The 144,179-nt window shown below is 37.9% G+C and overlaps 1 protein-coding gene across 1 annotated transcript; it reads left to right on the top strand.

The window, feature by feature from the left end:
* The first annotated feature begins 69,466 nt into the window (after positions 1-69,466).
* LOC127674441 (transcription factor BTF3-like) lies at positions 69,467-69,958 on the top strand. The gene is made up of 2 exons (XM_052170228.1): positions 69,467-69,846; positions 69,895-69,958. Exons 1-2 carry the CDS (start codon positions 69,467-69,469, stop codon positions 69,956-69,958), a joined length of 444 nt encoding a protein of 147 aa, XP_052026188.1.
* Positions 69,959-144,179: the final 74,221 nt, after the last annotated feature.

Below are 144,179 nucleotides of genomic sequence, written 5' to 3'. Positions count from 1 at the left end.
GATACTATCTCACAAGAAGTCATTAAAAACATACTCCTCTTTTTCTCAAAACTTCCCTTGCAAAATCAACTCTCTAGAGTGCTTTATTCCTTTGTCTTCTGAGAAAAATTCTAGTAGATGAACACAATTATATTTATAATTGTTATATGTAATAGGAAGTTCAATAAACAAATTTAAGTTGAAAATGTTCCAATTAACTTGATAACTAGAAAATATGACCAATTTATGACTCATCAATTTGAACCACACCCAAATCAGTACAATATGAACAGTATGGATGATCAATTTCTTCTGTACCTCTAGGCCTTAGTTATTCTCAGTCACTAGTTCTATTTCTAAATTTTCTTGCATCTACTGGGGTTTAAAAATCTAAAGGAAGGGAATGGCAATTTCTTGTCTTTTACTAGAGTAAAAAGCTAGTTTTTTGTTTTTTTGTTTTTTTTTATTCACAGGGAAGTTAGATGTTTACACCTGAATATATTTCACATATTTAGTTGACCATATCTGATGATATAATCCATGTCATACACACACACACACACACACACACACACACACACAAACACACACACATGTATATCCACACTTCATATTTATTTAGCCATAATATTTACTATAAGCTTTCTGAGTTCATTCTACTGAATTACTCCTCTTGGATTTTTGTTACAGATAATAGGCATGTTATTAGTTCAGCTGTAACTACTTCCTCCCTATTTTCTTTATAAATATAAACTTTAAATCTCTCTCTCTCTCTCTCTCTCTCTCTCTCTCTCTCTCTCTCTCTTTCCCTCTCTCCCTCCCTCCCTGCTTCCCTTCCCCCCTCTCTCTCCGAGACATTCATTTCCTGGATCTGTGCTGAGCATTTCTAAGACATTGCATATTATACTATGTCTACGTTAATTAACACAGAGAAAGAATGCTGAAAGCAAAAGAGCAAGTAAAAATAATTTCCTACTAATTCACAATCTTTCCTATAAGACTGCAAACCAAACAGAATTGCTTTCCAAAATGAATACTTTGTCATCAAAGTTCATCATTTCTTTTTTGTACCTCTAATCTAAAAAATGTCTACTATAAATTATTCTCAGTTATGAAGAATATTCTTCCTCAGCAAGAGCCATGTTGACATTCCTACGCCTGGGTAATAAAACCCCTATGTATATAATGCCCCACATTGGGCACCTGGTATTCGTGCCTTAGCAGCTGCTGAAATCCTTATTTGAGAGTCAAAGAAACTAACATTGGGGTCTTCCATAATTGTGCTCTCTTCTCATAACCTGTCACAGCTCCTAACTTACAAAGGCTTACAGACTCTACCTCCCTCCAGAGTTCTTTCTCTTCAGGTAGTGCTAATAGAGGATTCCATGCTCACCATCCAATCTTGTCTTCCTCTTAATATTTCTACTCTTCCTCCTTGACCTAATACTAACCATTCCCTATCTCATTCCTGCACTGAGACTTTAGAACAACTATTACCTCATCATTCACACATACAGGAGGGCACATTGCCTCAAGCCATTTATACCTGGTACACAGATGGAAGCTCCTTTCTATATGAAGGGACTAGAAAATCTGGCTATGCCATAGTGTCAGACACAGAGGTGCTAGAGGCACAGGCCCTTCCTGTACACACCACTAATCAACAAGCTGAGCTAATAGCTCTCACGCGTGCATTTCAACTGGCACAGGGACAATCCTTCAACATCTAGACAGATTCCAAATATGCTTTCCATATCCTCCTGTCCCATGCTGCTATCTAGAAAGAGCTCAGGTTACTTACCACAACAGGAGGATCAGTAACTAATGCAAACCACATTTTAGTCATGCTAAAGGCCTCCCATCTCCCCACAGCTATTGGAATTGTCCACTGCAGATCGCACCAGGCAGATGACGCTATTGTATCCCAGGGAAACAACCTAGCTGATGAGGCAGCTAGAACTGTGGCCCTTAGGGGGCTAAACTCACCTCACCTTCCCCAAGACACCCTTACACTACAACCCACATTTCTACCTCCACCCCCTGACACTCACCAAACTCTATCCTATCTTCACCAACTCTATCATCCTAACAGTTGAGTTTTATCTTCTTTTGTTAATACCCACTTAAAGCCTACTCCTGAAGACTTAAATTTCTTTTTTTTTATTAGATATAATTTATTTACATTTCAAATAATTTCCCCTTTTCTAGCCCCCCCACTCCCCGAAAGTCCCGTAAGTCCCCTTCTCTTCCCCTGTCCTCCCTCCCACCCCTTCCCACTTCCCCGTTCTGGTTTTGCCGAATACTGTTTCACTGAGTCTTTCCAGAACCAGGGCCCACTCCTCCTTTCTTCTTGTATCTGATTTGATGTGTGGATTATGTTTTGGGTATTCCAGTTTTCTAGGTTAATAACCACTTATTAGTGAGTGCATACGATGATTCACCTTTTGAGTCTGGGTTACCTCACTTAGTATGATGTTCTCTAGCTCCATCCATTTGCCTAAGAATTTCATGAATTCATTGTTTCTAACGGCTGAATAGTACTCCATTGTGTAGATATACCACATTTTTTGCATCCACTCTTCTGTTGAGGGATACCTGGGTTCTTTCCAGCATCTGGCAATTATAAATAGGGCTGCTATGAACATAGTAGAGCATGTATCCTTATTACATGGTGGGGAATCCTCTGGATATATGCCCAGGAGTGGTATAGCAGGATCTTCTGGAAGTGAGGTGCCCAGTTTTCGGAGGAACCGCCAGACTGATTTCCAAAGTGGTTGTACCAATTTGCAACCCCACCAGCAGTGGAGGAGTGTTCCTCTTTCTCCACATCCTCTCCAACACCTGCTGCCTCCTGAATTTTTAATCTTAGCCATTCTGACTGGTGTAAGATGAAATCTTAGGGTTGTTTTGATTTGCATTTCCCTAATGACTAATGAAGTTGAGCATTTTTTAAGATGCTTCTCTGCCATCCGAAGTTCTTCAGGTGAGAATTCTTTGTTTAACTCTGTACCCCATTTTTTAATAGGGTTGTTCGGTTTTCTGGAGTCTAACTTCTTGAGTTCTTTATATATATTGGATATTAGCCCTCTATCTGATGTAGGATTGGTGAAGATCTTTTCCCAATTTGTTGGTTGCCAATCTGTCCTCTTGATGGTGTCCTTTGCCTTACAGAAACTCTGTAACCTTATGAGGTCCCATTTGTCAATTCTTGCTCTTAGAGCATACGCTATTGGTGTTCTGTTCAGAAACTTTCTCCCTGTACCGATGTCCTCAAGGGTCTTCCCCAGTTTCTTTTCTATTAGCTTCAGAGTGTCTGGCTTTATGTGGAGGTCCTTGATCCATTTGGATTTGAGCTTAGTACAAGGAGACAAGGATGGATCAATTCGCATTCTTCTGCATGCTGACCTCCAGTTTAACCAGCACCATTTGTTGAAAAGGCTATCTTTTTTCCATTGGATGTTTTCAGCCTCTTTGTCGAGGATCAAGTGGCCATAGGTGTGTGGGTTCATTTCTGGATCTTCAATCCTGTTCCATTGATCCTCCTGCCTGTCACTGTACCAATACCATGCAGTTTTTAACACTATTGCTCTGTAGTACTGCTTGAGGTCAGGGATACTGATTCCCCCAGATTTTCTTTTGTTGCTGAGAATAGTTTTAGCTATCCTGGGTTTTTTGTTGTTCCAGATGAATTTGATAATTGCTCTTTCTAACTCTGTGAAGAATTGAGTTGGGATTTTGATGGGTATTGCATTGAATCTGTATAGTGCTTTAGGCAAAATGGCCATTTTAACTATATTGATTCTACCGATCCATGAGCATGGGAGGTTTTCCCATTTTTTGAGGTCTTCTTCCATTTCCTTCTTCAGAGTCTTGAAGTTCTTGTCATACAGATCTTTCACATGTTTGGTAAGAGTCACCCCAAGATACTTTATACTGTTTGTGGCTATTGTGAAGGGGGTCATTTCCCTAATTTCTTTCTCAGCCTGCTTATCCTTTGAGTATAGGAAGGCCACTGATTTGCTGGAGTTGATTTTATAACCTGCCACTTTGCTGAAGTTGTTTATCAGCTGTAGGAGCTCTCTAGTGGAGTTCTTTGGGTCACTTAGGTAGACGATCATGTCGTCTGCAAATAATGATAGTTTGACTTCTTTCTTTCCAATTTGTATCCCTTTGACCTCCTTATGTTGTCGAATTGCCCGAGCTAGTACCTCAAGTACAATATTGAAAAGATAAGGAGAAAGGTGGCAGCCTTGTCTGGTCCCTGATTTCAGTGGGATTGCTTCAAGTTTCTCTCCATTTAGTTTGATGCTGGCTACCGGTTTGCTGTATATTGCTTTTACTATGTTTAGGTATGGGCCTTGAATTCCTGTTCTCTCCGAGACTTTAAGCATGAAGGGATGCTGAATTTTGTCAAATGCTTTTTCAGCATCCAATGAAATGACCATGTGGTTTTGTTCTTTGAGTTTGTTTAAGTAGTGGATTGTATTGATGGATTTCCGTATATTGAACCAACCCTGCATTCCCGGGATAAAGCCTACTTGATCATGGTGGATGATCGTTTTGATGTGTTCTTGGATTTGGTTGGCAAGAATTTTATTGAGTATTTTTGCATCGATGTTCATAAGGGAAATAGGTCTGAAGGTCTCTTTCTTTGTTGGATCTTTTTGTGGCTTTGGTATCAGCTTAATTGTGGCTTCGTAGAAGGAATTGGGTAGTGTTCCTTCTGTTTCTATTTTGTGGAATAGTCTGAAGAGTATTGGTGTTAACTCTTCTTTGAAGGTCTGGTAGAACTCTGCACTGAAGCCATCTGGTCCTGTGCTTTTTTTGGTTGGAAGACTTTCTATGACTCCTTCTATTTCTTTAGGCATTATGGGACTGTTTAGATGGTCTAGTTGGTCCTGATTTAATTTTGGTATTTGGTATCTGTCAAGGAAATTGTCCATTTCCTCCAGATTCTCCAGTTGTGTTGAGTACAGGCTCTTGTAGTAGGATCTGATGATTCTTTGGATTTCCTCAGTTTCCGTTGTTATATCTCCCTTTTCATTTCTAAGTTTGTTAATTTGGATACTTTCTCTGTGCCCTTTGGTCAGTCTGGCTAAGGGTTTATCTATCTTGTTGATTTTCTCAAAGAAACAGCTCCTGGTTTTGTTGATTTTTTGTATGGTTCTCTTTGTTTCTACTTGATTGATTTCGGCCCTGAGTTTGATGATTTCCTGCCTTCTACTCCTCCTGGGTGAAATAGCTTCTTTTTGTTCTAGGGCTTTCAGGTGTGTCATTAAGCTGGTAATGTATGCTCTCTCCATTTTCTTTTTGGAGGCACTCAGGTCTATGAGTTTTCCTCTTAGCACTGCTTTCATTGTGTCCCATAGATTTGGGTATGTTGTGTTTTCACTTTCATTATGTTCTAAAAAGTCTTTAATTTCTTTCTTTATTTCTTCCTTGACCAAGGTATCATTGAGTAGAGTATTGTTCAGTTTCCACAAAGACTTAAATTTCTTAAAATCTATCACTGCTTCTTGTAAAATCTGTCAGATGTCAGATTCCAACTCGAGATACCCCTTTCCCTACCCATCAGGCTAGATGTTCCTTTCCTGGAACTGATTGGCAGCTTGACTTTACCCATATGCCTACTGTCAAGCGTGTCAAGTACCTCCGGGTCTTGGTGGACACCTTCTCAGGGTGGGTAGAAGCCTTTCCCACCACAAACAAAAGGGCTCAGACAGTCTCTGATCTCCTCCTATGAGAGATCATCTCCCGATTTGGTGTTCCAGCCTCCCTTCAGTCAGACAATGGTCCTGAATTTACTTCCCCGATCTCTCAGAGTCTATCTAAGGCCTTAAACATCCCTTGGCATTTTCACATTCCCTACCATCCTCAATCTTCAGGTAAGGTAGAAAGAACTAATCGCTCTTTAAAAACCACTGTTGCTAAGCTGTCAAAGGAGCTTCACCTTGACTGGGTAAAACTTCAACCTCTGGTTTTTTTCAGGCTACGAGCTCTCCCCAAGCGACCTCTTCTTATCTCACCCTTTGAACTTATATATGGTCATCCAGTTTTAACTCCTGGTCTCTTACCTAAATGCTCTCCACTCCCAGACCACCTACCTACACCATTGTGTTGCCACCTTCGGGCTCTCCTATGGGACTTTGCTGACCACCATCTACTGCCACCATAGACTGTCTCCTGTCCACTACCTGTCAACATTGGAGACCAAGTCCTCTTATCCCCTCCAGATCATTGGCCCTCACCCCTCTCCCCCAAATGGCAGGGCTCTTTGTAGGTATTTCTCGTGACACCTACAGCTGTTAACTCGAAGGATTTTCTCATTGGGCCCACCTGTCTAACCTCAAATCTTTCATCTCTCCACCTAAAAATGACTCTTCTTCCTACACGTCAACCCTAACAGGACAGTGCTCTATTAAGCTCCGGAGGACATCAAGACCATCCACCTTGTCCCCAATTACAGAACATGAGACTCCACTTCGGCAGCTGAGCTTAACCTCATTGGATTAGACATGGGTTTCTTGTCCTACCCCTGCTGTTCTTCGTTTCCATCCAGGGCAGTCCTTATATCTGGAGATTAGAGGTTCAACAAACTCCCGCAGATAACTGTCTTTCCAAATAGGGTCAGGAAACTGCTCCATAGCCGGATGCCAGGAACTGATTCAAATCACGATTATCCCTGTATCTGTTATCCCATTAAAGTATTATGATCTCTATCCTTGCTTTCTCTTTGACCAGACAAAAGATTATTGTAAAAACTGGCCAGACGAATATGGGGGCTGCCCATATTGGTCTTGCCAGATACATATGCTAGGATCACGGGTCAATCATTTCTTCAATCAGCACCTCAAGACACTTTTCTTCTACATAAAAGACCCATGGGATTCCAGGTGGGAGACAGGAGTTGTTGGCAAGCTCTATCGTAAAAACCAGCCCAGTTCTCCAGTAAGTACCATCCATATTCAGAGAAAGTATATCTCATTCACCCAACCCCTAGATATTGGAAAAGTAGGGGAGATAATTAAAGACTCCTCTGAGGTCCTTGATTCTTTGACAGTACCCCTCATAAATGTCAGTAACTTGTCATTTTGCCTGTTGCTTCAAACCTTAATCTCAGCATACCAGCTCCTTAATGTCACCAGGACTGGTCACTTTAAAGATTGTTGGTTATGTGTACCCCTTGGAATTGACTCAAAACTGTCACAGGTTCTCCAGTGATACTGCCAATGACCTTACCTCACCTTTTGTCAGACGCCCTGACTCCAATGTCACCAAGACTCCATACCCTACCTCTGTCCCTCTCTTTGGCATGGCAAACTGTTTTAAGACCTCTGGGACATGTTCTGTAGGAAAACTAAGCTCCCTAGACTGTAATAAAATCATAAGCCTTGATATATCATCTCTGCCACAATGCCCTGCAATCCAGAACACATCAATTCTTTGTGGCACCGAGGTTTGCTCTTTGGTACTCCTTTTCCCTGAGCTGGGAGTAATCCAGGGAAATGAGCCCCTGCCAATCCCAGTTGTAGATATGATAGCTGCTCGACACAAGAGGGCAGTTCAGATTGTACCACTCTTGGTTGCTACAGGAATAGCCATAGGTGTTGGTACTGGTGTGACAGGAATAATGACTTCTCTGGCCCAAAATAATACATTCACTTTCCAGTTTAAAAGTGATCTCCAGGGAATGACTGAAACTGCTCACTCTCCAGAAGCAGATCGATTCTTTGGCAGCCGTGGTGCTTCAGAGCCGATGGGGCCTAGATGTCCTGACAGCTGAAGAAGGTGGTCTTTGCCTGCTCCTCCAAGAAGAATGCTGTTTCTATGTCCACCAATCCGGGATAGTGAGAAACAAAATCCAGGAGCTTCAATCAGACATAAAGAACTTCAGAGATCGTGAGACCTCCAGTTCTGGCATTTTCAAAATCCCTATATGGAAGTGGATACCCCCTTTTGTAAGCCTTTTCTAGTCGTCTTCCTGGTGTTATTGTTTGCTCCCTGCCTAATTAATCTTGTTTCTACATTCCTCCAAAGGCAAATACCAAAAATTTCTAACCAAACTATTAATCAGCTTCTGTTACAGAATTACCAGCCACTGCCCACGGAAGAGCCGCTGTCCACAGAAGTACCTGATGCCAACATGTACCAAGTGGACCCCTATGGTGAAAGTCAGCTACATCCTGAAATTGACATCATCCATAGACAGAAGGAAGCAGTTTAAGAGACAAGGCACCCCCACTCCTTTTCACCATCAGGTCCCCCCTCTTCTTTTCCCTTTCTTTTTATATAGCACCCCAATTTCCTCAGTTTTCAGACACCAATTTAATTCTTTAAAATGTTTCTGTAAGAGAGAAAGCATGCTTAATTTTGCTTTGCTTAAATATTTGATCCCCCCTCCTTTATTTTAATTGAATTTCGGTGTAGCTCTCTCATTTTTATTTTTTAAATTGTAACCCAGTTCCTTGGTTAAAACTTTAAGTATGACTGTTAGAGATCATAAATATTATCTTTATTAATTTTGCCATTAATCAGCAATACAGAATCAGCAAGGGACAAATTTTATAAGAATTACATTTCCCACCTTGTCCCATGCTTACAGTTGTAGGTTTTCTATGAAAGATAGCCTAATTGTTCTACACTAGTAACAACACTATAAGGGGCAAGATGAATGATAAAGTGATTTTATTTATAAACTTTTAAAACAGGGCTTGAGAGATGGCTCAGTTAAGAGTACTTGTTGCAGTAAATATTAAAAAAGAACCACCAACTTCCCACATTCCATCCAGCTGCTCTCTGCCTGCCAAATCTTCAGCAGGGCTGGAGCTCCCAAGTTCCCTTTGCTGCCATGCCAGCCACATGCAACAACTGTCTACAATGTGGTCAGTCACTATAATTCCCAGTAACCCAGTAGAAACAAAACTCTAGTAGCTTACAATTAAGAAGTCAGATTTATATATCAATAACTCTCAAGTCACAAGATCACCATACAATAATTTCTGAGTCAATTGATAATGATACATGCTGCCCTTCTAGATCAGACAAGATATCTCAATTATTCTATCCCTATATGATATTCATAACTACCTGTGGCTAGTTAAAACCACATGGGATCCTCTCTGTCTGCTTATGTCTTGGCTTCTCCTCACCCTGAGTTGCTCTTTGTCCATGGAATTATTCCCTCCACCTCCCTTTTCCCTATCTAATCACCGGCCTCCTGCTGCACTAATATTTTAATGGACAGGGAAAATAATGTGAGAAGTGCTTTAGTCCTATAGATTTGGGTTTGATTCCCAACACTCACATTGCAGCTCACAACAGTCCATAATTCCAGACCCAGGAGATGATTTTCAGAGTACTTGCACACATCATGTACATAAATATAAAAGGCAATACACTCATACATTTAATATAAATAAATCTCAAAAATGTTTTAAGTAGCAGGACTTGTATGTCTCTCTGTAAAATATTTTTATAAATATAAAAGGTCTGAATCTTAACTCTGTTTAACTGATATGCAAACAAAATATTCCCAGGCATTAAATAGTTCCAGGTGATCCAGATGATGATGCTTAGATGACACCAAGTTCTCATTCTTCCCTAAAATACAGAAGAAACCTAAAAAGATAGCTATTATAGTCACTCTTAAGTACATAAGGAAGGGAAACACTTATGTCTGCAATAGACATCTTGTGAAGATGAAAATCTTATGTTTTCTGATTAGATAAATTAACAAAGTAAATGGCTACAGCTATAGTTATTATTGAACCTGAAGGACAAAGCATTTATGGCAGAAATGAAATTCTCTTTTAATAACTTTATTAGATATTTTTTATTTACAGTTCAAATATTATAACCTTTCCTTGTTTCCCCTCCAAAAACCCCCTATCCCATCATCCCTCTCCCTGCTCACTACCTTACACACTACCACTTCCCTGACCAGGCATTCCCCAACACTGGGCAATGAGCCTTCTCAGGATCAAGGGCCTCTCCTCTCATTGGTGTCTGACAAGGCCATCTTCTGCTACATATGTGGCTAGAGACATGGGTCCCTCCATGTGTACACTTTGGTTGGTGGTTTAGTCCCTGGGAGCTGTGAGGGCACTAGGGGGGGCTTCATATTGTTATTCCTCCTATGGGGCTGCAAATCCCTTCAGCTCCTTGGATCCTTTCTCTAGCTTCTCCATTGGGGACCCTACGCTTAGTCCAATGGATGGCTGTGAGCATCCATAGAAGTGAGATCTAATATGTCCTATACACTTGTGACTTTGGAGGCTAGTACTTCTTTCCCATGGTTTTATTAAACTCAAGAAAGTTTTACTTTACTACTGAGATACTCTGTCACATATTTTGTATCACATGTATCCAATTTTTGATTAACAAGTAAGTAATATTAAAAATAATTTTATAGACCAATGATCTATTCCAATGATTCTGATGTTTAGTGTACTGACAGAACCACCTTGGGAATCTTGTTAAGCAAAATCTAATCCTGAAGGTCTGGGGTCTTAGATTCTACATGCCTAACAAGTTCCCAGGAGACAACAATGTGGTTGATACACAGACAACACATAATTGGCATAGAAAGAATCCAAACAGCCTCTGTGACACAGAAGTTGGATAAAAATTATGAATTCTCTGAGCTGGAAAATTGAAAACTGAAGAGCAACCAAAATGTAATCAGCCATGCCTGCTTAACTAGGCAAAGAGTTGAAGAGCGGACAAATAGATCAGTGTCAGGCAAAATTAAAGTACCAGGTAAAACTGAAATGGGGCACAGATGGAGGGACAGAATGACGTCAAAGAAACCTGTTTGAGATACTAAAAGCAGAAAATGTATAAGAAAACTGTGGAAAAGATAAAAAAGTGAAGACCAACATCTTTGGTCCTAATTTCTTTTTTTTTTTTAATTTTCTTTTATTCGATATAATTTATTTACATTTCAAATGATTTCCTCTTTTCTAGCCCCCCCACACCCCGAAAGTCCCGTAAGCCCCCTTCTCTTCCCCTGTCCTCCCACCCACCCCTTCCCACTTTCCCGTTCTGGTTTTGCCGAATACTGTTTCACTGAGTCTTTCCAGAACCAGGGGCCACTCCTCCTTTCTTCTTGTACCTCATTTGATGTGTGGATTATGTTTTGGGTATTCCAGTTTTCTAGGTTAATAACCACTTATTAGTGAGTGCATACCATGATTCACCTTTTGAGTCTGGGTTACCTCACTTAGTATGATGTTCTCTAGCTCCATCCATTTGCCTAAGAATTTCATGAATTCATTGTTTCTAATGGCTGAATAGTACTCCATTGTGTAGATATACCACATTTTTTGCAACCACTCTTCTGTTGAGGGATACCTGGGTTCTTTCCAGCATCTGGCAATTATAAATAGGGCTGCTATTTAGTAGAGCATGTATCCTTATTACATGGTGGGGAATCCACCATGTAATAGTTACCATTGGGTAACTATATTTTAAATGCATACTTTGTTTGTGTGGTATTTTTTAGTTTTTTTTTGTTTTTTTTTTTTTTTAGATTTTTTTCTTTTTTATTGAAAAAGGAAGTAAAATATTTTAGGATAAATTTGAAGATTTATATGGAAAATATGTCTGCCAAAATTGAAAAAATATAAAGAAAAACACATTAAAATTGACAATGCATACTTTGGTTTGTTACCCAGTCATATGTGGTTCTTAGTTTTTCATGATGAGTAAATAATTTAAAATATCAGATGGTTGGACTTTTAAGAAATATGCCTAAATGCCTACAAGTTATTTATATATTTATACTTCTACTGCTATGTTTAGAAAATTTTCTATGGGGCATTCACAAATATAGAGAAAACACATTTTTGAAGTTGAAAGACTGGATTATAGGATTTCCAACTTATACAACATTTACTTTTCTGTTAAGTGTTCTGGAGATAGAATAATTTCAAATGTTTGTCCCATTAAGAACTTTTAATTAATATTAATTATCCCAGAAGCTCTGAATACTCAAGACACAATTAGCATATCAAATGACTCCCATGAAGAAGAAAGGAGAGGTTCCTGCTCCTGGAAAGGCTTGATCCAGCATTGTAGAGGAGTACCAGGACAGAGAAATAGGAGGGGGTGATTGGGGAATGGGTGGAGAGAAGAGGGCTTATGGGACATATTGGAAGGGGTTCAACCAGGAAATGGGAAGGCATTTGGAATGTAAACAAAGAATATAGAAAATAAAAATAAAAATATTTATTTATTTTAAAAAGGAACTTTTCATCATTTATTCTGTCTGTTTAGAAAACATGAATATTTTGGAGGCAGAGCAAGGGTGAATGATTTTCAGCAATCTGTTTTACAGTTGAAGCATCCATGATCTGGAATTTGCTTTTGCCAAACTGGTGTCCAGGAAGAATGTGCTCTACCAAAATCTTTACAAGCAATTGTGAAAGTCGGGGTACTCTAACTAAATACTATAGTTTCTATTCATGAAAAATATGACAACAAAATCTATTTGGAGAAGTTATCCCAATCATTAGAGGCTACGAAATCAGTGTTTCTGACCTAATGAAATAAGCCAAAAACTTAAAAGAAAATGAAAAGAAAGCAAGTGATAAAAGACACATTTTAGCCTAAAGACTAGAGGAAAAGCTAACACTTCATACTTGTAAAAGAAAAAAATCTACAAGATGGACTCCTATTTTTTAACATCTATGCTCAAAATGCAAGGACACCTCATTCATAAAATAAACTTTACTAAAGCTCCAAGCACAAATTGTACCTCACACAATAGTTGTGGGAGACTTCAACTCTCTACTTTCATCAATGGACAGATCATGGAAACAGAAACTAAACAGAGACACATTGAAAGTAACAGAAGTTATGGATCAAATGGGTTTAGTAGGTATCTATAGAACATTTCATCTAAATCAAAAGAATATACCTTCTTCTCAGCACCTCATGGTACCTTATCCAAAATTGAAAATATAATTGGTCACAAAACAGACCTCAAGGGATATAAGAAGATTGAAATAATCCCATGCATCATATCAGATCACCAAGGACTAAGGCTGGTCTTCAATAGCAACAAAAACAACAGAAAGCCCACAGACACATGAATGTTGAATAACTACTCAATGATACCTTGGTCAAGGAAGAAATAAGGAAATAAATTAAAGACTTTTAAGAATTTAATGAAAATGAAGGCACAACATATCCAAACTAATGGGTCACAATGAAAGCAGTGCTAAGAGGAAAGCTCATAGCTCTACATGCCTCTAAAAAGAAACTGGAGAGAGCTTACACTAGCAGCTTGACAGCACACCAGTAACCTCTAAAACAAAAAGAAGCAAATACACCCAAGAGGAGTAGATGGCTGGAAATAATCAAACACAGGGCTGAATTCAAATAGTAACAAACAAACAAAAACCTATATGAAGAATCAAGACCAGGAGCTGGATCTTTGAGAAAATCAACAAGATAGATAAATCCTTAGCCAGATTAACCACAGGGCACAGAGACAGTATTCAAATTACCAAAATCAGAAATGAAAAGGGAGATATAACAAGAGAACTGAGGAAATTCAAAAATAATCAGATCCTACGATAAAAGACTATGCTCAAAATAGCTGGAAAATCTGGATAAAATAGGCAATTTTCTAGATAGATACTAGGTACCAAAGTTAAATCAGGACCAAATAAATCCTCTAAACAGTCCCATAACCCCTAAAGAAATAGAAGCAGACATTAAAAGTCTCCCAACCAAAAAAATCCCAGGACCAGATGTGTTTAGTGCAGAATTCCATCAGACCTTCAAAGAAGACCCAATACCAATACTCTTCAAACTATTCCACAAAATAGAAAGAGAAGGAACACTATCCAACTCATTCTATGATATCACAATTACACTGATAACAAAACCACACAAAGACCGAACAAAGAAATAGAACTTCAGACAAATTTATGTAATGTGGTACATTTACTACTCAACTATTAAAAAACAATGAATTTATGAAATTCTTAAGGAAATGGATGGAACTAGAAAATATCTTCCTGAGTGAAATCACAAAAGAACACACATGGTATAAACTCACCGATAATTGGATATTAGCACAGAAACCTGAAATACCCAAGACACAATTCACAGACCAAATGAAGCTCAAGAAGAAGGAAGAACAAAATAGGATACTCCTTCTAAGAAGTGGGAACAAAATACCCACAGGAGGAGATACAGAGACAAAATGTTGAGCAGAGTCTGAGAGAAAGACCAGAGACTGCCCCTCCTAGGGATCCATCCCATATATGGTTACAAAACTCAGACACTCTTGTGGATGCCAACAAGTGATTGATAACAGGAGCTTGATATAGTTGTCACCTAGCCAGGCAGTAGTGGCACATGCCTTTAATCCAAGTACTCTGGGAGGCAGAGGCAGGCAGATTTCTGAGTTCGAGGCCAGCCTGGTCTACAGAGTGAGTTCCAGGACAGCCAGGGCTATAGAGAGAAACCTTGTCTAAAAAAAATGAATGAATGAAAGAAAGAAAGAAAGAAAGAAAGAAAGAAAGAAAGAAAGAAAGAAAGAAAGAAAGAAAGAAAGAAAGAAGGAAGGAAGGAAGGAAGGAAGGAAGGAAGGAAGGAAAGAAAGAAAGAAAGAAAGAAAGAAAGAAAGAAAGAAAGAAAGAAAGAAAGAAAGAAAGAAAGAAAGAAAGAAAGAAAGAAAGAAAGAAAGAATCAATATAGCCAATATAGCTGTCATCTGGGAGGCTCTGCCAGTGCCTGACAAATACACAGGGGGATACTCTCAGCCAACCACTGGACTGAGCACAGGGTCCCCAAAGGAGGAACTAGAGAAAGGACCCAAGGAGCTGAAGGGGTTTGCAGTACCATAGGAGGAACAACAATATGAAACACCCAGTACCCAGGGACTAAGCCACCAACCAAAGAGTACACATGGAGGGACCCATACCTCCAGATGCATAGGCAGCAGAGGATGGCCTTGTTGGACATGAAAGGGAGGAAAGACCCTTGGTCCTGAGAAGACTCATCATCCCAGTGTAGGGAAGTAGGATTAGGTGGATTGGTGAGCATGGGAAGGAAGGATCAGATAGGGGATTTTCAGGAGGGGGGTCAGGAAAGGGAACAACATTTGAAATGTGAATAAAAAATATATCTAATAAAAAAAGAACTATTAATATCATATAGGAAAAGACTAGCCTTTTCTACTGAAAGTGTAGATGTAGATCAGAAGTGAACTTCACATTTGGACTCTTGCTTTTTCTAGTACAGTAAGAAAAAATAGGGAAAAACTAATACTGAGAATAAAGAAATTTGTCATTATTTCCTAATGATATGTCTGTTTATTTAGAATGTCACCAAAATAAATTGCTCATTTTCATGATGAATAAATATCGCTAGTAAATATGTTAGCAAACAAAAAAAAATAAACCTTAGTTGAGAAGGTAAAAATAAATAAATAAATAAATAAATAAATAAATAAATAAATAAATCCCAAGGCTCAATCTGTACTCAATTTGCAATGCTGTTTAGAGGCCTACACTCCCTTTGGGATATATTGCTTGATTAGCCAACTGCTGACTCTGTTTCATGTTATGATAGTTTTTGCTAACTTTGTTCCATTACTTCCTGAAAAAGATGTATAAGATGCTTTACATCTTAATAAGCTTTACTTGGCATAAGACATAGCATATGTTAGACCTCCTGATCCCAAATGTTTTTATTTTCACTATCCTATATCTCCTTATCTTCTAATTCCCTGTGCCTCTTCATCAAGACCCTTCCACTAAAGAACAACCTGCAGGTCCCATCAGATTTTCCCTTATGGCCCATAAATTATTTTGTCTCAGACTTTTAGGCAACTTAGCAACATCAGGTAGGAATTTTTAGCTCATAGAAGAGGATCTTAAAGTCAATCTTTAAAAATGTTTGGGTTCTCTCATAACATTTGTGCCACTATTGTGACAGTAAATATTGTAAGCAGGTCACTCTTGTAGGTTTCAGGGTTTATACTTGGTGATAATGATGATATCTTTTCCCCTCTGTCAGCTTGAATAGCAGAGTACCTTCTGAAACTATGAATGCTAGTCAGTAGAGGTAAAGCTTCTAAATGAGAATCACCCCAGTTTCTCCATGTTCAATGACATAATAAATGCTATCTACAACAATAGGGACCTACTATCACTATATTACTATAATAGTTTACTATACTACACTATTACTATACTATACTATACTATACTATACTATACTATACTATACTATACTATACTATACTATACTATACTATACTATACTATTACTATAATAGGTTGTGTGAAGTAACCAAGAACCTTAGCAATAGCCTGGGATATTCCAAGGTATCTACAGGACACCTTTGGCTAGTGACACCAAAGAAGGACTATTTCTGGTATTGGTGGTTTTACTTCATAGAATAAGATGTTTAGCTAAGGCATTGTCTCCCCATTGTCTGGAAACTCCATTTTTATTCCTTTCATGTATATACATATTTTTAAATGCCTCTACAATAATAGGTTTTATATGTTTTTTTAAAATGATCTTTAGTATAAATTATTCCTCTCCTATCCCCTACCTATTTAAACCTCCTCTCTATTTTCTACTTTTTATCTTTATAACATTATTATTTTGTTGCTTATAGACAAACTAAGAAATTTGTACATAAGAAAGTTGTTTCCTATTTCCATGACCAGTAATTGAACTGAATTGATATAACATGATATTTGAAAATGAAGCATCTAAATAAACCATACTTATCTTGGTCTTTACATCCATAAGACTGATAAACATATTAGTATAAGTTGTCAATAAAAGATGGTACAACAATGTATAGAAAATTTCATTTCCCTAAATAGACATGTTCTTTGTCTGTTTTGTCAATCAGGTGTGAATATAGAGGAAAATACATGTCTGACAATGAACTTGATTTTCTCTTGAGAGTCATAGCATTGTATAACACCAGCATGGATATGTGTGCAGGATAGTGTTTGTCAGCTTATCACAAACTAGTGTCATCTGAGAGAAGGGAACCTCAATGGATAAAATACCTCCATAAGGTATGGGTTTCTGGAAGCCTATAGGACATTTCCATAAGTAGTAATTGATATGAAAGTGTCCAGACCATTGTGAATTGACTATGAAAGCAGACTGTGCAAGCCATATGGAACAAGTCAATTAGCTATTCTCTTTGTACCCTCCTGCATCAGATTCTGTCTCCAGGTTTCTGCCATTTGAGTACATTTCCCAAAACCCTTCAATGATGAAAAAACTACAATGTGTAAGTATGAGAAAACAAACCCTTTCCTGCCCAAGTTGCTTTTGGATTATGGTATTTCATCACAGTGTTAAAAACCCTAACTAAATCAGCTTGTTATTTTTTCTTCTTCTTTTTTTAAATTTATGTATTTTTAAAATTTTCTACATTATTTTTTTACATTCCAAATGATTACCCCTTTCCCAGTTCCCCCCTCACCATAAGTCCCATAAGCCCTCTTCCCTCAGCCCATTCCCCAATCAACCCCCTCCCTCTTCTTTGTTCTGACAATCCCCTACATTGCTGCATCAAGCCTTTCCAGGACCAGGGCCCTCTCCTTCCTTTTTCTTGGGAATAATTTGATATATTAATTGTGTCTTGGGTATTCAGAGCTTCTGGGCTAATATCCACTTATCAGTGATTGCATTCCATGTGTGTTCTTTTGTGATTGGGTTACCTCACTTAGGATGATATTTTCCAGTTCCATCCATTTGTCTAAGAATTTCATGAATTCATTGTTTTTAATAGCTGAATCGTATTCCATTGTGTAAATATACCACATTTTCTATATCCATTCCTCCATTGAGGGACATCTTTGTTCTTTCCAGTTTCTGGTTATTATAAATGGGGCTGCTATGAACATAGTGGAGCATGTACCCTTATTAGATGCTGGGGAATCCTTTGGGTATATGCCCAGGAGTGGTATAGCAGGGCCCTCCAGAACTGTCATGCCCAGTTTTCTGAGGAAATGCCAGACTGATTTCCAGAGTGGTTGTACCAGCTTGAGATCCCACCTGCAGTATAGGAATGTTCTTCTTTCTCCACAGCTTCACAAATATCTGCTGTCTTCTGACTTTTTAATCTTAGCCATTCTGACTGGTGTGAGGTGAAATCTCTATCATAGATTTTTTTTCCTCTCATTTCATATAATAGTCTATGTTTCTGCCAATAGAACAGTAGATGTTATTTGAAAGATATGTGATAGACAAGAAAACCACCCTTTAGACAATAATTAAGCAAGGATAAATTGGGAGTTCATATTTCTATTTAACTTTTTGATGATCCAAATATTTTATTTACTGGAAGATTTCTGTCCTTGTTGGGAATTCACCATGCTTTTAAAAAGTACATAAGTGTTTTACGCTGTAAATTCTCTGCTGTTCCTAAATGCTATTTTAAAATATGATAATTTATTCTCAACATGTCACTCTAATCTATAAATGCCAAATGCCACTAATGATTTACTCTCAGTGATATTCTTGACAGGTGGTACAAATCCTTGAACTACCAAGAAGTATTGATTTTCTGCATATGTAATTCAAGTTTTCTGATTCATAGTAAACAGCTTCACTTTAGAGTTTTAAGAGCATAATCTTCTTTCACTGATACTTAACAGCTTCAGTTAGAGAAATCCACAATATTTTGAATAATATTTAGCTCCATTACTAAACAACATGTAGAGTATGTATAAAATATTTATAAAGAAAAGAAATCCAAAAGGTATTCTGTCTAGTTTTAGTAGAACTAAAAAATTTCAACACTGAAGTATATTATGAGTAATAAAGTAAAAGCACTCAGGTATGGAAATATATATATTTGTGTATATGTGTGTCTGTGTGTGTGTTTAAATGATTTCCTTTGAACATAAGTTAGGTCGTGGAAATATGCAGGGGCCTAAGAGCAGTGAGAACATACTTATTAGTCATTCTGGATCATTTGGAAAAAAATGAATAAAGAAGCAGGGCTACAACCAGAAAAAATAACTTTTCTCTGTGATAAGGTTCTAAGGCTGCATGTCTTACTCGCCATAATAAAATTTCAGTAATTCTGTATTGGGGTTTCCATTGCTATGAAGAGGTACCATGATAAAGGCAACTCTCATAAAGGAAAACATTTAATTGAATCTGGCATACATATTCAGAGATTCAGTCCATTATCATCAGGATTGGAAATCTGGCAGGGTGCAGGCAGACATGGAAGTGGAGGAGTAACTGAGAGATCCACATCTTTTTTTTACATTCAATATATTTTTTTATTTACATTTCAAATGATTTCCCCTTTTCTGGTCCCCCACTCCCTGAAAGTCACATAAGCCCCCTTCCCTCCCCCTGTTCTCCCACCCACCCCTTGTCACTTCTCTGCTCTGGTTTTGCTCTATACTGATAACACTGAGTCTTTCCAGAACCAGGGGCCACACCTCCGTTCTTCTTGAACCTCATTTGCTGTGTGCATTATGTTTTGGGTATTCCAGTTTTCCAGGCTAATATCCACTTATTAGTGAGTGCATACCATGATTCATCTTTTGAGTCTGGGTTACCTCACTTAGTATGATGTTCTCTAGCTCCATCCATTTGCCTAAGAATTTCATGAATTCATTGTTTCTAATGGCTGAATAGTACTCCATTGTGTAGATATACCATATTTTTTGCATCCACTCTTCTGTTGAGGGATACCTGGGTTCTTTCCAGCTTCTGGCAATTATAAATAGGGCTGCTATGAACATAGTAGAGCATGTATCCTTATTACATGGTAGGGAATCCTCTGTGTATATGCCCAGGAGTGGTATAGCCGGATCTTCTGGAAGTGAGGTGCCCAGTTTTCTGAGGAACCACCAGACTGATTTCCAGAGTGGTTGTACCAATTTGCAACCCCACCAGCAGTGAAGGAGTATTCCTCTTTCTCTACATCCTCACCAACACCTGCTATCTCCTGATTTTTTAATCTTAGCCATTCTGACTGGTATAAGATGAAATCTCAGGGTTGTTTTGATTTGCATTTCCCTAATGACTAATGATGTTGAGCATTTTTTAAAGATGTTTCTCCACCATCTGAAGTTCTTCAGGTGAAAATTCTTTGTTTAACTCTGTACCCCATTTTTTAATAGGGTTATTTGGTTTTCTGGGGTCTAACTTCTTGAGTTCTTGTATATATTGGATATTAGCCCTCTATCTGATGTAGGGTTGGTGAAGATCTTTTCCCAATTTGTTGGCTGTGGATTTGTCCTTTTGACAGTGTCCTTTGCCTTACAGAAACTTTGTAATTTTATGAGGTCCCATTTGTCAATTCTTGATATTAGAGCATAAGCTATTGGTGTTCTGTTCAGAACCGATGTCCTCAAGGGTCTTCCGCAGTTTCTTTTCTATTAGCTTCAGAGTGTCTGGCTTTATGTGGAGGTCCTTGATCCATTTGGAGTTGAGCTTAGTACAAGGAGACAAGGATGGATCAATTTGCAGTCTTCTGCATGCTGACCTCCAGTTGAACCAGCACCATTTGTTGAAAAGGCTATCTTTTTTTCCATTGGATGTTTTCAGCCCCTTTGTCGAGGATTAAGTGGCCATAGGTGCATGGGTTCATTTCTGAATCTTCAATCCTATTCCATTGATCTGCCTGCCTGTCACTGTACCAATACCATGCATTTTTTAACACTATTGCTCGGTAGTATTGCTTTAGGTCAGGGATACTGATTCCCCCAGAATTTCTTTTGTTGTTGAGAATAGTTTTAGCTATCCTGGGTTTTTTGTTAGTCCAGATGAATTTGAGAATTGCTCTTTCTAACTCTATGAAGAATTGAGTTGGGATTTTGATGGGTATTGCATTGAATCTGTATATTGCTTTTGGCAAAATGGCCATTTTAAATATATTAATCCTGCCGATCCATGAGCATGGGAGGTTTTTCCATTTTTTGAGGTCTTCTTCCATTTCCTTCTTCAGAGTCTTGAAGTTCTTGTCATACAGATCTTTCACATGTTTGGTAAGAGTCACACAAGGTACTTTATACTGTTTGTGGCTATTGTGAAGGTTGTCTTTTCCCTAATTTCTTTCTCAGCCAGCTTATCCTTTGAGTATAGGAAGGCTACTAATTTTGTTAATTTGCATACTTTCTCTCTGCCCTTTGGTCAGTTTGGCTAAGGGTCTATCTATCTTGTTGATTTTCTCACAAAACCAGCTCCTGGATTCGTTGATTATTTGTATGGTTCTCTTTGTTTCCACTTGACTGATTTCAGACCTGAGTTTGATGATTTCCTGTCTTCTACTCCTCCTGGGTGAATTGGCTTCTTTTTGTTCTAGGGCTTTCAGATGTGTCATTAAACTGCTAGTGTATGCACTCTCCATTTTCTTTTAGAAGGCACTCAGGGCTATGAGTTTTCCTCTTAGCACTGCTTTCATTGTGTCCCAAAGATTTGGGTATGTTATGCCTTCATTTTCATTAAATTCTAAAAAGTCTCTGATTTCTTTCTTTATTTCTTCTTTGGCCAAGGTATCATTGAGTAGATTATTGTTCAGCCTCCATGTGTATGTGGGCTTTCTATTGTTTTTGTTGCCATTGAAGACCACTCTTACTCCATAGTGATCTGATAGGAGGCATGGGATTAGTTCGATCTTCTTATATTTGTTGAGGTCTGTCTTGTGGCCCATTATATGGTCGATTTTGGACAAGGTACCATGAGGTTCTGAGGAAAAGGTATATTCTTTTGTTTTAGGGTGAAATGTTCTATAAATATCAGTCAAGTCCAATTGGTCCAAAGCTTCATTTAGTTTTATTGTGTCTCTGTTTAGTTTCTGTTTTCCTGATCGGTCCATTGTGGGGTGTTGAAGTCACCCACAATTATTGTGTTAGGTGCAATGTGTGTTTTGAGCTTTAGCAAAGTTTCTTTTACGAATGAAGGTGCCCTTGCATTTGGCGCATAGATGTTCAGAATTGGAAGTTCTTCTTGGTGGATTTTTCCTTTGACCAGCAAGAAGTGTCCTTCTGTATCTCTTTTGATGACTTTAGGTTGAAAGTCAATTTTATCTGATATTAGAATGGCTACTCCGGCTTGTTTCCTGAGACCATTTGCTTGTAAAATTGTCTTCCAGCCTTTTACTCTAAGGTAGTTTTTGTCTTTGACATTAAGGTGTGTTTCCTGCATGCAGCAAAATGTAGGGTCCTGTTTTCTTATCCAGTCTGTTAGTCTATGTCTTTTTATTGGGGAGTTGAGTCCATTGACGTTAAGTGATATTAAGGAATAGTGATTATTACTTCCTGTCATTTTCAATGTTATTTTTCTATTTGAGTGTTTATCTTCTTTTGGGTTTGATGAAGGAAGGTAACTATCTTGCTTTTTCCAGGGTGTCATTTCCCTCCTTGTATTGGAGTTTTCCTCGTATTATTCTTTGTAGAGCTGGGTTTGTAGAAAGATATTGTGTAAATTTGGTTTGGTCATGGATTATCTTGGTTTCTCCATCTATTGTGATTGAGAGTTTTGCTGGGTATAGTAGTCTTGGCTGACATTTGTGTTCTCTTAGAGTCTGCATGAGATCTGCCCAGGATCTTCTATCTTTCATGGTCTCTGGTGAGAAGTCTGGTGTGATTCTTATAGGTCTTCCTTTATATGTTACTTGGCCTTTTCCTCTTGCTCCCTTTAATATTCTTTCTTTGTTTAGTACATTTGGGGTTTTGATTATTATGTGAAGAGAGGTATTTCTGCTTAGGTCCAGTCTGTTTGGAGTTCTGTAGGCTTTTTATATATTCATGGGCATCTCTCTCTTTAAGTTGGGAAAGTTTTCTTCCGTAATTTTGTTGAAGATATTTGCTGGCCCTTTCAGCTGTAAATCTTCACTCTCATCTATACCTATAATCCTTAGGTTTGGTCTTCTCATTGTGTCCTAGATTTCCTGGATGTTCTGAGATACAAGCTTTTTGCATTTTGCATTTTCTTTGACTGTTGAGTCAATGGTTTTTATGGTATCTTCGACATCTGAGATTCTTTCTTCCATCTCTTGTATTCTGTTGTTGATATTTGCATCTATGGCCCCTGATTTCTTCTCAAGGTTTTCTATCTCCAAAGTTGTCTCCCTTTGTGATTTCTTAGTTGTTTCTACTTCTGATTTTAGATCCTGGATGGTTTTGCTTAGCTCCTTCACTTGCTTGTTTGTGTTTTCCTGTAATTCTTTAAGAGATTTTTCTGTTTCCTCTTTCATGACTTCTGCTGTTTGACTCACTTTCTCCTGCCTTTCTTTAAGTTTGTGTGTGTGTGTGTGTGTGTGTGTGTGTGTGTGTGTGTTTCTTCTTTATCGGCTTCTATCTCTTGAGCCTTATTCTCCTGAATTTCTTTAAGTGATTTTTGTGTTTCCATTATACAGGTTTCTAGCTTATTCATGTTCTCCTGTATTTCTTTAAGAGATTCATGTATGTCCTTTTTGTGTTCTTCTAGCAGCATCATGAACAGTGATTTTAAATCTAAATCTTGCTTTCCTGGTGTGTTTGTGTAATCAGGACTTGCTGATGTTGGAGTGTTTGGTTCAGACGCTGCCATATTGCCTAAGTTTCTGTTAGTAGCATTCCTGCGTTTGCCCTTTGCCATCTTGTTATTTCTGGCGTTAGTTGGTCTTGTCTCTGGCTGGTATTTGTGCTTCCTGTGAGGCTATATGGCTATTTCTGCAACACTGGATGGCTGGGTTTCCCCTGTTACAGATTGCTAATATGCTGCCCTCCTCTTGGGTGCCCTTGCAGCCCTAGTGTGCCTTGCCCCTGGTTGTCTGTATGAACCAGGCAGTGCCCGTTTGCTCCTTCTGTGAGTGCTGATGGTCTTTGCTGCTGCGGGACCTTTTCTGAGTCCTGGTCACTCTGCTGGGCAGCTGATCTCCCATCCAGGTTGGTGCATACAAGGCTAGCCTAGCTGCTCAGGCCCTGAGTCTAGGCAAAAGCCTGGCAGGCTAAGGCCTGAGCAAAGTTCCCCTCGGACTATATCTATTAATTGGTTCTGTCAGGTGGCCAGGATGGCAGCATGAGTGCTCTCCCTGAAAGTGCCGGAAGAGTTCGTTAGGCTAACAACCTCCTGGCCAGGTTGGCACACAGATGGCCCATCGAGCAGCCCAGGGCCTGGGGTCAGTCCAAGGCCTGTCTGTCTTAGAGCCCTGATATGTTAGCCTCCAGCTGTGACTCTTAGCTGACTTTGCCTGTTAGAACTCTCTGGCATCCAGTAGTCAAAATGGCATGCGCACCGGGCCAGGCAAACAACCTCCTGGCCGGGTTTGCACACAGATGGCCCCCCGAATAGCCCTGGGCCTGGGTGAAGGCCAACACCCATCGGACTTACACCCCTGTGATGTTTGCCTTGGGTTATATTTGCGTACTTCAGTCTGTCTGATTTCTCTGGCGCCTGAGATGGTGGAGAGACTCTCATAACTGACTGGTGGGAGGCAGAGTTCTGATGTAGCTTCTGTGGGCTGAAAGGCACTGTAAATCAGCCAGAGCTTGCAGCCCGGCTGGCCAGCGAAGGTCAGTGTTAGAGGGCACAAGGCCTGCCTGGACCCTGTCACTGCTGATAGCCCTTCTGCTGGACCAGCTGCCGCCACCACCACTGCCACCACTGCTGCCAGTTAAGGAGAGTTCCACATCTTGATCCAAAGGCAGCCAGGAGGAGACTCCCTCTCTTTTCCATACTGGGAAGACCTTGAGCCTAAGAGCCCTGAGAGCCTGCCTACACAGGCCTATACATTCCTCTGACAAGGCCACACCTATTCCTAGTCTGATAAGGCTACACCTACTAATAGTACCACTTCTCATTGGTCAAACATGTTTAAACCACCATATTCCACTCCCTGGAACCCAAAGGCTTAGGAGTCTATGGAGCCCATACCTATCATAGCATAAGGCAAAATACATGTAGTTCGAGTTTAAAAGTGTCATAATCTATTACATTCTCAACAATATTTAAAAATTCAAAGTCTCTTCTGAGATCCATGCAATCTCTTAAATGTAATTCCCTATAAAATCAAAATCAAACAGCTGATCATATGCTTCCAACATATCATGGTACAAGATATACATTACCATTCCAATCATCATAGTAAGGAAATACTGGACCAAAGCAAGATCAAAAACAAGGTGTTCAAACTGCAAACTCTGTGTCTCCGTCTTATTTCCAAATCCTTTCACCTTTATTGACTGAAAAAAATTTCTCTTTGGCTGGTTCCACCCCTGTTAGCAGCTTTCTTCAGCAGTTATCTCATGGCTCTAGCATCTCAATCATCTTGGGGGTTTTGAGGCAACTTCAACTCCACAGCTTCTTATTCCAGTGCTTAGGATCCACAAATGATCTTCTGGGCAACTTCAACACTTCCACAGCTCTGCCCTCTGAGGTACACCAGGTGCTAGTTGACTCTACTGCTGCTACTGTTCTTGGTGGTCATACCATGATAATTCTATCTCCAATATCACGGGTTCTTCTACTACAACTAAGTTTCACCATTATCCTATCATAGACTCCCTTCATGGTGCCAAACTTTAGCTTCTTTGCATAATCTCTTCAGTCCTGGGCTATCAACTTCAACTGAGGAAACTTCACTAATGGCTTTTCCTGGCCTTTCACAGTGCAAAGCCTCTGCTGTTCTTCCTGACCCCTTCATGCATTTAAAATCAGTACCACCTGGGAGATTCTTACACAATCCCAAGTCCAGCTGCAGCATGACATACAACCTTGGTTATCTCCGGAACATAGCTTCTTTGAGTTCTCAGAAAATTCTTCCCAAATGATTTTTCCTCAGTGATGCTAGTCTCTTCTTAATCACCACTAATTCTTAGATTCTTTTAAAGAACATCAATTGTTCCAGTAACCCCTTTTACTCCTAACTCTAATGCTAGATGTACAGGGCCAGAGCAGCCAATTTCTGGTGCTTGCTGGAGCTCGACCATGGGTCACCCTTGTCCTATTACATCATCACAAGCTTTCTCTTTTTCAACTTCTTCATTGCCTGTACCTTGCTCTGTGGATTGATTTTTAACTCAGAGATCTGGATGTCTCTGTCTTCTGAATGTTGGGATTAAAGTCATGTACCTCTACTCCTAGACCTAAGCCATCCTTTACACTTTCATAAAATCTTTTAAGTTCTGGATTGTTGTTCATTCCAGATATAGTCAATTGACAAACAAAAATAGCCATCACCCCCCATCTCTTCTCACTTTGAAATGCAAACATATCTCTTTATGCAAAACAAAAAACAGGTCATAATAATGCCTAACATGAAATAACTATCTCCTGTTCAATTGCAAATGCATAAACAGTAATCGCTGAGTATAATCTTGAACCAAAGTCACTACACCCTAATTTAACTACATTCTACTTCCTGGATCCTCTTTAATACTTTAACCATACATTTTGCATGTTTCCTTTCTCATCTTGTTCCTTTTCATCAAAATCCCCTTCATAAGAGTGAACTTTCCTAACCACACAATAGAATTTGTACCAGGCTGTTTTGATATTTCCTTTGCTAATGCAATTAATCTAAATCTTTTCACATTAACTTCAGGCAAACTCATCAGAAAAGGGCAAAAAGCAGCCACATCTTCACCAAAACATCACAAAACCATTCTCCAGACCACATACTAACAATCTTCTCTTCTGAAACGACTTGAGCCAGGCCCTCACAGTTAAAATCACCCCAGCCTTCCATATTCCTACTAAGGTGTCCCATTAAGCCCCATTTAAAGCATTCACTTGCTTTCCAAAATCACAGTCCCCAAGTCTACATTCCTCCAAACAAAAACATGACCAGGCCTATTACAGAAATAACCCAGTTCCTAGTTCCATTGCTGTGCAGTGACACTATCACAAATGCTACTCTTACAAAGAAAAACATTTAATTTTTGGCTGGATTATTGTGCTTGGCCCATGGAAATTGACACTATTAAGAGGTATGGACTTGTTGGAATAGGTATGAGCTTGTTGGAATAAGTGTGTCACTGTGGGGATGTTCTTTGGAGTGATAAGCTTAAGCTCCAACTAGGTTTGAAGAGACCCTCCTCCTGGCTACTTACAGAATATAGTCCCTTCCTGGTTGGTTTTGAATTAAAATATAGAACTCTCAGCTCCTCCAGCATGTCTGTTGGAACACTGCCATGCTTTCTGCCATGATGATAATATACTGAACCTCTGAAACTATAAGCCAGTCTCAATTAAATATTATTCTTTATAAGTGTTGCCTTGGTCATGGTGTCTCTTCATAGCAATTGAAGTCCTTACTAAGATATTTATCCTACTTTGTATCTTAAAAATAAAATACCACTATCATAACAAATATTGATCACATAAGTTCTATGAGTCATTTTGTTCTACTATCTGAAAATTTGGTGAGAACATCAAATATGTAGCAAATTGGTCACAAGATTAAATAGCCTGAGAATTGTGGATCTTGAAGCTTGTGTACAAATTAAACATAATATTGGAAGTATCATGCTCTTAGCTTTGGAAATTTGATCCAGCTCTAGGTAGAGTCAGATTCGCACTGCATTGAGAAAGCTCTAGTTGCTACGAGTGAACTTGTGTCATAGTCACTGTTCTTTCTATTGCTGAGAAGAGACAACATGACCAAGGAAACTCTCATAAAAGAAAACATTTAATTGGAGGTTTTCTTAAAATTTTAAAGAGATAGTCAATTATCATCATGGCAAGAATCATGGTGGCAAGCTAGAATGTGGCTAAGAACTTGCATTCTCATTCTTAGTCAGAATGTATAGGGAGCAACTGGGCCTGGCTTTGGCTTTTGAAACCTCAAGCCTCACTGCCAGTGCCATACTTCCTCAAAAGCCACACCTTCTTATCCTCCTTAAACAATTCCACTAACTGAAGACCAAGCACTCAAGCATATGAGCCTATGTGGGGTATTTTCATTCAAGCCACCACCATAGTTACAGTTTTAGAGATTCAGTATGTTATCATCATGTTGGGAAGCATAGTAGTTAGTGTGCAGGCAGACATGGTACTAGAGGAGAAGAGATTTCAATATCTTGATCCAACTGCAGCCAGAAAGAGTCTTTCACTTTCACTCTGAGCAGAGCTTGAACATTTGGAGCCCTCAAAGCCCACCCCCACAGTGACATACTTCCTCCAATAAGGTCATGTCTGTTCCAACAAGACCACACCTCATGGACAGTGCTACTTTCCATGAGCCAAGAACGTTCAAACTATGAGAAACACATAAAACACATCCAGCCTAGTAGGCATTTTTGGCCTTGAAAAGAACTAATTTTTCCGATGAGTACTTAACATAGCTTTTTAAACAGCCACTGATTTAATATATTGCTACATTAAGCTCTCAACTGTGTCAAAGAGATGATTATGAACTTTAAAGTTTGTTTACTTACTACGAAACAATGATTATCAGAAAGACATTTTAAATTTTTTTAATATTTTTATTTTCTATATTCTTTGTTTACATTCCAAGTGATCTCCCCTTTCCCAGATCCCCCCTCCCCATATGTCCCATAAACCTTCTTCTCTCCATCCATTCTCATTTTAAATTTTTTGATCCATAGCTCTACACATTGAAGAAGGCAATTTATAAATAAAAATCTCCTGATTCTGTTTAATCATTTCCTATCCTCAATAATGTTTTGAAACAAAATTTCTAGTGATTAAATCAAATGATTTCTATTAGTCCTATAAGCAGCATGTACTGTGCCTCTTGTTTTTTACTTATACACACTTATGCAAAATATTGAGTAATTTGAATAAATATGGACATAATCAGAAATGTGATTTCATTCAACGATGTGTCATAAGGGAAGCCCTCATCCACTGCTGGTGGTAGTGTAAACTTTTACAACCACTTTGGAAATCAATTTGATAGTTTTTCAAAAACAGAGTAGAGCTCTACCTCTAGACCCAGCTATACCATTCCTTGGCATATACCCAAAAGATGCCCCATTAAGCACAGGGACACTTGCACAACATAGAAGCTTTATTCATAATATCCAGAAACTGGAAAAAACTTTGACATCCCTAAATTGAAGAATGGGTAAAGAAAATGTGGTACACCTATTCAATGGAATACCATTAAGTTATTAAAAAAACAAAGATATCACGAATTTTGTAGGGAAATGGATGGAACTTGAGAATGACATGCTGAGTAAGGTAACCCAGTTCCAAAAGACATGCATGGTATGTACTTAGTTATAAGTGGATATTAACCATAAAATACAAGTTAACTACACTACACTCTATAGATCCAAAGAAGCTAAACAGAAAGGAAGGCCCAAGCAAGGAATCGCATTTATAAGAGGTAATAAAATAGTCATAAGAGGCAGATAGAGGGAAGAAACTTGGAAGGATGGGGGTGTGGGGAGGGGAATGGGGCAGATCCGGATCAGGTATGGGGAACAATAGGAGAGACAGCTAAATGGCCAAAAAATGAATACAAATCTATAACTGACAGGGGTGAGGAGATGGGGGGCATCTCTAGAATGAGACAGAAACCTGGAATCAATTAGAGTGACTAGCTGTGACTGAATGTATTGGGGATTTGGAATCTGAAGAGACAACCTCCTGTCACCAGAGAGGAACCCCAGTAGAACAATAGAGATACCAACCCATCCACAAAATTTTCCACCCTAAATTTTCCTTGTCTAGAAGAAATGCAGTGATGAGGGATGGAGCAGAGACAGTGGGAATGGCCAACCAATGACTGGCCCAACTTGAGACCCATCCCATAGGCAAGCACCAATCCCTAACACTGTTAATGATATTGTTATGCTCACAGACACGAGTATGTTGTCCTTTGAAAGGCTCCACCCAGAAGCTGCTTCAGACAGGTACAGATACCCACAGCAAAATGATGTATGGAGCTTAGGGACTCTTATGGAAGAATAGGAGCAAGGATTAAAGGCCCCCAAAGGGATAGAAACTCCAAAAGTAGACGAACAGAATCAACTTGCCTGGACCCTTAGGGCACTAAGTGTCTGAGAACATACACAGGCTAGACATAGGCCTTCCCGTACATATGAAGGAGATGTGCAGTTTGATCTTCATGTGGTCCTGAACAACTGGAACAGGGCTATCCCAAAAGCTGTTTCCTATAAGTGGAATATGTTATTTTAGCTTGGCTGACTTGTCTGGCCTCAGTGCAAGAGGAAGTGCCTAGCCTCTCAGCGACTTGAAGTGCCAGAGTCAGTCTGGTGATATGTAGTATGCCTCCACCCACTCAGAGGAGAAGAGGAGGGTGATGGGAGCAAGGATTGTATGGGGGAACTGTGAGGGGGCCAACATATTGGATATGAATTGAATAAGTGAAAAAAATAATAAATTAAAATTTAAAAATAGAAAAAATGCATTTGAAGCAAAATATGATGATTTAAATGAAAAATGTTTTCTAATGTCTTTAGATCGTTTTTACTTCCATTTTTAGTCTCTCTTATATCAAAATAACCAGAAATAAAAGCAATGATCTGGGATAAAAGCAGGAATCAAAATTTTGAGAGCTCTGGAATATAGTAAAAGGTTTGTTTGATGAAGAAGCAGGTTACCAATTATAGTATCCTCAAAAAGTGTTGTATTTTGCTTTCCTGTCAGTATGATGCTTTCTTTTGTGACCACAGTATACTAAGATGGCGCTACCTGATGATGTAACATACCAGTGCAAATACACACCAGTTCTCCAATAAATTGTGGTTGTTTGCTTGCCCAATCCAGCGTCTCTCCAAGGAACCAATACACAAGCAAACTTCTGCTCTGTAAAACGCCTACACTTTGGGTAAAGTATATTTCTGAGTAGCAGTCTATGTTGAAGTAATTTATATTTATAAGAATAATGTCTTTGAAGATCTACTGTATGCAACAAAGAAAACTGTATAAGGAAGAGAAGTATATACTTACAAAACTCTAGAATAGATGTGAGCTTTTGTTCCTTTGGATAGTCTGTGGATGTCAAAGAAATATGAGGCATAGACTGAGGAGAAAGTACAGTTATGGTATCTTAGTGTAAACAAAATACCCAGCTCCTAGTTGATCTGCAAAAACTAAGAGTAGGCTTTTTTTTTTATTAGAATCACTTCTCAGTCACTGATCAACCATGGAAATAGCAGGATTAATATTTCAGTGACCACATATACCATATTATAGCATCTTTTCAAAAATAGTTTTGAAAATTAATTGAATGCCTGAGTGGTTCCTAATTTGAGCAATCTGCTACAAGAAACTCTGCAAAGGTCAAAGGATCTTATTTATAGAGCTACAACAGTAAAATATTTGAATTAACACACAATCACATATCAAGTCATTCCCAAGAAGAAGGAAGGAAAGGGCCCTTGTCCTGGAAAGGCTTGATGCAGCATTGTAGGGGAGTACCAGGAGAGAGAAGTGGAAGGGGGGTTGATTGGGGAATGGGATAAAGGAAGAAGGTTTATGGGACTTATGGGGAGGGGGAAACCAGGAAAGGGAAAAACATTTGGAATGTAAACAAAGAATATAGAAAATAAAACAACAACAAAAATAGATCTGACATAAAAAGAAGTGAGTAAGAATGCCTATCATCAGAAAGGAAAGAGAAAGACAGAGAGGGGGGGAGAGACTGAAACTGTTTCTGGGAAAGTTAAAACATTGATCAAATTACACGGTACCTTAAATGAATTATCTTTAGTTTACACAAACATTGCAGAATAGCAGGGTCAAGGTGGGAACCTGTGAATATAATGTCTGAATAAACACACTATCAATAAGGAGGTAAATCTTATTTTTAAAAGACACAAACAGCAGAAAACTACAATAGCTGAAATGACAAATACTCTGGAGAGTTTTGGTAATTAAAGAGAAAAATCAGCAAACTTAAGAATAGACAAACTGAAATTATGCACTCGTGGAGAAGAAAGGGGAGATGAAATTAACAAAATGACATAATATACAGAAATATACTGGATAGCATTCATGAATGAGATTATCAAAAAAGTAAAATAATTGTATTTTTATTAGATTTTTTTAAAATTTTCATTTCAAATGTTATCTCCTTTCCCAGTTCCCCCCTCCTGGAACCTCCCTATCCCATTTTCCCTCTCTCTTCTTCTATGAGGGTGTTCCTCTACCCACCCTACTCCCATCTCACCATACTCAATTCCCCTACTCTGGGGCATCTATCAAGCCTTCATCGGACGAAGGACCTCTCCTCCTATTGAAGCCTGACAAGTCAATCCTCGGATACATATGCAGGTGGAGCCATGTGTAGTCCTTGGTTGATGGCTTAGTCCCTGGGAGCTCTCAGGTTTCTGATTAGTTGATAATGTTATTCTTCCTATGAGGTTTCAAACCCCTTCAGCTCCTTCAGTCCTTACCCTAACTCCTCCATTAGGGACTCTGCACTCAGTCCAATAGTTGGCTACAAACATCCACCTCTGTATTGTAAGGCTTTGGCAGGGACTTTCAGGAGACTATTTGCAAGGTTCTGGCAGGTCCTCTCAGGAGACAGCCATATCAGGCTCCTTTCAGCAAGCATTTCTTGGCATGCACAATAGTGCTGGGGTTTGGTGACTGTATATGGGATGAATCCCCAGGTGGGACAGTCTCTGGATGACCTTTTCTTCAGTCTCTGCTCTACACTTTAACTCCATATTTACTCCTGTGAGTATTTTCTTCCCCTTCTCAGAAGAACTGAAGCATCGAAACTTTGATCTTCCTTCTTCTTTGGCTTCATATGGTCTTTGAATTGATTCATGGGGGAGGTAACCCAATCACAAAAGAACACACATGGTATACACTCATTGATAAGTGGATATTAGCCCAAAAGTAAAATATTTATAAGATGGAGAGAAACAAATTATACTAATATGATGCTCAAATAATAATTTCTCAAGTTTGATAGGCTACATTCTGATCATTGGTTATTTTAATTTTAAACATGAAACTCAGAAAAAGTTATTTTATTTCAAGAAACACAAAAATTTAGATATTGGGTCGGATTTTCTCTCTGGCTGACCAGATATTGAACAAAAAGAAAGAAAACACTAGCAAGTGATTTTTTTAGAGTATACTTCTACCTGATACAGACAATGTAAAATCAACTAAATAAAATGAAATATATTTATTTTGCTATTCAAAAACTACATTATCAATACAGAAAAGAAAACACTAAATATTTAATCTGGTTTCAATTATTCAATCATATTGAGCAGAATTTTTTCATATTTCTGAAAAATAGAGTATCAGATTTGGAATTAAATATTAAGTTTGTAGACTGGAGAGATCGCTGACAGACTAAAGACATTCACTGCCAAGCCTGATAAAATGAATTTTATCCACATGGTAGAGGAAAAAAACTGATGTCTCCAAGTTGTCCTCTGACTTCCACACAAACATCTCACCTTAATTTGACATGGAAATATATGAAGAGCTCACCAATATGAGAACGTGTCACGTTCTCAAGGTGATGCCCTCTTTTCCATTGATCATTATCACTATATTCCTCTGATGCATTTAACCTTCCTGAAAGCAATGACTGACATCTGTGATATATTGTTCTGCCTCCTCACTTCCACGGTATTAATGAACTTTGACTATGTCTTCACTGGTAAAGGCAGCTAGTTATAAGTGATGGCTCACCATTCTGCTACTACAGTGTGCATTTTGTTACACCAGTCAAATTGTAACTAGATTCCAGTTACCACATAGAGGTTGAGGTTTCCTTAGGAAAGAAAAAGAATGCTGTGAGATCCATTGTAGGGTCTTGTTCAAAATTGCAGATGAGAGGCTTCCTAAGGAGAATAAGAAGTAACAGATTTTTTCTCATACTTTAAACATCTGTCAAGAGCAAACTTTTCTAATATGTAGCAACAAGCAGAGAAGTTCACGTCTACATCAGTTATTTTATCTCTTCCTTTGTTTTCTTCTTCATTCAATCATTTCCTAACCAAAACCAGGCAGTCATATTAAATTGCCCTGGTAATGTTTGTTTTTTCTTTGTGCCATTTCTAAATAACCTTAAGAGATTAGCATACTACGTGAGTGGGTTAGAGAATAACTGTATGAATTGCCTTTTTTTAACCTATAGTTTTGGTGCATAAGATTTGGGAAACAATTTCTAAATAGTAATTCTGGTCTTATAGTCTATTACCAAATGGCATAACTCAATATAGAATGTGCTCATCCATCAGTTTGTAACATTATATAATGGTGACCCATTTGGTTAATATTTGGCCATGTTGCGTGGTATGTAATTGGATTGATTAACCATGCATAAGTCTTATATAACAAGATACAATCACCCCTTGTACATATGAATGTATAAGGAAAGTAAAATCAATTTTTTCCCTTAGTAGAAAATGTTTTTTCTTTATTTTTTCTTTTCTAAATTCTTTGTTTAGAAAGAAAGGGAGAAAACCAGGGTGAAGTGATTGATAGAGAAATTGATAAAAGAATGCCAATTTGTAAAAGTAAAGCATTCACCATTTGGCTGTTATAGTGTGCACTTTGTTAAACCATTCAAATTTGTTAAAACCAGGAAGAAGAATATTAACATATTTAATATTGTGTATCTGCCATGTTCTGTGGGCCCAAGTGCTTTTTTTGTGGGAAAATGATTTCCTGGCTTTTTCTGTTTTTATTGTGAAATTGCTTGCCTGATAAGGGCTCAAAAGACAAGAAAATTTTTCTATGCCATTTATCTGTTGTGGTAATTAAATATATTTTATATGTATGATTTTAGATTTATTCAAAATTTATTCAAAATCCCTATCATGTGATAGTTTCAAAGAGTAATTTTCCACTGTACAGTCTGACCAACTTAATTCTATAATTCTGTAAGTATTCTGAAACTGTTAGGAAAACACCAGTTAAAAGATGTGAACATTTCCCTAATCAAAAATTGAAACTGACATTTTTAATAAGCTTATCCAAAATGTCCTAGGTTCCTTAATAAAAATACTAAAATAACACACGGTATGCTATTAACATATTTATACACTAAATATCCTTTCATGTTACATAAATACTATATCTAACAAAATACTAGTTTATAGTCCACATTATTAAAATCCCCTTTTCCCAATGTCACAGAATATATCAAAGGCAATTTTCACTAGCATGTGACTATAATGCACTGACCATTTTATTATCCTTAAATATACTTCGAGGCTTAAAACAGTGGTCAGTTCCTCCTCTGCTGCAAATTATACATATCTCTACAAAGAAAATGAAATCAAATTGCTTTTCAAAATGACTATATTAATTTAATTAAGATCAATTAAATACCGTGTTGGTAAAATGCCACCCTCATTTAAAGCTTGTGATTTAATACTCCTGTGTATTAAATTATAGGGTAAAAATTAAGACAGTGTAACAGCATAGGAAGAAGTGTGGACTTACAACATCTAACAAAGATAGAAGAAAGCTTGAGAAAGAATGCTTCATCTGGCATAGGGATTTCCCACCCAGTTTTTCCATTAAAAACAAAAAAACTATTGCACCTTCATAAAGCTATAGGTCCTCAATATACCTTATGCCAATTTCTTTCCTTAATGATCAGTCTTGAAAGTGAAAAGGTCATTTAATTCCCTCAAGGCTGACCTTGAATAAAAGCAATCATTTCCATTGGTTTCTACTTTCTCCTTTCCTAGTAGAACACCAAGGAGCCCTACTGAAAAATATCACCAAATATCAATTGAGTTACCATTACATTCATTTGGATATATTTATTTATAACTAATATTAATACTAACAATGTAAATGTGCATAATTTCACTCTACTTACTTGCATATACACAAGTAACCTGCAAAATATTCACAATGGATCATAAATTTTCACTAATAAAATAGCACAAATTATTGTGACTTATTTTAACATGGAATTATTCTGAGCCTTGCATCTACTAATGAGAATTTTATTTCACTGAATGTTTTCAAATTTCAAAGTGCAGCTAATGTTTTTCGGGCATCAATTTCTTCAAAGCATTATTATAAAAACGTAATAGTTGGAACGTCCTGTGACTTTTTCATGCTTACATGATTACAAGAGTAATGAAACTTTTTGATCCTCAGAACCATGTCATGAATAAATTGGCCTTTTGAACAAACTCTACTTAAGGAGACAAATTTATATTTAAAGAGAATTTGAAATTCTTTTCAGAATTAATTCCAAAAACTATGAGATCCAGAGTATCCTTCAGTTCTCAAGTGCCAGACCTCAAAAATCAAATCTTATAATCTTTTCAACTGAACAAGACCTTGCCATGGAAGAATGAAAGTTCTTAAGAATTTGGTCATTTTTATTATTCCCTAGAGTATAAGAAACACTTAAAAACAATCTAACAGTATTGTAGTAAGAGAAACTTGTCAATGAACAAGTCACAATGTCAACTGATAGGGAATTTTAAATCTCCTTATTATATATTGTGTGTTGGGGTTGTTATAGAAGCCATAGGTATAAAAGAGAAGTATTCCAATAAATGTAGGAAACTTATTAAGCTTTTAAGAACCCTCGTAAATGAAAGTAAGCCATTTAAGCCCATAACTAATTAAGTTTCAATATTGCACATAAAAGATTAATGCATGGTCTTAAAGTTATTTGCCATTATGTAAAATTTTCTTACAAAAATCAAGAATGAATTTTTATTAGATATTTTCTTTATTTAAATTTAAAATGTTATCCCCTTTCCTCATTTCCCCTCTGAAAACTCCCTATTCCCTCCCCCTTCCCCCTGCTCACCAACCCACCCACTCCCTCTTCCCTATCCTGCCATTCTCCTACAATGGGACATCAAGCCTTCATAGAACCAAGGGCATCGCCTCCCATTGATGCCAGATGATGCCATCCTCTGCTATACATGGGGCTGGAGTCATGGGTCCCTATATGTTTACTCTTTGGTTGGTGGTTTAGTCCCTGAGAGCTCTGGGCGTACTGGTTTGTTCATATTGGTGTTCCTCCCATGGGACTTCAAACCCCTTAAGCTCCTTGGATCCTTTCTCTAAATCCCCCACTGGGGACCCTTTGCTCAGTCCAATGGTTATCTGAGAGCATCCACCTTTGTATTTGTCAGGTACTGGCAGAGCCTCTCAGGAGACAGCTATACCAGGCTCCTGTCAGCAAGCATTTGTCGGCATCAGCAATAGTGTCTGGGTTTGGTAACTGTATATGGAATGGATCCACATGAGGGGCAGTCTCTGGATGGCCTTTCCTTCAGACTCTGCTCCATACTTTGTATTTCCTCCCATGGGTATTTAGTTACCCCTTCTAAGAAGAACCAGAGGTTTCCCCCACCCACTAACATTGACCCAGCAGCTGCACATTTCCATTCATTTCTTGGCCCTCTGAGCCAATCTCCTCTCTCCCCTCATACCTTATCTTGCCCTCCTCTGTCCCTTCCACTCCCCTCTTTCACCCCTTCCCCTCCTTTTCTCTGTCTCCCATGATTAGTGTTTTTCCCCTTTCACTCAGGATTTAAGCAACCTCACTTGGGCCTTCCTTCTTTTTTTACTTCTTGGGGTCTATGTGGTGTATCATGAGTATTTTGTACTTTTTCACTAATATACCATTATCTGTGAGTACATACCATGCATACACTTTGGGATCCAGGTTACCTCACTTAGTATGATATTTTTCTAGTTCCATCCATTTGTCTGTAAAATTCATGACATTCTTATTTTTAGTGCCTGCATAGCATTCCATTGAGTAAATGAACCACATTTTCTGAATCCATTCTTCAGTCGAGGGACATTTGACTTGCTGCCAGTTTCTGGCTATTACAACTAAGGCTGCTATTAACATAGTGGAACACGTGTCCTTGTGATATGGTGGAACATCTTTTGGGTATATGCCCCGGAGAAGTATAGCTGGGTCTTTAGGTAGAACTATTTCCAGTTTTCTGAGGAACCTACAAACTCATTTCCAGGGTGGATGTACAAATTTGTACTCTCACCAATAGTGGGGAAGCATTCCACATTTACAACATTCTTGCCAGCATGTACTGTCGCTTGAGGTTTTGATCTTAGCAACTCTGATTGGTGTGAGGTGGAATCTCAGGGTCAGTTTGATTTGCATTTCCCTGCTGACTAAGGATATTGAACTTTTCTTTCAAGTGCTTCTTAGCCATTTGAGATTCCTCTGTTGACTGCTTAATGGAGAAGTTTGGGGAAGGACTGAAGGAGCTAAAGGCCTTATCTGGCATCAATTGGAGGGGAGGCACTAGGCCCCGTGAAGGCTTGATGCTCCAGTGTAGAGGAACACTAGGGCAGTGAGGCAGAAGTGGGCAGGTGGGTCTGAGAGAACCCTCATAGAAGCAGGGTAAGGGGAGATGGGATAGGGAGTTTGGAGAGAGGAAACTATGATAGAGGATAACATTTGAAATGTAAATAAGTAAAAACAAAAGAAAAAACAGAATTCTCTGTTTAGCACTGTGCCCCATTTTTTAAACTGAGTTATTTGGTTTTTGAAGCTTAACTTCTAGATAGACAGACAGACAGTCAGACAGACAGACAGACAGACAGATAGAGATAGATAGAGATAGAGATAGAAATATAGATATTGGATATTAGCCCTCTATCAAATGTAGGGTTAGTGAAGACTTTTTCCCTATCTATAGTTTGTCATTTTGTCCTATTGACAGTGTTTTGCTTTGCCTTTTTTATTTATTTATTTATTTATTTATTTATTTGTTTGTTTGTTTGTTTGTTTGTTTGTTTATTTATTTATTTATTTTTGCCTTACAGAAGCCTCAAGAGGTCCCATTTTTATTGATTGTAAAACCTGAGCCATGCGTGTTGTGTTCAGGAAAATTTCCCTTGTACCAATATGTCCAAGCCTATTTCCCACCTTCTCTTCTATTGTATTTAATATATCTGGTTTTATGTTGAGGTCCTTGATCCACCTGGACTTCAGCTTTGTGCAGGGCTATAAATATATATCAATTTGCATTCTTCTATATGCAGACTGTCAGACCAGCACCATTTGCTGAAGATGGTTTCCTTTTGCTCTGTATGTTTTTAGATTATTTGTCAAAAATCAAGGATCTGTAGGTGTATGGACTTGTTTCTGGGTCTTTAATTCTATTATATGATCAACATGTCTGTTTCTGTGACAGTACTATGAATTTTTTATCACTATTTCTCTATAGTATAACTTGAGGTCAGAGATGGTGATTCCTCCAGAAGTTCTTTTATTGTTCTGAATTGTTTTGGCTATCCTGGATTCTCATGATCCATCTAGGAGAAGCTGGGATCTAACAGGTAATTTTCCTGAGATGGTTCCTCCATGGACTATAAAGGTATGTATTTGCCCTTCTACACAAGGGTGAATGAATTAAATTTGAGTGTGGGAAGCTGTCCTGAGCTCTTCAGATTTAATGCTTAGTCATGGTGCTAAGGTGGTGGCAGCTAAAATATGAGAACAATTAATATGAGAGCCTTCCCCTTGAACTATCGGTGCGAGAATATTCCCGAGAATACCACAAGATGTTCCTGCCCTAACTACAGAATGTTCCTGCCAGCATTAACTCCGGGTGTCCCCACCTGGATGACCTCCTCGCTTCCTGCTTCCATCGCTAGGGGTGTCTCTGCCCTTCCCTCCTTTGTCTAGTGTGAAGGTTAATTCCTTCTCTGTAAGCCTTAAAACCCACTTACCTCCCCGACATTAAATGAAGCCTTGACATAACCCAAACTGACTTGTCTTTCTTAGCGTGCTTAGCTTCCCTTTTCTCTCCCCCCCCCCATTTTTGACCCTCAGGTAGTGCCTCTTCGGGACCCTGGAATAACTGGACCTGCTGGACGGGTCATTTGAGAAAATATTCCTGCTATTAATATGATTTTCCTACTATAATATGTATATGTATATATATATATATATATATATATGTATATATATATATATATATATATAAAATATGTATATATATATATCACTAGATATTAGCCTATCCTTTCAAGCACATTTCTGCAAAACAAAGAAGATGTATTTTCTTGTAGTGATGCTATATAGACAAATAAATGATTTCTTAATTCTTAATGATTCTATAGGAATTCTGAAATTAGACTAGTAATTATTAAGACTTTTATAGTAGAACTGCTATTAAGTCTTCTCTGATAACAACTTGGTGCTCAGAACTCTGCCATTCTCCAAGTGTTACCAGTTAATTGATTTTGAGATAGAAAAGAGGCATTTACAATTTAGAATACATTCCAAGAGGTTGTAAAACAATAAACCAAAGGTCCTAAAAAGTTAAGTAATGATTTATTGTAGGTACAGAGATGAAAACATAAAATATTGGTGGTGTTTATCTATACAAAACTTCACTGAAAACTTAGTTATAGTCTTTAACTGTCCATGAACCTGTGTAGCAAGTGAGTTGTGTGATTATTTTTCCTTTCATTTTCTTCATATAGTGCATTGCAATGATGGATTTCTGTATATTGATCCATCCCTGCACTTCTTGGATGAAGCCTGCTTGATCATGGTCAATGTTGTTTTTTGATGTGTTCTTGGATTCAGTTTTTGAGAATTTTATTGAGGATTTTTGCTCCCATGTTCATAAGCAAAATTGTTCTGAAGTTCTCTTTCTTTTTTGGGTCTTTGTAAGGTTTAGGTATCAGGGTAACTGTGGCCTCAAAGAATGAATTAGGTAATGTTACTTCTTCTCTTTTGTGAAGTAATTGTGGAGTGTTGGTACTAGGTACTCTTTGAATATCTGGTAGAATTCTTCACTAAAACCATTTGGCTCTGGGCTTTTTTGGGAGGATTTTAATGAGCAATTCTATTTCCTTAGGGGTTAAGGGAATGTCTAGACAGTTTAAGTGATCTTAATTTAACTTTGATTTCTATCTGAGAAATCATCCATTCCATCTATATTTTCTTTAGTCTCTTTTGCTCCTATTATTCTTAGATTTGGTCTTTTAATTGTGTCCCAAATTTCCTTGATGTTTTTAGTTAGGAAGTTTTTATACTTCCGCATTTTCTTTTACTGATGCATTAATATCTTCTCTGACTGAGATCTCCCTTCCATCTCTTGTATTTTGTTGATGATGCTTGTGTCTATAGTTACCGTTCTCTTTCTGGGGTTTTTCATCTCCAGACTTGCCTCCACTTGTGATTTCTCTGTCATTTCTATTTCCATTTTTAGGGCTTGGACTGTTTGGCTCATTTCCTAACTTTTATGGTACTTTCGTGTTTTTCCTTAATGGATTCATTTGTTTCCCCTTTAAGGGCTTCTACCTCTTTGATTGTGTTTTCCTGTATTTCTTTAAGGGAGTTATTTATATCCTCTTCAAAGTCCTCTATCATCTGCATGTGATGGGACTTAAGGTCAGAATCTTGCACTTCAGACATGTTAAGGTATCCATCTCTTTTTGTAGTAGGAGAGCTGTGTTATGATTTGCAATGGCTTCTGTTGATTATGTACTTGAACTTGCCTTTCACCATCGGGTTGTCTCTGGTGATAAGGGGCCTGGATGTCCCATATTGGAGTGGGTCTCCTGTGAGAAAGGTAGTGTTGTGTCTCTAGTTAAAGCGGGCCTCCTATGTCTCTGGTTAGAGCAGGACTCCTGTGTCCCTGGTTAGAGAAGACCTCCTGGAAGACAGGCAGGCCTGTGGAGTGAATAAGCATGCACCCTGATCTGGCACAGGTGCAGGTAGAGGTGCAAATTGAAGGATTGTGTGTCCACTTTTTTTTAATAGTATAATTTTTAATTACTATCACAACGACAATTTTTCTAAATAGCAAGTTGTTTATCTTATCTAATAGTCCATTCTTATGCAAGGCAAGAGATTTTGACATAATCAGTTCGTTTATCTGCTCTTGTCCCAGGTTTCTCCTTTCATTGCCTGAGAACCTCTCCCTCCTGCTCTGATCCCTGGCACACTTTGTTCTCAGGAATCTTAGGTTGCTCACTTCTCCAATAAAATCAAAGCCTGATCACTGAATTTTTTTTAAGACTTTTGTTTTATTTTCTTTTTTTGAAACAAGATTTCATAAATCACAAATATGAAAAAAAACAACCAAGACTTCATGCATGATAGGCAAACATTCTACCAACTGAATTATATCCTAATATAAAAGTTATCCTAATTATATCTTCCTTCCTCCTGAAGACTTTTTTTTTATTTTATTCGATTTATTCTTTATTTACATTTCAAATGATTTCTCCTTTCCTGGATCCCCCCTCCCAGAAAGACCCATAAGCTCTCTTCCCTCCCCCTGTCCCCCCATCCACCACTTCCTACTTACCTGTTCTGGTATTCCCCTACACTGCTGCACTGAACCTTTCCAGAACCAGGGGCCACTCCTTCCTTCTTCTTGGACATCATTTGAAATGTGGATTGTGCCTCATGAATTACAAAGTTTCTGTAAGACAAAGGACACCCTCAAAAGGACAAAATGGCAACCAACAAATTGGGAAAAGATCTTCACCAACCCTACATCTGACAGAGGGCTAATAACCAATATATACAAAGAACTCAAGAAGTTAGACCCCAGAAAACCAAATAACCCTATTAAAAAATGGGCTACAGAGTTAAACAAAGAATTTTCATGTGAAGATCTTTGGAAGGTTAAGAAGCATCTTAAGAAATGTTCAAGTCGTTAGGGAAATGCAAATCAAAACAACCCTGAAATTTCACCTCACATCAGTCAGAATGGCTAAGATTAAAAACTCAGGAGACAGTTGGTGAGGATGTGGAGAAAAAGGAACACTCCTCCACTGCTGGTGGGATCTCAAGCTGGTACAACCACTCTGGCATTTCCTCAGAAAACTGGGCATGACAGTTCTGGAGGACCCTGCTATACCACTCCGGGGCATATACCCAAAGGATTCCCCAGCATCTAATAAGGTTACATGCTCCACTATGTTCATAACAGCCCTATTTATAATAGCCAGAAGCTGGAAAGAAACCAGATGTCCCTCAATGGAGGAATGGATAAAAAAAATTGTGGTATATATACACAGTGGAGTACTATTCAGCCATTAGAAACAATGAATTCATGAAATTCTTAGACAAATGGATGAAGCTGGAGAACATCATCCTAAGTGAGGTAACCCATTCTCAAAAGAACACTTCTGGTATGCACTCATGTGTGTCCACTTTTTAACACTTAATTGTAACAACTTGATTCTACAACTTCAGAGCATCCTCACTGGGATAGTGGAAAGAAACCAAATGCCAACTCAACCATCAAAGAAATGTAATAACAAAAGAGAATATATTATTTTTAATGGCAGGATGGAAGCTTCTATCTTTAGTGATTAAATGTATATCAGTGTGATCAGTTTTTTTTAAAAAAAACATACTTTGTAAAACTAACAAAAATATACATTTCTAGGTGAACATCTACTTGAACAGTGCATCTAAAAGCATTGATATGAAACATTAGAGATGAGGAGAGGGGTAGTGAAGTCTCCTTTTTGGGTTCACATCACTCCTTCCTTTCTTGGACCCTTTAAAACATGTCCATCATGAACACTTCAGCCATGCTTACCAGATGAGCTGTAAGTCTTCAGCATTTGACACATACCAATAGTGCCAAGCTTTTCACCATGGGTAGCTTTCCGTCTAGATTTGTCCTGTGGAGAAATGTGAAAGAGAAACTACAAAATGTGGATGGAACCTAGAAGTGTTGACAATCTCTGTTGCAGAATTTTGTAGGTAATAATCAGCAAGAAGGAGAATCTAGGTTAGTACACAATGAACTTAAGTTTCCCTGAGATCCCTTCCAAAGAAACTTTCCTTCTGCTGGCTCATGTTCTAAGCCATTGTCCAAACAATATGGTACATATGTGGCAGCTGTAACCTGTACCTTGATTCTAGATACTAAAGGTGGCATGCCAAAAGATGTGACCCAGAAGCTGTCACATTTATGCCTTCTTTGCTTCCCCCTCAGATTCTTACTAAAAATTAATTCTAGGGATTAAGGGCTCTCTCTGTGGAGCCTTGGGTAGGCTGAGTCTGAGTCATAGCTTTGTCATACTTCTGAGGCACAAATAATAAAGCACTCTGCAATTTCCTTTCTGAGCTATTCTTTTGCTTTTGGTGAGCCTGTTAACCAGATCCTAAATGTAAGTTCCAAATTTTCAAATTAGTTCAATAAAATGTTAAGCTTTGTGAATGTCACTTTACAGGGGAAATGCAATACTTTTGACACTTTGAAATACAAGGTTAATTGAAATTATGTGGAAATTATGAGTAGCAACAGAGATTGTCAACACTTCTAGGTTCCATCCACATTTTGTAGTTTCTCTTTCACATTTCTCCACAGGACAAATCTAGGAGGAAAGCTACCCATGGTGAAAAGCTTGGCACTGTTGGTATGTGTCGAATGCTGAAGACTTACAGCTCATCTGGTAAGCATGGCTGAAGTGTTCATGATGGACAGGTTTTAAAGGGTCCAAGAAAGAAGGAATGATGTGAACCCAAAAAGGAGACTTCACTACCCCTCTCCTCATCTCTAATGTTTCATATCAATGCTTTTAGACGCACTGTTCAAGTAGATGAAATACATAAGGTTTGTTATAATTGAAAGCCCTGATTTAGTCCTACTTAAATTCTGTAAAACATTTTGCTCTAGCAAAAATGTTGACATCCTGAACTGATAAGTTTTAAAAGATGCATGCACTATAGCAGAGTAGTTATTATACTATTACTGCTAGTTCTGTTGGAATTATGACAGGTAGAGCACCATAGATTTTGTGTAATTGCATCTACATTAGCAGAAGACTGAGCAAAGCTTTTTTTTATCAGCCAAATATTTCCTGAGAGGTCTATATATTTGTCAGTATTTGGATTTGAAAACAAAACTGATATGGAAAGTTTTTATTTTATGCAAGTCAAAAATAAAACAGGAACAATCGGAAGGTGTAGGAAGATGACTGGTGCAGCACTAGAGGGGGGAACTGTGTTTCCTTGTACCATTTCTAAGAAACATATACTTGCATAACGGCAATCACACCCTTGTCATCATCCCCACAGTGCTGTACATTGATGTCAATGACACTACATCTGGCAAGCACAACTCTTTTCTTTCTGAAATTCTGCTGTTTCATTCTAGCTATTTGGAAATGTGTACTTGCTGCTGCAGTAATCTTGACATGGGTTTTGGAATGGTGTATTTCAGTATGTGTGTGTGTGCATGTGTGTGTGTGTGTGTGTGTGTGTGTGTGTGTGAAAGAGAGAGAAAGATTGAGAGAGAGAGAAAGAGAGAGAGAGACCATTCTTTGGCAACCAACTTCAGATATGCACCTAATGCACAAACAATACATTGTGCTATCTAGAGGAAAATAAAATCATAGCAGGGTGTTAGCACAGCAGTGGGACTCTTCATGAAAGTATATCTATGTTGTCTTAATGATAGTGCTTTAAATTGTCTGAATCTGGGAAACTTCTGTTATCCAACATCACTGTGAATTGGAAAATAGAAACCTCTCTGAACTCAGAAATAATTACCAGCAGTTTCTAGAAGGCTCCCTGACACTACTATGGACAACAAGAAGTGTATACCAAAAGGAGCATGCCATGGTTGTTTCCTAAGGGGCCCTGCCAGAGCCTTACAAATACAGAGGAAGATGCTAACAACCAACTATTGGACTGGGCATGGGGTCCCCAATGGAGGAGCTGGAGGATGGTTCAGAGGAGCTGAAGGGATTTACAGCCCCATGAGAAGAACAATGATTTCAGCCACCCACACGCCCTAAGAGTTCCAGGTACTGAACCATCAACCAAGGGGCACACATGGTTCCAGCCAAAAATGGGGCAGAGGATGGCCTTGTTGGGCATCAGTGGGAGGAATGGTCCTTGGTCAGGTAAAGGCTCAACAGAGGCCCCAACAAAGGGAAACTGCTGCAGACCAAAATTCAGCTGCAGCAAAACCAGGATTCTTTGGTCCAGGAAGGCACAGGTCCAGCAAAAATGACACACAGACACTGATGTGGCTTTTGGATCTGAGTGTGTTATTCCTGATATCCCCTAGTCCAGTCAAGTTAACATCTCAAATTAAGCATCAGATTCATCTTTCAAAGCTTCAGTTTTCTCGGGCAGTACAGGGTGTTTACCCATCATCAAGGGTGCATGTGGTTAAACTGCTTCTTCATTGTGGCCCTGCTGTCATGCTAGCCCAGGAGCTAGGGAAGGACTGCTCCCGCATCTAGCTTCCTGGCGGCGATGATGGCAGCATTTCAGAGCTTGGAGAGTCACGTGGCCCAAGCTGCCCTCCAAGAGCACCTCTGCCTAGTCTACCTGCTACATTCTTCTCTGTGCCATGCCCAGGGCCACCCTAGGTGCCCAGCGATTAGCTCCAGCTGCAGCCCCTAGTCTGAGTCCCGGTGAACTAACTTACAAGTCTCTGTGTCAAATTCCCAGAGTCTAAAAAGAGTCTTCATGAGTGTTAAGTATGAACTGTATCCTGAATCACACCTGGATAAGCTAAGAAGGTTGTTTTGGTAAAAAAACTCCATAGGTGGGTGTCTGCAAAACAAAAGCAGTTCCTCACAAGCTTACATTGAGGAACATCACACCTAGATAAGTTAAGAATGTTGTTTGGCTAAAGATTCCCTGGGTGGGGTCCGCAAGTGTCTTTAACAGACTTAGGATCTTCCTATCCAAGTGAGTCTGTGTGGAGACAGCCTGTCTCCAAAACAAACAAGGTCAAGAGTTAAAGGTGGAACAGGATTAACTTGTCTGCAGATGTCCCTGAGGTATCCAATTCAGTTACAAATTAGCAACTCAAAAGACAGAAAGCCTGGCCTCTGGGATGTGGGAGGTAGCTTTGAGCTTTGCACCAACTCAAATGTCAATTTTTTCTAATTTGCCCAACACCCACCTGTTTAGCAAGGACATAGTGTGAGGGTAAAATAACAAAAGGAACCTGTGATTTTAGGATTCCTGGAAAATTCTACTGCCTGCTATTAATGCATTTTCTACCATATTTGGAGCCATATATCCTGTTGGGAGGTAAATGTAATTATATAAAAAATTGGAGCAAAGCGTTGTAGAATTTTTTGGCTATAAGAGAGATTCTTTTACATCTTAATTTGCTTGTTTTCTCTTAGTCCTGGCTATTGGGAAAGAGGAGAGCTTCAGAAGTATAGTAAATTGCCAAGTGATATTTTTGTCTTCTAAATAGAGGTGTTCTGCAAAATCCCAGGAGACATTTCTTGCCTCAGCCTGTAAAATTTTGATTTACAGGTTTCACTGGGGCCGCTGCGGCAGGAAACCATGGGGGTAGGAGGGAGTGTGTTGGGTGGAGGACATATATGTGGAGGCAGGGGGAAGGAGGAAGGGGAGGAGGGATATCGGAAAAAGTTTTACTATTGGCAATGTAAATGAAGACGGTATTCAATTAAAAAAATAAATTAAAATAAAAAGAATGTCAGGATCATGAGATGCTTCCATCTTAGCAAAAAAAAAAAAAAAAGGAAAAAAATAGAATATTGACTAAGCCTTTAAGTAACCATGTCAACTAGGCTTTTGTAAATAAAGTCCTTATAAAATATGAAAAAAAAAAAAGGCTCCTTCTTTGGACATAACCTGAATCAGGTCTCGGTTTAATGAAATGGTTGACTTTTCTTTTCCAGTATCACAAATCGATTTTAATGCCGTTTCTGACAAATTATACCTATGTTTTGATCCAGTCCTAAATGTCAGATATGCATGCAGTAGTGTAGTACTCAGGTGATACTACTGTCTCTCCTGAAAGTGCCTTAGTGACAGAACACCTTGAGCCTGACTTAGTATTCCAGCTTGCTAAGTCAGTGGAGACACGAGTGTAAGTGTGAAGTTATCATGACAGAAAAAAGAGTAGTCTCATATTCTCAAGGAGGCAATCCCACTCACATAGCTTGAATTCCTGTTTTCATAATGTCACTCTCTGTCACTCCATCACATAGAGCACTATGAAGTATGCTCTGAAGCGTGCTCTTGTTCAAATGTGTGATGCTTTTATGCTGCCTAGCAACCAGATGTTTGCAATTTATTCAGGTCCACTCGCTTGGGAGACTGGTCTTGTGGCATTAACATTGCTGTTTTATACTCTGAATCTATGTCACTACATCTCCTTTTTTGGGTTAATGTTTAGACATTATTCAGCCAAAGAAACAGCTCCCTGGACCTGTCTCTAAGTATTACAAGATTTTGGTTTTTCCTTTGCAAACATCCCCTGTAGAAAAGTCCACAGAGAGATGTGCATTATGGGTAATTAGAGAAACCCAAGGTTTCCTGAAGAATGAGAAATACAGGGCTACCCCCCCCCCATTGACTCAAATGTTTTTCTAGACTCATTTTTTTCTACAGCCTCACTTATACTGGAGACAAATGATGAGAAGAACGTGGAAAGAAATATTATTTGCCTCTTATTCATTTAGACTCAGCAGAGACCATGAAACCAACAATATGTGAAACATTTTGTCATCTGACCAACATACCCTATCATCCTTATACCAAGGGGAAGGGAGGGAACAGCTTTTCCTCAGGCCTCTCTTCTCTATGGATGCTTACTTAAGTTATCACCCATTTACAGCATCAAGCAGGGTTTATCAGGCTGCTTGAAGTCTCTAAATTCTGACAACCTTTGTATGTTCATCTCTTGTCCTTATCAGCCATATAGTCTATTGATTTTATTTGTTTTCGTCATCTCTTCCGAACTCTACATCTTTTCCATGAGATGGGACTCGGAGTGATTATCTTCAATCATTTCCATGACATTGTTATAAACTCCTCTCTTAGCCAAATATCATACAAACTCTAAGGCACAACGTTTATGTAATTATATTTAGTTCTATTTTCCTTTGCTTTATTGTGTTCTAAAATATCATTTTTCTCTTCCCATGACTACAAAAGTGAGCTAAGGAAATATAGACAAATAAATCATAAAACATATGGTTCATGCATTCAAAGAGATGAGAAGCTATCAATCCATATTGGTACATGCAAAAATAGCAGGAAGAAAAAATGCTCTGTTATGATGAAGTAGAGAAATATAAAATCATGCTTCTTCAAATCTCAAAAGCAATTAAGAATAATTATTGCCCTAAACCTAATAACATGAAAATGTTAAAAACTCAGGACCACACACATTCCTATGGTGAATCCTATTAGATAAATATAAATCCTGATCTCTTGATAGTTTACTCTGCCTGAACTTAACCAGAAACCAGCATAAATGGTCAGAGAAAGAAGTCATTACAAGGAATAGAAATCATGGCATGATCAGTAGATGGGCTTTTATTTATGTGTATGAGCATTTTACCTATATATATCTCTATACACAACTTGTGTGCCTAGGGCCTCTATGCTTGGTACTATAGATGCCAGAAGAGCTGTGTGCCCTGGAAATGAAGTTACAGATGCTGTGAGACACTATGAGGGTACTGAGAATTAGATCTGTGCCCTCTCAAAGAAGAGTCAGTGCTCTTAACCTTGGAATCACCTCTCTAGCCTCCAGTCAATGTTTTCCAAAGGAGTTTTCAGTCTTAATATCAATTAGGAAAGTTCTTATATTAGTTATAGGAAAGCTACAAAGATTCCTTTGAAAATGGAATAGAAAGATAAATGAACACTACATTGAGGCCATTTGAATATACTTAATATTGAAAATAAAAATCTGCCTTTATATTAGAACAACAATAGATTAGGAGATAAAAATTATTCAAATATATTCGATTCTGCCTTAGGTCCTGCAGCAGGGTTAAAAAGCAATTTAAAAGAGAATATGAATTTTCCAAAATTAGTGTTTTTTTTTTCATTTTTCTACTCTTCCCCACCTCTTTTACAATACAGATGTTTGTCTAATAGTTTATATTCCATTATTTTTTTAATAATAGAAATGAATTCCTATATAGCTTGTGTCAGCTAGTTGCTGTGGTGGGACCTGTGTCAGGGCACATAATTTTAGTGCTTGTGTTTTTCTTTTTCTTTTTCTTTTTTTTTAATAAAGGTCAAATACTAGGTCACCATAGTCATAGCATATTCAAATAGATGGGCACATGCGCATCTCCATAATATAGGTCATCCTGGATTAAAATTAAGATGCCAAGTGGAAGAATTTTAGTCCTTTGCCACCTAAAATAACTTATATCCTTGCTTGTGGTGGTCTTATTTCTACTACATGGACCAACGGAAGTGTAAGCTCAATAAACCCTTTCCTCCCCAACTTGCTTCATGGTCATGATGTTTGTGCAGGAATAGAAACCCTGACTAAGACAGATAGTTTTACCTTTGTTGTTTCAATGTCAAGATGATGTTCCCCTGTGATTTTTAACTTATTCTGGACAGAGAGCCAATGACACCTGATTTGTTGTCATGATATCAAGTGTCTAAGGATTTATATTCATCTTCTAAATAATGTATAAATCACTTTTGATACATTCCTTGATGTTAGAACTATGTCCTTCAGCACTCTTATTGTTATAGAGGAAAACTGGTCAAAAGTAGCATATAATAGTGATAAGAGGGTAGAGACAAAGCTCAGAGGATACAGGCAGTTGCTACCAAACATGTTGACTGAGAACAATTCCACGAGAATCCACATGGCAGAAGAAGAGAACCAAAGTATTGCAAACTGTACTCATATATCCACGTGTTAATTATGACACACACGCACACACACACACAAGTATAATATTATTTAATAGACATAAGAATATTCACAAGGACCTCATAAAATTACAAAGTTTCTGTAAGGCAAAGGACCCTGTCAAAAGGACAAAATGGCAACCAACAAGTTGGGAAAAGATCTTCACCAACCCTACGTCCAACAGTGGGCTAATATCCAATATATACAAAGAACTCAAGAAGTTAGACTCTAGAAAACCAACTAACCCTATTAAAAAATGGGGTACAGAACTAAACAAAAATTTTTGCCAGAAGAATTTTGAGTGGCTGAGAAGCACCTTAAGAAATGTTCAACATCGTTAGTCATTAGGGATATGCAAATCAAAACAACCCTGAGATTTCAACTCACACTAGTCAGAATGGCTAAGATTAAAAACTCAGGAGACAGCAGATGTTGGCGAGGATGTGGAGAATGAGGAACACTCCTCCACTGCTGGTGGGAATTCAAGTTGGTACAACTACACGGGAAATCACTCTGGTAGTTCCTCAGAAAACTTGGCATGACACTTCCAGAGGACCCTGCTATACCACTCTTGGGCATATACCCAGAGGATTCCCCAGTATGCAATAAGGATACATGCTCCACTATGTTCATAACAGCCTATTTATAATAGCCAGAAGCTGGAAAAAAACACAGATGTCCCTCAATGGAGGAATAGATACAGAAAATGTGGTATATGTACTCAATGGAATACTACCCAGAAATTAAAAACAATGAATTCATGAAATTCTTAGGCAAATTGTTGGAATTGGAAAATATCATCCTAAGTGAGGTAACTCTTTCACAAAAGAACACACATGGAATGCAGGCAGTGGATATTAGCCCAGAAGCTGTGACTACCCAAGATACAATTCACATATCAAATGATTCCCAAGAAGAAGCAAGGAGAGGGCCCTGGTCCTGGAAAGGCTTGATGCAACATTGTAGGGGATTACCAGGACAGGGAAGTGGGATTGGGTTGATTGGGGAATGGGCAGAGGGAAGTGGGTTTATGGGACTCATGGGGGTGGGGGGGACCAGGAAATGGAAAATCATATGGAATGTAAACAAAGAATATAGAAAATAAAATGAAATAGATGGTAGATAGATAGATAGATAGATAGATAGATAGATAGATAGATAGATAGATAGATAAAAATAAATAAAAAAATAAAAAGAATATTCACAAGGAAGAGAGACACGAGATATCATTCCTTGGTAAAAGCTATTTCCCCACTTCATACCTTTTCTCTCTTAATAACAAGGGATAAATGAATAAAAATGTAATTGACAGTGAAGGCATGAAACTCAAAGTAAAGCCCATCACTTCAGAATAATTATCATTCATTACCTAGTTTTTATGCACAAAATGGATATTATTTTGTTTTGTTTATTTACTATCTTTTTTTTTCTTGTTTTCTGAGCTTTGGTTGGAATGTATTTTTTCATTTGGGATAATTTAGTAACAGAAATAGCACTGGTTTTGAGAAAATCAAGCACAAAATAAAAATGCAAAAAGAGAATATAGTTCAGAAACAGAAGATATGCTCAGTTAGCACAAACACCTTGGATTAATTCACAATACAATTTTCGTTTAATATATTGCTGTTGTATATGTATATCATGGGCATTTATAAGTGTATGTGCACTCACATTACAGTTCACTTATAAAAGGCAACAGATAACTTTCAGAACTAGTGAGTTATCTCCATCTACTATGCTTTTCCAGAATTGATTTAGGTTGTTAGGCTTGTGTGACAAGTACTTTTACCCACTAAGCCATCTCCAAAGCCAAAGCAATGAACGTCTTACTAGCAAACCCCCAGACTACTCAAAAAATCTACAACCAAACTTCAATGAGCAAGGAAGATAATAAACAAATGTTCCTTAAAATAATAAATTTTCTTTCTTTCATAAAAGCTAAGTAATGAAAGAGATAATCACCATATTATGATAGTATGTTAATAATCTTGTTTGTTAAGCTGCAAGGATTAAATCAATATGAAAATAAGCATCTGGTCATGCTTGTTTAGAATTATCTTGATCAGGTTAAGTGAGGTGGGTTGGTCATAATCTAGGGCCTTAGATCCATGCCTGTGAAAAGAGGAGAAGGTAAGCTGAGCACAGCATTTATCACACTCTGCTTCCTGGGTGTGGATCCAATATCTGCCCCAACTTTCTGAAACCATGATTTTGGGCCATGATAGAGTATATCTACAAACTTCAGGCCAAAATAAACCCATTCTCCCTTGTTAGGTATTAAGTTGTAGGAATAAGTACTAAGCATTAACATTTCCATCTTGGAAAAATAAAAACTCAGTTGAAAGCATAGAGACTAACTGAGCATGCCATTGAAGGGCTTGTCTCTTCAGAAAACATCCACCTAAAAGTATTTCTTATGAGTCAAAATGCAAAGGCCAATGAAATATTATTCAGGGAGGAGAGGCTCAATCCCAGGACAGCAACAGAACTCCACATGATATTAGTTTTCTAGGCATGAAAGATACAGACTTGAAGGCTGATGAAATCTTTACCCACAATTCCAATAAGCCTTTGAAGCTAGGCAATGTGTAGTAGAACCTTGCACAAAACCCTAGAGTTATGAAGGTGAAGCCTATGCTATATTAAAGATCTTAGAAAGCTGAAGTTACCAGAACCATAGGACACCTGCTAAAGAAAGTTACAGCTATGGAGTGGAGCCGTCACCAAGAAATATGTTATGTTTTCTATAGATAGAAAAAATGAAGGAGTGAAAACACCAAAGCCCTTTGGATGCTAGGTAAATTCACCATGAGTGTCAGATGTCAGACATAAGCCTTGGGATTTAGCATACTCTATTCTCAATTTTGATTATTATTTTGTCCATTTATTCCCTGATATATTTCCCTCACACTTGCCTGATGAATGAGAATGTTTATTCTGTGTCATTATATATTGGAAGTATATAACTTTTATTTCTTCTTTTATTTTGGGAATATGATATTTATATTATTTCTCCCATTCCTATCCTCTCTTTAAACCATCCTACATACTTATCCTCGCTCGTATGTTATACATTATATTATAAATACAGCCAGTTTACTCTACATAATAATACTAGGAGTATACCTTTTATGATTGCCTTGAATCTCAGGTGGAGCCTTGAATTTTGAATGTTAAGAATAGTATTAGAATTGTTAAAGGTTATGGGGACATTTGAAGTTTGACTGAATATAATTTTCACTATGAGACAGACGAATTTTAGGAAAAGCATGAACTTGTAAGTTAAACATGATTTATTTAGGTACTAAGTTGACAAGTAATGAGGGATTTTGCATTTAATCTTGATTGCAAAGTTCATGAAATTCCAAATCTCTGAGGAAACATATTTCTTTGCATGTCTGTGAAGGAAAGTTGGAAGACCCACCCTAAATGTTAGTAGTTCCTTTCAGTGGGCTTGCATATCAGAATGAATGAGAAGGATAAAGCAGGTTAAATATTAGCATTCAGTGCTCCTTATTTCCTGACTTCAGATGCACTGTGATCAGCGGTCTCTAGCTCTGCCACAATGGATTTCCCACTATGATAGACTTTACCCTCAAACTGTAAGCCAAAATAAAGTTTCACTTCCTTAAGTTGCTTCTGTCAGTGTTTTTCATGGCAAAAAAAGTAACTACTGAACAATGACTCTCCATATTCCTTTAAGGTATTTGAGGATGCATATTGTAACTAGGTGTCCTGCTATTCACACAAAAGATCACACATTCCATGTTTTGATCAAGGAGTCAGATTCCTGGCCTAGATTTTTAATTTAATTTTTTTAACTAGATACATTCTTTGTTTACAATTCAAATTATTTCCCCTTTCCTGCATCCCCCCTCCCCAAAAGTCCCATAAGCCCTCTTCCCTTCCCCTGTTCCCCAATCAACCCATCCCGCTTCCCTGTCCTGGTATTCCCCTACACTGCTGCACTGAACATTTCCAGGACCAGGGGGTCTCTTCCTCCTTCTCCTTGGGCATCATTTGATATGTGAATTGTTTCTTGGGTATTCTGAGCTTCTGGGCAAATATCTGCTTACCAGTGAGTGCATACCATGTGTGTTCTTTTGTGATTGGGTCACCTCACTCATTCTCCAGTTCCACCCACTTGCCTAAGAATTTCATGAATTCATTGTTTTTAATAGCTGAGTAGTATTCCATAGTGTAAATATACCACATTTTCTATATCCATTCTTCAGTTGAGGGACATCTGGGTTCTATCCAGATTCTGGCTATTATAAAGAGGGCTGCTATGAACATAGTGGAACATTTGTCCTTATTCCTGCTGGGGCATCCTCTGGGTATATGCCCAGGAGTGGTATAATGGGATCCTCTGGTAGTATCATGTCCAGTAATGGTTCTTAAATGCTTTAGCCTCCCTTTTAACCTACCATCCAAAGGAGGTAGTGAGAAGGCAATGTTATTAGAAAATGGGGGAGGTGGAACTATATAGAAATAGAATATTTGGGTGCAATTCCAATCTTTGTTATCAGGATATGAGCAGTTCAGTCTACTACCAAACCACCAAGCATGAATTACCAGCTGCAGTTTAGTCCATTTGGCAGACACCACACATGAAGCAGCATCAGCTGGATCCAGAATAAACCAGGAGGCTCTGACAGATGGGGGCAAGTCAGTGGAAGCTGCAATAAACCTATGGAATATCATGAGAAGTTATTTGTCAAGTTACTCTCTATGAAGTCACAAGCAACGATCAGCAATATGATATAAGATGAACCAATATAAGAGTACAGTCAGGGAGGACTAGAGAAGGTGGATAAGGTGAACCAATACTCAAGCTTCCCTAGGCACTGGGGTCACATTTATATTCTTTATAAACATCACACATCCTCTCAGGTGTCTATTTTAGCAAAACATCCTCTCACCTGTGTCTCTTTCAGCAAAACATACTTTTGCCCATCTGCCCCAGTAAAGCTATGTTTGAGGTAACAGAGTTTTGAAAGAAACCAGAAATTTCTACTTCAGATACCACTTTGTTTTCCCTGTAGGACTATGCTTGATATTCTACACTAGACAAAAACTCATTTTTTGTTTTTCTCCACCATGTGAATGGAAAGAGACATGAAGTCACCTAATTGTAGCTCCCTGTGTGGTAGAACATGTGCCAATTAGGAATCACACCAAAATACCTCTAGACTCTTACTAGTAAAGCTAATACTACAGCCAGAGTAGGATACACTGTTCAAACTGATGTATATATTTGTCAGGCCTGGGCTTGCCTTCAGGAATATAATGGCCTTCTTTTAACAAATGAACACTGACTAGAAGTCAGACTTAATCAGAGATTTGCAAACATAATACCTATGGGTGAGTATGCATTAGAAATTCACTGATCTCTTTCTATTATTTTTATAATTCTCAATATAACCATTCGGTTCTTTTAATTAAACTTTAAATTTAATATACAAGGAACTTTAAGCATGGACCCCAAGTCCTTCACTCCAAAGAGCCTAGCAAGTGTTAAGACTTCTGAAGTATGTCAACCTGAACATCATTGTAGCTCTTAATAAAATATCATTTGCCAACTGACCATGATGTAAAGGACTGTCCATGAATCACCTTGAGGAAAATAATGAAAAACACTGGGTTAACTTACTCACAAATCCAGTGCCTCTAGTGTTGAAGATGTGATTCAAACCCATGCTTTTCTGATATAGACTGCTGTACTCCTTATGCTTTCCCAAAAGACATCAGTTAAATGTACCTCAGAAGTCCTGAATGTAGGCATTATTGTTTAAAAATACTCTCATTTTGAAGGAACTATACAAAGGAATATGATTATTAATTCATGTGTGGGAAAGTATGTAAAGAGCAGTTAAAGTGAGTAACACACTTTAAGCAGTGCAGAGGCTTCCTAAGTCCTGAATCATGCAACCACCTCTCATTGTTAACTGTATAAAGCTATAAAATATTCTATCAAATGGAAGTATCAGGAAGCTTGACTCTTCTGTTGCTTGCCTGCCACCTTTCCCAATATACTAGCTTCTTCAGAATTACAACTTGCCATGTGCCCCAGATAGCTGTTTTTTGCACATCTCCTGTATATATGACAGACAGGAATTCAGGGGATGGAGATATGAAGGCATCATAGCTATGGCAGAAATGGATAAGCTTTTCCAAGCAACTATGATTCATGTCTTGTTGCCCAAAACTGAGGGAAAAGGACAACTGTTTTGGAAGGGAAGCAAAATAAGCAAGTAGTTTAATGAACAGTGTTTTTTAGTCCTGTTGATACTGATCATATATATTTCTAGTTTGGCCAGTTGTTCTTGTTTACCATTTACATCCCTATCTGAAGATACAGCTGTTTTGTTTTGTTTAGTTTTTTTTTAATGCATTACATTTTTTTAGTCTTTGGTTTTGCTTCTGTTTCTGCGGGCTATTTTTCATTTATTTACTTTCTATTACTATGATTTCTGTGTTTGTTTTTCTTCAGTGTTAGAATCTGGAATGTGTCTTCATTTTAGAATTTTGGTTTTTGACTTATTCAGAGAATATTTATTCAGGGAATTTGATTCAAACCACATGCACTCCTGTTTTCTGGCAAACATTCCTTATTTTTGAGTTTTTCCATTCAATTCTATTGTTTTCCTACATGACCATAACTGCCCTTTAAAAATCTTGTTTCTGTTAGTGTTCTGGTGATTGATTTAATTCATTTGTAAAGTTAAGTTACAATTTTCATCTGCTGTGGAGAAGCCAATACCAGAAATATTCTCCAATTATCAGTAGTAATATACATTGATTCTGCTTATCTCTTATTCTACTGTGTCCCTGTGTGTAGGCAAAGCTTCCTCCTTTCTTGTTATTTGGATTTCAGTAGGCTGGATTTTCCTCAGAAGCAGCTTTCAGGAGCACAGCTTGTGCTATCTTCAAGGCACACAGCACCCTCTTGAGTCTATAATGTGAATGTCTTAAAATATCATCTTTTCTGTGACCAATCCAGCTCTGGCTTTCGCTACATTTTTCAGGTAAAATTAACTCACCAGCCTCATAGTTTCTTCATACTATTTTCTTCTACCTTGATGCAGTTTTTGCATATTTTCTTTCGGGGTTTTTGACAATTTCATATTTGCATATAATGTACTATGATTCCATTCACCCTCTCATCCTGCTATCACTCCTGCTGACCCTCTTCTTCTCAACTACTTACTTCCTAACCTCCCTTACTGCCTGCACATTCTTATATTCATTTCTTGTTGTTTACTTTCATCCCAAGGAAAACAGTTTATGATATGCTTGATTATGAATTGTGATTTCCAAACTTATCTAAAAAGAAACTATCTACAGTTTTTTTTTTTTTTTTTTTTTTTTTTTTGCCTTGCCCTTTCTTTTTTTTTTTTTTTTTTTTTTTGTCTTTTTTTTTTATTTGATATAATTTATTTACATTTCAAATGATTTCCCCTTTTCTAGCCCCCCCCCCACTCCCCGAAAGTCCCGTAAGCCCCCTTCTCTTCCCCTGTCCTCCCTCCCACCCCTTCCCAGTTCCCCGTTCTGGTTTTGCCAAATACTGTTTCACTGAGTCTTTCCAGAACCAGGGACCACTCCTGCTTTCTTCTTGTATCTCATTTGATGTGTGGATTATGTTTTGGGTATTCCAGTTTTCTAGGTTAATAACCACTTATTAGTGAGTGCATACCATGATTCACCTTTTGAGTCTGGGTTACCTCACTTAGTATGATGTTCTCTAGCTCCATCCATTTGCCTAAGAATTTCATGAATTCATTGTTTCTAATGGCTGAATAGTACTCCATTGTGTAGATATACCACATTTTTTGTATCCACTCTTCTGTTGAGGGATACCTGGGTTCTTTCCAGCATCTGGCAATTATAAATAGGGCTGCTATGAACATAGTAGAGCATGTATCCTTATTACATGGTGGGGAATCCTCTGGGTATATGCCCAGGAGTGGTATAGCAGGATCTTCTGGAAGTGAGGTGCCCAGTTTTCGGAGGAACCGCCAGACTGCTTTCCAGAGTGGTTGTACCAATTTGCAACCCCACCAGCAGTGGAGGAGTGTTCCTCTTTCTCCGCACCCTCTCCAACACCTGCTGTCTCCTGAATTTTTAATCTTAGCCATTCTGACTGGTGTAAGATGAAATCTTAGGGTTGTTTTGATTTGCATTTCCCTAATGACTAATGAAGTGGAGCATTTTTTAAGATGCTTCTCCGCCATCCGAAGTTCTTCAGGTGAGAATTCTTTGTTTAACTCTGTACCCCATTTTTTAATAGGGTTGTTCGGTTTTCTGGAGTCTAACTTCTTGAGTTCTTTATATATATTGGATATTAGCCCTCTATCTGATGTAGGATTGGTGAAGATCTTTTCCCAATTTGTTGGTTGCCGATCTGTCCTCTTGACGGTGTCCTTTGCCTTACAGAAACTCTGTAACCTTATGAGGTCCCATTTGTCAATTCTTGCTCTTAGAGCATACGCTATTGGTGTTCTGTTCAGAAACTTTCTCCCTGTACCGATGTCCTCAAGGGTCTTCCCCAGTTTCTTTTCTATTAGCTTCAGAGTGTCTGGCTTTATGTGGAGGTCCTTGATCCATTTGGATTTGAGCTTAGTACAAGGAGACAAGGATGGATCAATTCGCATTCTTCTGCTAAAGGCTGCTATGGTCCAGATTTAATGGCTTGATGCAAAAAATAGCCTAGGGAGTAATTGCTTTCATTAGCTTGTGTTTATACAGAAGTGCAGAAAGAGTTTTATATAAATGAGATTTTAAAGTGACACATAAGAAGAACATATATATGTAATGTACATTAGGTGATATGCACATTTGATATCATATATGTACATTTGTTTGATATAATGCATCTGTGGTGATTTGAATATGCTTTACCAAGGGAGTGGCACTATTAGGAGATATGATCTTTTTATATGGAGTATGTAACTGTGGTATGGGCTTTAGGACCCTCCTCCTATCTGCCTGAAAGCTAGTCTTCTTCTGTTTACCTTTGGAACAAAATGTAGAACTCTCAGCTCTTCCAGTATCATGCCTACCTGGATCCTGCCACACTTCCTGCCTTGATGATAATGGACTGACCCTCTGAACCTGTAAGCTCTCCCCAATTAACTGTCCTTTATAAGAGTTGCCTTGATTATGATGTCTCTTCACATCAATGGAAACCCTAACTAAGACAGTATCCAAATCACATATTTTGATGGTGATGTTGTCATATGTGTGTTAACTACCTCTTAAATTTCAGTTTTCAGACAAGCAAACTAATTGAAATTTCAAGAAACTTTTGAGGCAATTAAATTCCAAATGATCTAGTTTTCAAAACAAGGTATAATTTCCAGACTGCCAAATATATACTGAAGGCTCAAAGTTCAAAACATAATAAATTGGATCTTTCAAAGGTAAAAATATAAGCAAAGGGAAAGCAACCTGAATTAGTTTACACTCTAAGATTTAATTATCCAAGGAATTCTGAACTTGTGGGCACTAAGTCATGATTTTTGTACAACATGAATATGGGTGAGTTTAGGAAGAAACAGCACTGTTCAAATATCCTAGACATTCCTTAGGTTTTTTTTTCCTTTTAACTACATGTCATTTCCATAAAGTCAAAACTGAAAAGCTAGAATTGTGAAAAACTGCACATTGAACATTATCTTCTGTCAGACACCAAAGAATCTATATAAGCTATCTGCCTGCAGACACTTTCCCCTCTGAATTCAGTTGATCCCCCATTGTTCCCCAGCCCCAAACTCCAGCAGATAATCCTGGGCAAACATGGGTCATGCTTGCCAGAAGACCAAGAATGCCCTTGCCTCTTCCAAACTCTCAGTTCTCTCAGGCAAACACCTTCCCAACCATAGGACACACTTGCCAGAAAAACAGCCTACAATTCCAGTAGACACCTCGTGTCCAAACACAGGCCATGCCTGCCAGAAAGCTCAGAGCCCAATTTGTGCAGAGACTGCCAACTGTAGGAGAGGCCACACATGTCCACAAGAATACCAGCCTCCAAGTCACAGAGTCTCCCTGCTACGTCAGAGGTCACAAATGCCTGAAATCTCCAGCTCCGAATATGGGAGGAGAATCCCTTCTTGACAAGATACTACATGAGCCACCAGAATTTTTGCTTCTAAATTGGGTAGAGACACTCTGATCAACCACAGAACATGCAGGCCAGAAAACCAGAAAGGTGACTGTACAACAGCAAAAGAACACAGTCAACAATAGGCAGGGCAAGATGTCAGCACCAGATATCCTACAACAGCAAAACCTGCATATTCCAAAACAAGTAAAGACAATAGAGGTTCTTAATGTAGAACTAAATAAATCTCTTAAAGAGATTGAGAAAAAGACAAACAAAAATGGAAAAAATGAATAAATTCCTTAACAAAAGCCTAAACAAAACAAGCAGTTGGAAGAAATGAATGAAACTGTTTAAGACCTGAAAATGGAAATAGAACTAATAAAGAAAATTCAAAGTGAGGGAATTCAGGAAATGAAAAATGTAGTTAAGCAGTTCTGGAAATGGAAATTGGAAATGGAAAATCTAGGTAAAATATAAACGCAGACCTACTAGTATTAGCCTAAACTTCTCAATGAAGAATCTAAAAGCCAGAAATAGCTGAAGAGATGTGCTGCAGATTCTGAAAGACCACAGATGCTATGCAGGCAACTATAACTAACAAAATTTTCAATCATCATAGATGGAGGAAACAAGATATCCCATAATAAAGTCAAATTTAATTAATATTTATCTACAAATCCAGCCCTACTGAAGATACTAGAAAGAAAACTCCAATCCAATAAGGTTAACTACACAATGAAAACACAGAAAATAAATAGCCCCATACTAAGAAAGCCTAAAGAATGGAAACACACCCAAAAACTTTCAAACACACACACGCAAACACACACACACACACACACACAACCACCACTACCACCACCAACAACAAAATAAAAGGAATTGGCAATTATTGGTTATTGCTATGTCTCAATATCAAGGTACTCAATTCCCCAATAAAAAGACAGAGACTAACAAAATAGATGGAAAAAGAGGATACATCCTTCTACTACATATAAGAAACAAATATCAACATCAAAGGTAGATATACCTCAGAGTAAAGAGTTTTAAAAAGTACTTGCAAGCAACGAGACCTATGAAAGAAGCTGGTATACCCATTCTAATATATACATAGATTTATAATTAGAGTTAACCAAAAGAGATAGGGAAGGATACTTCATATTCATCAGAGGAAAATGTCTTTTAAAAAATGACTTTTCAATTCATAATATCTGGGCTCTGAAGGCAAGCATACCCAGGTTTGTGAAAGAAACGTTACTAAACTCTAAATTAAACATGGATACTCACACAGTGATATGGAAGACTTCAATACCCTACTTTCACCAAATAACAGAACATCCAGACAAAAACTAAGAAATACTAAAGCTAAGCTTACAGAGTTTGAGAAACTATTCTTCCCTATCTCTTTTCAATAACTTTAGCTGGAAATTCATTTGCTTCCAAGTTCTTTTCAAAACTCTTCACTCTTATGCAAACTCATTCTATGATTTATGAACCAAATAGACATAATTGATATTTACATAACATTTCACCCAAACTCAAAAGAATATACAGGCTTACCCATAAGTCCACAAGCAGGGCCAGATATACCCTGCTTCCCAGGCAAGGTATAGGGCCTGCTTTCTCAAATTTACAATTTGTAGTTTGTGAGGGAGATGGCCAGTTCTATCACTCTCATGACCATGAAGCTATATCTTCCATTGGATATAAATGGCAAGGGATGGGAACAGGGAGGAGGGCATCTCTTTCTCAAAGGAGTCACCATCTAGCAGACAAGAGTCAGAGCTAGATTACCTGCACCTGTTCTTTTAAGGAGAAAAGAAAAGGGTGTGGAATAGAATGGAAGTGGAGGTGGGGAGGAACTGGGAGGAGTAGAGGGAGGGAAAACCACAATCAGAATATATTTTATGAAAATCTATTTTCAATAAAAGAAAAAAGAACTTATATTATTTATTAGCACTAATTTACATTCTAGCAAGTATATAAATACAATCAAATTAACCAACATTACAATGTGTACCAATTATCATTTTCCCCATGGTACTCTCTGGACATCAGTGGATGGAGTGTACTTGAAGAGAGAGAGGTAGTTCCAGCCAGTTCCACTATAGGAACAGGCTTAAGGGGCTCAAAACAATACATGACAGCAAGAACCACTTTATTTTTCTCACAAGTTAGAGAATGTGAAGCTCCAGTTACTAAAATTTGAAAGAGAATTGTATTACTATTTGGACATTTATGATTTCAAGCAGCCTGACTGCCTGTATGTGCAGTAATTCAGAAGATATATGAATGTAAATTCCAATAAGTCCCTGTTTGGGCACTTTGGAAAGATAATAATATTACTCATGATATGGCTCAATTAAAAACTCAAATTTCATCCATGAGCAAGGCACATGATGGATTTACTGATTTGGAAGGTTTGGCTCAATCTATTTCATCCAGTCTACGGTCTCTAAACCCTATAAGTTGGTTATGTTGGATTATTGTCATCGCCATGACTACAGGAACAATTCTTCTTATTATTCCTCCATTCATTTTCAGACTAGTCTTTTCCTCCAATTCTACTGCCAAAAGAGTTATCTATGCACTTCAATTATTAAACATAAAAGGGGGAGATGCTGCAGTGACCCAGGTGAAATCTGTAAAACAAAATTTTACATACTGAGGCGAGAAATGTCTCCTGGGATTTTTTGGAACACACTGTGAGGAAGCCAAAAGTCTCACTTGTCAATTTCCTAAACTCTCCTCCTTCTTAGTAGCCAGGACCTAGAAAAACCAAGCTTATTAAGATGGGCCCATCGTTCTCAAGAAGCAGCTTGCTCTGGACTTCCTCCTTTTCTCTCTTCACAGGGATTCCTATGGCCTGGCTGACAATCCATTCTTTGAAGTCTACTCAATGTTGCCAAACTCCCTTTTAAGAATTGCAACACTTTGCCTCATAGTCATTTACATAATTACAACCTTCCAGCCACATGTGGGTTTATATGGCTGTGCGTATGTGGATGAGGGTGGCTCTGGCACTCTGGAACAGAAAGCATTGATTAAGTCAGGAAGTTTCTTACAAGATAGAAGCTAAATTTTAGATAAGGATTTCTCACAAAAACTTGTTTAGACCCAGGGGGTATAAGAAACTTCAAACTCTTTGAAGGTTTACTGTAAACTATGAGTGAATCTGTATTCTAAATAGGAAGTTTGATGGCATCTGTAAATTGATCCTCTGTATCTGTTACATGAGAAACGTTGTACCTGATTGATTTTGCATTTCCTTGTTCCAAATGGTTATGATAATTATACCTGCCTCACTGGCTACATCTTTTGAAATGGTAATACCAACTCTTTGTGTATAAAAATCCTTGCTTTAGAGCTCCTAAATAAATTCATATTCAACCGCCTCTGTGTGTGTGTGGTTGTTTCTGTCATCTCGCCAGACCCGTGCCTTCCTGGATTAAGAATCCTGGTTATCCCATGACAGAGTTTGGACTGTAACATTACTTAAATGATAACAGTAAAAAAATGACACTTCTAAGTTCTGTAAAGTAAAATATTTAAATCAAAATGTGACTAGATGGTTTTGGTGGTTAAATTTTAGAATATTTACCTTATAAGCATTGCTAAGTTTTAGGTTAGATAATATCATTTCTATAAACACTTAGTTGACAGCTATTTATACAGTCACAATATTACTAAATACTTATATCTAGGTGAGGAGAAAAATAGAAAATGCACATCAAGCATAGATTCACATTTTAATGTCTTCACTAGCCTAGAAACACATCACAAATAAATGCACACATGAATATGTTCATGCATACATGTATAAGGTCTCTTAGATCCTTCAATTCACTTCACATTTCCTCCAGAATAAGGTGTGAAGTCTGTAGCAGAGCTTTCACATTGTCAACATACCCTCTCCTATGCTTGTCACCTGACTCATTGCTTCCTTGACCTTCTGATTCCTAGTCTTTTTCATCTTTCCTTCACTCAGTCTCACAATCTTCCTTGAACTCTTTACTTCAATCAAATTCTTAGAAAACACAGGAAATATCATGACTATTTAAAATGAAAGTGAATTGCTCAAAGCCTGACTCTAACTAAACAAACATTGTGAGAATTTTTGCAGTGGTAGAGAACTAGGTGATGAAAATGGTGTTATATGAAAGGAAGAAAATTACTAGGCATGGTGGCATATACCATAGCACTCAGGAGGCAGAGGTAGACAGATTACTGAGTTCAAAGTGAGACTTGTCAATATATTTTTTATTTACATTTTAAATGATATCCTCTTTCCTGGACCCCCCCCTCCCTGAAAGTCCCATAAGCCCTCTTCTTTCCCCTTGTTCCCCAATCAACCCCTTCCCATTTCCCTAACTTGGTATTCCCTTATATTGCTGCATTGAGCCTTTCCATGATCAGGGGCCTCTCCTTCCTTCTTCTTGGGCATCATTTGTATGTGAATTGTGTCTTGGGTATTCAGAGCTTCTCAACAATAAAAGAACATCTGTGGGAATCAGCATCCCAGATTTCAAGCTGCACTACAGAGCAATAGTGATAAAAAATAAAAAAAAAAAAAACTTCATGATATGGGTACAGTGACAGGCAGTAGATCAATGGAATAAAATTGAAGACCCAGAAATGAACCCACACACCTGATCTTTGACAAAGGAGCTAAAACCATCCAGTGGAAAAAAGATAGCCTTTTCAACAAATGGTGCTGGTTCAACTGGTGGTCAACATGCAAAAGAATGCAAATTGATCAATTCTGACCACCTTGCACAAGGGTCAAGTCCAAGTGGATCAAGGACTTCCATATAAAACCAGATAAACTGAATCTAATAGAAAAGAATATCAGGAAGACCCTTGAGCACATGGGCACAGAGGGAAAGTTCCTGAACAGAACACTAATAGCTTATGTTCTGAGATCAAGAATCATCAAATGGGACCTCATAAAATTACAAAGTTTCTGAAAGGCAAAGGACACTGTCAATAGGACAAAACAGCAACCAACAAATTGAGAAAAGATTTTTACCAGCCCCACATCTGATAGAGGGCTAATATCCAATATATACAAAGAACTGAAGAAGTTAAACTCCAGGAAACCAAATTACCCTATTAAAAATGGGGTACAGAACTAAACAAAGAAATCTAAACTGAGGAATACTGAATGGCTGAGAAGCACCTAAAGAAATGTTCAACATCCTTAGGCATCAGGGAAATGCAAATCAAAACAACCCTGAGATTTCACCTCACACCAGTCAGAATATCTAAGATCAAATACTCAGGTCACAGTAGATGCTGGCCAGGATGTAGAGAAAGAGGAACAATCCTCCACTGCTGGTGAGATTGCAAGCTGGTACAACCACTCTGGAAATCTGTTTGGAAATTCCTCAGAAAAGTGGACATAGTACTGCCTGAGGACTCCTGGGCATATACCCAGAAGATATTCCAACATGTAATAAGGACACATGATCCACTATGTTCATAGCAGCCTTATTTATTATAATAGCCAGATGCTGGAAAGAACCCAGATGTCCCTCAACAGAGGAATGGATACAGAAACTGTGGTGCATTTCTACAATGGAATTCTACTCAACTATTAAAAACAATGAATTCATGAAATTCTTAGGCAAATTGATGGGACTAGAAAATATCATCCTGAGTCAGGAAACCCAATAACAAAAGAACATAGATAGTATGCACTCACTGATAAGTGGATATTAGCCCAGAAGCTTAGAATACCAAAGATACAATTCACAGACCCAACAAAGCTCAAGAAGAAGGAATACCAAAGTATGGATATTTTGGTCCTTCTTAGAAGTAGGAACAAAATACACATGGGAGAAGATACAGAGACAAAGTGTGGAGCAGAGACTGAAGGAAAGGCTACCCAGAGACTATCCCACTTGGGGATCCATCCCTTATACAGTCAACAAATCCGGACACTATTGTGGATGCCAACAAGCACTTGCTGACAGGAGCCTAATATAGCTATCTCATGAGAGGCTCTGCCAGTGCATGACAAATATAGAGGTATATACTGTCAGCCAACCATTGGACTGAGCACAAGGTCCCCAATGGAGAAGCTAGAGAAAGGACCAAAGGAGATGAAGGAGCTTGTGGCCTCATAGGAGGAACAAGAATATGAACCAACCAGTACCTGCCCTGCAGAGCTCCCAGGGACTAAACCATTGACCAAAGAGTACACAGGAAGGGATCCATGGCTCCAGTTGCATATTTAGCAAGATGAGGGCCTTGTTGGACATCAAAAGGAGGAGAAGCCCTTGGTCCTGAGAAGGCTTGATGCCCCAGTGTAGGGGAATGCAAGGACAGGGAAGTGGGAGTCGGTGGGTTGTTCAGTAGGGGGAGAGGGTATGGGATAGGGAGTTTTCAGAGGGGAAACTGGGATTGGAGATAACATTTGAAATGTAAATAAAGAAAATGTCTAATAAAAAAGAAAGACACTGAAGCAGTCTTCCTCCTTTTCCACATCCTTCCACCATCTGATGTCATCTGAGTTTTTCATCTTAGCCATTAGTGAATATGACTTGCTTTTGGAACAAGACAGGATGGAGAAAATAGTTATAGGTGATGCCTTGTATACATAAGACATTTGATATTAACCTAGTTCTTGCAACAACATATAATCAACCAAAAAGTTCTTTATAACATTTCAAAGTATTTACTTAAGACTGATCATAGGTATCCATCCCATCTGCAGACACCGACACTACTGCTGATGCCAAGAAGCACTTGTTGACAGGAGCCTGTTATAGCTGTCCTCTGAGAGGTTCTACTAACACCTGACCAATACAAATGCAGATACTCACAGCCTACCATCAGACTGTGCCAGGGGACCCCAACAGATGAGCTATGGGAAGGACTGAAGGAGCTGAAGGGGATTGCAATACCACAGTAAGAGCAATATCAACTAACTGGACCATGCAGTTCTCCCAGAGACTAGATCTCCAACCACAGAGTATACATGAGGCATGTATAGGTCCAGATACATATGAAGCAGAAGATGGTCTTATCTGACATCAATGAAAGGAGAGGGAGTTTTGATGCCCCAAAATAGGGGGATGCTAGAGCAGTGATTCAGGAGTGGGTGAGTTGGTGGAAGAGCCACCCTCATAGAGGCAAAGTGGAGAAGGGAGAAGAGAGATGGCATGGGGGCTGGTGGTTGTGGAGGGGTAACTAGGAAGGGGGATATCATTTGAAATGTAAACAAATAAAATAATTAATAAAAAATAAAATTAAACTAGAAAAAATAAAGATTAAAAAAAGAATAAGACTACCTTTGCTTCAGTTCCTGAGGAAAGATCCTTCTAAGCAGAATTGTTTATCCAATAATGCAGTGACTGCATGTTACCTGATTTCATTTTATCAGCCTGGCAACTGTATGAGGAATGTACTGTGATTATTCATGAGATGTAGTCATAAAATAACCAGGAGACAAATGTCCAGCCTAACGTTATCAGGAAATGACAATAGAAACGAAGCTGTGTTCTACATGCTTCAGAAACACTTGTGCCAGACACACCAGTCCACTTTTCCCTTCAACACGGTAGCAGAAGGCATATGTTTCAAAAACACGCTTTCTTATACACCTACTATTATAATTCTGATACTATTCTAAACTTTTCAGCTACCTGAAAATAGTTACAAAGCTGAAAAATACTGAAATAATTTTATCCCATTTTATTGTTAAAAATTATTTATTGAAAAATAGTTTATAAGTTATAATGAAATTATCTCCACAAGCTAGTCATTGACAACAATACTAACTAAGCCAATTAAAAGTATAGTCCTTCAAAAATAAGCTGGTGACCAAGAGTGATCAGAAACTCTTGATGAGAAAATACAAAGCTACAGCCTTTTAAAGACAAAATCCATAGTTATGTCAGTGATGATGGTTGGATCAACGTTTGTCTTTTTGTAGAGCATAGTGACACCACATGAAAATTAGTTTTGAATTACACTTTCTCATATTTGAGTTTTTTGTTTTATACTGCAGAAACATTGATTATTCTGGTTATTATGTTTGAACCACTGTCAGATTCACAGACAGTCCCCAAAGTTCTGCCGAGTGGATGAGGCTATTAGGAGTTTGTGTGTGTGTGTGCGTGCGTGTGCGTGTGCGTGTGCGTGTGCGTGTGTGTGTGTGTGTGTGTGTGTGTGTTGCAAACATTTATGTATATATTATTATATATACAAAATAAATACATATACATTCTGAAATACAGCCTGCGCCATCACTGTGGAAGAAGCTGTGGGAAGATTGTAAGAGTCAAAGGAACCTTCTCAGTTCATATTTGGGAATATTTTCTTATTCTTTACTTCCTTTTCTTTTGTTCTACATACATTGCTTCTCCACAGTTTAAACTTTTCTCTCTTGGATGAATCATGAACCTCCCAATGAATAGAACTTACTGTGCTTATAACAATCCAAACCATGTCTAGAAGAAAAATTGATATTTTCTATCTTTTCTGCCATGACACATTTAGAAAAGAATAGCATGGCTGCTTTTTGCAGTACTGCATCAAGAAAAGTAACTTACAGAAAGCTAAAGAAGCCAGTACTCTGAGAACTGAAAAAAAAGTTTTTTAAATGCATCCTGCATTCCACTTGCTCTGATCCAAGACATATTTCATTGATTAGTTGCTGCAAAGATTCTGAGAATCAAATTCACAGAAATCAGGCAAGAGAGGAATTATTAAATTATAAAGTAGCTTTGCCTTCTAGCTGCCATCTTGCATGTGTGTGCCTTATCTCAGCTGGTCTTCCCAAGACCCCTTACATGAACCTTAGTCCCCCACTAGGCCCCATTTTCACTTCGACAAGATGAAAGAAACCATCAAGAACCAGGCACAGCTCACCAAACTGCAGGGACAAGAGGGCACTGGTGGGAAAGGAACTGCTTGTAGAAAGAAGAAGGTGGTTCACAGAGCAGCCACAAAGGATGATAAAAATCCACAGTTCTCATCAAAGAAGTTAGGGGTAAACAATATCTCTGGTATTGAAGAGGTGAAAATGTTTACAAACCAAGGAACAGTGATCCATTTTAACAACCCTAACTTCCAGGAGTCTCTGGGAACAAACAGTTTCACCATTACAGGCCACGCTGAGACAAAGCAGATGAGAAAAATGCTTTCCAGCATCCTAAACCAGCTTGGTGCAGACAGTCTGACTAGTTTAAAGAGAATGGCTAAAGCTCTTCCCAAGTAATCTGTGTACAGAAAAGCACCATTTGCTCCTGGAGAGGAGGATAGGGATGAAGTTCCTGACCTGGTGGAGAATTTTAATGAGGCTTCTAAGAAGGAGGCAAGACTGTGACACTTGCAGAAGTTACAGGAGCTGCAATTTTATATCACGACTCCTTAAAAAATTTTTTATTCATTTTTGATCTGATAAAATCTAGATCTCTAATATTTTTAAGCCTAAGCCCTCTGGCCACTGCCATTCTTTTCAGTTTTTGCTTATACCTAATTCAAAGTTAAACAGAAGAAGCCTGGGAATAAAGATTGGAAAAGGTTAATGAAAAAGTAAAGTAGTTTTACTGGCTGTACATAATATTTCAGAAAGCTCAAATTCATGACTGAATGACATTAAATAAATTAGTCATGATTCCAAATCTTTCATTTCCAATAAAAATGAAATAAGGGTATGAGTACAAACAAAAATAGTTTCACTCTATGTACAAAATATGTGTGAACTTGATGTAATTTTAGTCTCATCTGTAGAGTCTCATATAGTTACACAAGATTAAGGATCATGTACAGTCTAGAAATTTGTGGAGATATAGAACATAATGTTATTTCAAAAATACTTGTATTATACTTGATTAGATTATTTTAAACTCACAGTGAGCTCTATTATGTTGATTATAGAACTTTTGATTTGGTTAAAGTAAAATAAAACATGGAATTCCCATGGCATAGCAGTACTAGAAAATCAGATTAGCTCTCAAAATCCTGTAGTCTGCCATTAAGTACATGGAACAGAGGCTTAGATTTGCATTTGTCATGTCTTTCATCACTTGCAATTATGGGATAAAAGAGATGGAGTGATGTTGCTAGTAGATCACTATTTAAATCAAATAAAATAATAGCATAGTGCTATTCCCTGTGAAGGATTGAGATTCATTTGGTTTATTATATTCACAATTAGGCTTGATACTTTATGTTCTTTAAGTTGAAGAAAACAGACAATGATTTGTAAGCATCCACAAATTTCTGGCCTATGCTTAGCCACACTAAGCACAAGAAAGAGGCTAGTTGGTTATAATGGGATACTATACCCACATTTCTATTAGCTACAGATGAACATGTTTGTACTTTTTTTGACAGTAATGTGAGTAATAGTTGTGATAAAATAGAATATGTAAATTTAGACTTAAGATGTTTAAAAGCATAAGTTCTTAGTCTTTGATCACAGAATGCAAATAAAACTCTTATTAATTTTGAAAGTTTACTTGCATTAACATTTGTTTGAAACATCAAACTAAGATGCCTTATGTGAATCAAAATATTTTTTAAAATAACTCTATGATACATTGACAAATGTTCTGCTATTTTCTCCAAAAGATACAATTAGAAATAGAAATAATGACACCTTTTTATCCTTATTTCCATACACTGTCTTCTCATATTTCATAGTCATATTCAGTTCAGAATACTGTGAAGACAAATTTTTAGCAATTGGGTCAATAGAAAAGTGAGTACATTGTAAAAAAAAAAGTAAGTAAAAGCAGCATTTCATGGGTAGCAATTTATGACAATTAAATATTGAAAGATATTTGGTGCTATAATAAATATTTCATTTTTTTACTTTTTTCTTTTTTAAATTAATATCTTTATTTTCTATATTCTTTGTTTACATTCCAAATAATTTCCCCTTTCCTGGATCCCCCCTCCCCTTATGTCCCATAAAACTTCTTCTCTCCATCCATTCTCCTTTCACCTCCCTCCTTTTCTTCTCTGTCCTTATATTCCCCTCCAAAGCTAGATGAATCCTTTCCAGGATCAGGACCTTCTCCATACTTCTTCATGGGAGTCATTTGTTATGCGACTTGTGTCTTGGGTATTCAGGGCTTCTGGGCTAATTAGTATCCACTTATCAGAGATTGCATTCCATGTGTATTCTTTTTGTGACTGGGTTACCTCACTTAGGATGATATTTTCCAGATCAAACCATTTGCCTAAAAATTTTGTGAATTCATTGTTTCTAATTGCTGAGTAGTATTCCATTGTGTAAATACACCACATTTTCTGTATCCATTCCTCCTTTGAGGGGTATCTGGGTTCTTTCCAGCTTCTGGCTATTATAAATAAGGCTGCTATGAACATAATGGAGCATGTGTCTTTATTGCATGCCAGGGAATCCTTTGGGTATATGCCCAGGAGAGGTATAGCAGGGTCCTCTGGAATTCTCATGTCCAGTTTTCTGAGGAACCGCCAGACTGATTTCCAAAGTGGTTGTACCATCTTACAGCCCCACCAGCAGTGGAGGAGTGTTCCTCTTTCTACACATCCTCACCAACACCTGCTGTCTCCTGAGTTTTTGACCTTAGCTATTCTGACTGGTGTAAGGTGAAATCTCAGGGTTGTGTTGATCTGCATTTCCCTAATGACTAATGATGTTGAGCACTTCTTAAGGTGCCTCTCGGCCATCCAAATTTCTTCAGGTGAAAATTCTTTGTTAAGATCTGTACTCCATTTTTAATAGGGTTATTTGGTTCCCTGGGGTCTAACTTCTTGAGTTCTTTGTATATATTGGATATGAGCCCTCTATCAGATGTGGGGTTGGTGAATATCCTTCCCAATTTGATGGTTGCCATTTTGTCCTTTTAACAGTGTCCTTTGGCTTAAAGAAACTTTGTAATTTTATGAGGTCCCATATGTCAATTCTTGATCTTAGAGCATAAGCTATTGGTGATCTGTTCAGGAACTTTTCCCCTGTGCCCATGTCCTCAAGGGTCTTCCCCAGTTTCTTTTCTATTAGTTTCAGTGTGTCTGGTTTTACATGGAGGTCCTTGATCCACTTGGAGTGAAGTTTAGTACATGGAGATAAGAATGGATCAATTCGCATTCTTCGGCATGCTGACCTCCAATAGATCCAGCACCATTTGTTGAAAAGGCTATCTTTTTTCCACTGGATGTTTTTGGTTCCTTTGTCGAAGATCAAGTGACCGTAGCTGTGTGGGTTCATTTCTGGATCTTCAATTCTATTCCATTGGTCAACTTGTCTGTCACTGTGCCAAAACCATGCAGTTTTTAATACTATTGCTCTGTAGTATTGCTTGAAGTCAGGGATACTGATTCCCCCAGAATTTCTTTTGTTGTTGAGAATAATATTAGCTATCCTGGGTTTTTTGTTATTCCAGATGAATTTGAGAATTGCTTTTTCTAACTCTGTGAAGAACTGAGTTGGGATTTTGATGGGGATTGCATTGAATCTGTAGATTGCTTTTGGCAAGATGGCCATTTTAACTATATTAATCCTGCTGATCCATAAGCATGGCAGATTTTTCCATTTTCTGAGGTCTTCTTCGATTTCCTTCTTCAGAGACCTGAAGTTCTTGTCATATAGATCTTTCACTTGTTTGGTTAGAGTCACACCAAGATACTTTATATTGTTTGAGGCTATTGTGAAGGGTGTCATTTCCCTAACTTCTTTCTCAGCCTGCTTATCCTTTGAGTATAGGAAGGCAACTGATTTGCTTGAGTTGATTTTATAACCAGCCATTTTGCTGAAGTTGTTTATCAGCTGTATGAGTTCTCTGGTGGAGGTTTTCGGGTCACTTAAGTAGATTATCATGTCATCTGCAAATAGTAATAATTTGACTTCTTCCTTTCCAATTTGTATCCCCTTGACGTCCTTATGTTGTCTAATTGCTCTAGCTAGAAATTCAAGTACTATACTGAAAAGATATGGAGAAAGAGGACAGCCTTGTCTAGTCCCTGATTTTATTGGGATTGCTTCAAGTTTCTCTCCATTTAGTTTGATGTTGGCTACCGGTTTGCTGTATATTGCTTTAAAGATGTTTAGGTATGGGCCTTGAATTTCTGTTCTTTCCAAGACTTTTAGCATGAAAGGATGCTGGATTTTGTCAAATGCTTTTTCTGCATCTAATGAGATGACCATATGGTTTTTTTCTTTGAGTTCGTTTATGTAGTGGATAGCACTGATGGATTTCCTTATATTGAACCATCCCTGCATCCCTGGGATGAAGCCTACTTGATCATGGTGGATGATCGTTTTGATGTGTTCTTGGATTCGGTTGGCAAGAATTTTATTAAGTATTTTTGCATCAATATTCATAAGAGAAATTGGCCTGAAGTTCTCTTTTTTTGTTGGATCTTTGTGTGGTTTTGGTATGAGCTTAATTGTGGCTTCATGGAATGAGTTTGGTAGAGTTCCTTCTGGTTCTATTTTGTGGAATAGTTTGAAGAGTATTGGTGTTAGGTCTTCTATGAAGGTCTGATAGAATTCTGCACTGAAGTCATCTGGTCCCGTGCTTTTTTTGGTTGGGAGACTTTCTATGACCCTTTTTATTTCTTCACGTGTTATGGGACTGTTTAGTTGATCTATTTGATCCTGATTTAGTTTTGGTGTCAGATATCTGTTTAGGAAACTGTCCATTTCCTCCAGATTCTCCAGTTGTGTTGAGTATAGGCTTTTGTAGTAGGATCTAATGATTTTTTGAATTTCCTGTTTCTGTTGTTATATCTCCCTTTTCATTTCTAAGTTTGTTAATCTGGATACTGTCTCTGTGCCCTTTGGTTAGCCTGACTAAGAGTCTATCTATCTTGTTGATTTTCTCAAAGAACCAGCTCCTGGTTTTGTTGATTCTTTGTATGGTTTTCTTTGTTTCTACTTGATTGATTTCGGCCCTGAGTTTGATGATTTCTTGCCTTCTACTCCTCATGGGTGAAATAGCTTCTTTTTGTTCCAGGGCTTTCAGGTGTGTCATTAAGCTGGTAATGTATGCTCTCTCCATTTTCTTTTTGGAGGCACTCAGGGCTATGAGTTTTCCTCTTAGCACTGCTTTCATTGTGTCCCATAGATTTGGGTATGTTGTGGCTTCATTTTCTTTAAGTTCCAAAAGTCCCTAATTTCTTTCTTTATTTCTTCCTTGACCAAGGTATCATTGAGTAGAATATTGTTCAGTTTCCACGTGTATGTGGGTTTTCTGTTGTTTTTGTTGCTATTGAAGACCACTTTTACTCCATGGTGATCTGATAGGAGGCATGGGATTAGTTCGATCTTCTTGTATTTGTTGAGGTCTGTCTTGTGACCAATTATATGGTTGATTTTGGAGAAGGTACCATGAGGTGCTGAGAAAAAGGTATACTCTTTTGCTTTAGGATAGAATGTTCTATATATATCTGTTAAATCTAATTGGTCCAAAGCTTCAATTAGTTTCATTATGTCCCTGTTTAGTTTCTGTTTTCCTGATCGGTCCATTGAGGAAAGTGCAGTGTTGAAGTCACCCACAATTATTGTGTTAGGTGCAATGTGTGCTTTGAGCTTTAATAAAGTTTCTTTTACAAAAGAGGGTGCCCTTGCATTTGGATCATAGATGTTCAGGATTGAGAGTTCTTCTTGTTGTATTTTTCCTTTGACCAGCAAAAAGTGTCCCTCAGAGTCTCTTTTGATGACTTTGGGTTGAAAGTCAATTTTATCTGATATTAAAATGGCTACTCCAGCTTGTTTCCTGAGACCATTTGCTTTCTATCTCCAAAGTTGTCTCCCTTTGAGTTTTCTTAGTTGTTTCTACTTCTGATTTTAGATCCTGGGTGATTTTGCTTAGCTCCTTCACTTGCTTGTTTGTGTTTTCTTTTAATTCTTTAAGAGATTTTGTGTTTCCTCTTTCATGACCTCAGCCTGTTGACCAAAGTTCTCCTGTATTTCTTTAAGTGATTTTTGTGTTTCCTCCTTATTGGCTTTTGTATTCTCCTGAATTTCTTTCAATGATTTTTGTGTTTCCCTTGTAAGGGCTTCTAACTTTTGATCCATTTTCTCCTGAATTTCTTTAAATATGTCCTTCATGTGTTCCTGTACCAGCATCATGACCAGTGATTTTAAATCCAAATCTTGTTTTACTGGTGTGATGGGGTATCCAGGACATGGTGTTAAAGGAGAATTGGGTTCAGATGCTGCCATATTGCCTTGATTTCTGTTAGTGACGCTGCTCCTGCGTTTGCCTTTTGCCATCTAGTTCTCACTGGTGTTAGTTGGTCTTGTCAATGCTGGACTCACCAGTGCAAGCTGCCTCTTCCCAGGTGGCCTCTGGTGCATAGCTGACCTCTTGCACTGCCTGGAGACAGGGTGCTGTGGCCCAGGCTGTTCAGATCCCGAAGCAGACACTTGAAGGCTCCTGCAGGGGCCTGTTGCATCTACCATAGCACACTGACTCCTCCCAGCTGGCCTCCTGGATGCCAGTCCTGCCTCCTGCAGGACCTGGAGATGTGGTGTTGCAGCCCAGGCTGTTCTGGATGCCGAAGCGGAGATCTGAGGGCTCCTGCCAGAGGCCTCAGGACTGCAACGCAAGCTCTGTGCCACCAGAGGAAGCTGTGTGTTCCCAGTCTGTTTCCATGTGTACACCCATTTTTGTTACTTTTAAGCTTATAGTAAGCAACATTAACGTGGGTAGCTTAGCTGTTTTGCTTTGAAGTCTACTGATCTATTTCTCCTAAATGTGTATTCGTATGTGTGTGTGTGTGTGTGTGTGTGTGTGTGTATACATAACATGTGCATGAATTCAGACATGCAAGTGTCATAATATATGTGTAGGAATTAAAAGACAACTTTCAGGGATTGTTTCTCTAATTGCTCTGTGGAACCTAGGGACTGAAGTCAGGTCATGATGCCAGTGAAGCAAGTGCCTTAAATTGCTGATCAATCTTACTGGCCCATGAGATGTTTTTAACCAAATCAGATATTTTCCGAAGAACCTTTAGAAATAATTGTTAGCCAGGAATAACAGTATCAGCCATGATATTCCTCTTAAAAAGGTCTCAAATCCAATCACAGAGAGTTAGTTACCCTTCCACAGTTAAACACTATCATACAGCTAGGCATATCCTTCATTGCAGGTTAGACTTCTGGTTCAAAAACTTCACAGTTGAGCAAGAGAGATAATATATATTCTTCTCCAGAAGCCTACCAAACAACCTCCTTGGTTTACATGCTAGCCAGCATGGAGGAAGTTTCTAGTTAAGTGTCAGATTATGTCGTCAGTATCTTATAGCCAAAATATGGTGTCTTCTGTAATAAATCTTACCCTTTAGTTTTGAATGGACAAAAAGATTGGGAATTCATACTGTTCTGGGTGCTTCTGAGGCTTTCTGATATACATCTACATATGTATCTCACACCTGTAACTAATGACAATGATCAGTATTCTACTCCTTCAAGGAGCAACACCATCCAGTCATACAAGATAGATCCCTTCAATCCTGCTTTTGTATTTTTTAACCTTAGGTTTTGAAGCAGGTTCCACATGGTTTCTTTATGAACCCCTTATCACAGTTAATCCTCCTTCCTTTCCGGGATACTCATCTTTCCAATCCTACTACTTTCCTCCTTGATTAAATCTCTGTTAGAACACTGCAAGAATGGAGGCTTGTGGGGGGAATGCTGAGTGCTTGTGAGAAAACTCCAAGAAAACAAGAGAAGAGGCTTGTGACCTCAGTTTCTTCAAAAACACAAAATCATTCTTATAAATTGCTGGCATGCCATCCCAGATATAGTGGATAGAAATGAGTTTGCTTTAAATTATTCTTCACAACTGGCTATTGTTATTTGTTTATATGCCTCTAAGGAAACCTGTATTTTTGCAATGTTCATCTTGTCCATGTGGTTGTATAGAGCTTGAACTCAAAAGAACTTTACTCATATGACCTTTGTTAAGAATTAGGTTATAAATTTTTGTGCTTTTAATAAAGTTGGATATTGGATGCAGCTTTACTCTGCTTCATTTTAGGCTTTATTCAACCAGGTCCCACCACCTTTTAAACAACAAACAAACATTAATACCCACAGATCTTGGAAAATCAAATGCTAAAGCAGGAAATTTACAAGTAACTCAAAGCAACAAACTGCCTTCTAAACATTATATTTACAAAATTGGCTCCTGTATTTAATCAGTAAACCTCTTTCCTACATTGAAAGACTATGAATACACAGGCATATGGCTGCCTAAGATGCCTAAAATAAGCAATAGTTGTTACACCATCCCTAAACAAGACATTTAACCAACCCTTTCTAAAGCTTTGGAAACAATGAGAAACAGGGACAGAAAGTATGTGTAAGAATGGAAAAATAGGATGAAGAGCTACAAAATGCCATTCTCCAGACTAATACAACTCTTGGGATTATTAACTCACCACTATAGTAGCCTGTTCTGGTTCCACACAAGACCAACCTAGTCAAAAATAAATTAAATAAGGTAAAAAGTTCATGAGGTTCTAGTGCTTACCTCTAAACAACTGGCTATTGATAGACATTGAGAGTGGGGAAACCACTGCCTTTAGCTGTATAGCCAACTGCTGAAATGAACATATTATGGTAGATGCTTCTGAATCCAGAGACACAAAGATTCCTGTTTAATCTCAGTGAAATACAAAATAAAACTAGTAGGCTTGCATGTAAGGAAGATGTGTGCGGAGGTGGAATAAGAGAAGAGGTAGGATGGTGAGGCATCAAAAATGGTTGTTTTGTATTGCACAGATGTGGGAAATTGTCTAAAAATTAAATTAAATGAATAAAGTTCAAAGTGTGAATGTTAAATTTTCTAGATTTAAAAAAATAAAATAATATTTTAAAGTGAAACAAACCTAAATCCTATGGAAGATGTGTTAAAATTTATGATTTTAATAAGCTAAATGTATGTAAACACAAAATTAGCCTAAATGCATAGTGTTTCTGGAATATAAAAACTGCCATATGGGATGGCACACAGACAAGCACACACAATCTCTAATATTACTTCTCATTAGTAGGATAGTTTTAGGGCAGTAACTATTTATTCATTTTTTTAAAAAACTATTTATTCTTTAATGTTACCATTTTCAGTCAGGAATCTTCCAGCTCATTTTCTAAATTCTCCCTCCACTGCTATGTGAATGAATGAAATTCGCATGAAACTGACCCTACAAGCTCTTTAATATAATTATACAAATTTTGTAGCTCTACCCATCCATTCTTCTATTGTAACACTGCTTGAGATTGGAGGAGTTTGATCTCTCCTATACCACTGAAACCTCATGTCTTTCCAAGTCTATATAGGACAAATTTCATTCAAATACTCTCCTTTATGCAAAGTCATATTTACAGTACTTGATGAATTTAATTGCTGTTATACTCTTCAGGTAAAATTTCATAGGCCAATTATATATCAATATTTTACCTTGTTACTTAAGAATTTGCAATTGAGATCATTAGTTTTGAATCTCTACAATAAATACCTAAGATAATGAATTTTTGAAGATAAAAGGCTTCTTTTGGCTCACAATTTTGAAGATATAGCCTATGATCTGTTGGTTCCATTGCTTTCCTCCCATTGTCACCAACTTCCTGTTGCTGACAAGCACATCATGATATGTACAGTCCAAAGCCAATTACTTCATCAGTACTAATGATGGAGAGGAAGAAGATGGGTTGGACTCTCACTATCCCCAGAAAGAACATGTCTCCAGTGACCTAAAGGCCTACTACTAGGAGTAATTTCTTAATAGCTCTATGCCAACAACAATACCATGGACTGGGAACAAGATCTTTAACACATGAGATTTTTGTAGAATATTATAAATACAAAGTTAGCAGAAATTATAGTAAAAATGTTAATTGTTGAGTTGTTTCTATAAGATCATGTGTAGAATTGCTTCAGAACATAGTACTGTAGGTATATGTTCCTTGTGACAACAAATACTGTTGCTTCTAAAACAACACATCAAATACATGATGACTTTATCAATTACCCTGCATCTATTTGTTGAATTTTGAAAGTCATTATTGTTACTTTAAAAATTCTGATTTGAAGTGTAGTCATAAAGGGATAAACTAAATTTCAATGGCACATAATTCTCACCTATCCTTAGAGCCCATGACTTTCAATTATAAAAAGTTTGAGACAATGATTTTATTAAACTACCTGGTGGGATTTTAGCTCCTGAAAGATATCTTAAAAAAAAAAAGGTTCTTAGAAAAAATACCTTTGGAAAAATATGATAATCTTTAATACAGTTTCTTTAGTTTAAAGAATATGAGAAATTACTTAACTCACATAGTTAGTAAAACACAAATCAATTAAAACTTACATAGATTGGCATCAGGGTTCCAAACAGTATAAGTGTTAAAGTTAACAATTGAGAAATGGGACTTAATGAAACCAACAAATTCATGTAAAATAAAACACAATATCATTCAATTGAATAGGTAATCTATAGAATGGAAAATAACTATCACTTATATATCTGACAGAGGGTTAATATCTAGAAGAATGAAAAAAATAGAGCATAAACTACCAATTTAGAAAATGGATCCCAATATTAAACCAAGAATTCTCAAATGATAAAATACAAATGGTCAAGAATTATTTTTTTAATGAGCTTCTTCCTTAGACATCGTGCAAATTAAAATTACTTTGAGTTTTTTTTTATCACAGTTATAGTGGCCAAGATAAAAAATAACAAATTCTAATATGGATGTGTGTAAAGGACTTATTCACTGAGGCTGTGATTTACCAACTTGAATGCTCAGGACAAATCTTTCTCAAAAAGCTAGAAATATGTCTTCCACATTATCCAGCTATAACACTCTTGAGCAGATATCCAAAAGACTCTGTGTCCTACTGCAGATATTTACTCATCCATATTCATTGCTGACCTATTCGTAATAGCCAGATATTGAAAACAGGCTAAATGTGCACCATAGAATGACTGAATAATGAAGTGTGGCACATATATACACAATGAAATGTTATTTCACTGTTAAGAAAAATGAAATTTGCAAGTAAATGGTAATGGAGCTGGAAGCAATCAAAATGCTAAATGAGGTAACCCAAAATCAAAAAGACAAAGGTCACAGATTTTCTCCTATATGTGGATGTTATCACATATTTTTTTCATCATCTTTATTGATTTTTAAAATATTTTTACACTTATTTATTTAAGAAAACACAGTGCCTCATCTGTGGAAACCATAGGATAACTTGTGTGAGTTAATCTCACCTTCTACCATATGATTTTCAGGGATCAAATTCAAGTCATCAGGCTTGGCAATAAGTGCCTTTACCCACTGAGCTCATTTTCTTTGGTTTTTAAGCATGACTTTGCTATGTAGCCCAGTCTTGCCTCCAGCTTTCAATACTTCCGCCTCTACATCTCAGTTTCTAGGATTATGGATATATACCATATATGCCATTTTAGATTTCTAAAATATAAGCATATTTTAGACTTGTGATTTAATGTGACAAATATAAAGGTCCTAGAAGGAGAAAAGGTTAAAACTCATTGGTGTAATTATATAAGAAATATTTGAGAATTTCCTCACCTATTTGATTATATTTGTGTGCATATTTTAAGTGTGTTTAAAGACTGAAAAGAAGGAATAGGAATTTAAAGAATAGAGAAATTTTTGACAGGTCATGAAAACTTAAGCAAACTGTATAATACTTACCTGCATGTTTTCAGGGTTGGTCATTTTTGGCATTGTACAAGCAATTTCTGTGTTCTTTCTTTGGAGAAAAAAAAAATCTCCCATCCCTGAATTTCCTTAGTTGCTTGTAGTCTTTTGTCTGGGATTGAAGCTTCATAAGATTTCTTCACTTCCACAATAGCAGGTATTCTAATGCCATGCTTGTTTGGTTTGTGTTCCAACAGGTATAAATGGTGAAACTTTCTGGATATTGCTTCCAGATATATGTGTTACTAAAACATTCAAGCTCTCAGCAAATACACTGTTTTTCTGTTTTGTATAGTCTTTCTGCACCTTCTTCCTCAACTATAAACAAGCCTTGGGAACTGAAGTTGTGTTGTAGATTTACCATTTGGGACTTGGGATTCATAACTCTGAATTTTAATTGCTTGTTTTCCTTAATGGTCTACATTGGTTCCAAAGAGGTCAAGAAACATATAGCTTAAGATGGTTGTGTTTATACATTTAAAATATTATGTATTTATTGAAAATAAAATTTTATGTATTTATTGAAAGGAAGAGGAAATGATTTATTCATTCTATTATCTTAGAAATTAAAAAAAAAACAAGCAGAACGAATACAAAATAGCATCAGGAGTACAATTAGAAAGCCAACAATGGTGATCTTTAGTCTGTCCATCACTGCAAATTCCTGAGTCCCCTCCTAGACCTAGACCACCTGCAGGGGCTTTCCTTCCTTCCTTGCTTCCATTCCCTGGGGACTCGGGGCCTAGCACTTAACACCTCATTCTTTTGTATCAGCCTCCAATACTCTAGACATTCTCTACCTGGGATCCTACTGCCCAAGCTGGTCTGGGAATCAGGCAGTCAATTCTAATTCTTCTTCCTGCCTTCCATTGTAAGTTCTCCAGTCTTGTCCTCAGCCCTGTAGCAGATACCATGCAGGAATCTGGACCCATTCTATGCATCCTCTCCCTAAAAATCTATAAAAATCCTCACAGCAGATCTAGCTTTCCTTCTTCCTGTGGTTCCTCTCATCTTCCAACTTCGAGACCATCCCCACTATAGGAATGGAATATAGGAAACTGAGTGGTCACAACTGGAAAAATCTCAGGAGTGTTCCTGTGGGAAAATTCTGCTAATTGAGGTCAAAGACTACATTTGACCAAATAGGGTTCAAGGAGTAATGGGGGATTCCATTCATTAGTGGGGCTTCTCCTTCTCCAACCTTGTCTGGGGAATTCTGTGCCTCCACCTGAGGAAAGTGATATACCTTCAATGTTATAAGCCTTAAATCACCCAAAATCAAGTTATCTGCCTCTTGATAGCTGGTCCTGGTATGGTTATTCATCATACATACTCAAAGGGTTTCCAAACCTCCTGCTCGATATCTCTGCTTGTTTTGCTCATGTGAACCATATTGGCCAACAATCCACAAGGATAGGGAGTCCCACATATTCCCTACAATACAACCTAGACCTACCACACTCTCCTGAGAACCAAACAGGGCAATAGAAAACAAAGAACATACATCCAACAAAGAAAAATCTAAATACTAGCAGCTAAATAAGAATCATCCTAAACCCAGATACTTAGACTCCAGCATAAACATGCAGTAGCAGCAAGGACAATGTGCCTCCAGAAGAATCCAGCAATGTTACTATAGTTGTCCCTGAGAAACACAACATAAATGAAGAACAAGATAGGGACTTCAAAATAGCTATTATGAATATACTCAAGGGTCTGAAATAATTAATAAAACCATTAATTAAGTCTATGAAAACAAAAAGAAGCAATGAAACAGAATGAGGAAAGCACCTCAAAGATCAAAGTAAAAATAAAATCACTAAGGAAAATCAAAAACTGAGATAAATCTAGATATGAAAAATTTAGGAAATGAAATAGAAAGTTCAGAGGTAAACTTCAAGAACACAATACAAAAAATGGAAGAAAGAAATCTTGGGCATTGAAAGCAAGATGGAAGAAACGGATCAAAGAACATGATCTTCATATCAAAATGATGCCATGACATGTCAAAAGTGATTCTTCAGTCAAAGAAAATGTTTAAAAAAAATAAATAAAGGCACAAAGCATTTATAAAGTCTGTGACACTATGAAAAGAAAAGAAATATCTATGGATAACAGATGGGGCTGTAGTAGACAAATACTACTCAAGTCACCCAGTGACAGCAGTGCGAGTTTCTCACTAGTCTCCTCAGTACTCTGGATTCTCGAATGAAACACACACACACACACACACACACACACACACACACACACAGAGAGAGAGACACAGACACACACAGCATTGCTTTTAATATGCCTTAAACAGCTCAATGGCTGAGCACTTCCAAAACTCCCTACAACTAACAAAATCTCCCCTTTAATATTCCTGAATTTTACTTAGTAAAATCTATTTTCCATCTTGGCCACCCTGGACCCAGGCCTGCAGCCCTCCTGGGCCACAATCCTGAGTCTGACATGTTGGCTGTCTCTCTGTCTTGTATGTCTCATGCCTGACCTTTCTGCTTACCTTACATGACAATTCTGCCTCTTCTTCCACAGGTTCCTTTGCCCTGGAAATCTAAAGTCCCACCTCTGTCTCCCTGTCAAGTGATTGGCTGCTGGCATCTTTATTTACTAATTAGTACGAACTGTGGGCAGAGAACTGCACAGTCTTACATGTGGGATTGCCATGTAATTTGGGAACCCATATGGAAGTATTAAACCAAATCCACAACATTTTCCCCGTTCTAGCCATGAAAAAGGCCTTTTCTCTCAGATATACAATGAACATAGTTATCACAGGTATATAAACTATAAGATATGATACACACGAATAACTTTCAGTCCATCAATTTTGTCAATTTATGTGCATTACTCTAACTTCTAACTTAAAAAGTTTATAGGTATATAAATACCTGTGTTATGTTTTGATTTTAACTTGCATTATCTTCTGAAAACCATCCTTTCAAATCTACATTATCTTTTTCAATGCTAAAAAACGTAAGTTTGATTATGAAATTATAAGAAGTCTTCAATCCCATCAGATATCCAAGAATGAATGAAGCATAGCTTCCAAAGCTTAACCAATTTGCCGAGACAGCTGACTAGTTAGTTGGGCAGTCCCCCATTCCTCAAAATGTTGGAGCATCTGCCTTTAGCCTTCTGGCCCAGAACCATCTGACAGACCTTATATGAATCAAGAACTATGAATGTCTAGCTTACTGTCTCCACAGAGCTAAGATGTCAAATATCCCACATTGTATATTCTTCTTCCTGGACAGTACTTATTTTCTAAAGATGTATTAGGCCAATTCTTCCCCAGTGACTATCTTGCCACAACTAGAGCAACTCCATATGGAGGTAATAATGCTCAATATATTCTATGAACCATAAAGGGGGTACAATCAGGAGCAAACATGTCACTTAGTCAAAATTTCTATTAATAATGAAATGATTTTAAATGTCATATCCTGTGGATTTCTGATGCCTTTGAAGACTATCTATGTAAAGTATATCAGAACTGTTAAACCTTGACTACTCTTAGTTATGTCTATTTGAATATTATTGGAAACACTTTATTATAATTAAATCATAATCAAATCATTAGATTGTGTGATTAGAAGTCTCAGAGCTTGACTGAAGTTCTGATTGGATCTGTTTGAAAGGCTGAATGAACAGAATCCATCAGAAATCAGCAGGTATTCCTGAAGCTGTTCTGGAAGCAAGTCTCTGAACAGCATCAGGAGGCAGGAATCTGAAACAGCAGGCCATTTCAGGGTCCCTGCAGATGAATCTTGTCAGAGCTGCGCATTCTGCAATTTATGAATCTTAAAACTAAAATTTTAGTACTATTAAGATATTTGTAAGCCGGGCGGTGGTGGTGCACGCCTGTAATCCCAGCACTCTGGGAGGCAGAGGCAGGCGGATTTCTGAGTTCAAGGCCAGTCTGGTCTACCGAGTGAGTTCCAGGACAGCCAGGGCTATACAGAGAAACCCTGTCTCGAAAAAAAAAACCAAAAAACCAAAAAAAAAAAAAAAAAAAGATATTTGTATGGATTAAGCAAGGGGCACAGATCAGTTAGGATGAATTTTTGTTCCTTGTTTGAGCAGGTGAAACATAACTGGTTTTTTGTTTGTTTATTTTGGTTTGGTTTGGTTTTGGTGGTATGTGGTGAGGGTTTTTTTGTTGTTGTTGTTGCTGTTAATTGGATTAATAGCCAATTGTAATAGATCTTTATTCATGTCATGTGAAATTTGGCATAATGAATCTTAACGATTCCATAACCAACAAGATTTATTGTCTAATTTTAGCTGAAGTTTTGGTTAGAGATGTTTTTATTTCTAAGCCAGTTACAAGGTTGTTCCCGTGTGGAGGAATCAGCAAAACAAGCTACCTGTCCTGTTTGATTTTTTTTGAATTTTTTTCTGTAGCCAAGATCTTCAGGGGTCTTCCCCTGTCATTTCTAATCCATATCAATCTGGAAATGATCCAAATCAATTTTTTTCTTTCCTATTAACACAAATACAGAGTCTTTCTCCCATAATACATGCCCTTGATCCAGTAATCCAAAATCATCAAAGATATAGATTGATTGAAATTAGCAGCCTCCTTTCTCTTCAAACTAGCCCTATTTGACCACTCTCTCAGAGAATTTTTAAGATCATAACCACCAAACTTATAACCACATGCATTTTGATAGTTAAAACAATTCAAAACAATCAAAGCAATCTAAACAATTACTATTATCCAGTGAGGCACTCTTCCACTACTACACCTGTCTTGTTCTTACACAATTAATTTTTTGCTTTTTTTTATTGATATATTTTTATTTACATTTAAAATGATTTCCCCTTTTCTGGGTCTCCACTCCCCAAAAGTCCCATAAGCCCTCTTTCCTCCCCCTGTTCCTCCATCCACCCCTTCCCACTTCCCTGTTCTGGTTTTGCCCTATACTGTTACACTGAGTCTTTCCAGAACCAGGGGCCACTCCTCTGTTCTTCTTGTACCTCATTTGATGTGTGGATTATGTTTTGGGTATTCCAGTTTTCCAGGCTAATATCCACTTATTAGTGAGTGCATACCATGATTGATCTTTTGAGACTGGGTTACCTCACTTAGTATGATGTTCTCCAGCTCCATCCATTTGTCTAAGAATTTCATGAATTCATTTTTTCTAATGGCTGAATAGTACCCCATTGTGTAGATATACCACATTTTTTGCATCCACTCTTCTGTTGAGGGATACCTGGGTTCTTTCCAGCTTCTGGCTACTACAAATAGGGCTGCTATGAACATAGTGGAGCATGTGTCCTTATTGCATGCTGAAGAATCCTCTGGAGTGAGATCAAGGCCACAACTTATTCATCTGTACATACTTGAATTTTCACTTCTATCGATATGTGTGTGTGTGTATGTGTGTGTGTGTGTGTGTGTATCCACAGAATTCTTTGTTTAGTCCGATACCCCCATTTTTTGTTTTTTTTGTTTTTTGTTTTTTTGTTTTTTGTTTTTTTTTATTTCATTCGATGTATTTTTATTTACATTTCAAATGATTTCCCCTTTTCTGGTCCCCCACTCCTCGAAAGTCACATAAGCCCCCTTCCCTCCCCCTGTTCTCCCACCCACCCCTTCCCGCTTCCATATTCTGGTTTTGCCTTATACTGCTACTCTGAGTCTTTCCAGAACCAGGGGCCACTCCTCTGTTCTTCTTGTACCTCATTTGATGTGTGGATTATGTTTTGGGTATTCCAGTTTTCCAGGCTAATATCCACTTATTAGTGAGTGCATACCATGATTGATCTTTTGAGACTGGGTTACCTCACTTAGTGTGATGTTCTCCAGCTCCATTCATTTGCCTAAGAATTTCATGAAATCATTGTTTTTAATGGCTGAATAGTACTCCATTGTGTATATATACCACAATTTTTGCATCCATTTTTCTGTTGAGGGATACCTGGGTTCTTTCCAGCTTCTGGCTATTATAAATAGGGTTGCTATGAACATAATGGAGCAAATATCCTTATACATGCTGGGGAATCCTCTGGGTATAGCAGGATCTTTCAGAAGTGACATGCCCAGTTTTCTGAGGAACCGCCAGACTGATTTCCAGAGTGGTTGTACCAATTTGCAATCCCACCAGCAGTGGGGGAGTGTTCCTCTTTCTCCACATCCTAGCCAACACCTGCTGTCTTCTGAATTTTTAATCTTAGCCATTCTGACTTGTGTAAGGTGAAATCTCAGGGTTGTTTTGATTTGCGTTTCTCTGATGACTAATGATGTTGAGCATTTTTTAAGATGTTTCTCCACCATCCGAAGTTCTTCAGGTGAAAATTCTTAGTTTAACTCTGTACCCCATTTTTTAATAGTGTTATTTGGTTTTCTGGAGTCTAACTTCTTGAGTTCTTTGTATATATTGGATATTAGCCCTCTATCTGATGTAGGGTTGGTGAAGATCTTTCCCCAATTTGTTGGTTGCCGATTTGTCCTTTTGATGGTGTCCTGTGCTTTACAGAAACTTTGTAATTTTATGAGATCCCATTTGTTAATTCTTGATCTTAGAGCATACGCTATGGGTGTTCTGTTCAGGAACATTCCCCCTGTACCGATGTCTTCAAGGGTCTTCCCCAGTTTCTTTTCTATTAGCTTCAGAGTGTCTGGCTTTATGTGGAGGTCCTTGATCCATTTGGATTTGAGCTTAGTACAAGGAGACAAGGATGGATCAATTCACATTCTTCTGCATGCTGACCTCCAGTTGAACCAGCACCATTTGTTGAAAAGGCTATCTTTTTTCCATTGGATGTTTTCAGCCCCTTTGTCGAGGATCAAGTAGGTGTGTGGGTTCATTTCTGGATCTTCAATCCTGTTCCATTGATCTGCCTGCCTGTCACTGTACCAATACCATGCAGTTTTTAACGCTATTGCTCAGTAGTATTGCTTGAGGTTAGGGATACTGATTCCCCCAGAATTTCTTTTGTTGTTGAGAATAGTTTTAGCTATCCTGGGTTTTTTGTTAGTCCAGATGAATTTGAGAATTGCTCTTTATAACTCTATGGAGAATTGAGTTGGGATTTTGATGGGTATTGCGTTGAATCTGTATATTGCTTTTGGCAAAATGGCCATTTTAACTATATTAATCCTGCCGATCCATGAGCATGGGAAGTTTTTCCATTTTTTGAGGTCTTCTTCCATTTCCTTCTTCAGAGTCTTGAAGTTCTTGTCATACAGATCTTTCACATGTTTGGTAAGAGTCACCCCAAGATACTTTATACTGTTTGTGGCTATTGTGAAGGGTGTCAGTTCCCTAATTTCTTTCTCAGCCTGCTTATTCTTTGAGCCTATACCCCATTTTTAATAGGGTAATTTGGTTCTCTGGAGTCTAACTTCTTTTGTTCTTTGTATATATTGGATATTAGCCCTCTATCAGATATAGGGTGGATAAAGATCTTTTCCCAATCTGTTGGTTGCCGTTTTGTCCTATTGACAGTGTACTTTGCTCTAAAGAAGCTTTGAAATTCTTATGCAAATGGATGGAACTAGAAAATATCTAGTAGTGTATATATATATATATATATATATATATATATATATATATAACTTTCTCTTTATATAAGTTGAATTAACATACTTTCCTATCTATTTAACATCAATTAACCTTCTATATTTCTGTGTGAGCCTATTTCCAGGCTTATCTGTCTATCCTTAAAACCATGTATTTTCCTTATTCAGGCCTACTCTTTTTAGCCTGCCTTATTTCAGAAGGAGAGCTCAGCATCTGTGGTTTAAGTTCTCAGCAGCATTCCAGAACAGGAGAGAGCATCTGCTTAAATCCTTAGCCCGCATCCCATGATCTTATGCCACCTTTTGTCCTAGTTCTGAACCTGCATGACTTGGGGAGTGACCACATGGCTTGACTCAGCTCAGCTGAGAAACCAGTTATTCCTACTTCCTAATCTCTTGTCACAGTGCTTATTTTCCATTTGAGAATTTTCAATTAATTTCTAATAGTGAGTTCAAGCCTACAGGTTGGACTCCACCTGTTGCTCTGGTTGATTAATATTACTCTAATTGCCCAGCAGCAGCAGTACAATTTTCTAGCTAGCTGCCCCAATACTCTGGATTCTTGAATGAAAGATACACACACACACACACACACACACACACAGCCTTATTTTTAATATGCATTAAACAGCTCAGTTGCTAGAATCTTCCAAACCTCCCCACAACTAACACAATCTCCCCTCCAAAGTTCTTTAATTATTACTTACTAAAATAATTATTACGTACTAAAATCTGTATTTGATCGTGTTACCCAAGATCCACACCTGCAAGACCCCATGGGCCACAATCCCCAACTCTTACATGCTGACTCTGTCTCTGTCTTGTACTTCCCATACCTGATCTTTCTGCTTCTTCAGCATGGTGATTCTTCCTCTTCTTCTCTGGGTTCTCTTGTCTCAGAAATCTAAAGTTCCACCTCTGTCTCTCTGTCCAGCCATGGGCTGCTGGCAACTTTATTTACCAATTAAAACCAACTGGGAGCAGGGACCTGCAAATTCTTACTTGTGGGATTCTTGTGCAGTTTATGAACCCATAATGGAAACATTAAATCAAACCCACTACAAATAGAAATAGAGGAAAAAGACATAGGTCAAATGCGCAGAAAATATTCTCAATAAAATCATAGAAGAAATATCCTTAACCAAAATAGAAGGTGTCCACTAACATATAAGAACCAGCTAGAACACAAAATAGAATGGACAAGGAAACAAATTTCTTACAACTCACATTAATCAAAATACTAAATGTATAAGAAAATGAAGGAATATTAAAAGATATAAAGGTTCCATTAATTCATTTATAATAGCTGAGTAGTATTCCATTGTGTCAATGTACCACATTTTCTTTATCCGTTCCTCTGTTGATGAACATCTGGGCTCTTTCTAGCTTCTAGTTAATATAAATAATACTTCTATGGATATAATGGAGCATGTGTTCTTATTACATGTTGAAGAATCTTCTGGGTATATGCCAAGGAGTAGAATAGTTGGGTCTTCCAGTATTACTATGTCTAATTTTCTGAGGAACTACCAAACTGATTTCCAGAGTAGTTGTACCAGCTTACAATCCCACAAGCAATGGAGGAGTGTTCATCTCTCTCCACATTCTTGCCAACATCTACTGTCACATGAATTTTTGATCTTAGCCGTTCTGAATTGTTTATGTTAGCATCTCAGGGTTGTTTTGATTTGCATTTCCCAGATGACTAATGATGGTGAACATTTCTTAAGGTGCTTCTCAGCCATTTGGTATTCCTCAGTTGAGAATTCTTTGTTCAATCCTGTACCCCATTTTTTATTGGCTCTCTAGAGTCTAACTTCTTGAGTTCTTTATATATATTAGATATTATCCCTCTGTCAGATGTAGGGTTGGTGAAGATATTTTCCCAATTTGTTGGTTGCCATTTTGTCCGATTGACAGTGTCCTTTGCCTTGAAGAAACTTTGTAATCTTATGAGATCCCATTTGTCAATTCTTGATCTCAGAGCATAAGCTATTGGTGTTCTGTTCAGGAACTTTTCTCCTGTGCCCATGTCCCCAAGGGTCTTCCCCAGTTTCTTCTCTATTAGTTTCAGTGTGTCTGGTTTTATGTGGATGTCCTTGATCCACTTGGAGTTGAGCTTAGTACAAGGAGATAAGAATGGATTGATTTGCATTTTTTATCACAATGAAAATAAGAAGAATGGACAAAAATTGTTCATTGATATTTCTCATCCTCAATGATTTCAGTTCTCCAACAATAATACACAGACTAACAGATTGGATTAGTTAGAGGATCAAGCATTCTGCATAATGGAAGATACATACCTCACCATCAAGGATAGAAATCACCTCAGGGTAAAAGGCTGGAAAAAGTTATTCTAAGCAAAAGGACCAATGTATCAAGTGGATGTAGCCATTTTAATATATGCCAAAATAGACTTCAAACCAAAACTAAAGATAGAAAATGATCCTATCATCCTCATCAAAGGAAACATTAACCAAGAGGATTGTGTAGTTCTAAACATATATGCATCAACCCAAGTGCACCCAGTTTCATAAAGGAAATACTAATAAAGCTTAAATCACATACTTATCTTCACATAGTGATAGTGAATGACCTTACTTCCTCTCTCTCACCAATACACAGGCTTTCCAGACAAAAAGTAAACAAAAAATGCTAGAACTAAACAGCATCATAAAGCAAAGTGGTCTAATAAATATTTCCAAAACATTTCATATAAACACAAAAGAATTTACCTTTTTCTCAGCAACTCATGAAACTTTCTCTAAAACTTACCACATAATTGGACAAAAATATAGCATCCACAAATACAAAAATTTGAAATAAGCCCCTGAATTCTATACAACCACCACAGTGAATATGTGGGACAAAGGATTATATGGTGTGTATAGTAAAATAATCCTTTGCATCCTATATGACCACCACAGGGAATATGTGAAACAAAGGATTTTGTAGTGTAGATAAAGGTAGAAAGAACTTAAAATTGGGTCAGGCCGACTTCTGATATTTGTCTGCTGAATGGAGATTATAATTTTAGATGGACATTTTTAAATGGCAAAACTTTATTTGAATGAATGGCTGAAGTGTCTGTCAAAAGATGGTCTCCTGAAAAAGAGTTTGAGATGCCTGATATCCTTTGACTTGGTGTTAATGAAGGGAGTTTGAGACTCAGGGAAATTGATATGTCAGAGTGGATACACTGTTTAAAGTCTAATCTTCCACAATGAGAAGGCCTAGAAGAGATGCCCTTCACAAATCCCATTTGGCTCAAAATTACCAGTATATTTTAAGAGCTTTGTTGTCACCTTACTGTGCCAGATATTAGGGTCTGATATGCTTCTGTTCAGTTGGATAAACTTAATGGACTTAATTGGGTCCCTAAGCATTAGAGTCTAGTTGGCAGCATTGAATGGTTGGATGATTATAGTCATCAAAATGGGTAGCATATACAAATAATGTTGATAATGGATGAACCTGCAATATGGTGGCATGATTTGTATGGTCTTTTGGTACTTGCAAAATTAGTCCATACCTATCACTCTGCACAAAACTCAAGTCCAAGTGGATCAATGACCTCAATATAAAACCAGGTGCACTGAATCAAATTAAAGAGAAAATTGGAGTAACGTTGAACTCATTGGCACAGGATACAACTTCCTGAACAGTAATCAGTCATGAGGTTTCAAGGTTGAAATAGTTAAGATACCTACTGCATTCTTGTTTGATCTGTAAAAGCTGAAATATTCTCAAACAAATGAAGAAAAGTCTCCATTGGATTGTGGCAAAAGGAAATCACAACCTTTGATTCAATTTTTAAACTTAAACCAGTTTGCAGATCCAGAACCCTTCAAATAAAGGGAAGACCAGATCTTCCTCAGGAAGGACTTTGCTAAAGTACCTAGGAGTTTTTCTGTTAGCCTTTCTTTAGTCCTACTTTAGAGGGAGTTTTGCTGGTAACTCTTCACTTGGGTAGAAACAATAAAAAACAACCAAGTTCTATTGTATATTGGTTCAGAATTGGCTGTAATTCTAGGATACCCTAAGAAGTATTGGGGCCCTCTCATTGGAGTTGAGGTATATGGAGGTTGTGTGTTTAATGGCATTTTGTTTGAAGTCTGACTCACAGTAGGTTAAGTGGTTTCACACACTATCCTGTTTCTTTTCCTAGTTGAGCATGCACTATTGGTGTTCTCTTCAGGATGTTGTATCCTGTGCCAATGAGTTCAAAGTTATTCCCATTTTCTCTTTTATTTCATTCAGTGCACCTGGATTTATGTTGAGGTCATTGATCCACTTGGGCTTGAGTTCTGTGCAGGGTGATAGGTATAGATCAATTTGTATTCCTTCATATATTGACATCCAGTTACATTTATACCATTTTCTGAAGATGCTTTCTTTTTTCATTTTTTTATTTATTTTTATTTTTATTATATATTTTTATTTTCTATATTCTTTGTTTATATTCCAAGTGATTTACCCTTTCCCAGGTCCTCTCTCCCCATATGTGCCATAAACCTTCTTCTCTCTACCCATTCTCCAATCACCTCTCTCCTTTTTCTCTGTCCTGATACTCCCCTCCAATGCTAGATCAAGCCTTTCCAGGATCAGGACCCTCTCCATACTTGTTCATGGGAGTCATTTGATATGCTAATTGTGCCTTGCATATTCAGAGCTTCTGGGCTAATTAATATCCACTTATCAGAGATTGCATTCCATGTGTATTCTTTTGTGATTCGGTTACCTCATTTAGGATGCTATTTTCCAGATCCAACCATTTGCATAAAAATTTCGTGAATTAATTGCGGAGTAGTATTCCATTGTGTAAATATACAACATTTTCTGTATCCATTCCTCAAATGAGGGACATCTGGGTTCTTTCCAGGTTCTGCCTATTATAAATAAGGCTGCTATGAACATAATGGAGCATATGTCTTTATTGCATACCGGGGAATCCTTTGGGTATATGCCCAAGAGAGGTAAAGCAGGGTCCTCCAGAAGTGTCATGTCCAGTTTTCTGAGGAACCACTAGATTGATTTGCAAAGTAGTTGTACCATCTTACAAGCCTAGGAGCAGTTGAGGAGTGTTCCTCTTTCTCCACATCCTTGCAAACACCTGCTGTCTCCTGAGGTTTTAAACTTAGCCATTCTGACAGGTGTGAGGTGAAATCTCATGGTTGTTTTGATTTGCATTTCCCTAATGACTAATCATGTTGAGCATTTTTTTAAGGTGGTTCTCAGCCATCCAAATTTTTCCAGGTGAAAATTCTTTATTGAGATTGGTACCCCCATTTTTAGTAGAGTTATTTGGTTTCCTGGGGTCTAAATTCTTGTATTCTTTGTATATATTGGATATTAGCCCTCTACCAGATGTAGGGTTGGTGAAAATTTTTTCCCAATTTGTTGGTTGCCGTTTGGTCCTTTAGACAATGTCCTTTGCCTTACAGAACCTTTGCAATTTTATTAGGTTCCATTTGTCAATTCTTGATCTTGAAGCATACGCTATTGGTGTTCTGTTCAGGAACTTTTCCCCTGTGCCCATATCCTCAAGGGTCTTCCCCAGTTTCTTTTCTATTAGTTTCAGTGTGTCTGGTTTTACCTGGAGGTCCTTGATGCACTTGTAGTTGAGGTTAGTGCAAGGAGATAAGAATAGATCAATTAGCATTCTTCGGCATGCTGAACTCCAGTTGAACCAGCACCATTTGTTGAAAAGGCTATCTTTTTTCCACTGGATGTTTTCTACTCCTTTGTTGAAGGTCAGGTGACCATAGGTGTGTGGAATCATTTCTCGGTTTTCAATTCTGTTCCATTGGTCCACTTGCCTGTCACTGTGCAAATACCATGCAGTTTTTAACACTATTGCTCTGTAGTATTGCTTGAGGTCTGGGATACTGATTTCCTCAGAAGTTCTTTTACTGTTGAAAATAGTTTTAGCTATCCTGGGTTTTTTGTTATTCCAGATGAATTTGAGAACTGAGTTGGGATTTTGATGGGTATTGTGTTGTATCTGTATATTGCTTTTGGCAAGATGGCCATTTTAACTATCTTAATCCTGTCAATCCATGAGCATGGAAGATTTTTCCATTTTCTGAGATCTTCTTTGATTTCCTTCTTCAGAGACCTGAAGTTCTTGTCATATAGATCTTTCACTTGTTTGGTTAGAGTCACACCAAGATACTTTATATTGTTTGTGGCTATTGCGAAGAGTGTCATTTCCTGAATTTCTTTCTCAGCCTTCTTATGCTTTGAGTATAGGAAGGCAACTGATTTGCTTGAGTTGGTTTTAAAAGCAGGCATTTTGCTGAAGTTGTTTATCAGCTGTAGTTGTTCTCTAGTGGAGGTTTTTGGGTCACTTCAGTAGACTATCATGTCATCTGCAAATAGTGATAATTTGACTTATTCCTTTCCAATTTTTTTGGAAGAGTAGCACGTACTCTTTATATATATATATATATATATATATATATATATATATATATATATATATATATATTCTATATTCTTTGTTTACATTTCAAATGATTTCTCCTTTCTCGGATCCCCCCTCCTCATATGTCCCATAAACCTTCTTCTCTCCATCCCTTCTCCAATCACCTCCCTCCTTTTTCTCTGTCCTTATATTCTCTTCCAATGCTAAATCGATACTTTCCAGGATCAGGAACCTCTCCATACTTCTTCATGGGAGTCATTTGTTATGCAATTTGTGCCTTGGGAATTCAGGGCTTCTGGGCTAATTAATATCCACATATCAGAGATTGCATTCCATGTGTATTCTTTTGTGATTGGGTTACCTGACTTAGGATGATATTTTCCAGATCAAACCATTTGCCTAAAAATTTTGTGAATTCATTGTTTCTAATTGCTGAGTAGTATTCCATTGTGTAAATATACCACATTTTCTGAATCCATTCCTCCTTTGAGGGGCATCTGGGTTCTTTCCAGCTTCTGGCTGTTATAAATAAGGCTGCTATGAACATAATGGAGCATGTGTCTTTATTGCATGCCAGGGAATCCTTTGGGTATATCCCCAAGAGAGGTATAGCAGGGTCCTCTGGAAGTCTCATGTCCAGTTTTCTGAGGAACCTCCAGACTAATTTCCAGAGTGGTTGTACCATCTTACAGCCCCACCAGCAGTGGAGGAGTGTTCCTCTTTCTCCATATCCTCACCAACACCTGCTGTCTCCTGAGTTTTTGACCTTAGCCATTCTGACTGGTGTAAGGTGAAATCTCAGGGTTGTGTTGATCTGCATTTCCCTAATGACTAATGATGTTGAGCACTTCTTAAGGTGCCTCTCGGCCATCCAAATTTCTTCAGGTGAAAATTCTTTGTTAAGATCTGTACTCCATTTTTAATAGGGTTATTTGGTTCCCTGGGGTCTAACTTCTTGAGTTGTTTGTATATATTGGATATGAGCCCTCTATCAGATGTGGGGTTGGTGAATATCCTTTCCCAATTTGGTGGTTGCCGTTTTGTCCTTTTAACAGTGTCCTTTGCCTTAAAGAAACTTTGTAATTTTATGAGGTCCCATTTGTCAATTCTTGATCTTAAAGCATAAGCTATTGGTGATCTGTTCAGGAACTTTTCCCCTGTGCCCATGTCCTCAAGGGTCTTCCCCAGTTTCTTTTCTATTAGTTTCAGTGTGTCTGGTTTTACATGGAGGTCCTTGATCCACTTGGAGTGAAGTTTAGAACATGGAGATAAGAATGGATCAATTTGCATTCTTCTGCATGCTGATCTCCAGTTGATCCAGCACCATTTGTTGAAAAGGCTATCTTTTTTCCACTGGATGTTTTTGGCTCCTTTGTTGAAGATCAAGTGACCAAAGGTGTGTGGATTCACTTCTGGATTTTCAATTCTATTCCATTGGTCCACTTGTCTGTCACTGTGCCAATACCATGCAGTTTTTAACACTATTGCTCTGTAGTATTGATTGAAGTCAGGGATACTGATTCCCCCAGAATTTCTTTTGTTGTTGAGAATAGTTTTAGCTATCCTGGGTTTCTTGTTATTCCAGATGAATTTGAGAACTGCTTTTTCTAACTCTGTGAAGAACTAAGTTGAGATTTTGATGGGGATTGCATTGAATCTGTAGATTGCTTTTGGCAAGACAGCCATTTTAACTATATCAATCCTGCCAATCCACTAGCATGGCAGATTTTTCCATTTTCTGAGGTCTTCTTCGATTTCCTTCTTCAGAGACCTGAAGTTCTTGTCATATAGATCTTTCACTTGTTTGGTTAGAGTCACACCAAGATACTTTATATTGTTTGTGGCTATTTTGAAGGGTATCATTTCCCTAACTTCTTTCTCAGCCTGTTTATACTTTGAGTATAGGAAGGCAACTCATTTGCTTGGGTTGATATTATAACCAGCCACTTTGCTGAAGTTGTTTATCAGCTGTAGGAGTTCTCTGGTGGAGGTTTTTGGGTCACTTAAGTAGACTATCATGTCATCTGCAAATAGTGATAATTTGATTTCTTCCTTTCCAATTTGTATCCCCTTGACCTCCTTATGTTTTATAATTGCTCTAGCTAGAACTTCAAGTACTATATTGAAAAGATATGGAGAGAGAGGACAGCCTTGTCTAGTCCCTGATTTTAGTGGGATTGCTTCAAGTTTCTCTCCATTTAGTTTGATGTTGGCTACCGGTTTGCTGTATATTGCTTTAAAGATGTTTAGGTATGGGCCTTGAATTCCTGTTCTTTCCAATACTTTTAGCATGAAAGGACGCTGAATTTTGTCAAATGCTTTTTTCTGCATCTAATGATATGATCATATGTTTTTTCTTTGAGTTTGTTTATGTAGTGGATAGCATTGATGGATTTCCTTATATTGAACCATCCCTGCATCCCTGGGATGAAGCCTACTTGATCATGGTGGATAATCGTTTTGATGTGTTCTTGGATTCGGTTGGCAAGAATTTTATTAAGTATTTTTGCATCAATATTCATAAGAGAAATTGGCCTGAAGTTCTCTTTCTTTGTTGTATATTGCTTTAACTATGTTTAGGTATGGGCCTTGAATTCCTGTTTTTTCCAAGACTTTTAGCATGAAAGGATGCTGAATTTTGTCAAATGCTTCTTCAGCATCTAATGAAATGATCATGTGTTTTTTTTTCTTTGAGTTTGTTTATGTCTTGGATTGCATTGATGGATTTCCTTATATTGAACCATCCCTGCATCCCTGGGATGAAGCCTACTTGTTCATGGTAGATGATCGTTTTGATGTTTTCTTCAATTTGGTTAGCAAGATAATTATTTACTATTTTTGCATCGATATTCATAAGGTGCAAGATGACACTTCCCAGCTGGTCTCCGGGTGAACAGCTGACCTCCTGCACTGCCTGGAGATGGGCTGCTCTGGCGCAGGTGGAGTCTGGGAGGCTCTTGCCAGAGGCCTCAGGACTGGACCCTCAGCTCTTCAGGGACAGACTCACCAGAGCATGCTGCCTCCTCCCAGCCAGCCTCTGAGTGCAGAGCTGGCCTCTTGCACTTCCTGGAGAAGGGGTGCCTTGGCCAGGCTGTTCCCAATCCTGAAGTGGAGACCAGAAGGCTCCCACCAGAGGCCGCAGGGATCTAACACTGCAGGGCTGGACTCACTGGAGCATGCTGCCTCCTCTCATGTGGCCTCCAGGTGCGCAGCTGGCCTCTTGCACTTCCTAGAGACTGGGTGCTATGGCCCAGGCTGTTCCCGATCCCTGGAGACCAGAAGGCTCCAGCCAGAGGCCTCAGGACTGGATCCTGTGGCCCAGGCTCTTTCTGATCCTGAAGCTTGAAGCGAAGACCATAGCCTCCCACCAGAGGCCTCAGGACTGGATCTTCCATTCTGCAGGGCCGGACTCACCAGAGCATGCTGCTTCCTCCCAGCCAGACTCTGGGTGCACAGCTGGCCTCTTGTAGGCCTGGAGATGGGGTGCCGTGGCCCAGGCTGTTCCTGATCCTGAAGGAGAGACTGTAGGCTCATGCCAGAGGCCTCAAGACTGGACTTTTTTTCATTTTATAGTGTTGGTGTCATTATCAAAAATTGGGTGCCCATAGGTGTGTGGATTTTTATCAAGAAATTAGATGCAGAAAATATTAAAAATAAATCTCTAATTCTCTATCTGATCATGCACAATACTGGAATATTTGAACTAGAATAAGCTATGTAAAAATACTTAAGAAGATTGTGATCCAGAAATTTTTATTAAATTTTATTATTTTATAAAATCAACTCTGTCAATCTCTGTCTATCTGTCTGACTGTCTGGTTTTCATAATACAGCTTGAATGTAGGTTTTTCATTTTAGGCCATGGGAAATAAAATTGTAATTGAACTACTTTAACAAAATAATCTTCTGTATTCTATAGAATCAGGATTTTCTTTTAACTAAAGAACATGAAATAAATTGTATAATAGAAAGATATGGGGGTGAAGCAAGGACAGTGACATTCAATAAAGATGTCAATTTGCATATGATGAGAAAAATTTAAAAACCTGCATAGATTTTCTTTGTTATATTGAAGAGTAAAAATGTGAGGATACATGTTCATCACTTAATGTATTCTTTTATTTTTAATGCAATTGAAATGTAATAGAATGGTTATTGTTGGCTATTTTCTGCCCATGACAGAATCTTTTATTTATAAAGGTGCTGAATCAGGCATTAGCCTTACTTCTCAGTATACACATGAGATGTATTTCAAGCAGAACTGAGGGGCTACAGCCATAAAAGAACACAGCAGATATTTAATATCACACTATAAAACCATGGATAAAAATGAACAGTAGGGATTTCACTTAGAGTTTTAATTTCAGAACATTTCAACAATATCATAGCAGTCATACCAACATGTTTTCATTTTACAGGATGCAACTAGTCCAGATTTTATGAAATTCTATTCTCACTAGAATGCAACATTTTAATTAAAAACATCCCCTAGAATTTCATTTTTGTTCTACTTAATGTATACATTTTAAAAATCTATGTTCCAAAGAATTTAAGTAGCCAAGATTGTATGCTTAATAAATATTGGTCTATGACTAAAGGGCAATTATAATTTCCCTTATCATTTTAGGTTGTACAACTCTTGGAAAGAAAGTTAATACCATGGAAGTGTACATACCATACTATATATCTCATTGAATAAATATCTTTTCTTAAATTTTCTATATTCTTTGTTTACATTCCAAATCATTTCCCCTTTCCTGGTTCCCCCATCCCCATAAGTCCTATAAACCCTCTTCCCTCTGCCCATTCCACAATCACCCCCTCCTATTTCTCTGTCCAGGTACTCCCCTACAATGCTGGATCAAGTCTTTTAAGGACCAAGGCCCTCTACTTCCTTCTTCTTGGGAATCATTTGATATGTTAATTGTGTCACCAGTATTCAGAGCTTATCCACTTATCAGTGACTGCATTCCATGTGTATTCTCTTGTGACTGGGTTACCTCACTTAGGATGATATTTTCCAGTTTCAACCATTTGCCTAACAATTTCATGAATTCATTGTTTTGAACAGCTAAGTAGTACTCCATTGTGTAAATATACCACATTTTCTGTATCCACTCCTCCACTGAGGGACATCTGGGTTCTTTCCAGCTTCTGGATATTATAAATAAGGCTGCTATGAACATAGTGGAACATGTGTCCTTATTGCGTGCTGGGGAATCCTCTGGGTATATGCCCAGGAGTGGTATAGCAGGGTCCTCCAGAACTGTCATGCCCAGTTTTCTGAGGAACTGCAGAATGATTTCAAGAGAGGTTGTACCATCTTTCAATCCCACCAGCAGTGGAGGAGTGTTCCTCTTTTTCCACATCCTCACCAATACCTGCTGTCTCTTGAGTTCTTAATCTCAGACATTCTGATTGGTGTGAGATGAAATCTCAGGGTTGTTTTGATTTGCATTTCCCTAATGACTAATGATATTGAACATTTCTTAAGGTGCTTCTCAGACATTCGAAATTCTTCAAGTGAAAATTCTTTGTTTAGCTCTGTACCCCATTTTTAATAGGGTTATTTGGCTCTCCGGAGTATAACTTCTTCAGTTTTTTTGTATATATGGGATATTAGCCCTCTGTCAGATGTAGGGTTGGTGAGGATGCTTTCCCAATTTGTTGGTTGCCATTTGTCCTTTTGACAGTGTTCTTTGCCTTGCAGAAACTTTGTAATTTTATGAGGTCCCATTTGTCAATTCTTGATCTTAGAGCATAAGCTATTCGTGTTCTGTTCAGGAAATTTTCCCCTGTGCCCATGTCCTCCAGGGTCTTCCCCAGTTTCTTTTCTATTAGTTTCAGTGTGTCTGGTTTTATGTGGAGGTCGTTGATCCCCTTAGAGTTGAGCTTAGTACAAGGAGATAAGGATGGATCAATTCACATTCTTCTGCATGCTGACCTCCAGTTGAACCAGCACCATTTGTTGAAGAGACTATGTTTTTTTTCCCCCACTGGAGGGTTTCAACTTCTCTGTTGAAGATCAAGTGAACATAGGTGTGTGGGTTCATTTCTGGGTCTTCAACTCTATTCCATTGATCCACCTGCCTGTCACTGTACCAATACCATGCAGTTTTTTTTTAACACTATTGCTCTGTAGTACTGCTTAATGTCCAGGATACTGATTACCCCAGAAGTTCTTTTACTGTTGAGAATAGTTTTAGCTATCCTGGATTTTTTGATATTCCAGATGAATTTGAGAATTGCTCTTTCTAACTCTATGAAGAACTGAGTGGGGATTTTGATGGGTATTGCGTTGAATCTGTATATTGCTTTTGGCAAGATGGGCCTTTTTACTATATTAATCCTGCCAATCCACGAGCATGGAAGACTTTTCCATTTTCTGAGATCTTCTTCAATTTCCTTCTTCAGAGACCTGAAGTTCTTGTCATACAAAGCTTTCACTTGTTTGGTTAGAGTCACACCAAGATACTTTATATTTTTTGTAGCTATTGTGAAGGGTGTCATTTCTATAATGTCTTTCTCAGCCTTCTTTTCCTTTGAGTATAGGAAGGTTATTGATTTGCTTGAATTGATTTTATAACCAGCCACTTTGCTGAAGTTGTTTAACAGCTGTAGGAGTTCTCTGGTGGAGTTTTTTGGGACACTTAATTATATTACCATATCATCTGTGAATAGTGATAATTTTACTTCTTCCTTTCCAATTTTTATCCCTTTGACCTCCTTATGTTGTCTAATTGTTCTAGCTAGAACTTCAAGTATTATAATGAAAAGATATGGAAAAGGGGGGCGACCTTGATTAGTCCCTGATTTTAGTGGGATTTCTTCAAGTTTCTCTCCATTTAGTTTGATGTTGGTTATTGGTTTGCTGAATATTGCTTTTACTATGTTTAGTGGGTATGGGCCTTGAATTTCTGTTCTTTCCATGACTTTTAGCATGAAAGGATACTGAATTATGTCAAAAGTTTTTTTTTTCAGTATCTAATGAAATGATCATGGGTTTTTTTCTTTGAGTTTGTTTATGTAATGAATTGTATTGATGGATTTCCTTATATTGAACCATCCCTGCATCCCTGGGATAAAGCCGACATGATCATGGTGAATGATTGTTTTGATGTGTTCTTGGATTCGGTGGGCAAGAATTTTATTGAGTATTTTTGCACCGATATTCATAAGGGAAATTGGCCTGATGTTCTCTTTTTTTGTTGGATGTTTGTGAGGTTTTGGTATCAGCGTAATTATGGCTTCATAGAACAAGTTGGGTAGTGTTCCTTCTGTTTCTATTTTGTGGAATAGTTTGAAGAGTATTGGTGTTAGGTCTTCTTTGAAGGTCTGATAAGAATTCTGCACTAAAACCACCTGGTCTTGTGCTTTTATTGGTTGGAAGAATTTCAATGACGACTTCTATTTCTATAGGGGTTATGGGATTGTTTAGATGATTCATTTGATCCATATTTAATTTTGGTATTTGGTATCTGTCTAAGAAATTGTCCATTTCTTCCAGATTCTCCAGTTGTGTTGAGTATAGATTTTTGTAGTAGGATCTGATGATTTTTTTGGATTTCTCAGTTTCTGTTGTTGTATCTCCCTTTTCATTTTCAATTTTGTTAATTTGAATACTGTCTCTATGCCATCTGGTTAGCCTAGCTAAGGGGGTTAATCTATCTTCTTGATTTGCTCAAAGAACCAGCTCCTGGTTTTGTTGATTTTTTTATTTGGTTCTCTTTGTTTCTACTTGATTGATTTCAGCCCTGAGTTTGATGATTTCCTGTCTTCTACTACCCTTGGGTGAAATAGCTTCTTTTTTTCCAGGGCTTTAAGGTGTGCCATTAAGCGTCTAGTGTAGGCTCTCCCATGTTTTTTTTGAAGGCACTCAGGGCTATGAGTTTTCCTCTTAGCCCTGCTTTCCTTGTGTCCCATAAATTTGGGTATGTTGTGCCTTCATTTTCATTAAATTCTAGAAAGGCTTTGATTTATTTCTTTATTTTTTCCTTGACCAAGTTATTATTGAGTAGAATATTGTTCAGCTTCCATGTGTAAGTGGACTTTCTGTTGTTTTGTTGCTACTGAAGACCACTCTTACTCCATAGTAATCTGATAGGAGGCATGGGATTAGTTCGATCTTATATCTGTTGCTATCTGTCTTATGACCAATTATATGGTCGAATTTGAAGAAGGTATCATGAGGTGCTGAGAAAAAGATATATTCTTTTCCTTTAGGATGAAATGTTTTATATATATATAATCCAATTGGTCCACAGCTTCAATTAGTTTCACTGTGTCCCTGTTTAGTTTCTGTTTTCCTGATCGGTATGTTGAGGAGAGTGGAGTGTTAAAACCACCCACAATTATTGTGTTAGGTACAATGTGTGCTTTGAACTTTAACAAAGTTTCTTTTATGAATGAGGGTGCCCTTGCATTTAGAGCATAGATGTTCAGAATTGACAGTTCTTCTTGGTAGATTTTTCCTTTGACCACTAAGAAGTGTCATTCTGTGTCTCTTTTGATGACTTTAGGTTGAAATTCAATTTTATCTGATATGAGAATGGCTACTTTGGCTTGTTTCCAGATACCATTTGCTTGTAAAATTGTTTTCCAGCCTTTTACTCTGAGGTAGGGTTTGTCTTTGACACTGAGGTGTATTTCCTGTATGCAGCAAAATGTAGGGTCCTGTTTACATATCCAGTCTGTTCATCTATATCTTTTTATTGGGGAATTGAGTCCATTGATGTTAAGAGATATTAAGGAATAGTGATTATTACTTCCTGTTATTTTTGATGTTATTTTTATGTTTGTGTGGTTATCTTCTTTTGGGTTTGATGAAAGAGGGTTACTATCTAGCTTTTTCCAGGGTGTAGTTTCCCTCGTTGTATTGTTGTTTTTCCCATATTATCCTTTGTAGGGCTGTGCTTGTGGAAAGATATCGTGTAAATTTGGTTTTATCATGGAATGTCTTGGTTTCTCTATCTATGGTGATTGTGAAGTGTGCTGGGTATAGTAGTCTTGGTTGGCCTTTGTGTTCTCTTAGAGTCTGCCTGAGATCTGCCCAGGATCTTCTAGCTTTCATGGTCTCTAGTGAGAAATCTGATGTAATTCTGATAGGTCTTCCTTTATATATTACTTGGCCTTTTTCTCTTACTGTCTTTAATATTCTTTCTTTGTTTAGTAAATTTGGAGTTTTGATTATTATGTGACAGGAGGTATTTCTGTTCTGGTCCAGACTGTTTGGAGTTCTGTAGGTTTCTTGTATATTCATGGGAATCTCTTTTTAGGTTAGGGAAGTTTTCTTCCAGAATTTTTTTGAAGATATTTGCTGGCCCTTTAAGTTGTAAATCTGCACTCTCATCTATAGCTATTATCCTTAGGTTTGGTCTTCTCATCTCGTTCTGGATTTCCTGGATGTTTTGTGTTACAAACGTTTTGCATTTTGCATTTTCTTTGACGGTTGAGTCAGTGCTTTCTATGGTATTTTCAGCATCTGAGAGTCTTTCTTCTACTTCTTGTATTCTGTTGTTGATATTTGCATCTATGAACCCTGATTTCTTCCCAAGGTTTTCTATTTCCAAAGTTGTCTCCCTTTGTGTTTTCTTAGTTGTTTCTACTTCTGTTTTTAGATCCTGGATGGATTGCTTTGCTTAGTTCCTTCACTTGTTTGTTTGTATTTTGCTGTAATTCTTTAAGAGATTTTTTTTTGGTTCCTCTTTCATGACTTCTGCCTGTTGACCCAAGTTCTCTTGTATTTCTTTAAGTGGTTTTTGCATTTCCTCTTTTTTGGCTTCTATTTTTTGACCCATATTCTCCTGACTTTTTTAAATGATTTTTGTGTTTCCCTTGTAAGGGCTTCTAGCTTTTGATCCATTTTTTCCCCTTAAATAAATAATTTAAGAGATTTATTTATGTCCTTCTTGTGTTCTTCTAACTGCATCATGACCAGCAGTTTTAAATCCAAATCTTGTTTTTCTTGTGTTGGGCTATCCAGGACTTGCTGTTGTTGGAGAATTGGGATTGGATGCTGCCATATTGCCTTGATTTCTGTTTGTAATGTTCCTATGATTGTCTTTTTCTATCTGGTTATCTCTGGAGTTAATTGATCCTGTTGTCACTGGCTGGTGCTTGAACCTCCTGTAAGCATGTAAGGCTATTTCTGCTCCTCTGGATGACTGGGTTTCCACTGGCACACATTGCTAATAGGCAGCCCTACTCTCGGGTGCCATTGGAGCCCTGGTGTGCCTTGCCCCAAGCATCTTATACTCATGGTTGTCTCTGTATACCTGGTGCTGCCTGTCCTGACTGTCTGGGAGAGAAGATGGCAGTGGGGAGCCCCTCCAAGTGCTGATTACTCTGCAGGGAAAGTGTCCCACGACAGGCTGGCACACAGACGAACTGCAGAGAGAACAAATATCTTATTGAACAAGGTATTTTAGCAAATATGGATCATAAAATAAAAATGGAAATCAATGGTTTATGTTACACTGGAAATTACTGGATTTTAACACATATTTTCTGTCTCCACTGTGCTGTGAAATATATCTCAAGGGTTAAATAAAACATATCTTTCTTATCTAATAAAGGTTATGTTTCATTTAATGACCTTCTTTCCCCATGCTGCCTACCACCAGACCCCAGCCTCTAGTAACTACTATGCTATTTGCTGATGCTTTGAATTTGGTTGTTTTAGAGTTCATAAATAAGTAAGCCCAGGTGATACTTGTCCTTATATACCTGGCTTATTTAGACTCTATTCATGTTACTGCAAATTACAAGGTTTCATTCTTTTAAAAAGATGTATAACATTATTTTGGGTAATACATCAATTTTCTCATTTATATTTTAATAGACAATATGTGCTAAGCTTACTTCACTTCATAATGGGTAGAATTGTTGAAAGATATCTATTATGAATATGACTGCATTGTGAATTTGCCATTAGAAAACATGGACACTCCTACTTTGCTGCTTTTTTTCTATTTAATGATGATATTTTGAGAAGATGATACCAACCCAATTTTGTTTAACTTTGCAATCATGGCCAAAGAACCATTACTTCAAAATCAACATATAACATTTTTTTTCCAAAAAAATACATCTTATTCTGGATCAATTCCATCAAGTGTATGATATTAGCTTTCAAAATTATATTTTGTTTGTCCTTTACTTCAAAAGCACTTTCTTAAACTTTGGTTTTGAATATTTTGTTCCACTGTCTTATTATTTAGAAAATCAAGGTATTCACATACTTAACCATTCTCCTATCTGATGGCTATAGTTAGTAAATTTGTCATGCATATCATAAGGCAGAATTTATCTTGGGGATTAAAAAAAGATTCAAACTGTTAAAATATACAAAAGTTAAAAAAATCTATAAAATGCATAGCAGTGACTTAAATGAAAGTACTAACAAGTTGGCAGATACCATTTTATAGTACATATACTTTTAAGATTAAAATAGTTCTGAATTAAGAATACATGGAATTTCATGTCTAAAGGGTATATCATTATAAAGTATTCCTTTTATTGGTTAGTAAGGAAATATTTTCATGATTTATTATGAGAAATTATTTACATAAAGTAGATTAAAAATACAATGTACCTCAGCAGTTTCATCCATACAACAGCTTATCTCTTTACTGAACACTTTACCTTGTACACGGGGTATAGTAACTGAAATAACTGAAATACTTGCAGCTATTTTTATATAGATATCAGTCATACATCTGTAAATTTTTAATCTATTGCTCAATAAAAAAGATACCTTAAGAGCTGGGATCATTATCTGTTGTAACCTATAAGTATAATATCTTCCAATACCTAATAAGCATTTAAATTACCTTTTATTTACATGTATATTGATATAGTTTGTTTATGTTCTATTCTCAGGGTTCATATTCTTTGGCTTACTTTATATTTTTGATCATGCTTTGCTTTTTTTTTTTAACTAACAATTTTTAGGTCATTTATTGATACACAACCTTATCAGCACTCCACAACTTTTTTCTAATGACTAATGCAGAACAGAAGAGAAAAATGAGTATATTTAAATGGTTGTTACTTTTCCTCTTTTTTTCAACATAAGGTCTTTGATATTTTAGGGTAGCAACATGTACACATAAGTATATGTGGCAAGGTCTTGATCATCCATATTCTTTTTTTTTTTTGTTCGATATATTTTTTATTTACATTTCAAATGATTTCCCCTTTTCTAGCCCCCTCCCCCACTCCCCGAAAAGAAAGAGAAATTAAAGCTACACTTCAGGATGGTCTCTCTTCCTTTCATCTTTATTGCAGACCACCTATGTGAACAATACATGAGCATTCTCATTATTCAATCATTTTTTGTAGGATTTCATGAATGCCAGAGGAGGGCATTGTGGGGGTGGGGCTGGAGGAGGAACCCTTTTCTCTTAATCTCCACTTTGTTCCTTTAAGGAAGGATCTCTCATGAACTTGGAGATCTTGGTTTTCAGTTAGACTACTGGCCAACAAGCCCCAGAGATGCTATTTTCACTCCCCTTAGAGCTACATTTTCAGATTTGCATAGGACCATGTCTGGCTTTCACATGAGTACTGAGATTGAATTGTACAACACCAAGCACTCTTAACCCCTGAGCCAACCCTCCACTTTCTCAAGCCCCTTAAAGTGGGTATCTAGTTTATAAGTAGTGCTAGTTGTTACTTCCCAGGTGCTAGGATCAGGCATACAGTAGTGAGCACTGTTATGATCATTAATCTTGATTGTCATCCTAAAGGGGACCTACAATTACCTAGGAGACAAGCTTCTAGGGATGTCTGAGGGATTAGATTGAGCTGGAAAGACCTGTAAACTATGGATGGTGAAAGTTCAAGGGCTGTGGGCCCAAATGAACATTTGACTTCATAAGATTCTTTTGTCTAGTATTTTGTCACAACAACAAGCCAAGCAGTTAATAGAATCATTTTTCAAACTTTGGATGTTATTCATTTTGTTGCTTATGTTGTTTTGCTAGGAGAGGATTCTAAAACATTTTTTACCCTTTTAGAAATTCTATTTTAAGTCCTCTTTTATTTATTTATTTTTATTATATTATTTATTTATTTATTTATTTATTTACATTCCAAATGTTGTTCCCCTTCCAGGTCCCCACTCCCAGAGTTATTCACCCTTTGCCTCTGAGGAGGTGCTCCCCCACCCACCCATGTACCCTCACACACTTACCCCACCTTACCCCCCAGCATCCAGCTTCCCTGGGGCATCAAGTCTCTACAGGATTAGGCACATTCTCTCCCACTGAAGCCAAACAAGATGGTCCTTTCCTACATATATATTGGGGGTCAAGGACAATTGACGGCTTCATCTCTGGGGGCTTGTAAAGGTCCGAGTTAGTTAATACTGTTGTATGGCACTAATTTGTTCTTCACAACCATTTCTCCTTCCCTTTACAAGGCTCTACTTTGGTCAAAAGCAGTTATGTCTTTAAAGTCCCCCTGCATCAGTGGAAGCAGATTCTGCACTATGTGGGAAACAGTCTTTATATAAGTTTTGCTTCAGACAACATTATATATCTAGTTTCAAAAACTTGAAAATTTGCCCACAAATGTAATTCTAGACTATATAAGCAAATAATTTTAGGTAACTACCATTTTTTTTAACTGAATATAATCTTCATTTACATTTCAAGTGATAAAACGTTTCCCAGTTTCCCCCTCCCTGACAACCCCCAACCCCTCTTCCAAACCCCTGCCTCCAAGTATATGCCCCTCCACCTGGCTCACTCCCACCTCCCCCCTTGATTTCCCTTTGTTGGGGGCATCTATTGAGCCTTCACAGGACCAAGGACCACTCCTCCCACCGATGCCCAAGTAGGTATTCCTCTGCCACATTTTTGGCTGGAACTATGTGTACCCCTTGATTGATGGTTTAGTCCCTGGGAGTCCTGGGGCCTCTGAGTAGCCAGCATCATTGTTATTCCCATGGGGCTTTAAACTCCTTCAGCTCCTTCAGACTACCTTCCAACTCCTCCATTGGGGACCACATGCTCAGACCAATGTTTGGCTGCTAGCATCTGCCTCTGTATGTGTAAGACTGTGGCAGGGCCTCTCCGGATGTTGGTCCAAAAGCTCAAAATAAACAAGATACAATTCACAGAGCACAGGAAGCTCAAGAAGAAGGATGACTTAAGTGAGGATACTTTTGTTCCTCTGAGAAAGGAAACAAAATACTCACAGGAGCAATAAGGGAGACAAAATATGGAGCAGAGACCAAAGGAAAGGTCACCCAGAGACTGCCTTACCTGAGAATTCATCCTATAAACAGTCACCAAACCCCCACACTGTGGATGACAAGAAGTGCATACCAAAACGAGCATGCCATGGTATCTACCATTCTAATTAAACATTTTTTTATAAATCTGAAAAATTATTATGACATCAGATGATATAGCTACTGAGCTGTTGAAATTTATCTCTGCATAAAACCTCTTAAACTTTTTATAAGAATATACTGGTATCACTTAGTTTTTTGTGTATCACTTATGTTTGTTCTTGGATAAACATATTAAAGAATATTTCTATTGCTTAAACCACGACACTGGGTTTCTTCCCTCTGACTGCACCTAGGTTAAATATATACAGGTGATTTATTTCCAGTACCATTGTACTCTTACTTCTTCTTAACCTTAACTGTACACTACTTTTTTGAATGCTTCAATGGTGGTGATAGATTGCCTGTGGTATGAAGCATTGTCAGATATTTCTAAGCTTATATTCTGAGACCCATAACTACAATGTAACACCTTTCAGAATAGAAATGTACTAACAAATAGACAAGCTGAAGTTCCACTGGATCACAGTTCCCTGATACCCTTATAGGTGTCTATTCTATTTTTACACAAAACTATCAACAGCCATGGCAAGAAACAGCCTTGTCCATATCATAAAGCAGAGAAAATAGCATTGATTTGAAGTGAATGATTATTTTTACTTTACAGCTTCTAAAATATTTTTATTCCCCTACTTGACATATAAAGCCCTATTTTTAAATGATCTTATATGATTATTTTTATATCTGTTATTTTCACTCCCCCAAAGTGTATCTGTAGAAGTTCTCAGGACATAAGCCCCTGGAAAAAATAAACTCACTAATTTTTAAAGCAATAATTCATTAAACTTTACTAAAATTAAAAAAAAATATGTAGGGGGGTAGATTTTCTGATCTCATAGGATTAGAACCTACATGAATACTAATACAAAGAAACAAGGATCGTGGGGATTCATTTTAAGTACTGGCATCATGGGCCTTGCAATATCATAGTCAACGAATGAACACTTAGACTCAATAGCTGCTGGGAATAAGGAAAATGGAGAATAGCAGTAGCAGACTGTAATTTTTTATAGAGAATTCATAATTACTATTATTTTGTTGTTATGCCCTTCATTTACCTGGAAAATACTATTTTTTATGATATCGAAGAGAACAGCTGTATATATTTTTTATTTTTTTGTTTTTTGTTTTGTTTTGTTTTTTGTTTTTGTTTTTGCAGATGAGGAAGGCTCTCACAAACTCCAATGATTTTATTTTATTTATCTTATTTATTTTATTTTTCAATTTATTTTATTATTTTTTTTTTAATTCGATTTTTTTTATTGACATTTCAACTGATTTCCCCTTTTCTGGTCCCCCACTCCCTGAAAGTCACATAAGCCCCCTTCCCTCCCCCTGTTCTCCCACCCACCCCTTCCCACTTCCATATTCTGGTTTCGCCCTATACTGCTACACTGAGTCTTTCCAGAACCAGGGGCCACTCCTCCATTCTTCTTGTACCTCATTTGATGTGTGGATTATGTTTTGGGTATTCCAGTTTTCCAGGCTAATATCCACTTATTAGTGAGTGCATACCATGATTGATCTTTTGAGACTGGGTTACCTCACTTAGTATGATGTTCTCCAGCTCCATCCATTTGTCTAAGAATTTCATGAATTCATTGTTTCTAATGGCTGAATAGTACTCCATTGTGTATATATACCACATTTTTTGTATCCATTCCTCTGTTGAGGGATACCTGGGTTCTTTCCAGCATCTGGCAATTATAAATAGGGCTGCTATGAACATAGTAGAGCATGTATCCTTATTACATGCTGGGGAATCCTCTGGGTATATGCCCAGGAGTGGTATAGCAGGATCTTTCGGAAGTTTTCTGAGGAACCACCAGACTGATTTCCAGAGTGGTTTTACCAATTTGCAACCCCACCAGCAGTAGAGGAGTGTTCCTCTTTCTCCACATCCTAGCCAACACCTGCTGTCTCCTGAATTTTTAATCTTAGCCATTCTGACTGGTGTAAGGTGAAATCTCAGGGTTGTTTTGATTTGCATTTCCCTGATGACTAATGAACTTGAGCATTTTTTAAGATGTTTCTCCACCATCCGAAGTTTTTCAGGTGAGAATTCTTTGTTTAGCTCTGTACCCCATTTTTAATAGGGTTATTTGGTTTTCTGGAGTCTAACTTCTTGAGTTCTTTGTATATATTGGATATTAGTCCTCTATCTGATGTAGGGTTGGTGAAGATCTTTTCCCAATTTGTTGGTTGCCGATTTGTCCTTTTGATGGTGTCCTTTGCCTTACAGAAACTTTGTAATTTTATGAGGTCCCATTTGTCAATTCTTGATCTTAGAGCATATGCTATTGGTGTTCGAACAGCTGTGTATTATCTCATAGCATTTTGCTTCAGAATCATGTAGGTTTTATTACTTTATCTCTGAAATGAAAGTCACATTTCTATTGCATAGTTTGACATCTAAGTTATTAAGCCTATGAGAAAGTTGCAGATAATCTCATTTCAAATCTGATCTGCTTCAGTTGGGTTGTGAAAGAACTCGAATTTCTAAAACCTTAGTGCTTCAAAAACAAGGTGGGCATGGTGAAGTCTATTTTTCTATTTACCAACTTTACTGGTTATAAGTGAAATGATGAACAAATATTAAGTATGATATTTTAAAGCATTGCTTCAATGAAAGCAATAGAAGAAGTAATTATACTTCTGTTGTTGTTCCAAAGGTGTTTTTTAATTTGTTGAAAGAAATAAATTTGGACTTAAAAAAATAAAGAAATCTCACAAACTGAAGGCTAAGAACAAACAGAACAAGGTAGTATTTTTCCTGAGGCAGATCTGATTTGTGGAATGGAATCTTTCCCAGCCTGTTACACAAACTTTGCTATTCCTAAGGCATCAGGAGCACTCCGGGTGTTCCATAGCATTTCCAGGCATGAAGCTTTGGGGAGAAGTTAAGAAATATCAAATGTTGGAAAGATAATTGTGTCTTGGGTATTCAGAGCTTCTGGGCTAATTAATATCCACTTATCAGTGACTGCATTGCATGTGTATTCTTTTGTGATTGGGTTACCTCACATAATAATCAAAACCCCAAATATACTAAACAAAGAAAGAATATTAAAGGCAGTAAGAGAAAAAGGCCAATTAACATATAAAGGAATACCTATCAGAATTACACAAGACTTCTCACCAGAGACCATGAAAGCTAGAAGATCCTGGACAGATCTCATGCAGACTCTAAGAGAACACAATTGCCAGCCAAGATTACTATACCCAGCAAAACTCTCAATCACCATAGATGGAGAAACCAAGATATTCCATGATAAAACCAAATTTACACAATCTGTCTACAAATCCAGGATACAAAGGATAATAGACGGAAAATACCAACACAAAGAGGGCAACTACACCCTAGAAAAAGCAACAAAGTAATCTTCCAACAAACCCAAAAGGAGATACTCACACAAACATAAAAATAACATCAAAAATTACAGGAAGCAACAATAACTATTCCCTAATATCTCCTAACAACAATGGATTCCACTCCCCAATAAAAAGACATAGACTAATGAAATATTTCTCATGTAAATCTTTAATTTTATCAGAAATTATTTGTAATTCCCCTTTTAATTAATTTAGTAATTTCTTTTATGTCTATCATTTTATCTGTATTATTTTTCATGACAATCTTCAATTTTAATGTCTTTCTATATACTTCCTCCATTTTATCAGAAATGTTTCCAATGTAAATCTTTGATTTTATCACAAAGGTTTCAAATTCCACCTTCAATTTAGTTTTTACATCAACCATTTTTTTATGTAAAATTTTCCATGAAATAGTCAATTTTAACGTGTTTGTCTATTTATTTCTTGAATTTTACCAGAAATATTTTCCATGTAAATCTTCAATGTTATAAATTCCACCTTCAATCAACTTAGAATTATCTTTATGCCTATCATTTTATCTATATAGTTTCCATGATAATCTTTAATTTTAACATGTTTTTCTATATATTTCTACAATTTTATCAGAAATATTTTCTATGTACATCTTCAAGTTTATCAGAAAATGTTTATAATTCCACTTTTAATCAACTTAGGAATACTTTCATGCCCACCATTATTATATCTATATAAAATTTTCCATGATAACCTTCAATTATAACATGTTTTTCCACATTTATCTTCAATTTTATCAGAAATATTTTCCACATGAATTTTCAGTTCTATCATATAATGTTTCTATCTCGTATTTCAATTAACTTAGCAATGTTTTACATGTCTATCACTTTACTGCTTAATTTTCCATGAAAATTGCCAATTTTAACACTTTTTTTATTGATATATTTTTATATACATTTCAAATGATTTTCCATTTTCTGAGTTCCCACTCCCCGCAAGTCCCATAAGTCCTCTTCCGTCCCCCTGTTCTTCCATCCACCCCTTCCCATTTCCCTGTTCTGGAATTCCCCTATACTCTTGCACTGAGTCTTTCCAGAACCAGGGGCCAATCCTCCATTCTTTTTGGACAACATTTAATTTGTGGATTATGTCCTGGGTATTCAAAGTTTCTAGGCTAATATCCACTTATCAGTGAGTGCATACCATGATTGATCTTTTGAGACTGGGTTACCTCACTTAGTATGATGTTCTCCAGCTCCATCCATTTGTCTAAGAATTTCATGAATTCATTGTTTCTAATGGCTGAATAGTACTCCATTGTGTAAATATACGACAGTTTTTGTATCCATTCCTCCGTTGAAGGACACCTAGGTTCTTTCCAGCTTCTGGCTACTACAAATAGGGCTGCTATGAACATAGTAGAGCATGTGTCCTTACTGCATGCTGAAGAATCCTCTGGATATATGCCCAGGAGTGGTATAACAGGGTCCTCAGGAAGTGACATGCCCAGTATTCTGAGGAACCACCAGACTAATTTCCAAAGTGGTTTCACCATCTTGCAATCCCACCAGCAGTGGAGGAGTGTTCCTCTTTCTCCACATCCTAGCCAACACCTGCTGTCTCCTGAGTTTTTGACCTTAGCCATTCTGACTGGTGTGAGGTGAAATCTCAGGGTTGTTTTGATTTGCATTTTCCTAATGATTAATGATGTTGAACATTTCTTAAGGTGTTTCTCAGCTCTCCGAAGTTCTTCGTGTGAAAATTCTTTGTTTAGCTCTGTACCCACTTTTTAATGGGGTTATTTGGTTCTCTGGGTTCTACTTTCTTGAGTTCTTTGTATATATTAGATATTAGCCCTCTGTCGGATTTAGGGTTGGAGAAGATCTTTTCCCAGTCTGTTGGTTGACGTTTTGTCCTTTTGACGGTGTCCTTTGCCTTACAGAATCTTTGTAGTTTTATGAGGTCCCATTTGTCAATTCTTGATCTTAGAGCACAAGCTATTGGTGTTCTATTCAGGAACATTTCCCCTGTGCCCATGACCTCCAGGATCTTCCCCAGTTTCTTTTCGATTAGTTTCAGTGTGTCAGGTTTTATGTGGAGGTCCTTGATCCATTTGGAGTTGAGCTTGGTACAAGGAGATAAGAATGGATCAATGCTCATTCTTCTGCATGCTGACCTCCAATTGAACCAGCCCCATTTGTTGAAAAGACTATCTTTTCCACTAAATGCTTTCAGCTCCTTTGTCGAAGACCAAGTGACCATAGGTGTGTTGGTTCATTTCTGGGTCTTCAATCCTATTCCATTGATCCGCTTGCCTGATATTTTACTAATACCATGCAGTTTTGTTTTTGTTTTTTTTTTTTATCACTATTGCTCTGTAGTAGACTTTAAAGTCTGGGATACTGAATCCCCCTGAAGTTCTTTTACTGTTGAGAATAGTTTTAGCTATCCTGAGTTTTTTGTTATTCCAGATTAATTTGAGAATTGCTCTTTCTAGCTCTATGAAGAACTGGGTTGGAATTTTTGTGGGGATAGCATTGAATCTGTAGATTGCCTTTGGCAAGATGGCCATTTTAACTATATTAATCCTGCCAATCCACGAGCATGGAAGATTTTTCCATTTTCTGAGATCTTCGATTTCCTTCTTCAGAGATCTGAAGTTCTTGTCATATAGGTCTTTCATTGTTTGGTTAGAGTCACCCCAAGATACTTTATGCTGTTTGTAGCTATTGTGAAGGGGGGGTCATTTCACTAATTTCTTTCTCAGTCTGCTTATACTTTGAATATATAAAGGCTACTGATTTGCTTGCGTTGATTTTGTAGCCAGCCACTTTGCTGAAGTTGTTTATCAGCTGTAGGAGTTCTTTAGTAGAGTTTTTGGCGTCACTTAAGTATATGATCATATCATCTGCAAATAGTGATAGTTTGACTTCTTCCTTTCCAATTTGTATCCCTTTGACTTCCTTATGTTGTCTAATTGCTCTAGCTAGGACTTCAAGAACTATATTGAAAAGATATGGAGAGAGGGGGTAGCCTTGTCTAGTCCCTGATTTTAGTGGGATTGCTTCAAGTTTATCTCTATTTAGTTTGATGTTGGCTACTGGTTTGCTGTATATTGCTTTTACTATGTTTAGATATGGGCCTTGGATTCCTGTCCTTTCCAAGGCTTTTAGCATGAAAGGATCCTGAATTTTGTCAAATGCTTTTTCAGCATCTAATGAAATGATCATGTGTTTTTTTTCTTTGAGTTTGTTTATGTAGTGGATAGCATTGATGGATTTACTTATATTGAACCATCCCTGCATCCCTGGGATGAAGCCTACTTGATCATGGTGGATGATCATTTTGATGTGTTCTTGGATTTGGTGGGCAAGAATTTTATTTAGTATTTTTGCATCAATATTTATAAGGGAAATTGGCCTGAAATTCTCTTTCTTAGTTGGATCTTTGTGTGGTTTTGGTATCAGTGTAATAGGGGCTTCGAAGAAGGAGTTGGGTAGTGTTCCTTCTGTTTCTATTTGGCGGAAAAGTTTGAAGAGTATTGGTGTTAAGTCTTCTTTGAAGGTCTGATAGAATTCTGCACTGAAGCCATCTGGTCCTGTGCTTTTTTTGGTCGGAAGGCTATCTATGACCCCTTCTATTTCTTTAGGGGTTATGGGTCTGTTTAGATGGTCTACTTGATCCTGGTTTAATTTTGGTAATTGGTATCTGTCTAAGAAAATGTCCATTTCCTCCAGATTCTCCAGTTGTGTTGAGTACAGGCTTTTGTAGTAGGATCTGATGATTTTTTGAATTTCCTCAGTTTCTGTTGTAATATCTCCGTTTTCATTTCTAATTTGTTAATTTAGATACTTTCTCTGTGCTTTTTGGTTAGTCTGGCTAAGGTTTTATCTATCTTGTTAATTTTTTTAAAGAACCAGCTTTTTGTCTTGTTGATTCTTTGTATGGTTCTCTTGGTTTATACTTGATTGATTTCAGCCCTGAGTTTGATGATTTCCTGTCTTCTTCTCCTCCTGAGTGAATTAGCTTCTTCTTGTTTCAGGGCTTTCAGTTGTTCCGTTAATCTTCTAGTGTATGCTCTCTCGAATTTCTTTTTGGAGGCACTCAAAGCTATGAGTTTTCCTCTTAGAACTGTTTTCATTGTGTCCCATAGATTTGTGTATGTTGTGACTTCATTTCCATTAGATTCTAAGAAATCTTTGATTTCTTTCTTTATTTCTTCCTTGACCAAGGTATCATTGAGTAGAGTATTGTTCAGTTTCCATGTGTATGTGGGCTTTCTGTTGTTTTTACTGTTACGAAAGACCACTTTTACTCCATAGTGATCTGATAGGAGGCATGGGATTATTTCAATCTTCTTATATTTGTTGAGGTCTGTCTTATGACCAACTATATGATCTATTTTGGAGAAGGTACCATGAGGTGCTGAGAAAAAAGGTAAATTCTTTTGCTTTGGGATGAAAAGTTCTATATATATCTGTTAACTCCAATTGGTTCAAAGCTTCAATTAGTGTCATTGTCTCCCTGTTTAGTTTCTGTTTTCCTGATCGGTCCAATGGTGAGAGTGGAGTGTTGAAGTCACCCACAATTATTGTGTTAGGTGTAATGTGTACTTTGAACTTTGGTAAAGTTTCTTTTATGAATGAGGGCACCCTTGTGTTTGGGGCATATATGTTCAGGATTGAGAGTTCTTCTTGTTGGATCTTTCCTTTGACCAGCAAGTAGTGTCCTTCCATGTCTCTTTTGATGACATTAGGTTGGAAGTCAATTTTATCTGAAATTAGAATGGCAACTCCGGCTTTTTTCCTGGGACCATTTGCTTGTAGAATTGTCTTCCAGCCTTTTACTCTAAGGTAGTTTTTGTCTTTGACACTGAGGTGTGTTTCCTGTATGCAGCAAAATTTAGGGTTCTGTTTACGTAACCAGTCTTTTTATTGGGGAATTGAGTCCATTGATGTTAAGAGATATCAAGGAGTAGTTGTTATTGCTTCCTATCATTTTTTATTTTAATTTTATATGTGTGTGGTTATCCTCTTTGGGTTTGATGAAAGAAGCTTAATATCCTGCTCTTTCCAGGGTATAGTTTCCCTCGTTGTAATGGTGTTTTCCCCCTATTATCCTTTGTAGGGCAGATTTTGTAGAAAGATATTGTGTAAATTTGGTTTTGTCATGGAATATCTTGGTTTCTTCATCTATAGTAATTGATAGTTTCACTGGGTATAGTAATCTCGGATGGCATTTGTGTTCTCTTAGAGTCTGCATGAGCTTCTGCCCAGGATCTTCTAGCTTTCATGGTCTCTGGTGAGAAATCTTGTGTAATTCTGATAGGTCTTCCTTTATATGTTACTTGCCCTTTTTCTCTTACTGCCCTAAGTATTCTTTCTTTGTTTAGTACATTTGGGGTTTTGATTATTATGTGACGGGAGGTTTTTCTGTTCTGGTCCAGTCTGTTTGGAGTTCTGTAGGCTTCTTGTATATTCATGGGCATCTCTCTCTTTAGGTTAGGGAAGTTTTCTTCCATAATTTTGTTGAAGATATTTGCTGGCCCTTTAAGTGGTAAATCTTCACTCTCATCTATGCCTATAATCCTTAGGTTTGGTCTTCTCATTGTGTCCTGGATTTCCTGGATATTTTGGGTTACAAGCTTTTTGCATTTTGTATTTTCTTTAACTGTTGAGTCCATGGTTTCTATGGTATCTTCGGCATCTGAGATTCTTTCTTCTATCTCTTGTATTCTGTTGTTGATATTTGCGTCTTATGGTCCCTGATTTCATCCCAAGGTTTTCTATCTCCAAAGTTGTCTCCCTTTGTGCTTTCTTAGTTGTTTCTACTTCTGTTTTTAGATCCTGGAAGTTGTTGCTCAGTTCTGTCCTTTGCTTGTTTGTGTTTTCCTCTAATTCTTTAAGAGATTTTTGTGTTTCCTCTTTCATGACTTCTGCCTGTTGATCAAGTTTCTCCTGTATTTCTTTAAGTGATTTTAGCGTTTCCTCCTTATTGGCTTTTGTATTCTCCTGAATTTCTTTCAATGATTTTTGTGTTTCCCTTGTAATGGCTTCTAATTTTTGATCCATTTTCTCCTGAATTTCTTTAAGTATGTCCTTCATGTGTTCCTGTACCAGCATCATGACCAGTGATTTTAAAGCCAAATCTTGTTTTTCTGGCATGTTGGGGTATCCAGGACTTGCTAATGTTGGAGAATTAGGTTCAGATGCTGCCATAATGCCTTGGTTTCTGTTAGTAACGTTCCTCTGTTTGCCTTTAGCCATCTGGTTCTCCCAGGTGTTAGATGGTCTTATTGTCACTGGCTGGTGCTTCAACCTACTGTGGATCTTTAAGCTTATCTCTGCAACACTGGATGATTGGGTTTCTTCTGGAACAGATTACTGATATGCTCCCTTCCTGTTTTGTGCCTTTGGAGCCCTGCTCAGTCTTGCCTCAAGCAATGTTATACTTAGGGTGTCAAGGTTAACCAGGTGTTCTCTTTCTGCTCTATTATGAAGCGAAGATGTTGTGGTGGGGGTCACTCCCTCTGTTGATTCTCACATAGGACACAGGCCCTGCGTTGGACTGGCTTGCAGATGAACTGCCTATGTGCTTAGTTCCTGAGTGCAGGCTGACCCCTGGCAGTTTGCACCACCAGAAATCTAAAGCTCAGGGTGGTACAGTACCTAGTGATCCTTTTCTGTCCCCGGCAGGCAGCAAATATGGCTGCGGGGCTTCTCTACTTCCAAGCTCCCTGGGCAGGACATGGGCCCCAAACCCGGCGGGCTGGCAGACAAAACCTGCCTACGTGCTCAGTTCCTGAGTGCAGGCAGACCCCTGACAGTTTGCTCCACTAGAAATCTAAAGCTCAGGGTGGTATAGTACCTAGTGATCCTTTTCCGGCAGGCAGCTACTTTGGTCGCGGGTCTTCTCCCCTCCTGCAGCTCCCTGGGCAGGACACGGGCCCTGAGCCAGGTGGGCTGGTAGACAAACCCGCCTATGTGCTCAGTTCCTGAGTGCAGGCAGACCCCTGGAGGTTTGCACCACCAGAAATCTAAAGCTCAGGGTGGTACAGTACCTAGTGATCCTCTTCCATCCCTGGCAGACAGCAAATATGGCCGCGGGGCTTCTCTCCTTCCAAGCTCCCTGGGCAGGACATGGGCCCCAAGCCCCGCAGGCTGGCAGACAAAACCTTCCTACATGCTTAGTTCCTGAGTGCAGGCAGACCCCTGGTGGTTTGCACCACCAGAAATCTAAAGTTCAGGGTGGTACAGTACCTAGTGATCCTTTTCTGTTCCCGGCAGGCAGCAAAAATCAATTTTAACACGTTTATCTGAAATATTTTCCATGTAAATTTTATTATAAAGTGTTTTACTTCCCTTTTCAATAAATAAAAAATTAAAAGAAAAAAAGAAAAAATAAATTTTAAAATGGAAGTCTAACATTTTAGTTTGTCATTATACTCTTTGCCAAGTCTAATAACACCCTATGTTTTTCTGTCTTTTTACCAAATTTACTTCTTTCTTTTCTCAGCTACTCAACCTCTCTTAAGCATGCCATATAGGGGTTTCACCTTGATATACTCTAAAATTTTTCTAATAGAAAGTTATCTCAAAGCATATTATATGCAATTGATAAAAGGTTATTGCTATTAATAACATTGACTTCACTTCCCTCAATAATTTGATTTATGTATGAAAGTGATAATAAGAAAGCAGTTTCTTTTATTTTCTTTTTCTCGATTATTTTTTATTCATTCACTTTACATCCTGCTCGCTAGCTCCCTCATGGTCACCCTTCCCACAAACTTCTCCCCTCCCTCTCTCCCCTTCCATTCTCCTCTCAGAGGGTGGACCTCCCCATATCCCCTACCCTGGCATATCAACTCTAGGCAAGGCTTAGAACACCCTTGCCCACTGAGGCCAGGCAAGGCAGTCCACTTAGGGTAATTGGATCCTCAGACAGGCAACAGCTTCAGGAACAGTCCCTGCTCTAGTTGCATATCTGCTACATAAGTGTGGGGGTTGAAGTGAGGAAGGGGTCTAGGTCAATTCTTTATATGCTTTTTGGTTGGTGGTTTAGTTTCTGAGAGCCCCAAGGGTACAAATTAGTTGACTCTGTTGGTCTTTCTGTGAAGTTCCTATCCCCTTCCAGTCCTGCAATTCTTCTCCTAACTCATGTATAAGAGTACCCAAACTCCATCCATTGTTTGGCTATGAGTCTCTGCATCTGTCAAGTCAGCTACTGGGTAGAGACTCTGTGATTTTTGTCCCTTCATTCAAAAGTTATAGAAAATTGTAAAAAAAAACAAAAAACAAAAAACAAAAAACAAAAACAAAAACCTAAGCTAGATATTCAGAAAATTAACTCACATTAATATTTAAATTTTATTTTTATATTTTCAGTTAAACCTAAACTACCTATATATTTTCAATGCTCTATTATGGATATGTAACTTAATTATGAATTTCCATTTTCCATTGGAATTTTCTATTGGAAAAACAAATAAATTGAGATAACAAATAAAATAAAGACATTACCTATTATTACTTTCATATATTTCTCCCAAAGAGTCCACTGAAAATCTGTGCCAAAGAATATGGATAATTACCAAATTTTATTCAATAGAATATGATACAGGCAAAGATTGAGATGCAGTGGGAAATGCACCTAGTCCTGCTGTGACTTTATGTGCCTAGATGATATGGCACTGTGTGGGGGTGCTGAGAGGGGCTTTCTCCTTCTCAGAAGAGAAAGGGACTGTAGAAGAAGACTATGGTAAGTCTGTAAAATGAGTTAATTAATTAAAGGAAGCTGTATAATATATAACCATTATTACACCTTTGAAAAATGGTTGTGACAGCAAATAGATATTGGTATGCATTGATAAGGGCACACTACCAGTTTCAGAATCTAGCAATTTAATTATGGGTCTCTTTGACTTAATGTACACATGAATAAAAGCAAGATCAAAAGAAAATTTATTTTTTCATTTGGAAATGTGAAAGAATGAAGAGACAAAAATAACTGAGTGTATTTTACCCAACCCTACTGCAATTCACTGCCCAACAATTTCAACATTTTTACTAGATTTTCAAACCTGCTAATTGATGAGCTATTTTTAATATTATTTCTTGTGAATACTTGTTAAACTGTGGATTCTCATGCAAATATATAATACAGTTCATTTCTTATATACAGAAACATTTAAGTTTTTTTTTTTAAACACACCTAGCCTAATGGTGTTTGTACAACAGCATTTTGAAAAGCAATCATAGTATTGATTTGCCAGTGAAAATAAAACAATAGGAGTAGATTTGCTCAGTTATTCTTCTTCAACTGGAGGGCATTTTAAATTATAGAGGTGATAAAGAAGGCAACGTTAGCAAATACCAAAACCTATAACTATCCTTCAAATATTTTATTATTAAAGTTGCTAATAATTGGTCTACATATTATACAAGCACTTTTGTATAGCTTGTAAAATTTGAAAGTTAATTTCCCATCCGGCAACCTATTAACAATAACTATCAATTGCTGTGCAAGGACAAGAACCTGTGTTCCAATATCCAGCACCAATAATTGGGTGTGGTGATATCAGCATGAAAATCAAAAACTACTCAAAGTATTTACTTTCAAGTTTGTATTCCAAAAGCTAACCAGTCAGTACAAAAGGTGATTCCATCTCAATGGTAGAATATTATGGACATCTTTGCAATAAAGTCAATGTCTGTTCTAAATTATTGAGTTATCTGGCATGTACCTATTTCACTAAGTACTTAAGAGGAAACAGAAACCTAACAAAAAAGGAGGTTCATTTTATTTAGTTTCTCCTAGTACAGTGAGTAATTACACTGCCATGAAAGTAATTATTCAGTCTTATAATAAGAATAGAATCTAATCATGTATTTTATATTACACAGAAAAAATTGGGAATCTCAAATATCTTTAGGAATCTAAATTTCAAAACAAGAGATTGTAAACATGCTGTCAGTAATTGGTGCCACCTAGTGCGGTTCACATTGCAATAGCAACTTCTGAATAAAACTTAGTTACAAGGAAGGCAACATGAAGAATACAGAGCCACCTAATGACAATTTTAGCAGTTCAGAATTGTAGTACTTGTTTTAAAATAAATAGTGCTAAGTATCAGATTTTCATGAATGTAGAATATTTTTAGTTTATTGCATAAATCTTAACTTTCTAAAATATTTCTCAGAACTGACTCCAGCGTGTAAGCTTAATTCAGTCTGCCATGTGTTTGGGAAAAATGCATGAATTAATAATGCTTTTACATTTGTGTGTATATGTATGTGTGTGTGTTTGTGTGTTCATATGTGTGAACATTTGTGAGAGGTGTATACACGTGTGTGCACATGTTTTGACTGTGGAGGTTACATGTTCAACATTTTGTATCTTCCTCTCTCCATCTTTTTTTTTTTTTTGAGATAGTTTCTCATTGAAACTGGAACTTAACATTTAAATGAGACTGGCTGGTCAAAAAGTCCTGTGGATCCTTCTATCTCAACTTCCCAAGATCTGGAGTCCCGAGCTGACACCACCATACCCAGCATTGCATATGGATGCTAGCAACCTGGATTCAGGTTCTCATGCTTCCACAGTAAGCACTATCTCCATCCAATCACCACCCAGTCTGTGTTTTTCATTTTTACAGAATCAAAAATATTTATCAAAAGAGAAATAACATCCTGTGACATATGACAACTGTATGAAGTTGTTATTTTATTGGCTATAAATAAAATTTAAATGTAACTATGCCTATTTGTTTGTCTGCTGTGTGTATTTGCAGTTAACTCACAATGAAAATGTTAAATACAAGAAATCATATGTGCAAAGGAAAGTCTGAAATACATTACAACTGGCCCTTTACAAATAGAGGTTTGGTGACCTCTCTCTAAAATATATTGCAGTAGAAAAATATAAAAATATCCCATGAAGAGTGTATGGTTTTATGGATTTTGTATGATATATATATATATGTGTGTGTGTGTGTGTGTGTTTATATATATGTATATATGTATAATTATACCTCTTGTTTTTTTAATATAGCTATCATTTGCTTCATTTACTAAGTTCCAATTATACATCACATTCCACAAATCTAGATAAGATTATTTACAGTTTCACTCTGAAGGAGTCTAGGGTAAAAATTTCAAGGTTGGTTTCAAGGGGAAATTTTAAAATTTCCCCTTTTGTTATGAATGTAACTTGCATCTGAGTTGTACAAAGGCTCCATGAGATTCAAGCAATCTCTATGTCACACTTGTTTTGTACAAGAGTGTTGTGAATGGCCCTAGTGCTGCTTGTATTTTGATGTTAATTCCACTTTTCCAGGAAGAGTTGTCTGGATTGAGGAATGAGTCATGTACTCAGGTAACTTCTTGTGAACCATCCCTTAATGAATAAAGTGACCAATTACTGGGCAAGTGGACAGGACTTCCGGGTTGAAGAAGAGGAGGGAGTAGGAATGAGAAAGATAGGGACTTTTGGACCAGGATAGTGAGATGACAAAATGTAGCAACTAGCATCTCCTGGTTTATGCCAGTAGAAGATTTAAATTTGATATGGTTTATAAGATTAGGATTCTAGTTGATGCGCCCAGCAATTGAGCTACCACTGTTTCTGAACTAAATTTGTGTGGTGTTTTCCTTCTTGACTGGGTTCCATAGGGTACAGTGGCAGAGTGTGGGTTTGTCTGATGTGCACCATAAAAGGCTGTGGTAGTTTTGAAGAATGGAGCTGCAAGGACAAAGCTGACAACCAAGGGGTACACATGGCTCTGGCTGTATATGTAGCAGAGGACTGTCTTGTCAGGCATCAATGGGAGGAGAGGTCCTTGGTACTATGAAGGTTCAATAGTTGCCCCAGTGTAGGGGAATCAAGGGCAGGAGGTGGGAGTAGGTGGATCAGAGTAGAAAGACCATCATAGCCTGCTTATCCTTTGAGTATAGGAAGGCAATGACACCCTTCAGAATAGCCACAAAAAATATGAAGTATCTTGGTGTGACTCTAACCAAACAAGTAAAAGATCTATACGACAAGAACTTCAGGTCACTGAAGAAGGAAATTGAAGAAGTCCTCAGAAAATGGAAAAATCTTCCACGCTCCTGGTTTGGCAGGATTAATATAGTTAAAATGGCCATCTTGTCAAAAGCAATATATAGATTCAATGTAATCCCCATCAAAATCCCAACTCAGTTCTTCACAGAGTTAGAAAAAGCAATTCTCAAATTTATCTGGAATAACAAAAAACCCAGGATAGCTAAAACTATTCTCCACAGTAAAAGAACTTCTGGGGGAATTAGTATCCCAGACCTCAAGCTATACTGCAGAGCAATATGGTGAAAAACTGCATGGTATTGGCACAGTGACAGGCAAGTGGACAAATGGAATAGAATTGAAGACCCAGAAATGAATCCACACACCTATGGTCACTTGATCTTTGACAAAGGAGCTAAAATCATCCAGTGGAAAAGGATAGCCTTTTCAACAAATGGTGCTGGTTCAACTGGAAGTCAGCATGCAGGAGATATATGTATAGGAGATATATATAGGAGAATTGATCCATCCTTATCTCCATATACTAAACTTCACTCGAAGTGGATCAAGGACTGCCATGTAAAACCAGACACACTGAAACTAATAGAAAATTATCTGGGGAAGACCCTTGAGGACAAGGGCACAGGGGAAAATTTCCTGAACAGTACACCAATAGCTTATGCTCTAAGATCAAGAATTGACAAATGGGACCTCATAAAATTACAAAGTTTCTGTAAGGCAAAGGACACCGTCAAAACGACAAAACTGCAACCAACAAATTGGGAAAAGATCTTCACGAACCCTACATCTGATAGAGGGCTGATATCAAATATATACAAAGAACTCAAGAAGTTAGACCCCAGGGAACCAAATAACTCTATTAAAAATGGGGTACAGACCTAAACAAAGAATTTTTGCCTGAAGAAATTCGGATGGCCGAGAAGCACCTTAAGAAATGCTCAACATCATTAGCCATTAGGGAAATGCAAATCAAAACAACCCTGAAATTTCACCTCACACCAGTCAGAATTGCTAAGATTAAAAACTCAGGAGACAGCAGGTGTTGGCAAGGATGTGGAGAAAAAGGAACACTCCTTCACTGCTGGTGGGATTGTAAGATGGTGCAACCATTCTGAAAATCAGTCTGGCGGTTCCTCAGAAAACTGGACATGACACTTCTGGAGGACCCTGCCATACCTCTCCTGGGCATATACCCAGAGGATTCCCCAGCATGCAATAAGGACACATGTTCCACTATGTTCATAGCAGCTTTATAATAGCCAGAAGCTGGAAAGAACCCAGATATCTTTCAATGGAGGAATGGATACAGAAAATGTGGTATATATACACAATAGATTACTATTCAGCAATTAAAAACAATGAATTCATGAATTTTTTAGGCAAATGGATGGAACTGGAAAATATCATCCTAAGCAAGGTAACACAATCACAAAAGAATACACATGGAATGCAATCATTGATAAGTGGATATTAATTAGCCCTGAAGCTGTGAATACTGAAGATACAATTAGCATATCAAATGATTCCCATGAAGAAGGAGGAAGAGGGCCCTAATCCTGGAAAGGCTTGATCCAGGATTAGTAGGGGAGTATCAGGACAGAGAAAAGGGTGTGTGGGGGGGAAGCTAGGAGAATGGATGGAGAGAAGAGGACTTATGGGACATATGGGGAGGGGGGAATTGGGAAAGGGGAAATCTTTTGGATTGTAAACAAAGATTATAGAAAATAAAAGTATATATTTAAAAAAAGACCATCATAGAAGCAGGGAGAAGGGAGAAGGGAAGGGGTTTCCAGGACGGGGGAACTAGGTAAGGGGATTACACCTGAAATGTAAATAAATTTTCAATAAATAAATAAATAAATAAATAAGAAGTATGGGGCTGGCATGGTAGCTACCACCCAGTGAGAACTTAATGAGCTAGGTGGAGAGATTTTGGAGCTTAGAGTCAGCTAGTTTCCGCAAGATAAGAACAGGCTGACCATTCTTCGCCAATACATGGCCACCCAGCCCACCAGGGCAGAGAGTAGCTGGAGATAGTGCAGGATGATGCCAATTTTTTATTATTTCCTGCAACATTAGAGTGTTTCACATAATCTAAGTATCTTTTTTTTCAAAAACCAAGAAATGACAAGAAGTGGTAAATTATCACCTAGGTTTCCAATGTGTCCACAAAAGATAGTAAGAATCTCTGATCATTACATGAGGAGGTTAAGTCCAACTCTAAATTCCCTTGTCTAGAGATTACAGTAGCATGATGTCTCTGAAAAATAGAAATAGGCTCAAAGTAGTCAGAGATGCTGGTGGTAAAGTTAATGTCCAATGAATTTACCCTTGAAAACATATTAGAGTTGTTTTTCATTGTGAAGATGGAAAATTGAAACTCACAGGAAGGAGATGAAACATTACTTCTTTACTTATTAACTAGGCTGTGGTGATTGTCACAAAATAATTTTGAGAGCAGAGGTGAACTGCACAATGTACTCTGATCTCCATCATTTGACACAAGTCTCTGCCTGACTTTTAGAGGAGGCCTAAGCAGCCCCAGGAACATTCAGATCCACCTGAGTCACAGTCAGCAGAGATGAATAGCATGCTGTTTCCTGAACTCCATTGTCAGGCCCACTGCCCTGCTTGTCTCCCTGAAGAGGTCTGTCAGCCCACACCAGGAGAAAGCAAGTGGCTAAAGGCCAGCATAAGAACAAAATCAACAAGATCCAGGTTAATATGGACCACCAGAGCCAAGTTATCCTTCTACAATAGGCCCTAGGTATCCTAACACATTGGAAGCAAGAAAATGTCTTTAAATCTAATCTTAAAAAGATGATAAAGACCATTAAATAGCAAAAGAATAAATACTTTAAAGAAATACAAGTCAAAACCTTCAAACATGGTAAGGAAATGAATAACACTGTTCAAGATCTGAAAATAGAAATAGAAACATTAAAGGAAATACAAGCTGAGGCAATCCTAGAGATAGAAATTCTAGGGAAATGGATGGAGCTGGAGAATAGCATACTAAGTGAGGTAACCCAGACTCAAAAGATCAATCATGGTATGCACTCACTAATTAGTGGATATTAACCTAGAAAACTGGAATACCCAAACATAATCAACACATCAAATGAAGTACAAGAAGAACGGAGGAGTGGCCCCTTGTTCTGAAAAGACTCAGTGAAGCAGTATAGAGCAAAATCAGAACAGGGAAGTGGGAAGGGTTGGGTGGGAAAACAGGGGGAGGGAAGGGGACTGATGGGAATTTCGGGGAGTGGGGGTCCAGAAAAAAACAGAACGGGGAAGTGGGAAGGGGTGGGTGGGAAGACAGGGGGAGAGAAGGGGGCTTACGGGACTTTCGGGGAGTGGGGGGCTAGAAAAGGGGAAATCATTTGAAATGTAAATAAAAAATATACCAAATAAAAAAATTTTTAAATACGAAAAATAAAATGTAAATAAAGCAAATATCTAATATAAATAAATAAATAAAAATCTAGGGAAGAAAAAAGGAACTATAGACTCAAGCATCAGCAACAGACTACAGGAGATGGAAGAGGGTACCTCAAGCATAGGAAATAGTCGAAAAAATCAATATATCAGTCAAAGAAAATGTTAAATCTAAAAAGGTCCTGATACAAAATATCCAAGAAATATGGATGAAAAGACCATGAATGAAAAGAATGTGATGAGAATATCAAAGAATAATAAGAATAGAAGAAGACTTGTAAATCCAAGGTCCAGAAAATATCTTCAAAAAAATCATAGAACATTTCCCCAACCTAAATAGATGCCTATAAACATATAAGAAGCTTACAGAACACCAAATAGAATAGACCAGAAAAGAGTATCCTCCCACCACATAATAATAAAAACTCTAAATGTACCAAACAAAGAACAAATATTAAAAGTTGTAATGGGAAAAAGACAAGTAGCATATTAAGACAGGCCTATCAGAATTACACCAGATTTCTCAACAGTGACTCTAAAAGAAAGCCAAATGCTTTCCAGACTCTAAAAGATCACAAAAAAAAAAAAAAAAGAGAGAGAGAGACCACAGATATCTGCCTAGCTGAATATAACCAGAAAAAAATGAATCGTTATAGCTGGAGAAAACAAGATTTTCCATGACTAATCTAAAATTTAAACAATATCTATCCACAACTTCAGCTCTACAGAAGATACTAGAAGGAAAATTACAACCCAAGGATATTAAGTATACCCAAGAAAACATAGGAAATAAATAACTCCATATCAGCCAAACAAAAAGAAAGGAAACACACACACACACACACACACACACACACACACACACACACAAAACTACCAGCAACAACAAAACAGGAAATAAAAATAATTAGTCATCAATATCAATGGGCTCAATTACTAGATAAAAAGACACAGAATAATAGAATGGATGTGAAAATATGATCTACATATAAGAAACACATGTCAGCAACATAGATAAAACTTCCCTCAAAGTAAAGGGCTAGAAAACCCAACAAACCAAACAAACAGACCCCCAAATCAAGCTGGAATAGCCATTCTAATATCTAATAAAATAGACTTTCAACCAAAATTAATCAAAAAAATAACATAAAGAACATTTCAGACTCATAAAAGGAAAAATCTAGGTTGATATCTTAATTCTGAACATCTATGCCTCAAAGGACACTCACATTTGTAAAAGAAAGATTGCTAAAGTTTAAATTCCATACTGAGTCCCCAGCATTAATAGTGAGAGACTACAACATCCTAGTCTCACCAACTGACAGGTCATCCAGACAAAAATGAAACAGAAATTATGAAACTAACAGATATTATGAATCAAATGGACTTAACAGATATGTACTAAACATTTCAGTAAGACACAAAAGAATACAGCTTCTTCTCAGCACCTCATGTAACCTCTAATAATGCCCGTACAGTCAGTCACAAAACAAGCCTCAACAAATACAAGAAAATTAAGATAACACCTTGTATCTTATCAAACCACCATGGTTTAAAGCTGGTCTTCAACAAGAGAAAGCCTACAAACTCATGCAAACTGAATAACTCCCTAATCAATGACCACTGAGTCAGGAAATACATTAATAAAAGATTTTCTAGAATACAATGAAAATGAAGGCACAACATACCCAAACTTATGTGACACAATGAAAGCACAATTAAGAGGAAAGTTCATAGCATGAGATGCCTGTATAAAACAATTTGGAGAGATCTCATACTAGCAACATAAAAACACACCCGAAAGCTCTAGAATAAAAAGAAGAAACATGCCCAAAAGGAGTGGACAGCAAGAAATAATCAAACTAAAGGCTGAAATCAAGACTGAAATCAATAAATAAGAAACAAAGAGAATAATACAAAGAAACAATGCAATGAAGATCTGGCTCTTTGAGTAAATCAACAGGATAAACAAACCTTTAGCCAAAGTAACTAAAAGGCGGAGAGACAATACTCAAATTAACAAAATCAGAAATAAAAGGGGGACATAACTACAGATACTGAGGACATCCAGATAACAATTGGGCATTACTTCAAAAACCTGTACTCCAGAAAATGGAAAACCTAAATGAAATGAAAGATTTCTAGATAGATAGCACTTACCAAAGTTAAATCAAGGTCATATAAACAATTTAGTCTCTTTTTTTGAAATAAAATTTTTATTGAATGTATTTTTCATTTTCTTTTCCAATGCTGAAACCTTTCCTGTTTTCCCCACTCTCCAGAAACTCCGAACCCCTCTTACAACCCCCTGCCTCCAAGTATATGCCCCTCCACCTGACCCACTCCCACCTACCCTCCCTCAATTTCCCTATGCTGGGGCACCTATTGAGCCTTCACAGGACCAAGGATCTCTCCTCCCACTAATGCCTGACAAGGCCTTCCTCTGCCACACTTTTGGCTGGAACCATGTGTACCCCTTGGTTGATGGTTTAGTCCCTGGGAGTGCTGGGGCATCTGGGTAGCCAACAACATAGTTCTTTCCATGGGACTGCAAACCCCTTCAGCTCCTCCAGTCTGCCCTCCAACTCCTCCACTGGGATCAACCCCACGATCAGTCCAATGGTTGGCTGATAGCATCTGCCTCTGTATTTGTAAAACTCTGAAAGGGCCCCTCTGGAGACAACCATAACAGTCTCCTATTGGTATGCACTTTTGTGATCCATAATAGTGTAGGGGTTTGGTGGTTGTTTATAGGTTGAATCCCCAGGTAGGGCAGTCTCTGGGTGGCCTTTACTTCAGTCTCTGTTCCACACTTTGTCTCCATAATTACTCCTGTGAGTATTTTGTTCCCTTCCCCAGAGGAACCAAAGCAACAAGCAACACACACACACACACACACACACACACACACACACACACACCCTTCACACACACCCTTCAGTCTTCCTTCTTGAATGCCCAGTGGTCTGTAAATTGCAATTTGTTTATTTTGAGCTTTTGGGCCAATATTCACTTGTCAGTGAGTACATACCATGTATATTCTTTTGTTATTGGGTTACCTCACTCAGGATGACACTTTCTAGTTTCATCCATTTGCCTAAAAATTTCATGAAATCATTGTTTATAATAGTGGAATAGTACTCCATTGTGTATATATACCACAATTTCTGTATCCATTCCTCTGTTGAAGGACAGATGGGTTCTTTCCAGATTCTGGCTATTATAATAATTCATTGTTGCTATAAACAATGAATTCATGAAATCTTAGGCAAATGGATGGAACTAGACAATATCATCCTGAGTGAGGTAACCCAATCACAAAAGAACACACACAGTATGCACTCACATATAAATGGATATTAATCCAAAAGCTCAAAGTACCCTAGATACAACTCACAGACCACATGAAGCTCAAGATGAAGGAAGACCAAAGTGTGGATTTTTTTTATCCTTATTGGAAAGTGGATCAAAACACCCATGGATCAAAGCAACTAGACAAAGTACCAAGGAGCTGAAGAAGTTTGGAGCCCTGCAGGCAGAACAGTAATATGAACCAACCAGTAGCCCTAAAGCTCACAGGGACTAAACTACCAACCAAAGAATACACAGGGAGGGACCCATTGCTCCAGCTATATATATATATAGCAGAACATGATCATTTCAGACATCAATGAGAGCAGAGGCCATTGGTCCTGTGAAGGCTAGATTCCCCAGAATAGAGGAATGCAAGTCAGGAAATTGGGGGTGGGGGGAGAGAATGAGCAGGCAGAGGGGGGATGGGGAATTCAAGTCAGGAAATTGGGGGTTGAGCAGGCAGAGGGGGGATGGGATAGTGGGTTTTCAGAGGGGTAAAGCTGAAAGAGGGATGCCATTTGAAATGTAAATAAAGCAAATATCCCCCCCCAAAAAAATAAGAACCTGCCCAGCAAGTACCTGTGATTCCCAGAATGACTCTCTATGCAAATGAAGCATTCACAGTACTTTAAACTCCAGCCAATGATTTCATTCGTACTTAAAACTCTTTCCCACTCTACAAAGTTCATATATATTTCTTTTCCACCTCCACAAAAAAATGTGTATGCTACAAGCCCACGCCAAATAAAGTTATGTGCACAAGCTAAGATCACCTAAGAGATCTGTTTCACTGAAGATTGTCAGAGAAGGGCTTCATCTAAAAGAGCTGTAACACTAAGATACTTGTAGAAGGCCTTTTCTTCTACTACCCCCCACTCATTTCCAGACCTTCCCCATATCCCATCCCAATGTGCAGCTGCATCTGACAGGGAGGACACAGAACCAAAGCTGGACCCCAACATGCATACTACAGCTGGTACCTGGAACATGGAGCGAACAGCTGGAGGAAGTGCATACCTTACACCACACATCCAAGCATATACCTTTCATTTTTAAAAAATAGATGTCTTAACAAATATGACATTAAATATCACTTTTGGTGTTCATCCACATTGCCCTAATTGTTAGTGCAAAAAAAGAAAAAGAAAAATACCACATGCAATCTAAAAGCTATAACTCTTTAAAATGAAAAGTAATACAAATATTATTAGATGAGGAAATTAAAGAAGAATGATTAAATTATCTACCCAAATTAAAACAGCTTATAAATAGGGATAGCATATTCAGAATGAAGGTCATTTTTTATCTTAATGAATACAGTGCTTGTAGTAGCACCCAATTAAAGTCTACCCAAATTGATCCCTGTGGAGGCAGCACATTTTTTGCTATCCACCCCAATGTTCTGGGTTCTCAAATAAAAGACATACACATAGCCTTTATATTTTTATATGCCTTAAACAGCTCAATAGCTGGGACAATGCTTTACTTCCACATGGCTAATCGACTTCTATCTGATAGTGCCATATTATTAGTTATTACTCCTACATGGGAGCTATGCTCTCTGTCCCTCAGCTTCTCGGGCATGGCATCTATCTTCTCCGCCTCCCTTCATGGCAAATTTCCTTCTTCCTTTTCTTGTCTGTCTCTAGCCTGGAAATCCTAAAAGTTCCCTCTCTGTCTGCTCTGCCTAGTCATTAGGTGTTGGCATCTTTATTAACCAATCAGAACTAAGTGAGGACAGGGTTCCTCAATATCTTATATCCAGGACACTACAAACAGGTTTTGGGGGGGACATAATTAACATGAAAATACAAACAACTATATGTTCCAAGTATCAGCAATATTTTAATAATGCATTTATTAAAGTGATATGCTATAATATGTTTGTAATTATTATATATAGAATAATGGAAGTCCATGTTGTGACAAAATAGATGAAATGTCTAGGACTCCACTTATAGTGATGCTGAGCCAAGGACCAAAAATTACCTTTCTGGGCCCACAAAATCTTCCCAAGGATGGTATATAAAAATACAGAAAAGAAAGACATCTTTTATCACTCAAGAGGTGCTAAACCTAGATCCAAAAGTAGAGAACCAAAGGATGACTTAGATCATCTGGGGTGTGTGTATGTGTGCAGGACCATAATCCTTTGATTTAAGAGTGAGATATACACAGATCTCAAAGTCAAAACAGGTTCAAAAGTCTACTGGCTTTCAGAGCACCACAATCAAGATTTGTTTCTCACTATTTTGATTAAACAAAAGGCTTTACCCAATTTTTATCCTAAATCTGTATTTTAAATTCAAATTTATTCAGAAATCAAGTTAAAAAGGCAGAAGTAAAAATTATGCAACTATCCAGATATTATGCAAAAAGACTATTCCTGAAAGACAAGACCCATGTCTGCTAACACCAGCTAGGAAGCCAATGGGAGACTAAAGTAAAGATATCACCAAAATAGGACTTGATAAACCATTTATTACTTAAAGTAATATGGGTGAGGGTTACCTGGAATAACTCAAAGACATCTGTATCGCCAAAGGCCATGGCAGTATGGATGACAGCTCACAAAGCACTGAACTTGGGGCATACTGAACAACCTTCAGACAGCTCAACAGGTTGGAGAGTGCCCTTTCCAAGTTATTCAGATAGTCTAAATCTCTTCAATGCAGCTAGCCAGGTCTCAGAGTCTTCCTTACAACTTGGCTTGTCTGGGAATCTTTTTGTTTCTCCTTCCAGGCAATTAAGCTGGTTTCTGCTTTTTCCAGGTGGCTGATCTAGTCTCAGAAACTTCTTTGCTGCTAGCCTTGTCTGGGAGTCACTCTTAGCAATCTTTATTCTTTATATAGCCTTGTTGAGGAAGGGGGCTATTGAATCTCCACAGTTTCAGTGACATCCTGGAATTATTTTGAGCTGTTTAATCTCTGCCTTCAGCTTCTCTGTAGGATTGAATGAATCTGGGAGGAAACTGCTATACCACAAAGGTGAGTACAAATCCTGTGTGTGTGTGTGAGGTAACAGAGTTCAAGGTAGGAAGAAATGCCAAATTCGTCTTAGTAAGTGATTTAAGATGTTAGAATACTGAAGCTAAAAAGAGTTGGCCCTCTTAATGAGAATCCTTGTATAGTGTATTTTTTGGGATAGAGGATTTGTTTGTTTGTTTGTTAACATCATTGACAAAAAGTTCATAAGGAAAAGAACCTTGAGTATTTCAAAGACAAACAGTAATATACTAATGGGTGCATTGCTTTTCACTCATTCAGACATTTGGGGGTTCTATTTATCATGATTCAAATTATCCTGTTATTTCCTTTGTAACTTTCTCTATGCCTCCTGTATGGATAAGGGTAAAGATAACAGATCATCTCTTGATTTAAGAGATTTACTGCTTACCATCTGAGACTGAAAACTATCAATACTCTGTCTTTATACACATGAATTTTGAATGGCAGAAGATAACACCTCAGTCTACGAAGAACCTTAGATTTATAGAACTCCAAAAGTAAAGGCAACAAAATTAAAAATAAGCTATTTAAAAGGCATGCCCAGTCAGGAGCGGCAGCAGCAGCTGATCCAGCGGAAGGGACACCACCAGCGGAACCAAGGTGAAAGGGTCCTGGCAGGCCCTGTGCCCACTACCACTGACCATCTCTGACCAGTCGGGCTGCAAGTGGCCGCAGAGTTACAGCGCTTTTCACCTCACTGAAGCCAAATCAGAACTCTGCCTCCTGACAGTCAGTTACTAGAGGCTCTCCGCCATCTTGGCTCTGGGATGCCAGAGAGATCTGACAGCCAGAGGTATGCAGATATAGCCCGAGGCCTGTCGCACCTATCGGCTCTCCAGCAAGAATGACGCACAGCAACAGGATTCTTCTGTGGACACTCTTTTATTGTACAGCTTTTCTGAGCAGGGGACACCGAGGGAGGAAAAGGCAAAGCTTATATATCCTAGGAGACTCATGTCATTACCTGATTGGTGCAGGTCTCAATGCCTTATTAACATGCCCCGAGAGTGGGCTGTGACATACTTGGGTCATGCGCACTGTGTCCTTCAGGGTGGACAATAGCCGTGTCCTGCTGACTCATGCACAGGAAACTGGCCCCATCTTTGGGCACGGTACGGGCGGCTGCCAACAGAGGCCAACATCTTGGGGGATCTAAGCCCGACAGAAGTTGGCCTGCACCCAGGCCCTGGGCTAATCGTTGGCCCATCTGTGTGCCAACCCGGCCAGGTGGTTGTTTGCCCAGCAGTCTGTCCCACAACTTGCAGGAGGCACTCATGCCACCATTTTGGCGACAGGACACCAGAGGGCCGTAACAAACAAAGCCAGTTAACAGTCATAGCCTGAGGCTAACATTGCAGGGGTCTAAGCCCAACAGAGATTGGACTGCACCTAGGCCATGGGCTGCCCGGTGGGCCATCTGTGTGCCAACCTGGCCAAGATGTTGTTAGTCCGGCGGTCTGTCTGGGCTCTTGCAAGGGGCATTCATATTCCTCCATCTTGGCTACCTGACAGAACCAGTTAGCAGGCATAGCCCGAGGCGAACATTGCTCAGGCCTAAGCCTGTCAGGCTTTTGCCTGGCCTTAGGGCCTGAGCATCTAGGTTAGCCTTGTATGCACCAACCAAGTCGGGAGATGGGCTACACAGGAGAGTGATCAGCACTCAGAAAAGGTCCCTGCAGCATACAACATCAACACTCCCTGAAGGAGCAAACAGGCATCACCTGGTTCACAGAGACAATCTGGGGCAAGGCACACTAGGGCTCCGAGGGCACCTAAGAGGAGGGAAGCACATCAGCAATCTTTGACAGGGGAAATCCAGCCATCCAGTGTTGCACAAATAGCCCTAGAGCCTCTCAGAAGGCTCAAATACCAGCCAGAGACAAGACCAACTAATGCCAGAGAACATGATGGCAAGGGGCAAATGCAGGAATGCTACTAACAGAAATCTAGGAAATATGGCAGCATCTGAACCAAACTCTCCAACATCAGCGAATCCTGGTTATGCCAATACACCAGAGAAACAAGATTTGGATTTAAAATCACTGGTCATGACGCTGCTAGAAGAACACAAAAAGGACATAAATGAATCTCTTAAAAGAAATACAGGGGAACATGAATAAGCTAGAAACCCATATAATGGAAACACAAAAATCACTTAAAGAAATTCAGGAGAATAAGGCTCAAGAGATAGAAGTCAATAAAGAAGAAACACACGCAAAAATATACTTAAACAAATGCAGAAGAAAGTGAGTCAAATGGCAGAAGTCATGAAAGAGGAAACACAAAAATCTCTTAAAGAATTACAGGAAAACAAAAAACAAACAAATGAAGGAACTGAGCAAAACCATCCTGGATCTAAAAACAGAAGTAGAAACAATTAAGAAAGCACAAAGGGAGACAATTTTGGAGATAGAAAACCTTGGGAAGAAATCAGGGGCCATAGATGCAAATATCAACAACAAAATACAAGAGATGGAAGAAAGAATCTCAGATGCCGAAGATACCATAGAAACCATTGACTCAACAGTCAAAGAAAATGCAAAATGCAAAAAGCTTGTATCCCAGAACATCCAGGAAATCCAGGATACAATGTGAAGACCAAACCTAAGGATTAAAGGCATAGATGAGAGTGAATATTTACAACTGAAAATGCCAGCAAATATCTTCAACAAAATTATGGAAAAAAACTCCCTTAACCTAAAGAGAAAAATTCCAATGAATATACAAGAAGCATACAGAATTCCAAACAGACAGGACCTGAGCAGAAATACCTCCCATCACATAATAATCAAAACCCCAAATGAACAAAACAAAGAAAGAATATTAAAGGCAGTAAGAGAAAAAGGGCAAGTAATATATAAAGGAAGACCTATCAGAATCAAGCCAGACTTCTTACCAGAGACCATGAAAGCTAGAAGATCCTGGGCAGATCTCATGCAGACTCTAAGAGAACACAAATGTCAGCCAAGACTACTATACCCAGCAAAACTCTCAATCACCATAAATGGAGAAACCAAGATATTCCATGCCAAAACCAAATTTACACAATATCCGTCCACAAACCCAGCCCTACAAAGAATAATAGGAGGAAAACTCCAATACAAGGAGGGGAACTACACCCTGGAAAAAGCAAGACAGTAACCTTCTTTCATCAAACCCATAAGATGATAACCACTCAAATATAAAAATAACATCAAAAATGACAGGAAGTAATAATCATTATTCCTTAATATCTCTTAACACCAATGGACTCAATTCCCCAATAAAAAGATATAGACTAACAGACTGGATAAGGAAACAGGACCCTACATTTTGCTGCATACAGGAAACACACTTCAATGTCAAAGACAAAAACTACCTTAGAGTAAAAGGCTGGAAGACAATTTTACAAGCCAATGGTTTCAGGAAACTAGCCGGAGTAGCCATTGAAATATCAGATAAAACTGACTTTCAAATTAAAGCCATCAAAAGAGATACAGAACGACACTTCGTACTGGTCAAATGAAAAATCCAATAAGAAGAACTCTCAATTATGAACATCTATGCGCCAAATGAAAGGACATCCTTTTTCGTAAAAGAAACTTTACTAAAGCTCAAAGCACACATTTCACCTAACACAATAATTGTGGGTGACTTCACTCCACTCTCCTCAATGGACCGATCAGGAAAACAGAAACTAAACAGGGACACAATGAAACTAATTGAAGCTTTGGACCAATTGGACTTGACTGATATTTATAGAACATTTCACCCTAAAGCAAAAGAATATACATTTTTCTCAGCACCTCATGGTACCTTCTCCAAAATCGACCATATAATTGGTCACAAGACAGACCTCAACAAATATAAGAAGATCGAATTAATCCCATGCCTCCTATCAGATCACTATGGAGTAAGAGTGGTCTTCAATAGCAACAAAAACAACAGAAAGCCCACATACACATGGAGGCTGAAAAATACTCTACTCAATGACACCTTGGCCAAAGAAGAAATAAAGATAGAAATCAGAGACTTTTTAGAATTTACTGAAAATGAAAGCACAGCATACCCAAATTTTTGGGACACAATGAAAGCAGTGCTAAGAGGAAAACTCATAGCCTTGAGTGCTTCCAAAAAGAAAATGGAGAGAGCATACATTACCAGTTTAATGACACAGCTGAAAGCCCTGGAACAAAAAGAAGCTATTTCACCCAGTAGGAGTAGAAGGCAGGAAATCATCAAACTCAGGTCCGAAATCAATCAAGTAGAAACAAAGAGAACCACACAAAGAATCAATGAATCCAGGAGCTGGTTCTTGGAGAAAATCAACAAGATAGATAAACTCTTACTCAGACTAACCAGAGGGCACAGAGACAGAATCCAAATTACAAAATTAGAAATGAAAAGGGAGATAAAACAACGGAAACTGAGGAAATCTAAAAAATCATCAGATCCTACTACAAAAGACTATACTCAACACAACTGGAGAATCTGGAGGAAATGGACAGTTTCCTAGACAAATAGCAAATACCAAAATTAAATCAGGACCAAATAGATCATCTAAACAGTCCCATAATGCCTAAAGAAATAGAAGGAGTCATAGAAAGTCTTCCAACCAAAAAAAGCACAGGACCAGATGGTTTCAGTGCAGAATTCTATCAGACCTTCAAAGAACAGTTAACACCAATACTCTTCAAACTCCTAAAGAAATAGAAGGAGTCATAGAAAGTCTTCCAACCAAAAAAAGCACAGGACCAGATGGTTTCAGTGCAGAATTCTATCAGACCTTCAAAGAACAGTTAACACCAATACTCTTCAAACTATTCGACAAAATAGAACCAGAAGGAACACTACCTAATTCCTTCTACAAAGCTACAATTACGCTGATACCAAAACCACACAAAGATCCAACAAAGAAAGAGAACTTCAGACCAATTTCCCTTATGAACATCGATGCAAAAATACTCAATAAAATTCTTGCCAACCGAATCCAAGAACACATCAAAATGATCATCCACCATGATCAAGTGGGCTTTATCCTGGGAATGCAGGGTTGGTTCAATTTACAGAAATCCATCAATGCAATCCCCTACATAAACAAACTCAAAGAAAAAAACCCACATGGTCATTTCATTGATTGCTGAAAAAGCATTTGACAAAATTCAGCATCCTTTCATGCTTAAAGTCTTGGAAAGAACAGGAATTCAAGGCCCATACCTAAACATAGTAAAAGCAATATACAGCAAACCGGTAGCCAGCATCAAACTAAATGGAGAGAAACTTGAAGCAATCCCACTAAAATCAGGGACTAGACAGGGCTGTCCCCTTTCTCCTTATCTTTTCAATATTGTACTTGAGGTACTAGCTCAGGCAATTTGACAACATAAGGAGGTCAAAGGGATACAAATTGGAAAGGAAGAAGTCAAATTATCATTATTTGCAGATGACATGATAGTCTACCTAAATGACCCAAAAAACTCCACTAGAGAACTCCTACAGCTGATAAACAACTTCAGCAAAGTGGCAGGTTATAAAATCAACTCAAGCAAATCAGTGGCCTTCCTATACTCAGAGGATAAGCAGGCTGAGAAAGAAATTAGGGAAATGACCCCCTTCACAATAGCCACAAACAGTATAAAGTATCTTGGGGTGAGTCTTACCAAATATGCGAAAGATCTGTATGACAAGAACTTCAAGACTCTGAAGAAGGAAATGGAAGAAGACCTCAAAAAATGGGAAAACCTCCCATGCTCCTGGATCGGTAGAATCAATATAGTTAAAATGGCCATTTTGCCAAAAGCAATATACAGATTCAATGCAATACCCATCAAAATCCCAACTCAGTTCTTCACAGAGTTAGAAAGAGCAATTATCAAATTCATCTGGAACAACAAAAAACCCAGGATAGCTAAAACTATACTCAGCAACAAAAGAAAATCTGGGGGAATCAGTATCCCTGACCTCAAGCAATACTACAGAGCAATAGTGTTAAAAACTGCATGGTATTGGTACAGTGACAGGCAGGAGGATCAATGGAACAGGATTGAAGATCCAGAAATGAACCCACACACCTATGGCCACTTGATCCTCGACAAAGAGGCTGAAAACATCCAATGGAAAAAAGATAGCCTTTTCAACAAATGGTGCTGGTTCAACTGGAGGTCAGCATGCAGAAGAATGCGAATTGATCCATCCTTGTCTCCTTGTACTAAGCTCAAATCCAAATGGATCAAGGACCTCCACATAAAGCCAGACACTCTGAAGCTAATAGAAAAGAAACTGGGGAAGACCCTTGAGGACATCGGTACAGGGAGAAAGTTTCTGAAGAGAACACCAATAGCTTATGCTCTAAGAGCAAGAATTGACAAATGGCACCTCATAAGGTTGCAGAGTTTCTGTAAGGCAAAGGACACCATCAAGAGGACAGATCGGCAACCAACAAATTGGGAAAAGATCTTCACCAATCCTACATCAGATAGAGGGCTAATATCCAATATATATAAAGAACTCAAGAAGTTAGACTCCAGAAAACCAAACAACCCTATTAAAAAATGGGGTACAGAGTTAAACAAATAATTCTCACCTGAAGAACTTTGGATGGCGGAGAAGCATCTTAAAAAATGTTCAACTTCATTAGTCATTAGGGAAATGCAAATCAAAACAACCCTAAGATTTCATCTTACACCAGTCAGAATGGCTAAGATTAAAAATTCAGGAGACAGCAGGTGTTGGAGAGGGTGTGGAGAAAAAGGAACACTCCTCCACTGCTGGTGGGGCTGCAAATTGGTACAACCACTCTGGAAATCAGTCTGGGGGTTCCTCCGAAAACTGGGCACCTCACTTCCAGAAGATCCTGCTATACCACTCCTGGGCATATACCCAGAGGATTCCCCACCATGTAATAAGGATACATGCTCTACTATGTTCATAGCAGCCCTATTTATAATTGCCAGATGCTGGAAAGAACCCAGGTATCCCTCAACAGAAGAGTGGATGCAAAAAATGTGGTATATCTACACAATGGAGTACTATTCAGCCATTAGAAACAACGAATTCATGAAATTCTTAGGCAAATGGATGGAGCTAGAGAACATCATACTAAGTGAGGTAACCCAGACTCAAAAGGTGAATCATGGTATGCACTCACTAATAAGTGGTTATTAACCTAGAAAACTGGAATACCCAAAACATAATCTACACATCAAATGAGATACAGGAAGAAAGGAGGAGCGGTCCCTGGTTCTGGAAAGACTCAGTGAAACAGTATTCGGCAAAACCAGAATGGGGAACTGGGAAGGGGTGGAGGGAGGACAGGGGAAGAGAAGGGGGCTTACGGGACTTTTGGGGAGTGGGGGGGCTAGAAAAGGGGAAATCATTTGAAATGTAAATAAATTATATCGAATAAAAAATTAAAAAAAAAAAAGATAGCCTTTTCAACAAATGGTGCTGGTTCAACTGGAGGTCATCATGGAGAAGAATGTGAATTGATCCATCCTTGTCTCCTTGTACTAAGCTCAAATCCAAATGGATCAAGGACCTCCACATAAAGCCAGACACTCTGAAGCTAATAGAAAAGAAACTGGGGAAGACCCTTGAGGGCGTTGGTACAGGGAGAAAGTTTCTGAACAGAACACCAATAGTGTATGCTCTAAGATCAAGAATTGACAAATGCGACCTCATAAAATTACAGAGTTTTTGTAAGGCAAAGGACACCATCAAGAGGACAAATCGACAACCAACAAATTGGGAAAAGATCTTCACCAATCCTACATCAGATAAAGGGCTAATATTCAATATATATAAAGAACTCAAGAAGTTAGACTCCAGAAAACCAAACAACCCTATTAAAAAACGGGGTACAGTGTTAAACAAAAAATTCTCACCTGAAGAACTTTGGATGGCGGAGAAGCATCTTAAAAATTGCTCAACTTCCTTAGTCATTAGGGAAATGCAAATCAAAACAACCCTGAGATTTCACCTTACTCCAGTCAGAATGGCTAAGATTAAAAATTCAGGAGACAGCAGGTGTTGGAGAGGGTGTGGAGAAAGAGGAACACTCCTCCACTGCAGGTGGGGTTGCAAATTGGTACAACCACTCTGAAAATCAGTCTGGCAGTTCCTCTGAAAACTGGGCACCTCACTTCTAGAAGATCCTGCTATACCACCCCTGGGCATATACCCAGAGGATTCCCCAGCATGTAATAAGGATACATGCTCTACTATGTTCATAGCAGCCCTATTTATAATTGGCAGATGTTGGAAAGAACCCAGGTATCCCTCAACAGAAGAGTGGATGCAAAAAATGTGGTATATCTACACAATGGAGTACTATTCAGCCATTAGAAACAATGAATTCATGAAATTCTTAGGCAAATGGATGGAGCTGGAGAACATCATACTAATTGAGGTAACCCTGACTCAAAAGGTAAATCATGGTATGCCCTCACTAATAAATGGATATTAACCTAGAAAACTTGAATACCCAAAACATAATCCACACATCAAATGAGTTACAAGAAGAAAGGAAGAGTGGCCCCTTTTTCTGGAAAGACTCAGTGAAGCAGTATTCGGCAAAACCATAACGGGGAAGTGGAAAGGGGTGGGTGGGAGGACAGGGGGAGAGAAGGGGGCTTACGGGACTTTTGGGGAGGGGGGGGCTAGAAAGGGGAAATCATTTGAAATGTATATAAAAAATATATCGAATAAAAAAAAAACTGCATGGTATTGGCACAGTGACAGACAAGTGGACCAATGGAATAGAATTGAAGATCCAGAAATGAATCCACACACCTATGGTCACTTGATCTTCGACAAAGGAGCCAAAAACATCCAGTGGAGAAAAGATAGCCTTTTCAACAAATGGTGCTGTTTCAATTGGATGTCAGCATGCAGAACAATGCGAATTGATCCATTCTTATCTCCATGTACTAAACTTAACTCCAAGTGGATCAACGACTGCCCTGTAAAACCAGACACACTGAAACTAATAGAAAAGAAACTGGGGAAGACCCTTGAGGACATGGGCACAGGGGAAAAGTTCCGGAACAGATCACCAATAGGTTATGCTCTAAGATCAAGAATTGACAAATGGGACCTCATAAAATTACAAAGTTTCTGTAAGGCAAAGGACACTGTTAAAAGGACAAAATGGCAACCATCAAATTGGGAAAGGATATTCACCAACCCTACATCTGATAGAGGGCTAATATCCAATATATACAAAGAACTCAAGAAGTTAGACCCCGGGGAACCAAATAACCCTATTAAAAAATGGGGTACAGATCTAAACAAAGAATTTTCACCTGAAGAAATTCAGATGGCTGAGAGGCACCTTAAGAAGTGCTCAA

The sequence above is a fragment of the Apodemus sylvaticus genome, chromosome X, assembly GCF_947179515.1.
Source record: "Apodemus sylvaticus chromosome X, mApoSyl1.1, whole genome shotgun sequence".
Classification (NCBI taxonomy): domain Eukaryota; kingdom Metazoa; phylum Chordata; class Mammalia; order Rodentia; family Muridae; genus Apodemus; species Apodemus sylvaticus.
This window is presented reverse-complemented; position numbering and strand designations above follow the sequence as displayed.

What these genes read in the sequence shown, in the direction of transcription:
- LOC127674441 (XM_052170228.1), top strand. Translation starts at nt 69,467, where the DNA reads ATGAAAGAAACCATCAAGAACCAGGCACAGCTCACCAAACTGCAGGGA. An exon ending in ATGGCTAAAGCTCTTCCCAA is followed by an intron (nt 69,847 to 69,894) that starts GTAATCTGTGTA and finishes AGAGGAGGATAG; the next exon opens with GGATGAAGTTCCTGACCTGG.